General features: G+C 37.9%; 4 protein-coding genes across 9 annotated transcripts in view; 3 read left to right on the forward strand and 1 right to left on the reverse strand.

The window, feature by feature from the left end:
* The window catches only part of LOC145987044 (protein CFDP2-like), a 681-nt gene extending 499 nt beyond the window's left edge, over positions 1 to 182 (forward strand). Inside the window, exon 1 of the mRNA XM_083121504.1 lies at positions 1 to 182. This exon is cut by the window's left edge and continues 499 nt beyond it. Coding sequence (XP_082977630.1) covers positions 1 to 182 — 182 coding nt within the window.
* A 4,211-nt stretch (positions 183 to 4,393) lies between these two features.
* On the reverse strand, positions 4,394 to 86,294 carry LOC145986703 (aminopeptidase N-like). 5 transcript variants are annotated; one of them, XM_083121016.1, is made up of 15 exons: positions 86,185 to 86,294; positions 73,381 to 73,973; positions 71,699 to 71,854; positions 33,842 to 34,159; positions 31,009 to 31,195; positions 30,098 to 30,209; positions 25,839 to 25,920; positions 25,001 to 25,184; positions 24,312 to 24,507; positions 23,023 to 23,303; positions 21,525 to 21,724; positions 20,177 to 20,344; positions 18,992 to 19,135; positions 17,919 to 18,000; positions 4,394 to 4,862 (listed from the first exon to the last, which is right to left on the reverse strand). In XM_083121016.1, exons 2-15 carry the CDS (start codon positions 73,905 to 73,907, stop codon positions 4,692 to 4,694), a joined length of 2,808 nt encoding a protein of 935 aa, XP_082977142.1. In that variant the 5' UTR covers positions 73,908 to 73,973; positions 86,185 to 86,294; the 3' UTR covers positions 4,394 to 4,691. The 5 variants fall into 5 exon arrangements, with proteins under 5 accessions (XP_082977142.1, XP_082977146.1, XP_082977144.1 ...); XM_083121020.1 differs by lacking the exons at positions 20,177 to 20,344; positions 21,525 to 21,724; positions 23,023 to 23,303; ... (4 more) ...; positions 31,009 to 31,195; positions 33,842 to 34,159 and adding exons at positions 55,564 to 55,731; positions 56,920 to 57,119; positions 58,983 to 59,263; ... (4 more) ...; positions 67,877 to 68,027; positions 68,627 to 68,932 and having other exon boundaries at positions 86,185 to 86,292; XM_083121018.1 differs by lacking the exons at positions 17,919 to 18,000; positions 18,992 to 19,135; positions 20,177 to 20,344; ... (6 more) ...; positions 31,009 to 31,195; positions 33,842 to 34,159 and adding exons at positions 50,106 to 50,187; positions 54,509 to 54,652; positions 55,564 to 55,731; ... (6 more) ...; positions 67,877 to 68,027; positions 68,627 to 68,932 and having other exon boundaries at positions 86,185 to 86,291.
* Positions 86,295 to 93,046: 6,752 nt separating this feature from the next.
* LOC145987045 (protein GVQW3-like) lies at positions 93,047 to 93,538 on the forward strand. The gene has a single exon (XM_083121505.1). It carries the CDS (start codon positions 93,047 to 93,049, stop codon positions 93,536 to 93,538), a length of 492 nt encoding a protein of 163 aa, XP_082977631.1.
* Positions 93,539 to 96,042: 2,504 nt separating this feature from the next.
* Positions 96,043 to 117,265, forward strand: LOC145987298 (uncharacterized). Of its 2 annotated transcripts, none has more exons than XM_083121813.1 (4): positions 96,043 to 96,141; positions 110,176 to 110,585; positions 113,673 to 113,820; positions 116,800 to 117,265. In XM_083121813.1, the coding sequence occupies exons 1-4, from the start codon at positions 96,113 to 96,115 to the stop codon at positions 116,909 to 116,911; spliced, it is 699 nt and encodes a 232-aa protein (XP_082977939.1). In that variant the 5' UTR covers positions 96,043 to 96,112; the 3' UTR covers positions 116,912 to 117,265. The 2 variants fall into 2 exon arrangements, with proteins under 2 accessions (XP_082977939.1, XP_082977940.1); XM_083121814.1 differs by lacking the exon at positions 96,043 to 96,141 and adding an exon at positions 107,927 to 108,033.
* The last annotated feature ends 26,914 nt before the right edge of the window (positions 117,266 to 144,179 follow it).

Genomic DNA, 144,179 nt, shown 5'->3' on the forward strand with positions numbered 1-144,179 from the left:
AAGGAAGAAATACTAAAAGCATAATAGACTACATAATATATACCAGTAGTATTAGAAGAAACATAATGGATGTTAAAGTTATAAGAGGTGCTGACCTGGGTACAGACCTTAGATTACTAATAGTGGACACCCGCTTCACGAGGCCACCAAAGCCCAGAATGAAAAAAATACCAAACAATTAAGATAAATGAGTTACAGAAAAAAGAGAAGAAGGAAGAATATAAAGAACAGGTAACAGCCAGACTGACAGAATGACCAGATGTAGAACAACTAGAGATAGAAGAAATATGGAAGAGAATTAAAAAGGCACTCATAAAAGCTGCAGAAGAGGTATGCGGAAAGAAAATAGTAGATACAAGAAAAAGAAAAACATCTTGGTGCAATGAAGAAGTGAAACAAAAAGTAAAAAACATAAAGGAATCATGGAAAAAATATATTATGTCTCAGACAGAAGAAGATAGAAGGAAATACATTGAAAAAAGAAATGAAGTCAAGGAAATAGTGAAGGAAGCTAAAATAGCATCCTGGAAAAAGTTTGGAAATATGGTTGAAGAGAAAGCTAGAGAAAAGAAAACAAGGCAATTTTGGAAAGTTGTAAAGAACTTGAGAGGAAAATATGGAAAAACAATAAGAACTATTAAAGATGGAGATAAATTGATCACAGAAAAAAAAGGATGTTGGATGTATGGCGGAAACACTATGGTGAAAAATTCCGGAAAGAAAATAATAACCCAGAGGAGGTAGGGGTGATATATGGACCATACATGGAGGTACAAGACTCAGATATAGAAAGGGAAATAAAGGAACAAGAATTACAAATAGCAATAGAACTGATTAAGACAGGAAAAGCAGCAGGATCAGATGGAAAAAATCCAGAATTAATAAAATATGAAGGTGTGGAAGTAGTTAAGAATTTAATTAAGATGTTTCAAAGAATATGTAAGGAAAACAATATCAAATGAATGGAGAAAAAATATCATTATCCCATTATATAAGAAAGGCAGTAGCTATGACTGTAATAACTACAGAGCAATATGCCTCTCATCAGTCGCTTATAAATTATACACAAGGGTACTAGAAAGACGTCTCAGGAAATTGGTGGAGGAAGATATGGAGGAGGAGCAAGCAACATTCGACCCTAAAAGGCAAACACGAGACCATATATATACTATAAGAACGATTATGGAAAAAAGAATTGCCAAGAACAAGGACACATATCTAGCTTTTATAGACCTAAAAGCTGCTTTTGATTCAGTCCCTAGGCAATATGTATGGGAAGAATTGGAGGCAAAGAAAAGATTTTTGAATGCAATAAAAATTGTATATAATAATCCTGTAGAAACAATTAGAGTAGATGGCGAACACTCAGGTGAATTTGACATTGAAAAAGGCATAAAACAAGGAGACAGTCTCAGTCCAATCCTATTTAACGTATTTTTAGACGAAATTGCTAAAATATGCAAACGACGAACACATAGAACGAAAATAGGTATGTGGAGATTAAGGCCAGTATATATCCAAGCACTATTATATGCTGATGATATCGTACTGATATCAGATACACCTGAGAGACTTCAGCAAGAAGTGGAAGAATGGTATGAAGAACGTAAAAGGAAAGGCATGAAGATTAATATAGAAAAGAGTAAGATCATGCGGGTGACTAAAGAGGACAAGGAAAATGAAGTCCTGAATATAATATGCAAAGAGAAACAACAAGAGAAAGTTGAAACATATGAATACTTAGGAACTCTCATAAGTACCAGTGGGAAAATTGATCAAGAGATAATGAATGGGACAAAGAAGGCAGCATCAGAATATTATCAAATGAGTAATACTTTAGTGAGAAAAAGAGAGATCAGTACAAAAACAAAAATGCAACTCTACAACTCAATTGCAGTTCCCATCATGGGCGATGGCACAGAAAGCTTAGCACTCCAAGATAAACATCTAAGTAAATTTCAAGCAATAGAGATGAAATATCTTAGAAGAAACGTGGGGAAAACTCGAAGAGACAGAATAAGAAATGAAAGAATAAGAGAAGAGGTAAAACAAAAGAAGACAATGACTGAAGTAGTAGAGGAACGCCAGCTGAAGTGGTATGGACATGTAAATAGAATGAATGAAGATAGGAAAGTCAAGCAAGTGATGGAGATGAGGGTTGAGGGTAGAGTAGGAAGAGGCAGGCCAAGAAATACATGGGAAGATAAAAGAGAAAAGATAGGATTAAAATATGGAAAAACTAAGAACGAAATGAGAAGAATGAGTCGAGACCGGACGGAGTGGATGAGATGGACAGAACGAGGTACCCGACGCTTAACGGCATAAGGGAAGGGAAGAAGAAGAAGGTTGAAATGTGGTCCTGGAGATACCTGTTCATTTCAGATGTTATCTCGGATAACGATTGCTTGTGCTTTCGGACCCCTATGCGCTTTAACACCCTTCTATCCCAAGCAGCAAGCTTTGTCTTTCGTCCACTGTTATGCTTTGAAGACGCCATCTTACCTTGTGTTGTGTACGCTGTCATAGGGGCTGATAATGTGTTCCTTGCACACCCCACAAGGTTTGCGGTTTTCGTTACCGTGGCTTCAGCTGAACGTGATCCATGCCTCTTTGGAACTCTCAAGTCTGACATTGCAGCGTCTCTTGAGAGCGTACGATAGACGAATGCACCACCAATGACTGCTGTTGACAGACTAATACCTTCCCCTTCACGGCCACTAGGTGGCAGACATAAGTGCCAGGTGGTGTTGCTGTACTGCCGGTGTAAAATGTGGCATACATCTTCACAGGTGTTCGTATTATTTTGTCCCCCATCTGTATATGTATATATATGGGTCATTCATTCCATGTCAAATCACGCAGGAGTTGACCATCATAGTCACCGATTTTGATGATATTTGGTATACAACTTTGCCTTGCTCCAAAACCGATACCTGTGAACGGATTTTGCTGAAATATGATTATTACGAATTATATGAGGGTTGTTCAAAATGTCATTTTAGAGCAACATGCTCTTTTCAATTATGTATATAAATATAAAAATAGTATCTTAAGTAATGAGTTCATCTAAAAATTAAATTAAAACTTCTAACAAACATTACCCAATAATTCAATATATATAATATTGTAATATTGATTCGAGAATATACAAGACTGCTAACTATAAAAGCGGCGATTGGGTGCCGAATCTTGGGGGATGGGGAAAAGGGCAGTGAATTTTCTTATTAGACAAGACAAGAAGAGGCCATAGTGCGAGGCCAGAAATTGGGAAAAAGTTGGTGGTATTTGCCCCAAGTCCCCCAAATCGCCACCATGGCTTCTAACTCACAGTTATTCTCATAAAATATTATAAGTAATAATTTTTTTCTCGAACAATCACAACATTCTTCGTTTTCCCCCTTCATTTCTTGGCTAACACAGAAGTTTTCACAACACGCCCACATCTCGTCCCCACGAACGTGGCTAAAAATATGGAAAACAGTAACGTATAAATTATCATTAACAGCACAAAATGAAGCCAATTATCAAGTGGAATATAATCTGTCCCTCAACAGTAAGTATTACATATCCTTTGCGCGACACAAATGAAAAGTCTCATCATAGGAACACTGCAGCTCAGTTCATTGCTGATGCAGGACAAATTTCAATCTCATTTTTCTCCCTTATATCAAAAAACACCTCGATAAAACTTTCTCAGTACGAAGAGGAAGAATGGTTGTTAAAAATATCCAAGATTGAGAAAAATCAATTTGGGGGAGGGTGTTTTGAGCTGTTCAAACTTGAAATTTGAACATTTGAACATAGTGTTCAAATTTTACTAAGTTTCAATATTTGATCCATCCCATAATATGCAACCATCTTTAATCCTTACACGAGCTCAAGAACACTTCTGTATTTTCATTCGTTCCCGAGATATACTTAATTGAAAAGAGCATGTTGCTCTAAAATGACATTTTGAACAACCCTCATATAATTCGCAATAATCACATTTCAGCAAAATCCGTTCACAGGTATGGGTTTTGGAGCAAAGCAAAGTTGTGTACCAAATATCATCAAAATCGTTGACTATGCGGGTCAACGCCTGCGTGATTTGACATGGAATAACCCATATACATATCACACACACACCCACACGCAGTATTTCAGGGTAAGGAGCAGTAACGATAAGATCCTCTCAAAAACCTATTCTTACCTCTCCCCCTTCCCTCTCGAGGTAGGGGTTCTTGAGTTGGGAACATTCTACTTCAAACATTCCATATGAAATTATCAGTTCTTGAATTGTGAACATCCCCCCCCCCCCCCCCCCATGGCGTGCAGATTCGTTAATGTTGGTCGGACAGTAACAGCACCTGTGGTAAATCTAAGGATCATTTGGTGATAGAAAAAATTGTACTGAAGTGCAAATTGTTTATTCAACATATAAAACTAAACTTTATTTATACAAAAGTACTACACAAATACTGCTTACGTGGCACATAACCTATAAATATATCTTGTACCAATTGAGAGCATGTACTCCTAGAATTATAACAGTAGTTAGTATTGTACTTTCTCATTGAAACATTACACAATAAACGATGAAAAACTTCATCGGTGGATAACAACTTTGAATACAAATGACGCACGTTGGTTGTAACGTCACAATTGTTACAACTAAAGAATACTAAGAAAAACCTGAAAGCAAAAACTTTTTACAAGTCCTCGTCTTCGAATTTCTGGTTAATTTCGACCAAAACTTCTTTAATTTCAGAGGCGATGACTTGTGTCCTAGGAACCTGTACCCTTAGTTTCTTAAGTTTGGTTTCAACTAAGTCTTCAGCCACACCAAAATTTCCTTTATGGTCCTCGTATAGTTTGTTCGCCTGCAAGCAAAGCAACGGTTGGTTAGTGATTGTGTGCATTATCCTCAGGGTAGACCCTGACATTTTGTAAGGAGGTCCTCAGTGACATAATTTTCACTCGTTTTACAGGTGGAGTAACATCACATAAAGGGCTTTGATTTTCTGGATATTTGTAGCATTGCAAGTAAGTTAACAAATATCCTTGATTTTATGTTCAATTGTCATAGGATATATTTAACTTGAAGAAGGAAATGTCACAGATTAATAAGATCGCTTACTTCCTATCTCTCCTTTGTAATCTGTGCGTATACCAAATCGGGCATGTGGAGCCACCCTACGGCTGTTTCGAAACGTAAAGCGTTGTCATAGCAACCTCTCCGCCAATCATATCTTACTCTTGGCAGTGATAGTTGAATGCGTCTCAGCGCAATGATGCGCTCACCCCACCCTTCCATTCCTGCTTTTATTTTCTGCTAATAATTCGGGACATATCTCGTAAGGTCGAATTAATTATTTTATTTAAGTGCATAAAAATGTTCTACAAGGATAAATACCATTGTTCAGTTAATGCATGTTACGTTTGAATGATTTCTACATCTAAGTTACGAGATATACAGAATTAGTAGCCCAGAAGCACAACATAGGAAAATAATTTCAAGTTCCTGAAATTCCAGCACATAAATCATTCCGTTGTGCATGAAAAATGGTCCGTGTATTATCTGTGGTAATAAGTATTTTTATTTCGTATTCTCCCTATTATGCGTTGCTTTTCTGACATTTTGGGCAAATCGCGTTTTTATCTTGTGTAAATTCTACGGCGATTACTTTGTTCGTAGATCAATGCGTTTTACCCCTCCCTCGTCGTTGTTTATTTAGCGTCGCATTTTTTTTAATTTTAGGCTAATCGCGACGATGCTATGAAAAATTGATGACACAAAGAAAGCTCTAACAGGGATTCGAACCCAGGACCCTTGCATTAACTGAACAATGGTATTTATCCTTGTAGAACATTTTTATGCACTTAAATAAAATGAATACTACGACCTTACGAGATATGTCCGAATTATAACAGAAAATAAAAGCAGGAATGGAAGGGTGGGGTGAGCGGATCATTGCGCTACCCAAAGTGTTCTAAAGGGCGCTCGAGCCATGCTGCAACATTTCCCAAATTGTATCTTTCTCTTCATAACATTGCTGCACAGTTTAACGTGGGTGGCAATCTGCAGGATACAGAACACTTAATATCAGTAACTGTTTCTGGTGCCGTCACTGTAATTTTCTCCCTTGTGTAGGACTACCATATTGAATCGCAAGATGTAGACACTTCTGATTTACCAACGTAGAAAATTCCATTCATCTGTCGATGGCCTCATAAAACGAAAGACAAATGCATCCACTTTCTCTACAATTGATATCAGTGGAGTACCCTGAGAGGGGGGAGATTTGATGCTGAAAATGCCAGGGAAACAAAAGACAGGATTCGAAGGTTTTGTCGCAGGAAATAAGAATAAATCATAAAACGTATATTAAAAACTACTGATGGAACATTAGCGCTATTCATCTAATGAAACCATTACAAATCGGCTGGCGGCTTGTAGGTATGAAATATACAAAAAAATATATATACATATAGTCAGTACTTGTGTTCCAAACTTAACCACCATCCTAAGAAAATTGGGGACCTACAAGTGAGTAGCGTAACCCAGTCTGGGAAATCTCTTATAACAGCTGAGGGTTTGATGTGCTGAACACACGTCACCCCATTACTGGTTGAAGATCTCCACACCTCTAGGTAGGGTTGTGGGAGGCAGACTGGCAGTCAGGAGATAGGCCAAGGCCCTTCCAGGGCTGTACAGCAGTGGATCTCAACCTTTTACAGTCGGGGACCCAACTTGAAGGATATTACACTTCGTGGTACCCATAAGATGGGAACCAGCGGAATTACTTTGTAGGGTGTGCACCTAGTCTATAATCATATATTTGCTCTTTTACAACAACACGGCCTGAATTTAAATTGTTAAAACAATATATCTAAGTAATTTAAGGTAATAGGTTTTTAAGACCCAGTTAACAAAGTTTCGAGCCCAACTTCCCGACCCACCAAATGTCCCCTCAGGACCCAGGAGTGGGTTGCACCCTATAGGTTGAGAAACTATTCTGTAGAACCATGGGTTATGTTATGCTGTAGATGAAAGTAAATATTTTACATTACAGTTAATTTCTATCACAACTTACATTCAGTGTTCTGTAGATGAAATAATGAAATAATATTTTGGAAAATACAACATAGAAACTAGTTCAGTGCCATCTGCCATGAGAGAATAGAATAAAATAATAGTTATGAGTGACACAGCTCATTGGGGAAGTTATCAAACAGAATAATTTCTGGAATAAAATTGTAATTGTTTTAATTCTATCAGTCTATTTCTCTGTAAAAACTACTATGATGATGATAATGAATAGTTATGGGAAAATAGAGTAAGAAAAGGTCACACCTTACACAAGTTAACCTAGAATGCCTCTATAGCAACCACCTCATCTCGAAGTTGTACCTATATGGAGACGCATAGCAGTTCGGATCCCACTTTAAACTGTAGGTCCAGTCCCGATTGGCCTTACTGTGAATAAAGTTGACTTAAAACACCAAATCAATCAATCAATCGAAGTTGTATGAAATTTCACTTTTCTGGTTTGCATGAGAGTAATTTCAACCCATTTCTAAAAACGTGTGGATGTTTGTAAGATATATTATTAACTAATCACTGCATGCTTATTCATTTTAGTATTTGTCAAACATCCCTAATTTTTAATCTAGAATGGGAGTAGGATGTGTCATACAAGCGAGTTTTGTTCGAAGTTACTTACTGGAACCACTCTATATATTGACTACAATTTCATCATATGGCATTACATATTTTATAGTTACACAAAAATCTGGACTCGAAATATGAATGTCTAAGAATACAAAACAAAGCAGTCATGGAGTATGTACGATCAAGCTAGATAACCACACTCCCAGCCCACACTCCTAAACACACACACAATGGAATTATAAATACACCACTGAAAGATCTTATCCTGCACAGATATGTATTTTTATATATTCATATACTTAATACAGTATTGAAGATGATACAATCCATGCATTCAGAATAAATATTCCACATGAATTTTAAAGTTAATTAAAAAACAAAACAAATGTGCAAATTTCCAGCTGATGACAAAGAAACCAACAGTATTTTTTGCAATTTAGAGAGATTTCACACCAAAGCGACATGTGACATATGTCACTTGGAAATAAACCAATGAACAGCAACGTTTCACCCATAGTGGATGCCATATTGACAAAATCCCTGCTACTCATTATCAGCTTCTAAATAATGTCACACATGTTTCTAGTCAGTCTAAAAGAAAGTGAACATAAAGAATTAATAAATAATCATTCTTTCAAGCTTCACACTATCAGGTCGATCATTGGTGCATGATGTTTCTCATACCATCCCTTCCATCAAGAAGTAAATTTAACTTGGCTTCGTATCGAACATAGGTGTCTCACTCATGATGATTTGCTGCAAGGGCTAGACCATCCAATGTGTCATGTCTAAATGTTAAGTGATTGGCTTATTCCTCAAAATTTTGATCTTACCAATTATTGACCAGATTGGGAGATAATGACAGCACTTTAATAAATGTCATTACCTTTTTGAGAAGAGCGGGGCTCTTATACTGTCTCTGAGGAAGTTCGTAGTTTTGTGTATGTCCTTTGCAAGTCTTTATAACATTTCACTTTCAACCTTTCTCAAGGGGCTCTTCACACCCATTTTTTAACTCAGGTATGGGTTCGATACCCGGTGGAGACCCATAGTGTTTCGGATCCCACTTTAAACGGTAGGTTCAACCCAATTAGCCTTTCTGTGCATAAAGTAGACCTAAAAGAACAGTTCAAACTCAAGTAAGGATATTAGATAAGAGGATTCTTCCTCACATACATTGAATGGCCCAATATAGTCATTATGCCTACAAGTCCCAAATTTATTTCAAGCATCTTACTTCCAATTACATATATAAATTATATTGTTAGCATTAAACATATGGAATATAGAGTAAAATACTATAAGGAATCCTTAAAATCCTACATCAATTAATTTCCACTGTATTGAATATTATCATAATATTGTTAATGAAATTCCATTAGACAAACCATTGATAGTCATACTGATAGGTTTCTTGGTCGGACACTCACTATGGTGACATGTTATACTTCACCAAGAATGAATTTACATGTTGAAATACTCCAGAAGAAGAGAACAGTTTCAGAGTCAGTACATTACTCCTAATGATTTAGTACTTATACTGTGGAAATGTAAAACATTATATTCTATTGCTAATAACAAATGTAAGGGAAAATAAACAAACACATTGTTATTCAGGTATATATATATTTATTGAATCACTAGTAATTAATATATTTTGCATAAGGTATGTTAATCTCTTCAAGGTCCTACAGACTTAAATTAGAAGAGCGTAATAGGCAAGTAAAAGTATAAAAGTAAATTTTAAATAATCTGAAAGTAACTTACAGCTGCAAATATTAATTTTCTTCAAAATTTGAAAAGTTTGTACATGTAAAAAAAGTATTGAAATATATTCCAAAAGTAAGACAATAACAAGCTAAAATAGCGAATAAAATACAGTAAATGAAAGTAGTACCCATATAACATCTGAGAATTTCATGTTTTAAATTTCTTATATATTATGTACTTAAAAAAACAAATCATAAATCATGAAATAAAATGTGATTGTTCATAAAAATGTACTATAATTTTCTAAAAGATGCTGAGTATGGATAATACATACACAGATGTTATGTAACATTATAAAAATACAGTACTAAGGAAATTGTTGCATATTGTGAAAAAGTGATACATATACACATTTCTGCTAGACGACATGCGACAATATTCATGTGAAGTTTCCAAGAAACCCCACAATGAAGGAATATTTGTGTGCAATTACATGTCCAAAATGGTCACATTCCCACTGATAATGTGCAATGCTAATGCAAGGCAAAGTGGAAAACTGAAACTGAGGCAACATAGAAAGCTTGGTAGTTACAGTATGAATGTATTTAAGTGCTAAATGGACCAACCAACCATTTCATCTACTAATGGATTGTGAAATGTCACATTTCTTGAAAGAGGCATGCAGCGGATCGATGTTGTGAATATGAAGTAGAGTGATGTCTCCAGGATCTGGAAAAAGTACCATAAGACATGCACTGTGGTGGCTCATCCTCGACAAAGGCTAAAATGCAAGACAACGGTTCAAAAGGATTGATACCTACGGTTGATGGTTTGACAGAACTTGACTGTTACTGTACCACAGCTGCACTAAGAGATCCAAAATGCATCTGAAGTAACTGTTGCTCAACAAATGGCTCACAATCGACTCCACAAAGGTTCTTTACAAGCCAAGAGATCTTTAGCAACACCAAGTATTCATAGGAATCATAGGGTTGCTCAGGTCACATGGACGCTGTAGCATCGGAATTGTACAAGGCAGCAATGTCCACTGTTTACAGATGAAACCTCTATTGCTTTCCACCATGCCTACAATAAAGTTTCATGTGTGGAGGCACCCCAGAGAATGCTTGCACCCACAGTTTGCTACATAACGTCATTAGCATCAGCAGCAAAGAGCTTAGGTGGAATAATGTATGGCCAGCGAACACTCCTTATGCCAATCCAGTGTCATATGGCAAGTTAAAGGAACAGAGACTGCATCCTCGAACTCATTTTGAGTCATATTACTGTGGCATATGGTGAACATTGCATGCTGGTGAATGATATCCCCCCCCCCCACCGCCACCACACCCATATCATTACCCAGTTACTGCAGAAGCACAACACAACCTCAACTGCATTGAAAATGCATGGCACTCTTAAATACACATATCACCATGGAACCATACTCCTTAGGTTACATTGGACATGGTGAAAAATATGCCACATCATGCAGAAATGCCGCATACCCAGATAGGATCCTAAAAAACAGAAACTACTGAATCAGAGAACACCTGAAAACCAGAAACTATTGAATCAGAGAATGCCTTTGTGATAGCTAACACTCATTGTGCACCTTTGTTGTTCTGGGTCATTTTGTAAGAATGCTACTGTATACTCTTCTTCATCTTGTTTTACGTAGAACACTTTACCTTTGCCTTCAAATAGACATGTTTGCTTTCTGCCTCGATTCCTGGTATATCCTATTTCCATCAAGACCTATATATCAACATCATTTCTGTAAACATCACAATATGCAACAATTGTATTGAGCACTGTACATAAGAATATAATTTTATAAAAACAAATCCTAAAGGTAAAACAATAACAACAAAGTTTAACAAATCTTAAAAACATGAAATAAATTGTGATTGCTCATAAAAAATGTACTAATATTTTCCAAAATGAAAATGGATAAAAAACATAAATATATATTTACACCATGTTTGTGAATCATGTTTCTCACTGCCTTCAGTAAGTGTGGAGGATCATATATGCAGTGAATGGTGTTCCCATTTATTTCAAACAAAGGTCTCTCAGCCGTTGCCCCAAGGATCCTCCGAGCTGCTTGATTGTTTGGTCCCAAATCACATACAAATGCTTTAACCACAACACCCACTTCCTGCAACTGAATAATGAGTTTTTCCACAATCCTTGCAATTGCTATTGGAGGTGTCGGTCCTGAACTGCAAAAATACCCTAGGGGCTGCTTCCATCTCCTTGAGATTCCTTTCAACATGAATGCTAGAGCCTGACTTGCCAACCTTCCTTCCGTCCGTGTAAATTCTCCAAGGTCCTCGAATCCAATTACTATATCATTTCTCATGTCATAATGTAGTCCTTGTTTAATACTCATTTCATCAACTACCAGAGAGCACACATGATCTTTCTCTGGCATGGCTTTCATATGCTGCCCAATAACTTTTAAAATTCTGTCATTTATTCCTGGTCCTATTGGAATAGACTTCATCCATCTTCTAAGTGTTGCTTCAGATGGTAGGCAGAAGTACTTTTGAATAAGTCTATAGGAACGAGGTCCTGAAAAATATAAATTTGTGGCAAATTCTTTCATCCATGATGGCCACCTACGTCCACCTTTCTTCCTCTGCGTTTGCTTCACCTGGATCTCAAAAAATTTCAAGATGTGATATGGAAGATGTGCAGCACATTTCTTCAACATACCTTCAACAGTCCTTTCATATTCAATTCGGACAAGATGTTCCGATACCTTCCTAACTTTCTTTCTTGCTCTAAACAACTGGGAACGCAGCTTTGACATGGTACTTCTCATGTTGTTTAGTCTTGCTTGTGTACGAGGAGTAGGCTTGCTCCTGCCAGAAGTAGTTGGCCTTTTAGGAGTCGAACATGGGTCAACTGAAGTTATTTCCATTGCACAGGGTGAAGCTGCTATATCCATTTCCTCACTTGCAACTGGACAATCACTTGCACTCTTTTCACTATCAACTGTTGCTTCAGTTTCCTTCAATTCTGACCCCATGAGCTGTGTGTTGGTTTCCCTGTTACTGCCACTTGGTTCACCAACCTCTGGTCTGAAGTGCAGAAGCAATGTTGATGGTAGTTTTTCCTTGCCTGTAATTGGGTAATTTATATAAAAATATACACATCTATTATGACAATGATTCATATTTTGTCAATGGAAAGTGTCAGCTGTTTACTTACTGATGAAAAATACAAAACTTATATATATTCTGTAACAATACCAACATGATTCCATGTGCATGCCACTTCCAAAACTGAACATGTGATATGCCTTCAATTGTTCCTTAGACAAGCTCTTTTGTACACATGAATCTTACATGAAAAAGTATTGAGGCATGAGAGAGTTAAGCTGTAGTTATATAAATACTTTTGGAATGTCCATACTAATTCAGAAGTGAGTAAACTCTGTCCAGAATATAACCTCACTTTCTTTCATGACGTCAGTGTTATTTGAAAATTACGCTACTGTGAAACATAATAAAATATCCCATTTGTGATTATTTCCTATAATAATGAAACAAATGTAACCCTCATTTAAGGAAAAGGAAGTAGAGTTAAGTAACATGAAGGGCATAAGAAATAAAGTTCCTGACAACAACAACATTTACTGTAAACTAAAAGGAATAAAGCCACTGTCACTTCAAAATAATATCAATTCTGTTCAATCAATTGTATCCCTTCAATTGTGATGTACCTCATTAGTTGATGGGAATACTTGGAATCAATGTGGACTGATTTGAATCTCAATTTAAATCAGGTGACTTTTTTAGAAACAAATCACTCATTTAAATCACTTTTGGTGAAAGTACATTAACTTTGTAACAATTTAATTGTGTTGATGGTGTGAAGCTCATACGATAGGAAATGTAATATGTAAACTGTAATCACACTTACATTTCTCTTGATTTAAAATACAGTAATTTTTATAGGCAAAAATAGCAATTTTTTTTATCATTAACACCCTCAACAAACATTTCCATAGTAGGTTCACATATGTACAGTCTCAAACAGAAAAATGTGTGCATTTTATTTCCTTTAACCAAACTGTTCAAATATTTTACAGGACTGTTCAGCTGAAAAACTTTTCTATAACAAAAAATCTCTATATATATGATGCAAAAACTATACAATCAATTCTAAGTGTGTTTTTTTTTTTACCAAAAATAAAATCTGATTTATCATTTTTTTTTATTCACCCTGCTTGGAATATTTAGTGAAACATTAAATAAATTTGTTTCTAACATCCTCAAGAAATGTATTGTGTTGTTAGGTGTTATGTACTTTAAGCAAAATTCATCTCTAAAGCATATATTTTTTTTTAATGCAGAAAATAGAAAATACCATTTCTTATGCATGAGCCATAACTGATGACAATGTTATTCCATACGAAATGCAATATACTTACTTGGTTCTACATCTGGGTATGCTTCATGCACTAACTTATTTCTATTACAATTCATAAACATCTTGTCCGAAAAATGTTCTCCACAAACTCTGTAATTTTGGTATACTTTGTGCCTCAAGTCCTTTCTCCATATTTTTTCCAACCATATCTCAGCTCTACGATAAAAATAAAAGATGAGAAATTATTTTAGAAACACATAACTATGCAAGACAAAGCACTCTGCATTTTATGTCACTCAAAAAAGATAAATTCCATGGTGCTAGAGTTGTTTGTGAGCTAAGGTCAAAGCTTGTCATCACAAAGAAAAGTTGCTGAAATGAATATGCATTAGATCACTATCTGTATCTGTTGAATAAAGTACAAGAGTGGTGTCAAATGTATAAGGGTCTATTCTGTGATAGCTCCTTCAACTATTGCGGAAAATCTTATGTGCTTGTCAACATTCAATTGATTTATTTTTAATCACTATTCACATTATTTCTCATCGTAACTAATTCTTATGGTACCATACAGTGTGTGGCAATGCAAATAAAAAAAATATTATAGATATTGAACTAAACTTGCTAACATATGAAGCAAAGTTTTACCACATTATTTTTTAGAAAGATTCACTGAAGCTTGCTGCCTAACCTACAACTGGCTAACAATGCAATTTTGTCATTGAATGGATCATGGAATCTACTCCCGGGAGTGCTTTCAAGAAAAATGTTATGACTCAACATATTTCTGAATAATATACCAGGCCAGAAAATATGTCAACAAATGAAAATCACCAATACCATCTAGTAGATCAAAGCCCATGACCAGCAACAGGAGCTATTACAGCACTAATATTAACTACAGGAATAATTAGATGATCCAATCAACAAAATATATTATTATTAATAATACGAGTAACATCCATAATTATTACACTAATTCAAGTGACTAAAGCACATAGATTAAAATGAGATTTCAAACACAAAATCTTCCTCCTGTGGCACCAGTGAGAAAGGATTGTTCTTTACAGTAACACATATGTAAATGTTGGTAAAATAGAGGGAAACTCTCATATACTGCACATGTAGGTTGGTTAGATTCATTTAGTTTCCAAAATTAGTGATTACTTTTGACTTGTAAATATGAATTGCATGTCTATTTCAAATTTGAATGTGTGTGTAAAGACACTTAATTGAAATTAATGCACAAAGGGAAACAATATCATCTGGTGTGCATTTACATTCATGGCTACTTCATACCTCAATCAGGGAACAAGGTACTGATTGTGAAATTCCAATATTTCATGCCACACATGAATTTTGTACATTAATTGTATTCTCATCTCTATAAGTACATATTGAAGTTTTCCGATTAGTTACTTTGTTTTCTTTGCAGTACTTTATTTACATCACACTTCATCCTTATGTGAGTAAGTTTGAGTGGTTTGATGTTTCTATGTGCTTAGGGATGTACCAATCTGTACGTTTTAAGTATGCCAAGTTTGGCCCACGTTTTTTTTGTTTTATTGTAATTTCATCATGATACGAATGCAAATTTAACATGGTTCGATTTCGAATTACTTCTGTTAACACATACTGCGGAGCTTTAGCGATTACTTATGATTTGGTTCAATGTATGCTTTCGTAGTTAGGTTAGGCAGGCCAGGTTTGGTTCTCTTAGTATTATAAATAAATTCCCTAAATTCTTTCTACAAAGGATCCGATTTACTTCTACATTAATTCCCACTAGTCTACGATACTTACAGTCGCTTGTCAAAGGAAAATACATACACGCAAGCCTGCGTAAGGTAATTTTTAAGTTGTTTTTTTGAACATAAATAAATTATTTTTTAAAAATCGAAAGAGTGCTAATTACTTTAAGGAAGGTTCAAATTTCGTGTGACAATGATTGCTACAATTATACGATAATTAGTATTCCTGCTAAGAGAATTTTTTTAAAAATCATAGAACGATAGGAACCGTTACCTTTGGTTTCATCGCTTTAATATTTACACACATTTTTTCATCTCCTGTACATGTTGACAGAGTTTTATATGCTAGAATAAATAAACTTCATGCAGTAGCGAATAGGAGCGCGATAACTTGCAACTTTTACAACATGCACAAATGAGCTTTACTGAACTTCAAGTCATTCCCACTATTCTCGTTGGCTTCCTATCCTCCTGTGTGACTTATAAATAGCATTAAGTTACAAAATCGAACCTTTACCCTTTTAGACGTTTTTCTTAACACATGGCCTTTTACTTAAATGAAGCAAAATACAGAATACGAAGACATGCTAAGGAATTATTCTCCGTGGAAACTAACTTTATGGAAATGATTTTTACAGAAAGAGCGAGGAGAATTCATAAATAACTAACCTTTCAGGATTTGATGGAACACGAAAAAAAGACAGCTCTGGATTCCTCTTGTGACAGTTGTTACAATAAAAAGCCGCACAATAAGCCATTGTTTTTGTTTTTCTACATCCGTCTTAATATAGTTAGCGACTTAGCGTACATCCATCACCACAGATCATATGGAACGATGTTACGTCACAGATTACGTCATGTAGAAGTAGTGACTTTAAAAATACGATTTTTCTTATACATGTTTAAGACGGGAAAGGCATTTAATAAAATACAAAATCACGTACAAGTGATCATCATTGATTAATAGATACATAAACTAAATTTTTAATGAGAAAATTAGGATTTAGCATCGATGGTGGTGCCGACTGGTAGCTGGTTAATTCATGCACGAACAAATGAATTCCGAAATTAACCTTATTCGGATTTTTGCACCAGTGCGGGAGGCCTGGAAATGTATTCAAAAATTAAAAAGTTCAGCTAATCGGGACACTGAGGATGAAATATTTCAATGCTATTTTTGAATTTGCAATTATTTTTATTATTATTCCATGCTCATTTACGGATATGCTGTTAAGTGTAGGCTTATGTGAAATTCTTTGTTTTTATTTTACTTCTGTATTCATTCTCTCTTGTTTATTGTATTTCTATGTATGTTATTAACTATGTAGGCAATGACAAGGCTAGATGCTATAAGATCCTACGGCTGACCTTTGTCAGCTAAACGAAGGGGAAGATACATGCAAGGACTCGAACCTGAGAGCTACGGCTCACCATGCAACACTGACATCTCTCTGCTCTCTGGAATGAAAATGTATTCTTCCATTCTCTCTTCTATTTATATCTTTATTAGGTCCACCTTTTCCTGTATCTTTCTACCTTTCTACCTTTATTTCCTTAGTTCCTACTTCCTCTACCTTTGCTCATTTCTTTTGACTTGATTTCCCTCCCGTTGCCTGTCCATTTTTATTTGCTCTCTCTCTCTCTTTCTCTCTCTCTCTCTCTATCTCTCTCTGTATCTTTCTCTAACTTGTACATTTACTTTCTTACTTTCTTCCTTCCTTTCTCTCTCTCTCTCTCTCTCTCTTCTCTATCTTTCTCGTCTCTGCTCCTTTCTGTATCTCTCTCTCTCTTTCTCTCTCTCTCTGGTCGTAGATTTCCCTTCTTTTGTCTTTCTCTATGTTCTTCATTCTCCTTTCTAACGCTCTTTATATGTCTTCTTTTCTTCACCTTAAAATACGTACTAGTATCTTCAATATTGCTACCACAAAATAACCTTCGGCCATAAGCCGTCGCGCCTCTTCCCCTCCATTCGTACAGCTCGGGCCATAAGGAAAGCTGTTCCACTCGACCTCTTTCCTCCACTTACTACTACGATGCACCTGCTGTTCTGCGCAGGTTCGATCGTCAACTTGGGTTCTCAATATAATAACAAGTGAACATGGCGCCATAATAACCAGATAAAGACCGCAACCTTTCAAATTTCTAGACGCAACACACGCCCTCTTGAAAAATTCTCTGCTGATCCCAATGAAATTATTCCGATATTTCTACTGGCGAAATAAAGCATCCTGAAATGATATGCAACCATGCCAATGCGTAAAACAAATGGGTTTGACTGCATGTAAGATAAAAGTAAACAGGAACAGCTTAAGGATGTCACTGTACTGTTAATGCTTCGAAAGGGTTGATGATAATCAAGAAATAAGGAGAATGAATATTTATTATAAGAAAGTTTATTAAAAGAATTAAACGTTTCATACCTTGTCCAGATATTCCTGTGTCCTGATCTCCTCAAGACATTTTGAAACCCTTGTTCTCCAAATAGCAGGGTCGTCGGCATACCTGGCCAAAGAATCGCATGATATATATATATATATATCACACACAGACAAACATCAGGTAACATATTAGAATGATTTTCTTCAATGAAATATTAGTACGAATAGTAACTAAGGAGGTTCATGTAGGGTTCATATTATAACTTTCAACTACATTCAATGCCGTAAAAAGAGTTGCCTTAAGCTTCTAGTAGGCTATGTAGTTCAAATATTAATGTCCCTTAACGACATATTTCAAATCCAGTACCTTTTACTTTAAAGCGAGTTAAATAAGTCACACTTTGTGCTTCCAGTTGGTTGGTTGAGTTAACAATGGGGCTTATTTACACCTGTCACAATTTACAAAGAATAGAATATTTGAAAATTACTACGACTAGAAACAAACAGGAGTTCCTGAAACATTATTCTCGTCACCGAAATGAACCCCCTAACCACAAGTTTATCAAATACAGATATGCGAGTACAAAAATCTCCACATTATTGATAAAACCAGAGGCTGTAGATTGGCACTCAACACATACATCATCGATTAATACAGAGGATTGTACTGGCTGTGGATTAATGCAAAGGGCGATATAAGAAAGACGTCTGGGTAATCAGTGATAGAGAGAGAGTCAGAGAGAGGAAGAGATGGACAGCAGAGACAAAGTCAGAGGAGAGAGAGAGAGAGAGAGAGAGAGAGAGAGAGAGAAGAGGAAGAGAGATGAACAGGCAAGAGATAAATAAACAGACGGAAGAGTCAAAGAGGGAGTGGGGAGAGGAGAGAAGGGATGGAGAGGAAATAGAGAAGAAATCAAATTCAGACAGAATTGTCAAAGGGGGAGAGAGAGAGAGAGAGAGAGAGAGAGAGAGAGAGAGAGAGAGAGAGAGAGAGAGAGAGAGATGGAGAGAGGGAGAGGGCGATGAGCCAGGAAGAATGGCAAATGTTTTAACATCCAAGACATACTTTTTACTCACAAGGAATGCATTTCAGTACACATTAAACCGTTACTCACAGGTCTTTCCATTGATCATAATGTTCCGCAAGATGGTCCAGAAGATTGTTCCAACCATAAGAGTTGCTGGTCAATTTATTAAACACCATATTAGCCTGCTGCTTGGTTATTCCCTCCTTCCCCTCCAATATATGGTCCAGGACCCTGCAAGAGTTAAAACACATAACGAATTAGTGATCTATCCTCTCCACGACAATTCTTAGGAATGACATCCAATATACCACAAGTGTGAATGAAGGAATCTGTCACCAAGTAACGACTTTCTTCACATTTCTTCCTTGAATATTTTATTCTTGAATGAATTAATCTTATTTTTATAGCAATTTTAATATTTTTTTACTTTAGGTAGAAATTATGTGAAAAATGGCTACCCTTGGAGACAAGATGAAGATAACATTTTACACCCTATGTAATGTAAGGAGCACTTTAAAAGCTTAAGCCTCAATGTTCATTGGTTTTGGAGTTATGGTAGAAAATTGCCAGACATTTTCGTAGGGGTTTTATAGATCGTGATATAAAGTAGAAAATTGCAAGAAAATAAAAATTCCTTTATTATTACTAATAATAAACCATTAATTATTTTTTTCAAAATTAACATTATTATAACCTTCTGGAGAGACTTCAGCTACAGGCAAGAAGTAGGTGATTATCCATTTTTTTAAAAATGCTCTTACATTCCATATAGCTATTATATTTTGTTGTTAAACATTTATACGTGTATCCCTCGTTCTAGAAAAATCTTTGAAATTTAAGTTTCTCACATAAACATCGTGTATTTGGAGTTCTCTAAATTGTAGACGGATTAAATGGTGGAATATGAAAACATGGTAGACATAATTTTCGATATAATTATTTTTAATTTCTGTTATGCTTTTGGAACACGAATTAAATAAACTTTATTTCCGTTGTAGAGTAACATGCGGAAATAATAATAACATGGCTTCTTTGCTTATTCGGAATGAATTTTCCAGGGAGGTTGATTTCTTTTTCAGCGACGTCTGTTCAATGTCACCCTATTTTTTGGTGGTTAATTACTATACATTGGACAACGCATACCACTAGGTTTCACCTCTTTAATTCAAATATTTACCTCAAAGCCTGCTTGCCCTGTACTCGATCTACAACGAGTTAAGCAGAGCGAAAGAAAATGCCTTCGACACTCGATCAGTGAATTCCGTTACTTACTTTTGAACCTTGTAAGTGTCCCTAGCACAGGCGGCAATCACTCCAATGAAGTAGTTTCTGTCCTTAGGGCCAAAAGAGGTCGGTAGGTTGAGATACCTCTCGAACAGGAAGTCCCATTCCTCTCTTGATCCAAATTCTGCAACATTGCACAGGTCACGTAGATGCATGCTAGAAAAAAGAAAGAACAACTGTAACACAACATGAAACAGTGTGTGTGTGTGTATGTGTGTGTGTGTGTGTGTTTAATTTGTTCAATTCAAAACCTGAATAGTGTGTTCCGGTTTCGCTCAATGGCTTATCAGCAGACGACAATGTGATTTATGACACAATCGATATTACAAGAATTTCTGTTTCTCTTAATTTAAGCTGAAATGGTTTCTGTTGTACATGATGATAAACGCAAACAACAACGAATTTGGAACGTATATCCTTATGAAGTGAAGTAAAAGATTTGCTGTTCATGGAACTATGGCAAAGTCGCGGTACATACTGAAGGTATCAATCTCTATGTGAAATTATATTTTTATTATTAATATTATTATTATATTGTGTTTGTAGTTAGACACTTTGGGTATTCATTTAATTTTGTTCATCTCTCACAGCTTCATATGTACCACTTTGCACGTAGCTTACTGCTCTATATGCAGGTTATTATATGTGTCACATTACATTCACAAGGGTTAGGTGGCAGAGCAGCCTACAGGCTGAACTTCGCCAACTTATTGTTATTATTATTATTAACATAAACGTATAAACAAAAGACGAAGTGGATAATGGTTATACAGAAGGTAATCTATTTACAAAACCATACAAAGCGGTAACATAATAACAAATAACTTCAGGTTAGGTTAGGTTTAGTCATATTAGTCAATTTTAGCCACTAGCCTTAGTCCTATACATAAATAAATATATGTGTGGGAATGTACCATTAGGTAAGTTACATGACTATTTTAAGAATAAGCCTAATTTCTTCTCGGCTGGCTGTTCCTATTTCAATTATTGTTGACTGCTGTTCATGCAGCCATCATTGATACATAGCAAATTTCCCAGATTTTAAATATTTTCAACCAAGATTTCCTGCTTTTCCAAAAATGCCGGAGAGGATTCAAATTAGATAATCTTGTGCTGGTAAGCCATAATGCGAAGAGGATGAACCACGTGAACACAACAGTTGTACAGTCACGGACACTTCTGGGTTGTAATGATCACATTGAAAGTCAATGGAGGTATAACAACCCAGAAGTGTCCGTGACTGTACATGCACTACAAACAAACAATAATCTAACAACAAAAACACATTACATTCAGCACTGCAGTTACTATTAGAAAACATTATAGAAATACTCACGGTACTTCATTGTCGGGGTTCTCCAAATCCATCCACTTCTTCACTTCCTGCCTGTACTTGGATACCTGCTCGCTAGCTCCGAAAGAACTCCTTAATCTTCGTACGTTTCTCCTCGCCTCCTTCCTTGATGGGGAATCCCCTTCCTGGTCGTCTTCTCCCAGCTTCTGATAGGCTGGGTTTGACAGGTAAATGAGATAATTCTGCAAAGCGTAGCCATATAAGAACATAGATACACAATGTATGTATAATTCTAAAAGATATCTCACATTTGCTTCAAGACAATTTTAATTTCGACCGCCTCCGTGACGGAGTGGTTAACACACCGTGCTACGACGACAGAAGTCCCGGGTTCGAATCCCGGCCTTGATATGGGTATTCCTTGTAAGTGTCCCTTCATCAACTTCATCATATAATCACTCATTATCATCTTCGCGATTAGCCAAAAGTGACCGAAAGTGAAATAAAATAAACCCAATCAATGAATCAATCAACAATTTTAATTTCACTCATTGAAGTCATTTTTCATTTTTCTGTTGTTAGCGCGACGGTGAGGATGAATGATGATAAAGTAAATGGTGTGACAGGACAGCCACTGCTATTTAGCACTGCCGTGTATATGCAGTGCTGTAGGTTCGTACGTTCTTGATTGAAATACACAAACCACATAAAAATATCATTATAGATACATAATATATACGTATATATTGATATATATTGTATATATTTTACATTATATATATTATTAATTACTAAATAAAATGTACCCAGTGAAAATATTTGCAAGTGAAATCTGCTAAATTTGAGAGGAACAATATTACCCTAATCCGTTCACATTCGACGCCACTGAACAGGATTTATATTCCACTAAAGCAAGAAAATTATTAAAAATATTACTTGTTTCATTATCATTCTATTAGACTAATAGCAGTAAAAATATAGCATTTTCCAAACCACTGTTATAAGTTTCACTAAAGAAATATCAATTTGCTGTGTATTAAATTTTGGAAAACAGCTAGAAGGTAACTATTGAATGACAAATCTTGGCCAATTGTCATCTATTAATATCATTTTTAAAATTTACACTTTTGGTAATGGCTCGTGTTTCTCAAGAGCAACAAATTAATAATTGCATTATTGCTACTTAATTGAAATACACATTTTCAATTATCTCCCTGCAAGTACGAAACTGAATATTAAAATAATACAACGACGCTACTTTATTTAAATATTTAAATGCAAATACATTTTAGAGAGAGAGAGAGAGAGAGAGAGAGAGCATAACTGGAGTCAGATAGGGATAGAAACAGCCATAGAGGGAAGCAAGAAAATGAAATTAAAATTTTAAGTAGGTAGAAAAATGTCTAAAGCTATATACGTAAGCACACATGAATGGACACAAGTCCATTGCAAATTGAGCAAGATCTTCAATCATTACGAACTTTAGGAAAGAGTTGTGCTTCAAACTTCACATTCGCCAATTATTTAACTATGACAATACCTTGTAATGCTCCCAAGCGTCTGTACCGTCAATGGACATGCCCAAGTGAAATGCCATTACGAACGCCATAAACCATGGCTCGTCGGTGTCCAAGTCCCTCCTAAGGAAAAGCTGCAGTCGAAGGTGGTAGGCAAAAGAGAGGTCACGTGACTTGCCCAGGTAGGCAGTGTTGTGGATCAGCTGGGCACGAGTCAGGGCGGGGATGTTCTTGAAGTTGTCGCTGTTCAAATACCGAGTGATCAGGTCCCAGTTGTCTGTGTCGTAGTTAACGTAGTAAAAGCCTGGAAGAATACAACAATGCCGTGAAAACTGAATACATAAGTTGAAAGATCCTTCATACAATTCTCTAGTATAAAAACACTCATGATTTATTTTTCTTGTTGTACATATTCGTTGCATGCTGGAATGATTTCTCTTGTAGTCTACGGTTGTTTCAAGCATCAAAACACAGTTTAGTGAACTAAAAATAAATATCTGATGAAAGGAGAGTGTGTTCTCCTGAAATGTCACAACAAAAAAATTGTTTTTATGATTGTATCAACCGTAAACTACAGGACAAATAAAAAAAATCATTACGTTAAAACTAAACAAAGTGTGTACAAAGACGTACATCAGACGGGTCGATAAGTTTTGATTGTTTTATATACAGTATGTTGCGTGTTAACAAAAGTTGCCCAGTGGAATTTTGGTAGAGATCCAATAGATGCATTCGGTGTGGAAAGGGGCTTTTCTGTATCAATGAACCTAATAACCGACGACTGATTTTGGGGAGAACATGTTTAAAAAATGGATGTTTAAATTGTGATGTCAGGTATAAATTTGCCATATTTATTAAATATAATATTGCATTAGGTGTGTGAACGAATAATGTATTTATGAACCATGAAGAACAAAGAATGATTGATTTGTTATTTTACTTTGCTTTTCTACCAGTTTTAACTAATTACGAAGATGGGGATGAACGGGATTAGATAAAATTGTTGAAGAGACAATCACAAACACACTAGGACAGCACAAGCTCCAAAGAGGAGAATACTGACCGTGAGTTCAGACGTTAGAGTCTCGATAATCTGTAAAATGCAGTCCAGGATAACAAAATGAAAGAGAAACTATTTTTGAAACTTGCCATGGTTTGCACACTCTCAGCGATATCTATGAAGAGTTTCGTAGGTGAAGCCTCCCAATAATATCCCAATTGGTACAATAGCTTCTGAATTCTATTTCCATAGCACAATGATAAGAAACAAATTCACAGAGTAGTTATATGACCACACAGCGATATAACTCACCTACATACTCAGGATTAGCAAGGATGAAGTTATTGCTGTCTGGAAGCCCTGTCTGGATCTCCTGTTCCTTCTCCCGAAGGAAGACTTTGGCTCTTCTGTCGTCAAATTGAAGCTGGTCTTGAGTTGCGAAGGGCACAGGAATAGTCCACAAGATGTTCTCATCTTCTACCTTGTACTCAAACTCAATGTAGACTTTCTGGAACGAGAAACGTACGTCGGTATCTGAGTTTATTTCATTCACTTTCTTTGAGTTGGGTCCTCATCTTTAAATATGCACATCTGAAAAATTTTCCTTATGTCTGCAATCGAATCTCAGGTATTCCGACAACCAAACGAACACTTGCAACCTGTCACCATATTTGTCACAGTCAAGAATTGTCAAGAACAACTGTTAAGAACTATAGTAAACTGAGAATTCGCAACAAATATGTTAACAGAAAATATTGTTTCTATTTGTGCAGAAGTTCTCAAAATATATTTCAAATATCTTGCAAAATTTGTAATACGAATTACCTTAAACACTACAATTTAATATTATATATACATAAACATTGTGTATATATGATGCACACACACACACATTTTGCATATGTCTGTAAGTGTGTCTATGCATTCTAATTCCTTAATCTATACGTTGTAAGCAAAGTAATGTCCATAGCTTATAATTAAAACATGGAAGCTTATTTTACCTGACTCAACGTTGCTGTGTTGTTGTCGTAGTTTCTGTTGATGGTGACAATAGGAAATCTAGCGTAGTCGCTCCATGTGGCTGCCATGTCAGCCAATGATATCTCCTGCGGTAATGTTCCTTCCTCGTGACAAATGTCATCGTAAATTTGCCAGAAATACTCCTTGGTGTAGGTCGAGAATTTCCTGGTGAAGAGAATTGCTATTATAACTTTTGTAGTGAAGTTCATATATGATCCTGAGTATGTGTACGACAGGCAAAGAAAATGTGAGAAATCGGTATTAAAAAAAAAGCACGTGGAGTACCATGAAAAGTGGTTCTACTCACCAAAACGAAACTAATCTGAAAATTATTGTTTTAAATTGCGAATGCTATAATGTGCATATTTCATCAACAAAATGCATTAGTATCTGTAGCCTATATGCTTTACAGACAAATTTAGCCAAACCTTGCATCATTTTTCGAGCGTCACACACGTAACACTTTTTCAGAAATGCTTCTCGTGCATTTCGACGTGCAAACCTGTCATGTCAAGCTTGCTGTAATTTTGACACGTGGTAACCAGTTGGCTTGATTCAAGCCAGATGCAAGGTTACATCTTGCCAAATGCTTTTAGCAATCTTCTTCACTTTACCTGAAAAGATTGAAGCAAGCCAACAGTGTTATCTAGGATAATGCTAACAAACGAAATACGTCATTCACGACATACAACCGGCTTTAAACTAGAGAAACAGAATATATACACACATTGGAAGAGACTGGAATAAGTAGATGATGAGGAATACAATGATATATATATAATGAAAATACATATGCAAGAAAACAATCTGAATACTTACTTCTCTTTGATCAGCCTCCTAAGCGTCTTCTGGTGGTTAACTGGAGAAAGGGTTTCGTTGTACATAGACAATGTCACTCGTTCTGAAAAGTAAGGAGCAACATTTCGGATAGATATTATTTTTTTAATGCTACACAGTCACACACAGGACTAAATATAAAAGCAGTGACACGGCGATCAAATTTTAATCACTCACAATTTTGTGATAACCGATTCTTAGATTCAGAATTCTGAGACACGGTATGATTTCAGATCATGTTGTCCCTGAACTGTCATAGTGGGATCATATCTGATCTTATGCAGCAGCAGTCCTGAAACATTCTGATCAAACCTTGTATACTTGTTTCTCCTGAGAATTGACTATACGTCAGTGAATTGTACGTATGCATTGTGTCAACATTCCCTAATAATGTTCAATTAACACAAAATAAATAATTTTAAAGAAATTACAATCATTAAAACTGTTGAAGACTAGCACGGGAGCGACCAGCAAACCCAGTGTCGCAACGAAACAATGTCGTGAAAACTTGTCAATTGTTGCTTCAAAACCGTCACCTTTCGCTAAGACCGTCAACAGACGAGGATATCATCAGCAAGGACACAGTCAGACAGATTGTAGTTCAAGATTTGAGAAAACAGAAGGTTTATTCGCGCTGTGATCCACACTTTTTTCTCCAGTGCTAAAATATTGATTGACTGATTGAGTTTGTGTTTTAAGTCCACTTTATGCACAGTAAGGCTAATCGGTACTGGACCTACAGCTTAAAGTGGGACCCGAACCACTATGTGCCTCAACCGGGTATCGAACACGGGACCCCTCAATTACAAGGCAACGACGCAACCACTGCGCCATCGAGGAGGCCTCAATGTTGAAAGACTAAGAAACTGCAGGTTGCCGAGATTTGATTGCCACAGTTTTTTTGGACAAAGTGCTTAATCACCCTCCGGATTCGCCAGACTTAGCACCCGCTGATTAGCTGATTACCTTTTGTTTCCAAAAGTGAAATCACACTTGAAGGGGTATCTTAATCGATTTCGGTCATCCAGAAAACCGCAGCGAACACATTAAACACCAATGCGAAGGGTGACTTCTACAGAGACATCCAGGATCTGTATGAACGTGCAAATCACTGTGTATAGTTAAAAGCGATGTATGTCGAAGGATAAACAATAATAGGGGTATTTCATTAATTCAAACAAATATTTTATATAACACCTGTTCTAATCTTAGTAAATGCGCAGTGTACGTACAAGAGCTGTATTGACATTCTTGCCAGGCTATCCTCTTTCCACTGTTAAAGCAAAGTCAGCGAAATCAAGTCCACGTGACTTGCGAAAAATCTTATTGGTTAATTTCTAATGCAGGTGTTTTACACGTATGAATGTAGTGAGAATGACGAAATCGTACCGCTTGTGGTATCTGTGGACAACCGGAATTATAGGAATTAACTCAGAAAATTTCACACTTCTCGTTCTGTCTATATAAACAGCTGCGGTACACATAAATAGGATGAAGCTAAACCGATTTCAGAAATGTACAGGGTTATTAAAAGAGCACCCCATGGTTTCTTTATTATATTGGGGTGAATTTATGGAACATATTTTAATTATATGGGGGTGCATCTCTGCCTAGTGTTCAAAGTTTTTCTTCTAATAGTATGGCACACAGCTAACCTCATACTTAGCCGCTAGGAGTGTGCAATGGAAGACATTCTGGGTCTTGCAATACCACGAAAAAAGTCTGTTGTGACCGTACGGCGACAATGGAGGGCGACATTTCAGAACTGAGAAAAGCATTCGTAAGTGGTACAATCATTTCGTAGCTACTGGTTGTTTGTGCAAAGGGAAATCCAGAGACCGACCATCAGTGTTTGCTTGGTTGGTTTGGTGTTTTAAGTCCACTTTATGCACAGTAAGGCAGTAAGGCTAACCGGGACTGGACCTACAGTTTGTAATATTCACAATTTCTACCTTTCACTTGCGAATATTCCACGTACGATATGGTACGGATATAGACCTTATTTGTTTAAATAAGCTCTCAAATAAACTCTATAGACGGCAGCACTACGGGTTTGGAGCTTCTCGCCGTCAAGCGGTGATAATGAAAACTACTTCTCCCCCCTCCCCCTTTTTTTTCTCCCCGATGATTCCGATCGCGGTAACCTTCAGTTCGCAACCAGACTTCCAAGCAGCAACTCAGGAAACCGTCGCCTAGAGTGCCTGTTCCTTTGAGTGCCCACCAGGACCATATCGAGACGGAAGACTTTTTCTTACCGGCTACGCTTCCGGACTCAAGTGGGAATTTTCGGCTGTAGTAATGGGTACCCGGAACGGACGAGAGAGAATGATCTTGAAATCCTGTAGTTTGCTTGCTTCAGAACTTTTATCTGCGAACTCGCATTTGACGTCCCATTCCCCCCCCCCTTTTTTGTGGTGATAAGCGAGCGTAGTGTGTTGATTGCATGAACAGTAACCAAGCCTAATTGCCCCCCAAAGGGAATTGACTTAAACGTAGGCTACATAAAGTGTCGGACATACGAACGTTACCCACGTGGAATAATGACTGTAATATGGGATACTCAAACGCGACGCCTTTTGACTATGCGAGCTATCATATGATGGAAGGTCCTCTTCATATTTAGAGTGCAGCTTATGAATCGTTGGGGAGCTTGTTAGAATCTTGCGCTTATTTATATTACCCTTTTTCATGATTCGAACGTCGCAACCCTCGCATTACCAACCTGAATTAAAACTTACCTAAATACCAATATAGTAGCATCAATACCCGAGAAATTATACCATTACGAAATAATAATTGTAAATTGTTAGAACTGTAAGTATTTTCACGCAAATAGCGTGGCGTGCTATATTGCACCTGTTCTGAATTTTGTCCTCTTTGAGTGACATGTCTGATAATGTTAAATCCAGAAGGATTTTTTTTATATTTGTTGTTGAGAAATAAATCAAACAGAAATTGTTAAAGATATAAAAAAATCGGCTTGTTCTTGTATGATTAAAATTTTCTCTGTTTGAATAAACATTTTTGAACGTACCTGATTAGACAGTTACATAAGCAAAGAGAATGGTGCCTCATATTAACAATTGTTCCCCTTCCCTTTTGGATTGTGTCTAATTAACCAACGGTAAATGTTGAAACGTCGCGATTAGTCCTTTTTTTTTGCGACGCCTTCGGGAGATTGACACGCAACAGTTGTTTGGTTTATGTTATATATATTTACTTATGCAAAGTGTACCTTTGTGTTTGCAAACTTTAACGGCCTTTTGATACATTAGGACAAGTGCCCTGTTATAATATAATTGACATCTATGCATATAGCCACTACCTTTTTCCCTATTTGTTTAAGAAAAGGCAAAAGAACGGAATCTTTTAGGATTACGCCCGTTCTCTTGGATTCCAGTGAATAATGGAACCTAACGCAACCTTTCTGTTGTCTGATTAGTGTTTGGGAACAATCACGTAGCAGGAACGTCGCGTTAGCTTGTGTTTTGTATCTCTTGTCTAGGTGCGGGTGCTGACAAGGGTAACTTTACCACGCGCTTCCATTACATTATTATTAAACTAATTCGGGTCAGTTAGCACCGCCCTACACAAGCTTAAAGTGGGATCCGAACCACTATGTGCCTCCATCGGGTATCAAACCCGGGGCCCCGTGATTACAAGGCGACGACGCTACAACAGCGCCATCGGCGAGGCCATCCCAACAGACTGTGGACCAGGGTTGTTAAAGGTACTGGAATCCATAAAGTCCAAGTTGCGTATTCTTTCATTTCAATGCGGAAATTGGACACTATTTAAAATGACCCTAAGAAAAGGTGCCTGGACCGTATTTAAATTAATTCGGAAGAAAGGTTCCTGGACCGAATTGATACTTTACAGATAATAAGGCTATTTACCATCCAGAACCCGTTTATGCTTGCTGAGTTTCTCTCCTGGACCGGAATTGAATTTATTTAATATTCCTGGACCCTGCTGTGGACCTTATCCCAACGAAGCCGAAAGAAATCAGCAAAAAGGTGCAAGTCGGAAACTTCACCTGCCACAAACAAATGTCTGGAGGATACTTCACAGAAAGCGGCTGAAGAAACTCAGTGTGATTTACTAAAAATCATCAAATTACATTACAAAAACTCTCAGATGTTTTCTACTCATGTACCTTAAGTTTGCAATGAACAGAAACCAAGGAGTTACTAATGAATAGCCCTGTGTGTATATATATATACATAAAAATGCTTTCATACCATGTCGTGCTATCCACTTTGGTTCCCGCGATATGTCTGACACATCCTCGTCTCCATAAGCAAAGAACAATGCGTACATGTCCGTCATTTCCTTGTGCATGCTGGGAACTGCCTACATGGAAGAATGTCAAGTTAGCACACTAGAATTTGATAATAGAAGATTCACAGAAAATGCAAAAGAATATGTTAATAATTATAAACGTAAATAGGAATTGTAGCTTTCCTGGCTACGTGATTCCAACAAGTGTTCTCGGGTTACCACCATGTTAAATTACAACGTTTCGAGCACATACATTGTTCGCATCATCAGGGAATGTAAGAAATGGAGACCAATGTAGGGATAAGTACACGACTATGATGGCACGGAGTTTGGACGTTGCCTTCCTATTGGCTCGCCTTGGATCCCGGTGTTCTTATTGGCACATGACACAACACAATTCAGAGCGAGTCAATAGGAAGGAAACGTCCAAACTCCGCCCCATCATAGTCGTGTGTTTAACCATAAAATTGTGTCCATTTATACATTCCCTGATGACGAGAGCAATGTATGTGCTCGAAACGTTGGAAGATAAAGCCGATTTAACCTGGCTGGCAACCCGAGAACACTTGTGTGAATTATAAACGTGTCATAACAATTAGTTGCACAGTCGTGGAAAGAATTACTTCAGCTTAAGACTACTCGTATTAAGGCTCTATGGGGGAAGATTTTTTTCGTGACTATACATATGGTCCTAGTCATATCTTAGTAGCTATGGTCATTGCAATAGAGCCCCAAATTAATCGTCCACACCAATGAACTTTGCTATATCCTTAAGTTGCACTATTGGACTTCATCCGAAGCAGACAATGGAAATTCATTCTTCACGACACTAACTTTATAGTATGAGAAAATAATTACTATATCCACTTACCGCGTATTGAGCTTCGACGGCATGCAATAAGGCTAATCCATCTTGGAGCTTCACGTCGTCCCACCAATCAGAAGTCACCAGTCCTCCTAGCCATTGGCCTGCTAGAACTTTTGCAAGGTACAACTTTTCAAAACTTTCTAGAAATTTTGCAATGTGCAAATCCTTAGAACTCTTATATTCAATGTTCCTGTCGACAGACAACGTATTCATTCACAATGCAAGATATCACAATACACAAGTTTAAATAGTTCGAAAACAGGATATTTTTTTTCCAAAGACTGATGAAGCCAATCTCGTTCTTGTCTCTAGGTTCGAGTCAATAGTTACAAAAACACACTTGTGATCAGGGTGGATATAAATCGTGATTTTTATTTAAAAATCATTATTGATTATTCATTTAATTAAATCAATTTTTTTAAATTTAAATCGATTTCTAAAAAAAATAACAAGTTTAAAATTGCTTGTATGGCTTTTGGCACCATATATATTCCTTTTCCGGAATGTCTGGAGTAAAGACTTGCAGAGGCGAAATATTGTGGGCGGGACAAGACTAGGTGGGGAAGGGTGCAGAATACACAATTTCCCTAGTAGGCTTGCGAGCTGTCATGTTTACTACAGAACTACTTGAGCAGTCGAGTCGCCCCTTCCGGCGATAGCCCTCCCCTCGGCGCGTTCATTGGGCAAGGCACACACCCGCAACGTGTGTTCAGAACGCGTTCGCGTTCTCTTACACCAGACATTCCGGAAAAGTAATATAGATATATGTTTCCATAGAAAGGCTGTTTCTACTAAATGGCCCTGCAAACAGAAATTGAACAGTTTGATTAGAGCAAATAAGAAATTATATGTAAATATGCATTTTTCTGTTTCTGGTACTATGTGTATAAATCAACTCTGAAAACTTTTGTTAGGTGTGTTAATGAAACTATCATACATAGTTTCGTTAACTTTTCCTCCAGTGAAAATAAAACATTTCGGATTTACTATATAATTGTAACTTAAAATATTTTTTATAGTCTTTGAAGTTAAATTTTGCACTTTTTTTTAATGGTAGTTTGCAAATTATCAGCTGCCATATTTTTCTTACAGTTTAATGATAATGACAGTATTTACGGTTTAACATGATAAGTGTTTTGTATATTTTTCTACATAAATTGTTTGCTAGTTTGGTCTACAAATATTATTGAATTTTAAATCAAGAGAAATTTAAGTGTTTGCAGTTTACATATTACATTTCCTCTCGTATGAGCTTCACCCTATCAGTACAAATATTTAGATTCCTTTCTTTTCCTTTCTTTGAGTTTGATAAACACCACTAAATGATTATGAGATTAATGTACTTTCTCCAGAAGTGATTCTGATATCTACAAAATCATTATGTACATTATTCTATAAATTATTTATTTAAAGTGATTTAAATCAGTGATTTCTATAAAAAAATCACCTGACTTAAATCTTGATTTACATTGCGATTTATATCAACCTGATTTAAGTCAATTAATTGTGATTAAAAATTTACTACTTAGGTATTTGGACATTAAAGAACAGTCATATAACACATTAAGTATAAGGAATCAGCCATCGCCTTTGAAATGTCTAAGAGCTACTCTACCAAGAAAGGAAAAACCCTTTGGAGCTGTTCTGGAATTCTCACAATCGTGCAGAACACGCCACTAAGGAATTGCTCTTGCAATTACTATAAGCAAAATTCAAGGTCCTATAAATAAGCAGGTAAATATCTAATAATTCTGTGAATGTTAGTGACAATTGTTCTTCATTAGCATGCAATGTTAATAGGATATTCTCCAACGTCTAGTGCTTTAAACTGAACTTATTCCAACAAGCTCTTATCTCGTCTTCAGGTAAAATTTATTTTTGCCAGTGGTTGGAATTGAACCTCTATTGATACCTAGTGTTAGAATAAGTATAGTTTAAAGCACTAGCCAATGGATACTGTCTAATTAACATTGCATGCTAAGGTAAATATCTATTCCGTGTGTCTGAAGAAATCGCATACTAAAGTATTTTGTTTTAGAAATATCGCACGTTATAGGCCACAATAGTCTCTTACACATAGCCACTTTCTCTTTCTCTTTCTCTTTTCTCCTCTGCTTCTCGTTTGGCTCTCATCGTTCTCTCTCTCCCCTCTCCTTACTCCTCAGATTTTCTCTTCCTTTACATTTTTCAGCTTCTTTTAATCTATCTCCTTGTCTCATTTTTCTGTTCTCTTTCTCTCCTCCCACATCTCACTGTGAGAGCATGTGTCTTCCCATCTTTCTTTCTTGACATACTTCTCTCTCTTTCTGGTCTTGTCTCGTTTTAACAGAGGCCCTTCTTCTTGTCCTCTGTCTCGTATTGTCTCATTTGTCTTGAAAAGATCCTACCTGCTTCGGTACGATTCTTGTGTAATCGGTTTTTCAAATTATAAATGTGGCACGGTGTTTTGGTACGACGTTCTTTGTTAGATTAACACCATGGGTGTTGTTTGTGAGTCTCCCTGCATCAATTCATCATATCATCACTCGTCTTCATCTTTCCAATAAGCCAAACATAGCTGAGAAAATAAAATAAGCCAAATTAATCAATATGTACAAAACAACGAGAATGTAGGATTGAAATTATTAGAAAATAGTTTTGTTTGTAATCGTTATGAAGTTAAATGTTTCAAACAGATCTCCTAGTATTCAGAGTCGTCGTTATAGTGCAAATAATAGTTACATTTAACATACTCTTGGCAATATAAAATCAGGTGCACTCAATTTGTAATTTCTTCATATCTCATCCTATACACATTACATGTCAACGATTTTACAGTTATGTAAAGCACACTCACTTCATGCTAGGCATTCCCCAACAGTCAAACGTCCAGTCAGACGTCCAATAACGCGATTCAGGAAGGAATAACACGTCCACTTTGCCCAGTGGATGCGGAGTATCGAAGTAGTTCTCGTAGTACTTGACGAGGTCCACCACGTACTCCGAAAGATACTCCTTGGTGTCGAGGGCTCCTTTGGGGGTCCACAGGGCGACGTTGGTCACTCCAGCCAACCTCTCTCTCTTCTCGAACTCCGTGAGGGCGATTCCAGCCATGTAGGTGGACATCGGAGGCGTCTTCTGGAAGGAGTCCAGCATCCAGCCTTCATGATCGGGGCTAGTTGGAGAAAACGAGGGAAAAAGTTACTCGATAAGATTTTATTACTTATACATTTCGTTGTAAAAGTGGCACATTAGGTAACCGCAGAAAAAAATTTCAAGTGTAATAATCAGCAAGTCTTGTCCTTGAAGTGTTCTATGTAGAAGTCCGTGTGATCTTATGTTTACAGATGCTCTTCTAAGATAGAAATGCTTAAATGGAGACCGAGAGAGGAAAAACAAAAATTAAAGACGTAAGACAGAAAATGCGTTGGAAACAGAAAGAAGATAAACAAAAAGCGATAAACAAATAGAAAAACGATAATTAAAAGAAGAGAGAGAGAAACTAAACAAAAGAAAAGTTAGAGAGGGAAACAGAAAGAGAAAGAAGCAAATGAAGAGACAAGAGAAACAAAAGAATGAATAGAAAATATAAGAAATGGAAGAGGTAAAGAGACAAAGAGAAATAAAAGCGGTAGACTAGCGAGTCACAAAAGGAGAACGAGATATAGGAGAACTAAAGATGTTAGAGAGAGAGGTAGGAGAAATATGACAAGAAAGTGGAGAGAAAAAATAATGGAAGAAATATTTACAAGAGAGAGAGAGAGAGAGAGAGAGAGAGTAAGTAAGAAGAGTGGATTCTACGACTGGGTTTCTAAAAAGAAAAAAATCACAAACGAGTAGATCGTCGTACACAAACTATTCGGATATCTTCAGATCCACTATGTGTTCCCCCCTTTCCCATTTTCCCCCGAGAAAGTCAGTGCAAATTTTCCGTTCTTTAGTAATGTGGATCAAATTGTAACAATATAAAACTTCTTTTGGTGCAATATTTTTGCAATGTAAGTATATGTTTTCAACAATAATTTAAAATATATCAAATTCTCATATACATACTAATCTGGGACAATAATTAAAACAGGAAGTTTATTGCTGTTGGTTTGATTTGATTTTTTAAGTCCACATTAATCGGGACTGGACCTACAGTTCAAAGTGGGATCCCAACAACTGTGTGAATCCACCGGATCCCGATTTTCTATTATTGATTTGCTTTATTTTACTTCGCTTTTTGTGCCACTTTTGGCTAATTTGCGAAGATGGGGATGAGTGATGATATGACGAAATTGATGAATGGACACTCGCAAATATCCATGCCCAGGCCGGGATACGAACCCGAAACCTCTGGCGTCTTAGCGCGATGTGCTAACCACTCGGCCACGGGGATGACCCACCGGGTATCGAAACCGCGAGAAAGTTTATTGCGGTAGCCACAGAAAAATGCAATGTCTCCCTTTCCTAGGAAAGATCAAAGCACATGTACAAACATCCTGTAGGCTCATCACACTTTTGTTCCTACATTTCTTATATCCTATAGAAAACACAAATTGCTTCACTTGGTTTTTTGTAGACGTGAATGATACAAAGAATTTATTTTTAAAAAATCAACTTACAGAGCTTGGGAAGAGGCGAGAGGTGTGTTGGAGAGGGCAGTGACGGTATCTTTCCTTCCGATGGAGATTTCAAACTCTGCTTTCAACTGGGGCTCATCAAAGCAGGGGAAAACAGTTCTGGCGAATGTCGGTCTGAAGTTGGATATCAGGAGAACCCTGTGAAGAGAATCAAGGGACCTTTGTAACACAGAACTTGCAATTAGAATTAATGTATCCATGACTATGCTATGAATGGCAATAAAAAAATGTGCATACATTTGCATATATAATTTTCTGTCAAATAGCACATCTTCCAAATAAGTTAAAAACTAAGAAAAGTTAATCAATTAAGAATTGGAACTCTGAAATTGAAAATTAATAGTGGGTATATTGTTTCCAATTGATTGACTGATACTATAAGGATGAAGTATGAAATGTGAATACTCACTTCATATCCCCGCTTTCATTATCCACATAATCCTTTCTATACCATCCTCGAGATATTGATATTTTCCCGCTGAATTTGATACTGATTTGGTAGTCCTTCCCTTCCTCCAATTCTCCGTCAAGATTGACGACTAAGAACTGTTCTCCAGTCTGGAACTCCACGCCGGAAACAGTGACTGGAGTCTCTCCGTCCTTCACCTGGACATTCTCCGCTGGAATCTCCAGATCCACGGCATGAAGAGTGATGTTGTTGGAGGCGGACAAACACTTGACCGTGATTACCACCTCTCCAAAGAAAGCGTCTTCTTCCGGTAAGGGTCTTATGTAGAGCTTGTAGTGCGAGGGAGACAGGTTTACTGGCAAACGAATGTCCTTCTTCGGGTTCTCAGTTCCACCGTTGATGGATCTCTTCAATCTGTGCAGAGGTTCCGCCTCCTCGACCAACGATCCCTGTGACTGTAGGGCAATTGCAAGTAGTAATAAGGGCAAGAAGACCTTGCTAGCCCACGACATGTGTCTGGTCTTCATCCTCTATCTTCGGCGAAAGACTTTAGTGCAAAGCGTTCTTGGAGACAATCTTCTCCAGCGATTGTTAACAATCTGCAAGGAATCATAAATAAGAACTAAAACATTCCAGCTACATGGTTGTATGACGCATGTTTGCATTGACTGAAACGCAACAATCATCTGACGCCTACATATTCTGGTCAGACGCAGGAAGAATGGACAACCGACAATGCACAGTTTACAAACTGCCCAAGGTCGCAGAAATTATTTATTCAAGGTGCATAAATAATCGCTTTATTAACGGTATTACTACTAGTTCCTTTCGGTTGATTATGTTTAAAACGACTTTAGATATTGCATGAATATTGATTGTGTCGATGGTACGCGACACCTCTTCCACGTCACGAAGTCGGCTGAAATTTGATAATTAATATATTTGTGTAGCTCAATCTACAACACTTCTCCCGGGAATTCAGACAAAGTGCAAAAATTCATACCAAATTTATATTCCTTTCTTGTCTTGCAAGTTGTAATTGACGGTTTCTGAATTGATGATTTAGATCAAGCTCGCATCTAAGTTTTAAGTGGCAGTTTCCAGATTGAAGATTTAGATAAAGTTCGCATCTAAGTTTTAATTGAAGGTTTCTCGATTGAATATTTTGATAAAGCTCGCATTTGAGTTTTAATTAATGATTTCTGGATTGAAAATTTAGTTAAACCCAAGTCTCGGTTTATAGTTACTTTCTGCATTACACTAGTATCTAAATTTAAGTTCTCACTTTTAGGATTTCGTTCAAGATCTTTGTATCTATGAATGTTGAATTCACCTGTATCTACCCAGAGTTTTTCCTCACTATGGTCAGCGTGTTGGTCATTCAAACTTCAGCAATGAGACTAGCAGCCAGCGACTCATTAGTGACTCGCCCCCCACCCCCATGACCCATCCGACACATCAGCGTCATATTCTGGAGCAGTCATATAGAGGTCAACAATTGTTATGGTGTTGAATACATTTTTTTTCATTACATGTGGATAACATTACCAAAGAGTTATCGTCTCACAAACAGGAAATGCACATTGGGGATTTTCTTCCGTCGCTGATGTTATCCAGTCACGATAACACTGTTCTACAAAGGTTTTTTCTCCTCATGTGAAAATAAGTTTTTCTGAAGGAATTTCGTATGGGAAATTCATATCCGTAATTAGAATTTCGCTATCAGGAATGCTTTATAGTTATATGGAAAAAAAAGAGACTCATTTTACTCAAATTCACCGTTCGTGATAAATGCATGGAAATGTCAGATGAGCAGCTGGCAACATCTGCTTCTGTTTCAGACGTTGGCAGTTCTTTTACTAAGCTACATGATGTACCTGCAAGTTATTGTCAAAATACTAAGCATTGTATTTGCAGCTCTTGTTTAAGTTGATATACTTTGTCTGTCGAAATCAACCAGGTAGCTTCTGCTACATCTGTGGAGACTTGGCCTTTGGAAGGCAGAAGTAGAGGATTCGATCTATCATGAAGAAGTACTACAAACATTACCTTGGAATCGACCAAAAAAATCTCCACCCCAGCACAAACGTTACTCAATTTAGGCAGACGTGCCTATTTTGAAACTGAGCACCTACTGATTGATCGCAACGACGTTAGTGGTTTAATGAACATTCATACGTTCTTCTGATGTCACAAAGAAACCTCTGAGATATTAGAAGCTACCTAACTAACTCTCTAGCTTCATAAAACCAAAGGCTTATGGCTGTAGCAACACAAGCCTTCCATCTGTCCCTATCCTAGGCAGGATCTATCCAATATTTTCCATCCTTACCGATTTCTTTAAGGTCCAGGGATATTAGAAGAAATCCTTGGAACTGAGCATAAGTGGAAGATAATTTGCGACTTCAAGATAGTTGCAATGATTTTGGAAATGCAACATGGCTACACAACGTACACCTGCTTCCTCTGCAAGTGGTATACCCGTGACAGAGGTAACACTACACAAAATGGAATTGGTCTCAATGAAATTGACAAGTAGGAGAAAAATTATACAGCGTGTGATGTTCCTCTTCCCCCTCTTCACACCAAGCTAGGCATTACGAAACAATCTGTAAAACTATGGACACAATTTGAAGAAGATTTAAGTGTATTTCAATCAATTTGCCTCGTCTTTCAACAGAAAAGAGAACAACAGGCGTTTTGTGGGACCTCAAATTAGAGAAGTTCATCAAATCCAGATTCTGATGAATGTATAACAGGCAAAGGAAAAAGAACATGGATATAATGTTATATGCAATACAAATTGCAAAAAATGTATTATATTTTTGAAAATAAGTATTATATAACAATTCTGTGTGCGAATATTGTCTCACATATCACATTTATAACATTTAAACATAATATACAAGGTTTCGAGAAAGGATGATCAAATTATTCCATGAGCTCAATCAGTATTCTTCTTAAAATTGCAAGCATTCTAGAAAAACATAAAAACACGATTACTCGTAAACTAGCCCTGACAGAGAAAATCTAAACACAGATTTGAAATCAGCTCAAAATTTGCAATAGGAATCAGAATTTTTTCCTCCAGAAAAATTAAAAAATGATTTATTTTTTATTTTTTTTGGAACAGTGTAATTAATTGAAGGTGGATGATGATAGTGACTGTGGCGTTGCCTATCGCACCAGAATCCAAATTACCATTGCCACAATGAAAGTAACAAGTAGGTCTGGTACAATGGGTCTACACGACTACAATTTACGTCCTTTCTTGTGTCTCATGGAAATATAGAAAATCTAAAGTCTGAAGCTGACGGAAGTGATGAAGAATCAGTTTGAAAGAAGGAAAGGGGCCAATTCAGTGCAAGGTGTAAAATGTGCCACAAAGTATATTTAAGCCGAATCTTAGATCGGAAGTTTATGTATATCTTTAATCCAGAAAGAAACACTTCAAACTTACACCCCATATTTATCTAAATCTTCAATACATAAACTGTCAATTTAAACTTAGATGTGAGCCTTTTCTAAATCTTCAATCCAGAAAGTGTAGAGTCAAACAAAAATCTGGAATATTTCAGGTATATTGAAGTCCTGAAACCATATCCATGGATCTGAATGTGAAGAAATTCATACATGCCAAAAATAATGGATTCAAGAACTCTTGGCGAAATTTAGAATTTGAGATCAGCCATCATTAACAGAACTCGCTAAACTTAGGATTCGATAGAAGTTGCGCTAAACACCATTTTTATGATTTGCTCTGGAAAGTTTATCTCAACCTACTTCAAGTTTACCGGACCTGGTGAATATTTTAATCCTTCAAAAGGGTTTAATCCTTCATTCATCCTCATCTTTGAGATTAGCCAAAAGTTGCAGAAAAAGCGGACATATCGGTCCAATTAATATAATATTTGGTATTTTATTCGAGATTGTTTGTTTCTGTTTAAAGCCAATTTTATGCATAGAAAGGCTAAATGGGACTGAACCTACAGTGTAAAGTTGGATTCGAACCACTGTGTGCCGTCACCTGGTATCCAATCCGGGACCTAAAGACTACAAGGCAAAAACGTTATTGGATTTCACCAAATTTCATATTTGTGATTCTTGCAGTGTATGAGATAGCAGGAGGCTCTAATATACAGACAGACGGTATTGTAACATGCAAGCAATTTATTTTGACATTTCAGTCCATAAAATATAACGAAGTTTCACTACAAGAAAGAAGTTATTTGGTGATATGTAGAATGTCCATACCAGTAAGTCCGTACATAATCACCATAATGTTCATAAAAAATAACCATGTTCTATATTATGAATGAAATTCCTTTAAATAGTGATAATGTAGTTGCAATTTGTGTCCAAGACAACATATGCAGCCTTTGAACAGACAAGAATCACCCGGTAGGACGTCGCCTTGTAATCAAGGGGTCCCAGGGTTAGATCCCTCGCAGTGCACGTAATGGTTCAGGTTTCACTTGAAACTGTACGTTTAGTTCAGATTATCCTACCTGTTCATAAAGTAGATTCAACTTTGAGGGACTAAGCAATTATTTTTTTTTTATAAAGAGAGTCAACAGTATAAACTGTAGGTCCAGTCCCGGTTAACCTATCTGTGAAATTGAATTTACTGATTCATACAAACAAACTTTCCTCGTTTCAACGTTCTTTCTTCCTTATGGCTGTAACTAAACCTGATTACATTCCACCATGACACTTCAGGCTGACTCATTGTTGCCAGCCTAATGTCCAATGGATCACGAATATTTGGTCTGCGATCTTTTACCCGCCGCGCACTCTTTTCCACTAAACTCTAGTAGGCAAATCAACCGCATGCAAACGAAATTCTGATCTAATATGTACAGTCTCTTTAGTGCATGTTTCTGTACATACTTTCACTATTAATTTATGCCAGATTCAAGACTTCCCAACTCAGGAACTATGGAAATTCCAATGAATAGTCCCATCTCAGGAACTGATCTTTACCAGTTAGTTATTTCAGTTTAATGTCTTCTCACCTCAGGAAGTTTCTTACTAATTGTCTCGGGTCAGGAGGAGTTGCCGTTTGAAATAGTTGACATTACACACACTTGTGTAACTGCTAACCTAACCTACAAGTAAACGATCTGCAATATACTCAAAATATATTCGAGGAATGAAGAAACTCCAAGTAAAGCAAAGAACCTTTCCTAATAATGCATGGATATATTTCTATATATATATATATATATATATGCGTCCTCCTCCGTAGTCGAGCGGTTAAGGCGTTCACTCGTCTTGAGATCGTTCGCTGCGGGACGGCGTAGGTTCGAATCCGGCTCTGGTCGGAATTTATTCGGCCTACGTATAGGGCCGGTGGCAACCCACCATCGTGAGGAAATTGGGAAGCTCCGAGTGAGTGAGCGTAACCCGGTCGAGAAGACCTACAACAACGGCTGGGGGTTCGTCGGGCTGATCACCCGTCACCCCAATACTGGTCTAAGACCTCCACGCTATAACAGGTGACGGAGGAACAATGTGGGAGGGAGACCAGCAGTCGGTAGGTAAGCCAAGGCCCGCCAAGGTGCTGTAGAGCTGTAGGGTTATGGTTATATATATATGCAGATGGAGAACAGAATAATACGAACACCTGTGAAATTAGGGAAAATCTTTAATAATATGTTGTTGGACCACCATGTGACTGAAGTACACTTTGTATGCGACGTGGGATGGACGCATAGAAGTCATGCGCAATGTTTAAGGGAACATGGAGCCATTCTTCCTCCAGGGCAGTCTCCAATTCCGAAAGTATGGCTGGAGGCGGACTTCGAGCACGCAGTTTGGACTCCAAATATTCCCACAAATGCTCTACAGGGTGGCTCAAAAAGTCACTTAACACCCTCGGTAGAAGGCCACTGCAGCGTGCAACATGGAAATGGTGATGACCAATCATTGCCAGGCCAAGGGGTAACCACATTGACGCTACCCGCACGGTCGGCGGCCATCTTGAATTCAACTTCAGAATTTTAAATGGGAAGGGGGTGATATGATATATCTAATCAGGCTAGAATTTCACGAGAAATGGAATGGTGAAGGTTTTTTTTTATGTATCTTTAACAAGTAAAAAGTTATGACTGAATTCTTGTACCAATTTGCTTCTTTTCGAGATTTTACAAAAATGCCTTAAAATTTGTTTAGCGCATAGGTAACGCATCGAGATCAAAGTGAAATCTAGGAGAGAAGTTCGCATGCCATGCCATTGCATTAATCGGATACATCCATGAAGAGCTGTGCATTATGAATGGTTGTCGCGAACAATTACAGTGTGACGCTTCCATTAAATGAAAAGTCCTTCCTTGAAAAAGCTGCCGCTCCCCAGGAAATAAAGTCTGGACAAAAGGAAGGAGATGATTCCCGGAATGATCCGATAGTGTTTGGCGTTGATCTTCCCATGCAGAAAAACAACTGGTCTCACACCGTGCCAAGTTATCGCACCCCATACCATAATGGACCCACCTCCATGCTTCACAGTCGGCAAGAGGCAGTCAGAAACGCATCTCGGTGAGTTCTCCACTCATAAACGCGCCGGTGGTCTGAAATAACGTGAATGTTGATTCATCAGACCAGATGACTTGTTACCACTGCTGTGGGAACTAACTTCTGTCAGCTCTGCACCATTGGCGTCGCTTGACAGCATTACGTGATGTCACCAACGGCATACGAATTGCCACTGTGCAATGAATGTTTGCAGCATGGAGTTCCCTTTTGACAGTTTTGGTTGAAATGGGGTCCTGGAGATGCCTGTTCATTTCAGATGTTATCTCGGATAACGATTGTTTGTGCTTTCGGGCCACTATGCCCTTCAACACCCTCCTATCCCGAGCACCAAGCTTTGTCTTTCGTCCACTGTTGTGCTTTGAAGACACCATCTTACCTTGTGTTGTGTACGCTGTCATAGCGGCTGATAATGTGTTCCTTGCACACCCCACAAAGTTTGCGATTTCCGTCACCGTGGCTTCAGCTGAACCTGCTTCAACAAAAGACTCAAAAGGCATGGTAAAGCCAACTGCCCTAGGGGAGTAAACCCTAATTAAATCCACCCTGCGTTGGGCCAATCCTCCACGCAAGGATATTAACGGATTCAGATAAAAAAACAGGAGCCTCGGAATGGACAGTCAACACAACAACAACCGGACTGGAAAAAGGAAAACGAGAATGGTAACATGGAATATTAAAACTATATTAGGAAAAGAAGTTGAATTAGTACAGGAAATGAAGATACGTAAGATAGACGTAATGGGAATTAGTGAAGTAAGAAAGAAAGGAAATGGCATACGAAGGTTTGAGGAGGGATATACCTTGAGATATTCAGGTGTTGGACAGGGAAAAAGAGCAAAAGAAGGGGTAGGAATTGTAACAAATCAGGAATATGAAACAAAGGTCAGTGGCTGGGAACCAGTTAACTCAAGAATAATTGTAGATATAGAATATAAAATATCATATATCCAAGTATATGCACCAACAAAAGATGCCTCTGTGCTTGATAAGGAAGAATTTTATGTACAACTCCAGAGGACAGTAGATAAAGAAGTAATGGAGGGACGGTGTGTAATGATAGTGGGAGACTTAAATGCAAGAACAGGTAAAGATAAGAAGGTAGCCCATGGTAGTATGGGAAGCTACGGGGGAGAAAAAACATTGAATGAGAATGGCAAGAGATTACTGGAGTTTTGTGTAAAAATTCAGTAGCTTCTTGGAAACTCCTTCTTCCCAAATAAGGAGGCACATAAAATAATCTTCCAGGCTGAAGGAAGAAATGCTAAAAGCATAATAGACTATATAATATATACCAGTAGTATTAGGAGAAACATAATGGATGTTAAAGTTATAAGAGGTGCTGACCTTGGTACAGACCATAGATTACTAATAGTGGACACATGCTTCACGAGACCACCAAAGCCCAGAATGAAAAAATACCAAACCATTAAGATAAATGAGTTACAGAAAAAAGGCAAGAAGGAAGAGTATAAAGAACAGGTAACAGCCAGACTGACAGAAGTACCAGATGTAGAACAACTAGAGATAGAAGAAATATGGAAGAGAATTAAAAAGGCACTCATAAAAGCTGCAGAAGAGGTATGCGGAAAGAAAATAGTAGATACAAGAAAAAGGAAAACATCTTGGTGCGATGAAGAAGTGAAACAAAAAGTAAAAAACATAAAGGAAGCATGGAAAAAATATATTATGTCTCAGACAGAAGAAGATAGAAGGAAATACATTGAAAAAAGAAATGAAGTCAAGGAAATAGTGAAGGAAGCTAAAATAGCATCCTGGAAAAAATTTGGAAATATGGTTGAAGAGAAAGCTAGAGAAAAGAATACAAGGCAATTTTGGAAAGTTGTAAAGAACTTGAGAGGAAAATATGGAAAAACAATAAGAACTATTAAAGATGGAGATAAATTGATCACAGAAAAAAAGGATGTGTTGAATGTATGGCGGAAACACTATGGTGAAAAATTCCGGAAAGAAAATAATAACCCAGAGGAGGTAGGGGTGATATATGGACCATACATGGAGGTACAACACTCAGATATAGAAGGGGAAATAAAGGAACAAAAATTACAAATAGCAATAGAACTGATTAAGAAAGGAAAAGCAGCAGGATCAGATGGAAATAATATCATTATCCCACTATATAAGAAGGGCAGTAGCTATGACTGTAATAACTACAGAGCAATATGCCTCTCATCAGTCGCTTATAAATTATACACAAGGGTACTAGAAAGACGTCTCAGGAAATTGGTGGAGGAAGATATGGAGGAGGAGCAGGCAACATTCCGCCCTAAAAGGCAAACACGAGACCATATATATACAATAAGAACGATTATGGAAAAAAGAATTGCCAAGAACAAGGACACATATCTAGCTTTTATAGATCTAAAAGCTGCTTTTGATTCAGTCCCTAGGCAATATGTATGTGAAGCATTCGAGGCAAAGAAAGTACCAGTAAGATTTTTGAATCCAATAAAAATTGTATATAATAATCCTGTAGGAACAATTAGAGTAGATGGCGAACACTCAGGTGAATTTGACATTGAGAAATGCATAAAACAAGGAGACAGTCTCAGTCCAATCCTATTTGTCTTTTTAGACGAAATTGCTTAAATATGCAAACGACGAACACATAGAACGAAAATAGGTATGTGGAGATTAAGGCCAGTATATATCCAAGCACTATTATATGCTGATGATATCGTACTGATATCAGATACACCTGAGAGACTTCAGCAAGAAGTGGAAGAATGGTATGAAGAACGTAAAAGGAAAGGCATGAAGATTAATATAGAAAAGAGTAAGATCATGCGGGTGACTAAAGAGGACAAGGAAAATGAAGTCCTGAATATAATATGCGAAGGGAAACAACAAGAGAAAGTTGAAACATATGAATACTTAGGAACTCTTATAAGTAGCAGTGGGAAAATTAATCAAGAGATAATGAATGGGACAAAGAAGGCAGAATCAGCATATTATCAAATGAGTAATACTTTAGTGGGAAAAAGAGAGATCAGTACAAAAACAAAAATGCAACTCTACAACTCAATTGCAGTTCCCATCATGGGCGATGGCACAGAAAGCTTAGCACTCCAAGATAAACATCTAAGTAAATTTCAAGCAATAGAGATGAAATATCTTAGAAGAACAGTGGGGAAAACTCGAAGAGACAGAATAAGAAATGAAAGAATAAGAGAAGAGGTAAAGCAAAAGAAGACAATGACTGAAGTAGTAGAGGAACGCCAGCTGAAGTGGTATGGACATGTAAATAGAATGAATGAAGATAGGAAAGCTAAGCAAGCGATGGAGATGAGGGTTGAGGGTAGAGTGGGAAGAGGCAGGCCAAGAAATACATGGGAAGATAGAAGAGAAAATATAGGATTAAAATATGGAAAAACTAAGAACGAAAAGAGAAGAATGAGTCGAGACCGGACGGAGTGGATGAGATGCACAGAACGAGGTACCAGACGCTTAACGGCATAAGGGAAGGGAAGAAGAAGAAGGTTGAAATGGGGTCCTGGAGATGCCTGTTCATTTCAGATGTTATCTCGGATAACCATTGCTTGTGCTTTCGGACCACTATGCGCTTCGACACCCTTCTATCCCAAGCAGCAAGCTTTGTCTTTCGTCCACTGTCGTGCTTTGAAGACGCCATCTTACCTTGTGTTGTGTACGCTGTCATAGCGGCTGATACTGTCCTCCTTGCACACCCCACAAGGTTTGCTGTTTCCGTTACTGTGGCTTCAGCTGAACGTGATCCATGCCTCTTTGAAACTCTCAAGTCTGACATTGCAGCGTCTCTTGAGAGCTACGATAGATGAATGCACCACCAATGACTGCTGTCGACAGACTAATACCTTCTCCTTCACGGCCACTAGGTGGCAGGCATAAGTGTGAGGTGGTGCTGCTGTACTGCGGGTGTAAAATGTGGCATACATCTTCACAGGTGTTCGTATTATTTTGTCCCCCATCTGAATATGTATATATATGGGTCATTCATTCCATGTCAAATCACGCAGGAGTTGACCATCATAGTCACCGATTTTGATGATATTTGGTATACAACTTTGCCTTGCTCCAAAACCGATACCTGTGAACGGATTTTGCTGAAATATGATTATTACGAATTATATGAGGGTTGTTCAAAATTTCATATTAGAGCAACATGCTCTTTTCAATTAAGTATATAAATATAAAAATAGTATCTTAAGTATTCAGTTCATCTAAAATTTAAATTAAAACTTCTAACAAACATAACCCAATATTACAATATATAAACTATTGATTCGAGAATATTTTTAAGACTGCTAACTATAGAAGCGGCGATTGGGTGCCAAAACTTAGGGGATGGGGGAAAGTGCATTTAATTTTCTTATTAGACAAGACTTAGCATTATGAGGCCATAGTGCGAGGCCAGAAATTGGGAAAAAGTTGGTGGTATTTGCCCCAAGTCCCCCCAATCGCCATCATTGCTTCTAACTCACAGATATTCTCATAAAATAATATCAGTAATAATTTTTTTCTCGAACAATCACAACATTCTTCGTTTTCCCCATTCATTTCTTGGCTAACACAGAAGTTTTCACAACACGCCCACATCTCGTTCCCACGAACGTGGCTAAAAATTTGGAAAACAGTAACGTATAAATTAGCAATAACAGCACAAAATTAAGCCAATTATCAAGTGGAATATCATTTGTCCCTGAACAGTAAATATATATATCCTTTAGCGCGACACAAATTAAAAGTCTCATCATAGGAACACTGCAGCTCCGTTCATTGCTGATGCAGGACAAATTTCAATCTCATTTTTCTCCCTTATATCAAAAAAACACCTCGATAAAACTTTCTCAGTATGAAGAGGAAGGATGGTTGTTAAAATATCCAAAATTGAGAAAAATCGATATGGGGGAGAGTGTTTTGAGCTGTTCAAACTTGAAATTTGAACATTTGAACATAGTGTTCAAATTTTACTAAGTTTCAATATTTTATCCATCTCATAATATGCAACCATCTTTCCTCCTTACACGAGGTCAAGAACGCTTCTGTATTTTCATTCGTTCCCGAGATATGCTTAATTGAAAAGAGCATGTTGCTCTAAAATGACATTTTGAACAACCCTCATATAATTCGCAATAATCATATTTCAGCAAAATCCGTTCACAGGTATCGGTTTTCGAGCAAAGCAAAGTTGTGTACCAAATAACATCAAAATCGGTGACTATGCGGGTCAACGCCTGCATGATTTGACATGGAATGACCCATATACATATACATACATATACATATACATACATATATATATATATATATATATATATATATATATATATATATATATATATATATATGATACATATTATACACACACACACCCCCACACGCAGTATTCCAAGGTAACGTGCAGCAACGATAAGATCCTCTCAAAAACCTTATCTTTCTTCTCCCCCTTCACTCTCGAGGTAGGGGTTGCTGGGTTCGGATCATTCTACTTCAAACATTCCATATGAAATTATCAGTTCTTGAATTGTGAACTTTCCCCCCATGGCGTGCAGATTCGTTAATCTCGGTCGGACAGTAACAGCACCTGTGGTAAATCTAAGGATCATTTGGTGATAGAAAAAATTGTACTGAAGTGCAAATTGTTTATTCAACATATAAAACTAAACTTTATTTATACAAAAGTACTACACAAATACTGCTTACGTGGCACATAGCCTATAATTATATCATGTACCAATTGAGAGCATGTACTCGTACAATTATAACAGCAGTTAGTATTGTACTTTCTCATTGAAACATTACACAAGAAACGATGAAAAAGTTCATCGGTGGATAACAACTTTGAATACAAATGACGCCCGTTGGTTGTAACGTCACAATTGTTACAATTAAAGAATACTATGGAAAACCTGAAATCAAAAACATTTATAAGTCCTCGTCTTCGAATTTCTGGTTAATTTCGACCAAAACTTCTTTAATTTCAGAGGCGATGTCTTGTGTCCTCGGAACCTGTACCTTTAGTTTCTTAAGTTTGGTTTCAACTAAGTCTTCAGCCACACCAAAATCTCCTTTATGGTCCTCGTATAGTTTGTTCGCCTGCAAGCAAAGCAACGGCTGGTTAGAGATTATCGTAAGGGTAGACACTGACATTTTGTAAGGAGGTCCTCAGTGACATAATTTTCACTCGTTTTACAGGTGGAGTAACATCACATAAAGGGCTTTGATTTTCTGGATATTAGTAGCATTGCAAGTAAGTTAACAAATGTCCTTGATTTTATGTTCAATAGTCATAGGATATATTTAACTTGAAGAAGGAAATGTATTCAAAAATTAAAAAGTTCAGCTAATCGGGACACTGAAGATGAAATATTTCAATGCTATTTTTGAATTTGCAATTATTTTTATTATTATTCCGTGTTCATTTACGGATATGCTGTTAAGTGTAGGCTTATATGAAATTCTTTGTTTTTATTTTAATTCTGTATTCATTCTCTTTTGTTTATTGTATATCTATGTATGTTATTAACTATGTAGGCAATGACAAAGCTAGATGATATAAGATCCTATGGCTGACCTTTGTCAGCTAAACGAAGGAGAAGGTACATGCAAGGACTCGAACCTGAGAGCTACGGCTCACCATGCAACACTGACATCTCTCTGCTCTCTGGAATGAAAATGTATTCTTCCATTCTCTCTTCTATTTATATCTTTATTAGGTCTACCTTCTCCTGTATATTTCTACCTTTCCTTCCTTAGTTCCTACTTATCTACTCTACTTTTTGCTAATTTATTTTGTCTATTTTCTTTCTCGTTGTCTCTCCATTTTCTTTGCTCTCTCTCTTCTACATTTACTTTCTTCCTTCCTTTCCCTCTATCTGTCTTGTTTTTTTATGTCTTTCTCTCTCTCATCCTGCTCGTAGATTTCCCTTCTTTTGTCTTTCTCTATCTTCTTCATTCACTTTTCTTTCCATCGCTTCTATTTGTTGATCTTTCTTCCCCTTCATTTATTCCTATTCCCTACTCCCATCATTAAGCTTTTTTATGTCTTCTTTTCTTCACCTTAAAATACTACTATCTTCAATAGAGCTACCACAAAATAATCTTCGCACATCTTCCCCTCCATTCGTACAGCTCGGGCCATAAGGAAACCTGTTCCACTCGACCCCTTCCCTCCACGTACTACTACGATGCACCTGCTATTCGGCGCAGGTTCTTCGGCTTGGGTTCTCACTATAATGACACGTGAACATAACGTCATTATAACCAGCTAAAGACCACAACCTTCCTATTTTCTACCACCAACACACACCCTCTTGAAAAATTCTCTGCTTGTGTCAATGAAAATAATTCCGATATTCTTGCTGGCGAAATAAAGCATCCTGAAATATGGAACCACGCCAATGCGTAAAACATACTGGTTTGCCTACCTGTAAGAGAAAAGTGAACAGGAACCGCTTATGGCGCCTACTGTACTGTTAGTGCTTCGAAAGCGTCGCATGATAATCAAGAAATAAGGAGAATGCATCTTTAGATTAAAAAAATAAAACGGTTCATACCTTGTCCAGATATTCCTGTGTCCTGATGCGCCCAAAACATGTTGAAACCCTCATTCTCCAAATATCAGGGTCGTCGGCATACCTGGCCAAATATCACATGATATATATATATATTAACATAGACAAATGATTTTCTACAATTAATATTAGTACGAATAGTAACTAAGGAGGTTCATTTAGGGTTCATTTTATAAGTTTCAACTACATTCAATACCATAAATAGAGTTTACAGAAGCTTCTAGTAGGCTATGTAGTCCAAATATTAATTGCCCTTAACGACATATTTCAAATCCATATTTCAATACTGCGACTAGAAACAAACAGGAGTTCCTGAAATATAATTCTCGTCACCGAAATGGGCCTCCCCGATGAACCAGTGGTAGCATCGTTGCCTTGTAATCAAGGGGTCCCGGGTTCGATTCCCTGTGGAGGCACATAGTGGTTCGGATCCCACTTTAAACTGTAGGAACAGTACCGATTAGCCTTACTGTGCATAAAGTGGTCTTAAAACAACAAATCAATCAATCCAATCGTCACCGAAATGAACTACCTAACCGCAAAGATAACAAATACAGATACGCGAATACGAAAATCTCCACATTATTGATAAAATCAGAGGCTGTAGATTGGTACTCAACACAGCCTATATCATTGATTAATACAGAGGATTGTACTGGCTGTGGATTAATGCAAAGTGTGATATATATATATATATATATATATATATATATATATATAAAAAAATACGTTTGGGTAATCAGTAATATAGAAAGAGACAGAGAGAGAGGGAGAGATGGAAGGACAGAAACAGAGTCAGAGAAAGAGAAAGAGAGAGGGAGAGGGAGAGAAGAGGAAGAGAGATGGACAGGCAAGAGAGAAATAAACAGACAGAATAGTTAAAAAGAGAGAGAAAGAGAGAGAGAGAGAGGGGGAGAGGAGACGAGAGAGGGAGAGGCCAGTGGCGCAGGTATTGTACCCCCTAAATCCGTAAATCCAGTTGTACCCCCTGTATCCCCCTTTGGTAATTTGACAGCAGACGGAAGGTGCTACTGTTAAAATTACCTATTATCAATTCGCCCAATAAAAAAATGTATTATTGTTTAAAAATTTTAAGCATTATAGTCCTTACCACAGAAATTCAAAACATTTAATTGTAAACTTATTATACAACATTGTGCTTGCTACTAGTTAGTTCATTGACCTTGTTCTTGGAAACCTCTTTAAGGAGATGAAAATTGTTTAAAATGTGTGTGGAACGATGGAATCAGATTGACTCTCAGACAATTACGCTGCAGACGATTGCTGCTTTGCGAAAGGGGGGGTACACATTTCTAAAGCAGTGATCACGTTGATTCGAAGATAAGATACAAATCTTCATCAGAAGAGTATATGACTGACCCCATTTTCCTTTGAATATTTATAATGGAATTTTCCGAAACGGAACACTTACACGAACGAGACGAGACACGACAGATCAACTTGAAGGGGGGTACAATGCACTCCTGTACCTCACCCATATTTTTCATAAATTTGTAAGATGGTGTTGGGAAAACTATACTTAAACCTATATATTAAGATATATTTTTTTAAAAAATAGAGTGCCGATTAGCCTATCTGAGAATGAGGTGAATTTGGAGTAAGTTTTCATAACTTCAGAGTGGAAACCGAAAGAAAAATAAGCACAAACAAGAACGAGAAGGACCTCACCACACAGGAGACAAGATGAGGCTGTGATAATTCTCGACTCATCGCATCGCGATAACATTCTTAGGTGAAATTAAATCTTTCCTATACATTTAAACAGGGTGCAATTTGCGATTTTATCAGAGTGGGGACTATTTTTCACCTATGTATTAGGTATACTTATAATTGGACATTAATTGCTTAAAATCTAATTGTGATATCGAATGCAACACAAACACAACGCCATTTTATGTTAAACTCTAAAGTCAAATTGTAAGAAAATTAAATTAGTCAGATGAATGCACGAGATAAATGAAACTCACTGCAGGTTCTATTGGTATGTCGTTTTCGCGTTCAGAAGACACAATGGGCTCTTATAGGCAATGCTTTTCTTATGGGAAATACGAGCGCGCTGTTGTGAAATTTCTGGATTTACAAATTTAGCTTAAGCAAAATCGGTACCTGCAGTTTTACAGGAAATTTGTAGAGAATACGATGGTGAACACAAAAAACTGGTAACTTGCTTACATAATTTTAGATAAATTAAAAACGCAAATTTTCTGTGAAAACACAATTTTTACATTGTTTTCATTCCTAACGTTGAAACATGCCGTAAAATTTAAGCATTCATTATTAAAAAAAATTGACACTGTTTTTTAATTGTCATAGGTGACGGTGGTACCCAGAATTTATCAATACTTTAAAGCATATTTGCATTAAAAAATATTCAAATAAAGTATGTGGAGATTTTTTATATTCGTGCAGTAGAAAATGTCGTCGCTGGCCATTTTTTGTTCTGTAATTCCAAGTAAAAACTTCCAGCGACAAAGTTGTGGAGAAAATAATGAAATAACCGCTCAAAGGTTCCCAGAAATATTACTTCCATGCATTTGGAGTTTCTTTTTAACCCGAACTGCGCGCGAAGTAAGGAGACGTTGTCTGGCCATCTTGAGCTGACTCACCGCAGGATTCCGGCTAATCAGCACCAAGTTTTCGAGTTGTTATTTTATTTCCATTCAGTAAAAATATGAATTTCATGCAGTTTGTTATAATAGAATTGAAATTACTCAAATTTAATAATTGACAATTATTTCCAATGCTGCTGTTGTGAGCAACATTAGTGCTGTCGGAAATACACGTTGTTTTTGTTTACATTACTGTCGACATTAATACTGAAATGAAGATCACCTTTCAGTTTCCAACGTACACATAAATTCATAGACACCATATTAACCTTTGAAAGGCTTTCCAATACGTGACAAAATATGGGGCTTCAAGATAGAAATATGACATGCCTTGCTTGAGTCATTCACGTCTTATCAGTTCACATGAGCCATACCTCATTTGTTTGTTTGGGTTGCAACTTGAATCTAACCCATGTGCCAGGTTCCCCTTACTTGAGCGAGAGATCTGCTTTGGTCTGTTTCGACTTTTTCCCTCTCTCGAAAAAGTGTTTTCAGTTGTGTGAGCTCTCAGTGATTTTTACTTTTATAAGTGATTTCTGAAGTGTCATATTCGTGCATTACACTCGCGTGTGTAGTGATCGCAATGGATCATAGTAAAAAGGGTAACTGTAACGTTCACAGTATACTATTAATATTAATAATTACATATAATTATCATTATATATACAAAATATGTAACACCTTCATTGTGAAGGAAGGTCATCATTTCCCTGCGACATGAGCTAGCGCTGTATTGGCAACACTGTGCGGTTTCTCCATAAGCGCCGTTGTGTCTTCTGAAAGTGAAAACGACTTTAGATTTTGGATTGGATTTACAAGGTCTCTGGGAGTAAGATGGGAATATTTGACTGATTGATTTGGTTTGCGTCAGACGTTACATTAACTTCGTGCAGTCTTCCTCAAAAAAGTAGTCGTTCATGGAGTTGTCTCCGTACATATGGGAAACAAAATAGTAATCCTTGTTCTTTCCAACTGTGAAATAAAATTTTGCATAACATCTATCGTTGTTTTGTTATTCACGAATGAAATCCGGGAGTTATTTCTGCTGCACCCTGTATACTCGATAGTTTTCTCCGCTGAACTTATTGGAAGGCAAGGAATTTGGCTCATACGGCTTTGAAGGATTCAAAAGATTTATACACACTACTAATGATAATATCCATAAAATATTAATCAGTTACTTTTCGTTAATTGGATCTAACTCCTTTTTGTGTTATTCAATAAATATTCAATTCTTTTTCTATCTGACATTAAATTCCTTGCCAGGGCAGTTGTTTTTATGCAAATCTTGGCGATCTTACCTACACGTACGCTAGATAATGAATACTTGCTGTTATATTTCTATTCTTTTACTATCTTTTACCTATTCATGCAATAATAGCAATACAATATTAATTAATGTACATATTTAATTAATTAATATATTAATTTAATTAAATATAATTATCCTAATTATTATCATTGCGACACTTGATTGGACATATATATATATATATATATATATATATATATATATATATATATATATATATATATGGGAGGCTGAATTTTGTACCCCCCAAATGAAAAACGTTCCTGCGCCACTGGGAGAGGCAAAAGAGAAGGAATCAAATTCGACAGAATAGTCAAAGGAAGAGAGAGAGATGGAGAGAGGGAGAGGGCGATGAGCCAGGAAGAGTGGCCAATGTTTTAACATCCAACACACACTTTTACTCACAAGGAATGCATTTCAGTACACATTAAACCTTTACTCACAGGTCTCTCCATTGATCATAATGTTCCGCAAGATGGTCCAGAAGATTGTTCCAACCATAAGAGTTGCTGGTCAATTTATTAAACACCATATTAGCCTGCTGTTTGGTTATTCCCTCCTTCCCCTCCAAAATATGGTCCAGGACCCTGCAAGAATTAAAACACATAGTGAATTAGTTATCTATCCTCTCCACGACAATTCTTAGTAACGAAATCCAATACTATGGCTGAATGAAGGAATATGTTACCAAGTAACGACTTTCTTAATATTTCTCTCTTGAATAATTTGTTCTTGAAAGATACTTATTTTTATAGCAATTTGTTTGTTTTTTTCATTTCATGTAGATATTATGTGAAAAATGGCTTCCTGTGGAGACAAGATGAAGATAACATTTTACACTCTATGTAATGTAAGGAGCACTTTAAAAGACCAAGTCTCAATGTTCATTGGTTTTGGAGTTACGGTAGAAAAAACAAATTGACACACCAAATCCAACATGGCTGACATGGACATCGCCAGACATTTTCGAAGGGGTTTGCAGGTCCTGATATAAAAAAGAAAATTACAATAAATAAAAAATGCTTTCTTATTAGTAATAATATACCATTACTTATTTGCAAGATTAATAATTATTCGACTAGATCCAAGAAATGAGGAATTACACAGTTTTTGTTTTTTTTAAAAAAAATTTGCATTCCATGTAGCAATTTCATTATGTTATTAACACTTATATCCATCGCTCTAGAAAAATGTTTGAAAATTAAGTTACTCACATAAAATTCTTACATTTGAAATTCTTAAAATTGTAGATGGGTTAAGAGGTGGAATATGAAATCATTGTAGACTCAATTATTCAAAAAATAAGATTTTGACTTCTGTTCTAATTCGGAATGAACTATTTCATTTCCCAACGGGGTCGACTGACCTTCTCACCGCAGTCTTTTCAATGTCACCCTATTCTCTGGTATATTGACCTCAAAACCTGCTTGCCTTGTACTCGATCTACAGCGAGATAGAAAATGTCTTCGCCACTCGATTAGTGAAGTCCATTACTTACTTTTGAACCTTGTAAGTGTCCCTAGCACAGCCGGCAAGCACTCCAATGAAGTAGTTTCTGTCCTTAGGGTCGAAAGAGGTCGGTAGGTTGAGATACCTCTCGAACAGGAAGTCCCATTCCTCTCTTGATCCTAATTTTGCAACATAGCACAGGTCACGTAGTTGCATTCTAGAAAAAAGAAAGAACAACTGTAACACAACATGGGTGCGTGTATATGTATGTTTCAATTCAAAACGTGAACAGTCTGTTCCGGTTTCGCTCAAGAGCTTATCAGCAGACGACAGTGATTTATGACACAACCGATATTTTACGAGAATTTCTGTTTCCCTTAATTTAAGCTGAAAGGGTTTCTGTTGTACACGATGATCAACGCAAGCAACAACGAATTTGGAACGTATATCCTTATGAGGTGAAGTAAAAGATTTACTGTTCATGGAACAATGGCAAAGTCGCGGTACATACTGAAGGTATCAATCTCTATGTGAAATTATATTTTTATTATTAATATTATTTTTATATTGTGTTTGTAGTTAGACACTTTGGGTATTCATTTTATTTTGTGCATCTCTTACAGCTACATATGTACCACTTTGCACGTAGCTTACTGCTCCATATGCAGGTTATCACATACGTCACATTACATTCACAAGGGTTAGATGATAGATCAGTCTACAGTCTGAACTTTGCCAACTTATTATTATTATTATTATTATTATTATTATTATTATTATTATTATTATTATTATTAACATAAACACAAAAACGAAAGACAAAGTTGATAATGGTTATACAGAAAGTAATCTATTTACAAAACCATACAAAGCGGTAGCATAATAAGAAATAACTTCAGGTTAGGTCAGGTTTAGTCATATTAGTCAATTTTAGCCACTAGCCTTAGTCCTATACATAAAAAAATATATGTGTGGGAATGTACTGTTCTATACATTACCTGAATGTTTTAGGAATAGGCTTAATTTATTCTCAGCTGGCTGTTCCTATTTCAATTATTGTTGGCTGCTGTTCATGCAGCCATCATTGATACATAGCAAAATTTCCCAGATTCTAAATATTTTCAACCAAGAATTCATGCATTTCCAAAAATGGCGGACAGGTTTCAAATTAGATAATCTTGTGCTGGTAAGCCATAATGCGAAGAGGATGAACCACGTGAACACAACAGTTGTACAGTCACGGACACTTCTGGGTTGTAATGATCACATTGAAAGTCAATGGAGCTGTAACAACCCAGAAGTGACCGCCACTGTACATGCACTACAAACAAACAATAATCTAACAACAAAGCACATTACATTCAGCACTGCAGTTACTATTAGGAAACATCATAGAAATACTCACGGTACTTCATTGTCGGGGTTCTCCAAATCCATCCACTTCTTCACTTCCTGCCTGTACTTGGCTACCTGCTCGCTAGCTCCGAAAGAACTCCTTAATCTTCGCACGGTTTTCCTCGCCTCCTTTCTTGATGGGGAATCCCCTTCCTGGTCCTCTTCTCCCAGCTCCTGATAGGCTGGATTTGACAGGTAAATGAGATAATCCTGCAATGAGTGATTATATATGAACAAGCTATATAAAATTCATGTATATGTTGCTAAAGCATATCTCACATTTCGCATCACTCGTTTCCGCATTTCTATTAATTGGTTGATTTGGTGTTTTAAGTACACTTTATTCACAGTAAAGCTAATCGGGACTGGACCTACAGTTTTAAGTGGAATCTGTAATAACCCCGAGTTTGCCATTACTTCGTGGTTTTATATTATTATTATTATATTTTATATTATTATTATTAGTATTATACAGTTGATTATTCATATATATATATTCATAATATATTAATGCCTTCAACCAATTTTCTAATATGGCCGCCTTTATAATCAATACACATATCTACAAGTATGTATAGCTGCAAATTTAAGCAATTTACATAGTTTCAACATTAATCGTTTCATTTGCTTTTAAATATTCTAAAGATTGTTGTAAGTTTCATTTTGATCAGTGAACTGAAGCCGAAGTTAATAATTTCTGAGTTAAATTCCTTATATATATACACTGTGTAACTGAGGAGGTGTTTTCTCCTTCCAGAAAAACGGTTAGTAGTCGCGCGGAGAGATTTGAAGTAGCAAGAGGTGCTTCGCGTTACGGAAAAGATAGGCTTACGCATCTCGTGCTGTACCGTTCAAAAGTATTTGAATTGTAATTTTTAGTCTTACATGATATACGTGCGTGTCTATAATAAACGTAAAGTTGAACATATTGCGGTTTTTCTTTATTTCGAAAGTGTATTTCGTACTTGTGGATACCTGCATCAGGAGAACAACCTCGTGGGTTGTCATTGGACTTCACCTGTGGATCCAAGGGGAAGGAAAGCAGTATCTCAACCCGATCCCTGGGATTATCCAGCATGCTCTGCTGAGCTTATAAGGTAAGTGTACTTGTGAAGTGCACTGCTACGCGGGACGTAGCAAATCCGAGCCACTATGTGCCTCCACCGGGTATTGAACCCGGGACCTCTTCATTACAAGGCAACGACGCTACCACTGCGTCATCGGGGAGCCCGCAACCACTTTTCAATGTTAGTTGTATTCACTTATATTCAATATTTAGAGAAAAAAAGTCTTATTTTAAAATGCATTTTAAAAATTAGCAAAATAATATTCATTTGTCCTAACTGTTCCAATCAATGGTATTGGATTATTGCTGCGGTAAATTTTTTAAATGGTTCTCTTCAACAAATTAAGTTACTAGACTATATTTTGTTACATGGCAATTTATCAGTATTTATAACAAGTTTTCAGTACTATTCTAACCTTGGAATATTTATCTGCAGGTGCTTGTGAATAACAACTTTGTAACACTTTTTATTTAGCTTACATACAAGAATAACATTATCTGCAACATTGCAATATTTTTGAAAAGATGGCAATGATTGAAATGCACATACGCTATTTTTTTATTTCCTAAAATATAATGTTTAAAAATCCCAAATTCTTTAACGTGGCGTATTTACATGGACTTATTTGCTCAAATAATGTAACAATGTTACATTATTTAAATACAGTGGACTCCTTTTATTACCAATGCCAAAGGGACACGAAAAAAGTTCGAAATTTCCAAAATTCGAATGATCAAAAACATGTATCAATAAAGATGATTTCAAGGGTAATAAACTTCAGTTCGAATTTCCGAGTAATTCGAATTAAATCTAGTCCTCTGTATAAAGAGATTTAAAGAGAGACTGGTAGGTGCAGTAAGGGGAAAACCGAAACATACACACAAGAGATAGAGAGAGAGAGTGAGAAAGAGAGAGAGCATGAAAACAGAAGTTGCTATTAATACTAAACTTCTAAGGAGTTGTGCTTCATACTTCATATTCGCCAATTATTTAACTATAACAATACCTTGTAATGCTTCCAAGCGTCTGTACCGTCAATGGATCTGCCCAAGTGGTCTGCCATTGTGAATGCCATATTCCATGGTTCTGTGGTATCTAGGTCCCTCCTAAGGAAAACCTGCAGCCGAAGGTGGTAGGCGTAGGAGAGGTCACGTGATTTGCCCAGGTAGGCAGTGTGGTGGATCAGCTGGGCACGAGTCAGGGCCGGAATGTTGTTGAAGTTGTCGCTGTTCAAGTACCGGGTGATCAGGTCCCAGTTGTCTGTGTCGTAGTTAACGTAGTAAAAGCCTGGAAGAATACAACAATGCTTTGAAAATTGCAGAATATCATGTTGTTCGAAGATCGTTAATATCGATACAATTCAATATAATAATAATATCGTTATGTCACAATTACACAAAAATTTGTAACGACCCATAAGAAGTACAAAGGTATGCAATGGCTGTTTGGTAATAGCCCAATCAACGCATTCGATGTGGAAAGAACCTTACCTGTATCTATGAATCCAATAAAAATTGATTATTGAGACCCCAACCAGGTAAAGAATGGATGTATTAAATACGATGTCAGATATAATGTTATTAGTTTTATTCAATATGGAATTGTATTAGATGTGAGAAAGAATAGGGTATTTATGAAGCAACGATAATAAACAGAAACATATTCTTCAAAGTGCCGTGTGTTGTACAATCTCAACAAAGTTTATGAAGGATTGTGTACGGGCATTTCTCCCAAGATTATCTGATATTCAACTTGACGTCATCACGCAGTGTACTCTTGTGAAAAATATTGCGTGTTGTTAAGGAAACTGCACGAGATGCCTTCTTCCAGCGAGAAAAAACTGCATTTCATAATTTTACACACTTTCCACGGTTTTCCTTGGTTGGGTCTTCGGAAACTGTAAAGGGCAAAGGTATGATCACAATAATCATACCATGAATCACTTCAACAAAGACCATATACGCACAATGCTTACCCGGGATGTTTTCAACGCAGGATCTGATCTGTTTTCCTGAAATATGGCGAAGTTCTTCGCTGAATATCATCCATTGGAAAGGTAAACGTCACAAGTCGCTACAATAGCTATCTACACCTGATTTCTATGACATAATTGTGCAAATACATGGAGTTGCTATAAAGCAGTACTGACCACGCAGCGATTAACTCACCTACATACTCAGGATTAGCAAGGATGAAATTATTGCTGTCTGGTAGTCCTGTCTGGATCTCTTGTTCCTTCTCCCGAAGGAAGACTTTGGCTCTTCTGTCGTTAAATTGAAGCTGGTCTTGAGTTGTGAAGGGCACGGGAATAGTCCACAGCAGATTCTCGTCTTTTGCCTTGTAGTTAAACTCAATGTAGACTTTCTGCAATGAGATACACACGTTGTTACTTGCAGTGGCGTACGTAAGGTGGGGGTTGCGGGGTTTAAACCTCCCTTGAGCTTGCGAAATATTAAGAAAAATGTTGTGGAAAAAATTTAAATGGCCAATTTATCACAGTCAAAGATCTGGACAATACTATTACTATTACTACTTCTACTACTACTACTACTACTAATAATAATAATAATTTGAATTATTATTTCCATGCAGCATGCAGAAAAGCACAGCATTCCAAACACACACTTCTTTCAGAGTGATGCCTTGAAAATAAACACGAGTTCTTGAAAATAAAATATGAGGGAAACTATGATTTAAATGTTTTGTATCTCAGTTGCAACAATGTTCAATACACTGGCGTACGCAGTATTTTTTTTTTCGGGAGGGGCTGGAATAGTAAATGTGGATAGCACATGGCTTCGTTTTGGAGGGCAGGATGCATAATAAAATATTTCGTATTTTTGGAGCTTTTCAGTCTATTAAAGTTGTATTCAAAGACAAAAATGGTGAACAATGAGAATTAACTAAATAAAGTTCTTGGTTAGTTGTAAGAGGCTAATGTATACACAAAGGCTAGGCGGACAAGAATACAGTCACCAGTTCGCCTTCCCATTGTTTACCGCAGCACGTTTGAATGTCTCTCTTCAAAATGTCTCACCTTGTTGACTAGACAATTATTCAAACGACAATAAGCTTAAATATTGCAAAATATTTTGTTGGTAAGAACAGCGAGACAATCCAGATGTGAATTATCGGGGATATTTAAGCAGGGAAGAATCCGGAAAATTCCAAACAATTTCGGGAATCGAATCCGGATCTCTCGCGTGATTGTCAGATGCTCTACCGACCAGACCACCGCAGCTCCTTGGATGAGTTCCATACTTTGATTATTTCATTTTTATTATTTTTTTTTCCCCTTCACCCTTAAAATGTCTCACCTCGTTGACCAGACAATTATTTCGTAACAAAGAAACAAAAAAATGCTCCCAGGGTTTGATAAAAATCGAATGACTAGGAAGTAATTTCGTTCTATTGTTTTCATAAATACTATATTTATGTAGATCTCTACTACTTGATAGTAGTAGTGGTATTAGTATTATTATTAGTAGTAAGTCAGCTATTTAATTAATTATAAGTATTATTAATTAATTGTGATTATTATTATTTAATTAAAGTATAATAAAACAATGGTAATGTGAATTTGGAGAAAGTTTTAGAAATAACCCTCCTTGATGAAATCCTGCGTACGCTACTGGTTACTTGCATATATTCCATACATTTTGTTTCAGTCTAAATATGCACATCACAAAAATGGTTCCTTTATTTCTAAAGTCGAATCCCTTCTATTATGACAGCCAAACACTAGCAACCTGTCAACATGTTTGTTTCAGCCAAGAACTAGCAAATATGTTAACAGAAAATGTTGTCTCTATTATTTTGTATAGAATGTTTATACCTTAAGCCCTATAATTTAAAGGTGTAGTATAGTTTTTTTGTATATCTCTCACTATTGTCGCACCAATGGAAAAAAACGTATGTGCAAAATCTTGCTTTGAGATAAAAATCTTTTGAATATTCAATGACCTGGGTAAAACCAGATTATACCTTTGTTTAAAAGTTGTCATCTGTGTAATGGGATATGGAAAATACTTATTACTCTCAATTTAGTTAAGTTATAGCTATAAGTTAGCAAAGGAATCTATCAACAAAAACTAGGGAAACTGACCTAAGTAAAAATCAATAATATCTGCATATTCGTAATTCTGGCGTTGATGCGACGATATATATATATAATGTATGTATGTATATTGTGTGTGTGTGTGTTGAAAGGATTCATATTGCCCATAGCGTATAATTAGAATATGGAAGTTTATTTTACCTGACTCAACGTTGCTGTGTTGTTATTGTAGTTTCTGTTGATGGTGACCAGAGGAAACCTGAGGTGATCGCTCCACGTGGTTTCCATGTCAGCAAATGATACGTCCTGCGGTAGTGTTCCGTCCTCGTGGCAAGTTTCATCGTAAATTTGCGAGAAATAGTCCTTGGTGTAGGTTGAGAATTTCCTTTGGAAGAGAAATGCGATTAGTACTTCCGGCGTTAGTATGTGTAACAGAGAAAGAGTAAGAGAGCGACATGCTAAAGGAATACGACATACAAGGAGACATAGAAAGAGAAGAAAACTGCAGGATTGGCAGAAATAGAAATTCAAGCCAGTGAGAGAGAAATAGGAGAAGGAAAGAGAGGAGAGAGAAAGCCAGGTAACTAGAGGACAGAGACAGAAAGAGAGAGATCGAAGTAGAGAAAACGAAAGGCGTAGAAACTCGCACATAGAGAGTAAGAGAAAAGAAGAGAGAGACATTATCAGCGTTACGAGATAGGAGATACAGATAGAAGTCAAGAAGACACACTAAACCCCCTCTCTCTCTCTCTATCTATCTATCTCTTTCTCTCCCACTCTCTCTCTCTCTCTCTCTCCCTCACACACACACACACACACACACACACATATAGAGGGTGTCACCATACAACACTGACGAACTTTCACAATGGGTATAGTACACCAAGACGAACAACTTTTGTTTGTAGAGTTTTGCTGAGTAAGGTCCGTTAAGACATTACAAAACTTCGTATAATGCGAATTTTCTATGCCGTATGCATGTAGCCAAGTTATAAAAATTTTAAGTTTGCTGCTGGTATATACAGAGCATTACCTGACATTCGCTACGAGACTCGGGGGCAAGCGGCCCGGCATCAGCGCTTGTCTTTCCCGGTGAACGGTTCAGAGACAGTCGCTAGAGTCGGCTAGTAAAATTACAGTTTTCATATTGTGTACTAACCTTGACTACAGAAGGTATTGAAAATGATGTCCCTCTGCTGCAACATATTCCTGGCATCTCCGAAGGGAATTGGCATTTACACGTGCAAGTTCGTCTACTGTAATTCTCCCGATTTTTCGTACAATACTCTCTTTTAACTCACGGATGGTGTGCGGATTGTCTTTGTATACTTTATTTCCCCATTTTTCTTTCCACTTTTATTCAGAACTGACCCTGTTACTCTAAACGTTTTTTACGAGGTTTAATATAAGCGACTGTCGCGTACCCGTTCACCGGGAAAGGCAAGCCCTGATGCCGGGCCGCTTGCAGCCGAGTCTCGTAGCGAATGTCAGGGAATGCTCTGTATTTTCCGTCGGCCAGTTTTCTAAAAGCGACAACATCCCACGGAAACAGAATCATGGCAAGAGACTCCTGTCGTTTGAAATTGCAGCATTTAACTCCTCCTCCTAAGATCATGCATGCATCATCAGTATATATGCATATTATGCTACTTTGATTCTGCGTTAAAATACGATATCGTGAATTTTGTCCAAAGGTAGTTAGACTCCAGTTCGGTCCTTGCCTTCATTGATTGATTGATACCAGTTTTCAGTGTATTCACAACTGTCGTTTTTGACAGAAAACAGTCACAACCGCAAATCTATGACGTATAACTGCATACATATGGAATATAAAATGCCAGTTTCGATGTCGTATAGCGTAGAACCAGCAGAACGTTACTAAGACAGGTTGTTCGTTTTGATGTCTATACTTGCTGATCGGTATACTATGGCGACGTTCAATGTATCAAAAGAGAGGAACAGAAGCATAGATAGACAAAGTGAACAATATGATGTACACAAGAAGAGGGAATAGTAATAAACAAAACCAGAGGAATAAATGAGGGGGGAGGAAAAGGAAAAACAGACACAGGAGGCGGAGAAAGAATATTAGAACAGGCACTCATGAATGTCGAGAAAGAGGTGCGAGAAATAGAGAGACAGATTTAGAATACAGACAACGGTAGAGCATTTTAAACTTGGAGAGAGAATGAATGGAGCCAGAGGCAAAATCTAACAGAGGAGGTGCAGATAGAAGAGAGAGACACACATATACGCCGAGAGAGATGAGGGAGAGACAATCGTACACACTGGGTCCAGTCTGAAAAAAAGGAAGAAAAGTTACACACACGGTGAAAGAATAATAGATCCAATGAAATTCATTTGAGAGAAAGGGACGAAATCAGACACATGAAATGTAGAAAGAAGACAAAGACACAAAGAAAGAAATGAGGAGGGAGGAGGAGGGGATCGGATACACAGACAAAGAGAAAAGGAAACGAGGTCACAGATGGAGAAAAAATGAGTCTATGCAGAGGAACTCAATTAGAGAGGGCGGTAGAGGTTCAATTAAAGACAGGAAACTGAGAAAGAAGACTGAGACACGCATAAATGCCAACACAGCGAGGGGAAGAGACAAACACAGGCAGAAAAAAGGTAAATATAGTTACACACAAGGAGAGAGAATAGATAGATGCAGGGGAATACAGTGAGGGGGAACCGAGGGTAGCGGGATAATCACACAGGAGATAGTGAAAGAAGACACAGCTAAAATCTAGTGAGGCGGGAGAGGGGCACACACACAGACAGGCACAGATAGACATAGACAGATAAGAAGAAGGGAAGAATTGCATATGGACAGAGGATGGGAATAAATCCATGCAGAGGGGGTTGCTGAGAGAGGGTGGAACAGAGGCACAATCAGACGCAGGAGATTGAAAAAGAAGACACAGGCACACAAACGCAGAGAGAGAGGGAGAAAAAGACACAGGTAAACACGAGATACAGATGGAACGAGAAGATATACATATGGAGAGATAATGCAAATAAGTACGGTAGATACAGAGGAATACAATAAGGGAACGCAAAACACAAAAGCAAGAAAGCAATCTGCTGAATACTTACTTCTCATTGATCAGCCTCCTAAGTGTCTTCTGGTGACTAACGGGAGATAGGGTTTCGTTGAACATAGACAAAATCACACGTTCTGAAAAACAAGATACCAACCTTTTGGTTAGATCAACTTCTGTTTCTTTCAGAACGCTAATCACACATTTACAACTAAATACGACAATGAGATTTTAATCAAATGTCATTTCTTCATCACCTATTCTCAGAGATTCATTCACACATTCCTAGATTGATAACTCTGAGACGAAGCATGTTTATAATCATGGAATATTCAATTTCATTTTTGTTTAATTCTAGGCAAAAGTTCTGAAAATCCAAAGCTAACAGAATTAACTCTAGTATGTCTTGTAATTTAATTTAATCCTTGCAACTTTACATTTACAAATTCCCTTGAAAAAGTAAGACAAAATAAATATATTATTGAATAAGCGCTGTTATATACATTCTTGTTGTATACATAAATGCCATAGAAGTAATTGAATAATAGAAATTCAATGGAAACAAATCCACATGAATTGTAAGAAATCTAATGGGTTAATTCCGATGGAAAATGTTCCGCGTGTATCTTGTACATAGTGCGTGTGATGAAATCATACCACTTAATGATTTAATTGATTTGGCTTATTTTAATTCCCATTTCCGCCAAGTTTAGCTAAGCGCAAAGATGAGGATGAGTGATGATATGATGAAACTGACGAAGGAACACTCACAAAGAACACTCATGCAAACCCGGTACCCCTGTCGTCGTAACGAGCTGTGATAAATGCTCCATGACGGAGGTCTGCATCATACCACTTAACTAAGGTTCTTAATTCTGGAATAACTACAGTTATCTTGTATCTGTGGACAAGTTGAGTTACATGAATTAACCCAGAAAATTGAAATCTTATCATTTTATCTATATAAAGGACTATGACATACATATACGGGAACAATAGAAACAGAATCCGAAAATTATTAAAACAATTTTTTCGTACCATGTTGTGCCATCCATCCTGCTTCCCGCAACAAGTATGACACGTCCTCGTCTCCGTAAGCAAAGAACAATGCATACACGTACGACATCTCCTTGCGCATGCTGGGAACTGCCTATATGAAATAATCTCAAATTAGTACCCTAGAACTATATAATAGGATACACAGAAAATACAAAAAATTTTAAAAATATATACAAGTAATTATATAGATGTCCCGATAGTTATGGACGTAGCAGGGAATTAAGTAAATGACTGAGGCAACATTTACCATCACACTTATTTCGTTGACAATAAAAAAGGATTTATTATCCTATATTTCGTATATTTATAATTATTTTATTAATCATAAGTGTTCTTATATTCATTTCAAGTAAAATTGTAAAAATCATCCTCACGTAAGGAACTTTACTATCTCTTCGTCGTAACTCTGTTAAGCCTTGTTTCCATGTTAATAAAACATGAAAATGCTGACCAAGGTAAAATTTAGTGTATAAAAAATATACACTAGAAACGTAATGTTTACACTCTCTAACAGGGTCTTGTTTTGATATATTCCCAGTACAGGGCCCATACACAAAACAACATGAAGGCTCCAGTTCCCATCTGAAGACATTTCCTGTCAGGAATTCCTGAGTGTCGAATCTCCTGACAGGTAATTGACAATACCTGACAGGTGATTGACAGGTACCTGGTGAGAGTCTGTGCCTTATCAATTCCTCTGCTTCTGGACATAGACAGATTCCTTATCTCCTGGACACCTTCCCTCCTTTTTAATATCCTTACTATCTTCCTTCATATTTCTTCCTTCCTTTCTCTCATCCTTTCCACTCTAACACTCCTTTCCATTCTTTGTTGATTTTCAAGTCCCTCCTTCCAGTTCATTGTTTCTTCTCCTTTTTCTCTATTTCCTTGGCCTCTTTCTTTCCTCACTAGTCCTCTCTTCTCCCTCCCTATACTCCTAGTCTTCTCCCATTCTATAGCGTGTTCCGTTTCTTTTGTGTGCTTGAATATAGCATTTTTCTCCCTCTTTAGTCATACATCATCATTATGTTTCTTCAACCTGTCTTTCAGTCTCTTTTATGTTATATATACATAAACCTCATAGATAATCCCTTCCTCTTTTCGGTTTTCTTCCTTCTTCTTGTTCGTTATCCTTAAAATGTTGCGGCCTCCCTTTCTGTATGTTCTAATGCGCTTTTCTAAGTACTTTGCTTATCGTCTCTGTGGCTTTCCCCATACTCCTTATGTCAAACCACCTGTCTGTTTCTTTCTCTTCCCCCTCTCCTGCTTGTTTACCTTCTTTCTTCCTTTACTGCCCTTCACCGAATCTTCGACCCCCTTGATTACAAAGCGATGACAATGCCACTACAACATCGTGAAGATCCAAGGGAGAAGGATGAAAACAGAGAAACGGGATGAAAGCGATAAGGAAGAGTGTAGCAGAGGAACAAAGAGAGGCAGGTAGATGGAAGCATAAAAAGAAACTGAGAAGAAAAGTATAAAGGTTGAAACAAAGTGACAACGACTTAACAAAAATGAGAACAAGAAAGTGTCCTAGTAGCCTTGGAAACTGAATCAGAGCCTAACTTAAATAATTACCCATCCTTTAACCCTTCTCAGTGGGGCGCCGTGCATTGTAGTGAACGTTGCACCATTGTACTTCATAAGAAGCAACCAATGGAAATTTCTTCTTGGCGTCACTATAGTGTGTAATAAATAAGCTTATAGATTGAGAAAATATTGACCACATTTACTTACCGCGTATTGAGCTTCGACTGCGTGCAATGAGACTAACCCATCTTCGAGCTTCACATCGTCCCACCAATCAGGAGTCACCAGTCCTCCTAGCCACTGGCCTGCTAGAACTCTTGCAAGATACAACTTCTCATAATTCTCATACTCAATGTTCCTGTCAAAAGATAAAACGTATTCATTCCGAGTGCAAGATATCACAATACACAAGTTTAAAAAGTTCGGAAAACAGAAGATGGTGTGTTTTTTACAGCCAATAAGAAGTAAAATGCAGAGTTGTTAAATGTCCAGGTAAACATAAATTCTATTGGGTTCTTCTGCAGGACCGGGACCTTTCTTCTTACACAATTTAAATTCGGTTCAAGCTGCGTATTGTTTCATTGAAAAAGGTTCCTGGACCGTATTTAAATTGAGCCGGAAAAAATTTCCTGGACCGTATTGAAATTCATCCGGAAAAACGGTTCGTGGACCGAATTGAAATACTTTACAGATAAAAAAGTTCCTTACGGTCCAGAACCCACTTACGCATGATGATTTTCTCTCCGGGACCGGAATTGAATTTATTTAAAAATCCTGGACCTTTAACGACCCTGGTTAAATGTCTCAAACAGATTTACCAGTATTCCGTGTAGCGTTTTTTATCATGATAATAGTACATACAATTAAAAGTTATATCAGCAAAATCTCTATCTGTGATTTCTTCATCTATCCTTCTTCATTACAAAACAATATTACAACAATTCCAAGTTCACTCACGTTATCCAAGTCAAGCCCCAACAGTCTGAAACATATTGGCGCTTCTCAGGAAGGAAAAACACGTCCACTTTGCCCAGTGGGTGCGGAGTATCGAAGTAGTTCTCGTAGTACTGGACGAGGTCCACCACGTACTCCGAAAGGTACTCCTTGGTGTCGAGGGCTCCTTTGGGGGTCCACAGGGCGACGTTGGTCACTCCAGCCGACCTCTCTCTCTTCTCGTACTCCGTGATGGCGATCCCGGCCATGTAGGTGGACATCGGAGGCGTCTTCTGGAAGGAGTCCAGCATCCAGCCTTCATGATCGGGACTAGTTGGGCAAAACGAGGGGAAAAGTTACTCGACAAGATGTCATTGCTCACAGATTTCACTACAAAAGTCTCATTTATGAGTAATGGCAGAAAAAAAATTTCTAAGAGACGTCAAAATGTAAATGCTTGTCCTTGAAATTGGGTTCACAGTATAACCGTCCCTCAAGACCAACAAACATGTATATTAAGAACCAATCGCTTCTTTTTCCTGGCCGGATTCTGGACCGACAAAGCTAAATACCTTGGACTCGAACTTAGAAGTTATGCTTTCTCAATCAGAACCAAATTTTCGTAAATATCAGCTTTTATTTGAAATTTCCAAAATACTGTTATACCAGAGGTCCGCGTGGGCTTCCATTTACAGGAGATCTTATAAAATAGGATGTTTAAATGGAAAGAGAGAAGAAATAAATAAAAATAAAAGATATGAGGAAAGGAAAGTTTTTTTTTAAAAGTTTTTATGTAAGCCCACTTTAAGCACAGAAAGACTAATCGGGAGTGGACCAACAGTTTAAAGTGGGACACGAACCACGTCCTTCTACCGGTTATCGAACGCGGGACTTCTTGATTACAAGGCGACAACTTCACTATCGGGCAGACCCATGAGCTAAAGAGAGAGAGAGGGGGTGTGTACGACAAGATGTGAGAGGCAAGAAATGAAAAGAATCTAGAGGGGGACATAAAAGAATAAAAGAGAAAAAGATTCAAACATTTGAATAGCGTATGATGTATTAATTTTAAAATGCGGACGTCGACGCACACAAACGTTTTCGGACATCTTCAGACCAGTAGCGTACGCAGGATTTCATCAAGGGGGGTGTTATTTCTCAAACTTTTTTCCAAATTCACATTACCATTGTTTTATTATACTTTAATTAAATAATAATAATCACAATTAATTAATAATACTTATAATTAATTATCTAAATGAATACTAATACCACTACTACTACTATCAAGTAGTAGAGCTCTATTACTTTCTAGTCATTCGATTTTTATAAAATCCTGGGAGCATTTTTTTGTTTCTTTGTTACGAAATAATTGTCTGGTCAACGAGGTGAGACATTTCAAGGGTGAAGAAGATTCATAAATACAAGAAAATATATTAAAATAAATTGAAATAATCAAAGTATGGAACTCATCCAAGAAGCTGCGGTGATCTGGTCAATAGAGCGTCTGACAAGTGACAATCACGCGGGAGATCCGGATTCGATTCCCCAAATTGGTTGGAATTTTTCCGGCTTCTTCCCCGCATAAATGTCCCCGATAATTCACATCTGGATTATCTCGCTGTTCTTACCAACAAAACATTTTACAATAGTTAAGCTTATTGTCGTTTTAATAATTGTCTAGTCAACAAGGTGAGACATTTTAAAGAGAGACATTCAAACGAGATGTGGTAAACAATATAATGGGAAGATGAATTGGTGACTGTATTCTTGTCCGCCTAGCCTTTGTCTATACATTAGCCGCTTACAACGTACCAATAACGTTATTTAGTTAATTCTCATTGTTCACACACAAAAAAATACATGTTCGTTGAACACTGGCGTACGTAGAGGGGTGGCCGATGGTGTTCCAGCCCCTACCGAAATTTTGAGAAAATCAGAATTTTCAAATAAAAATCCGTTACGAACTTTAAAAAATCAAAATGTGTAAATGCGAAACCTCTTTTAAAGTAAATCCCGATTACCATTTATGTCTTTGAATACAATTTTAATAGACTGAAAAGCTCCAAAAATACGAAATATTTTATTATGCATCCTGCCCTCCAAAACGAAGCCATGTGATATCCACATTTACTATTCCAGCCCCTCCCGAAAAAAAATCCTGCATACGGCAGTGTATTGAACATTGTTGCAACTGAGATACAAAACAACAATTTTTTTCTCTTTTAAATCATAGTCACCCTAACCTAACCTCATAAACTCGTGTTTATTTTCAAGGTATCACTCTGAAAGACGCGTGTGTTTGGAATGCTGTGCTTTTCTCCATGCTGCATGGAAATAATAATTCAAATTATTATTATTATTAGTAGTAGTAGTAGTAGTAATAGTAGTAGAAGTAGTAACAGTAATAGTAATATTATTGTCCCAGGTCTTTGACTGTGAAAAATTTGCTATTTATTTTTTTCCACAGCATTTTTCATAATATTTCACAAGCTAAAGGGGGGTTTAAACCCCGTAACCCCCCCTTGCGTACGCCACTGCTTCAGACCTACTATATATCTTCATTTTCTTCATGAAAAGTGAGCCAAATTATAAAAATGTGCAACTTTTGGTGTAATATTTTTAAAATGTATATCAAAATTTATAAATAGTAATTCATAATAACCGAACTTATGATATACATATTACTCTTGACCGTTCATAAACAAAGATTTATTGAGGCAGAAACAGAAACATTCAGTCTTTCTCTATCCTCGGCAAGATCAATGCATTCTTGGCCGTATATACCAATTTTCTTAGGACCATCACAACATATTCCTTCCTACAGGCCTTGTTGTCGGTAGAAAACACAAATTAAATCTCTTGTGGACTTACAGTTCCGCCGGGCTAGGAACCGGCGCGGTGGCCGCCTTTATGGCAGTGACCCTGTGTTACCGATTTTACCAACTCGCGGTCAAACAACCAATTAGGCCCACCGCCTTTGCAAGAGCCGACAGCAGGGAAACAGGATTTTGCTCTTGTGCGTGATTGCACACCGGTTAGTACTGCGACTCCACTGTACATGATAGGGAGAAAATTTTCAAAAAATCAACTTACAGGGCTTCGGAAGAGGCGAGAGGTGTGTTGGAGAGGGCGGTGACCGTGGAATTCCTTCCAATGGAAATTTCAAACTCGGCTTTCAGCTGGGGCTCATCGAAGCAGGGGAAGACTGTCCTTGCGAATGTTGGCTTGAAGTTGGAAAGAAGTAATATTCTGTGAAGAAAGTCAACAAACCATTATAACACAGAACTTGCAATTAGAATAAATGTATCCATAATTAAACTTTGAATCGTAATTAAAACACTGCTTACATTATTGCATAAAGTTTAGTAATTTTCTGTCAATTGGCACATCTTTCAAGTAAGTAAAGTATTTTAAAAAATAACAATGAATTGAGAAATTTAACTCAGAAACTGAATAATAATAATAATTATTATTATTATACTGAATATATATTGTGACCATATAAGAACCTAATTCTATGTATAATGAACAGTAGTACAGGTACTACGACAGTTAAATTGTGACTGTTGTTTACATTACAAATATCCTCATGTTATAGTAAACAGACGATTTCTATTCCTGTAAATTATTAGTTTTCATTTCCATTGGATTACAAAGATCTTCCTCAGCCCTCCCTCCTAAAAGAAATAAGAGCATTGTCATCGCTTAATACTGTTGCCGTTTATATTCCAGATGCATTCAGATGCATAGGTTCTCCATTTTAAAGGAAATAGACGATTTCCATCCCTGTAAATTATTTATTTATTTATTTGTTTGTTCTAAATTCCAGATACAGGATTTTTAATAGCCCTTTTACACTGAAACTGTACTAGATAAACAAAAATAAGTCAAGATAGTTTTAGGTAAAAAAAACAATAAAGTTAAACATAAACATGACAAGATATAAACAAACGATATAAACAAAAGATCTACAGATGAATTGGTAAGTGACGGTCGGAAAGTCCTTTCCGGGGAAAAAACGTCAATATTTGAGGGTAGTTTATTATAGACCTGGGGTAGCCTGTGGAAGAGAAAGCCTAGTGGTAGGGTTTGAAACAGTCGAGCGTTTCGGGCCGATAGAGAGGGCACTCTGAAATTGAATTCTGCAAGTAGAAATTCGGATCTTAATTTCCCATCGAATATTTTGTAGAAAATGTTCATGTCGGTCAGGTCTTGTCGGGTCTGCAGTAACTGAATCTTCAAAGTTGTCAGGATGTCATGTTTCTGAATATGCAGTAGAGAAGGAATTCTATGGCGAACAATGGCGGTAAAGAAGCTGAGGACGGAATCCATGAGAGAAAGATTAGTATTGGAAGCCATGGCCCAGACTGGAGAGCAGTATTCAAGATACGGATATATGCATGATTTGAACAATATGCTAAGGGAAGATGGAGTATCAATTTCAGTGAATCTGTAAAGGATTATTTTCATTGGATTACAAAACCTTCTCGACCCTCCCTCCTACAGAATACAGACCAGTGTTATTCCTCAATATTGTTGCCATTTTTTTAGTGTATTGCAAATACCTTCCCTAACTCTTTCTTCTAAAGAAATTGAATGTCAAGACTAAAACATTGTTCTACACCCAGTTGTGCAACACACAAATTCTGCCAGTCGTCTCATCTTTTTTTGAGATATTGTGGTACTGATAAACAGGGATGATGGAGAAAGGAGGAGATGATTATATTGATGGACTGATGAAAGATGAAACACAAGAAAAGTTGTGAAGTACTTACTTCATATCCCCACCCTCATTATCCACATAATCCTTTCTGTATAATCCTCGAGATGTTGATATTTTCCCGCTGAACTTGATGCTGATCTGGTAGTCCATCCCTTCCTCCAAATCTCCGTCAAGACTAACGACGAAGAATTGTTCTTCAGTCTGGAACTCCACGTTGGAAACTGCGACTGGAGTCTCCCCATTCATCACCTGGACATTCTCCGCTGGAATCTCCAGATCCACTGCATGAAGAGTGATGTTGTTGGAGGCAGACAAACACTTGACCGTGATTACCACCTCTCCAGAGAAAGCGTCTTCTTCCGGTGTGGGTCTAATGTAGAGGTTGTAGTGCGAGGGAGTCAGGTTTCCTGGCAAACGAATGTCCTTCTTCGGGTCCTCAGTTCCACCGTTGATTGATCTCTTCAATCTGTGCAGAGGTTCCGCCTCCTCGACCAACGATCCCTGGGACTGTAGAGCGACGGCAAGTAGTAATAAGGGCAAAAAAGCCTTCCTAGCCCACGACATGTGTTTGGTCTTCATCCTCTATCTCCGTTGGAAGACTTCAGTGCAAAGCGCTCTTGGAGACAATCACCAGCACTTGATAATCTGCAAGGAAATATGAAAAAGAATCATAACGCTTCAAGTTATTTTGCTTCGTGTCTCTATATCACAGATGTTCAAAGTTTATGTGCGATGTACACCTTTAAAAGTGACCAATGTCAAATTGTTGTTTAACACACGAACTACCAAAGGGGTCATTTTGACCCCTCAGCATCATTCATCATTGTTTAATTTGAACATTAATTAAAATATGCTCAACAGGTGGCCTCACTTTTTTTCTCTCTAATAATTGTGATTACACCCTAAATATCAGATTTAAATTATTTTTAGTTTCTTTAAAAATGATGATTTACCTAGAACTACCAGGGGGGTCATTTTGACACTTGCCTATTTTTTAACCCTGGATAAAAAACACTTGTAGATACCTTTTGATGAAAGTGTATCATAGATGCCCCTGAAACAATTGTGAACAGCCATTGTGGTTGTTTTGAAGCAATGTGTTTTAGTGTTGTAAATTATGGAGTCTGCAGGGAGTAAATGACTTACAGGGACAGAGATTCTAGCACAGTTGCAGGATATTGACGATAGTGTTTCTGGTGATGAAGGCAGTGACAGCTGGTCTGAAAACCAAGATGTTACAGACCTTGACAAAATAAGATGTCTCCAGTAGTTCTGATGTAGATGTCGAATATACTGATTGTGATTCAAGTGAGGAATCTGACCAATGGAATTCTACTCAAATTAGTGGTAGTGAAGTGGCTCCGGATCAGACTGTGTGGACTGTATTGGATGTAAACAACAAGACATGCGGAAGATTACAAAAACATAAACCAGGACCCACATCACACGCTACGCGTAATGTGGATGATACTTGTGCAAGTGCATTCAGACTGATTGTAACTGATACCATGCTGCGAAATATAAAAAAAGTGTACAGAAGCTGAGGCCTGTCGAGTTTTAGATGATCCTAACTGGTCGATTTCTCTAGATGAGCTTGATGCATTTATTGCCTTGTTGTATTTCCGTGGAGCAATGGTGATGAATGGCGTAAGTGTAAAGTGTCTCTGGTCTGAAAACTTGGGCTGCAGCTTCTTTCGGAATGTCATTCCCAGAAATAGGTTTGAAGAAATAATGAGATTTATAAGATTTGATCTCAAATCTACGAGAAGCGAAAGACGTAAAACTGACAGGTTTTGCTTATTTTTTCATATTTGGTATCAGTTCATTGAAAATTCCCAAAGGTCCTACAATCCCGATACTTATTGCACTATTGATGAGCAGCTCATTCCTATGAAATCTCGCTGTCCGTTTATTCAATTCATGGGTAGCAAGCCGGACAAATATGGCGTCAAATTTTGGATGTTTGTTGAAGTGAACAACAAATATATTGTAAATAGTTTTCCATATCTAGGAAAAGATGAAAAGAGTGAAGTACAAGAATGTCTTTATGATTTTTATTTTTATTGAAAAACTTTATTTTAGGAACAAAGATGGTTGTGTTGTTCTGATACGCATTGAAATATATACCTATATGGCTCAACATTATACTATTACTATTATCAGAACTTAAATTTACTCTTGACACTCTAACCTAACTTAACCTAACCTTGTACTCGTTTATTTGCTCATAACTTATATTGGTATAATAAATATTCCTGAGCTTATCTTTAAAAATATTTCAACTTTATATTTATACACATATTGTTTAACCGCCTTGGGTGTGGGAGACCAGAGTTTGATACCTGGTTGAAGCTAGTATCGTTTTTAATGCATATTCATTATTGTATCCAGTCACATCAAGTCTTGGTTACCAAAGGAACGCTCAATCACAACTTAAAATACCTTTAAAACACAAGGGGTCAAAATGACCCCTTTGGTAGTTCTTGTATAATCAATTTCCTGGTAGTGCTAGTGATAAAACCTGATCCAGTCTAAATGTTTATGTTTTTTTTCTTCTTCTTCTTGTGGAAACATTTTCAAGCGCAGAACTTTATTCATATACCCCATGTTACATCGTGATTACAGCACTTCATGTTTTCGTTCACTGAAATATCTGCGTGATTGAACGCCTACATTTTCCGGTCAGATAAATAGAAAGAATTGGCAACCGACAAACTGCACAAGGTCGCAGAAGGTATTATTATTAACATGTTTCCGATAAGTTAAGTTTGAAGCGACTTTGCATATTTTGTTACAATTACGATTACGATTTTAGATCGCTTTTCTGCCACTTTTGATTGATCGTGATAAGGAGAAATGATTATGTAACACTAACAAAGAATACCCATGCCCAGCTAAGGATTCGAACCCGGGAGCTTAGATGGCGAAATCGAAGGTTGCGATGGTATTAGCTTACTATGACCTGTAATCAGTCCCGTACCCAGGATTATTTGAGGGAGGGGCCAGATCCGAAATTTATATATATATATATATATATATATATATATATATATATATATATATATATATATACAGGGTGTTACTAAAGTTCGTTTCCAACGCTTAGGAGGTGATTCTACAACTGAAAATAAACACAAAAGTTCATGTGACGAAATGCCGAAATGCTATCTGGACTTCTTTCTGTGGGAAGAGATGAAACGCCTCGTATACGAAACACCTGTCGTGTCAGCCGAGGATCTCGTTGCACGCATTAATGTCGCCGCACCGACGATAGCAGACACCGCGGGGTTGTTTGCTCGCACTAGACAAGCGTTGATTCGGCGTTGTCATCTCTGCGTGGAAGTTAATGGCAGACAGTTTGAACATCGTCTGTGATGTGGTTCCCTCGGCACCTCCACTCTGCACACAGTGAATATGTCGACACATATGCAACCTAGCGCAGCACCACCGCCATCTTTGTTTTTCTACGTAATGGTGATGTCCGCTACGGATATTCGCTTTCTTCTTAGTTGTTAGTCTCCACATATCACTTTCCGTGCATAACACATCTCGCTAAACCCTTCCCTATCCCCATGACTTCAACAGACCCATTCGCTTCCTTTGGGGAATCCCTTGCGCATAAACTTTACACATCTGCCATGTGCTTTTTTGAATAGAGCATGCCGCATTTCTTTGTGGGACGCCCTTCGCCGCGGTCATATGGTTGGCCGTTGTGCCACATTTCCTTGTAAACATAATTTCATAATTTTCACACCTTTCCCACTTCAATAACTCCGAATGGGTGCCGTTTTCGTCATTTCGTCACATGGACTTTTGTGTTTATTTTCAGTTGTAGAATCACCTCCTAAGCGTTGGAAACGAACTTTAGTAACACCCTGTGTATATATACACCAGTATATGTTTTCAATTATCCTCCAATTTTCTTATGCGAGCGCCATTGAAAAGTCATTATAATTCTATGTTTAGATAATAATATATTTATTAATTAAATGGTGCGTATTAGCAATTATCATTGCAATAAAGAACATGTCTACATGTGAGTTAACAAAAAAATAATAAAGACATTTTCGCATCACGACTGCAGTTCAAAAATGTAAGGACAGGGATTAAAAGTAACACACTGTCCTGACTAAATCGGTGAATCGGACGTCTGGTAGCCTTGCATCAATGGTTACAAAACTAAAACACACCAATACTGCAGACGGGAGACTTCTACACAAGAAACACATTCATTTATGCAAAGACAAAATTGATATTTTTACAAACTTGAAAAATCAACGATGTTCTTCTCGTAGTTTTTTTATAGGTTAACATTTGCATATTTCAGGGTTCGAGAAGGGGATGGCCTCCCATGGGTACGGACCTGCCTGGAATCGTTGTTTGGTTTGGTTTGAGTTGGTGTTTTAAGTCCACTTTATGCACAGTAAGGCTAATCGGGACTGGACCTACAGTTTAAAGTGGGATCCGAACCACTTGTGCCTCCACCGGGCATCGAACCCGGGACCCCTTGATTACAAGGCAATGACGCTACCACTGCGCCATGGGGGAGGCCCTTGGAATCATTGTGGACAGCAAATGAATTTGGAAGTATAAAATAGCTGAAATTAAATTTGAAAATATAGAACATGTTCGTAGTATTATTCGCGTCTTTCGAGGACTAATTCGTCAGGATGTTACCGACTCTGGCAAGACCAGCTGCTTAGCAACTCTTCTTGAAGCGAAAAATGTCTGGCCAACTCCTAGTAGATTGACCAATTGTACAAAAACATATTTCTGAATCTATGGATATTCTGACGGACCTTGAATGTAACAAACGTTTCGTGATCTCTTGTATACCTGATTTCAGATCCAAGTTTTATTAAATGTTCTTACATTGCTTATAAAGTGAAGAAAAGTGTTCCCCTGTGCTTAGCACCACGCCATGAAGGCGTATATGGGGTGTGGGGGTAACGCCCCACACTTTCTTGATCCGGTCATGAGTGAGGGTGATGTGATCAGCATCACGCCCCTGACCGCCTTTACCCCCCAGGGTTTCCCCCAGGTACCCATGTTATTCGACGCTGGGTGGGCGCCGGGGCCGCTTCCATCGTTAGAAAAGTTCCCGGATTTGAACCGGCCGGGGATCGAACCCGGGACCTTGAGCATGGTAGTCAGACGCGTTACCGACTTTTTTTTTTTATATATATATAAAAGGAAAGCCCCTAAGCGGAAGCTTTCCCCATCACACTTCATACACTCATATCATTTCATTCACATTTCTATTTCAGGACTTTTCAGGACAGACAATCACAAACACCCATGCCTTACCCGGGACTCGAACCCGGAACCCCTGGCGTTGTAGCGCGTTCTGCTAACCACTTCGCCGCGGAGGTTGACACTGAGCCACCGCGGCCATTGCTTATTGATCTTCAAATTGTGGATTAGCCAAAAGTTTTAGAGACAGCATCCGAATATATCAATGTCATCGTATTCCGATTCATTCTTGAGGTTTCAAGACTTCAGTTCGGATGAACCATATCGATCTTTGTGTTACGGGCTGCTAATTTAATAAATTAACTAATTAACTCAACTAACTCAACTGAGCTGAGCTTAGCAACGCAACAACGAAGAATCTCTCGCCTCACCTGCTGGGCGAATTAAACATTACATGAAATATAATACGGTCAGGATAAGTGCCTAACGGTCGGAGTTACCGAGAACAAACCTAGGAGGATTTGATTTTAAATACCTGAAATGACGTTACATAATACTACGGTGTTTCTGAATATACATATATATTAAAGCACAGATAAATACACATTACATCTTGCCCTCTTTCACTCGATCTCACATTCATACTCTCATTCCATGGCATATGGCGACAATATGACAATTACAAAGGTTAGATTAATTACTACTTTGACCATACTCTTGCTATGTCTTGGCTACATTGCCTTTTACAATTTATCGTTTAGGATTTTAAGCATAAAGTGAATAATTGTTCCTTGTGCGAACCCCTTCTATCTTTTCTGAAGGTATAAATATATTTAATGAACTATCGTTTGCTGTTAACATAAACTCTCATCTTTAACATTTGATTACTCCGCCGGAAAACAGGTGTCTAGGGTTGCCATAGCACTGATTTAAGTTAAGTTATGATTTGATTCACGCAGATTCGCGGTAGATAGTCGTCATCTTTCTCACACACGCACATGGTTGGATCTTACCTTAGCTGCATTCCCTCTGACCTGGGTTGGGTGAAAGTGGTCCTACAGTTTTGGAAGACATCTGCACTCCAGGGTTGCACTTCGCGGTTATCCTGGTTGGCGAAAGTGGATCGGTCGGCAGCTCCATCTGGCATCCTCGGATCCTGGCTTCTCTCTTGCACTGTCGACTCCATACGACAACTTGCGCAATAATAGGTCAGTTCTTCGCGGTCACTCGTAAGTACAGATACGTGACTTGGGCGATGAGACGAACATACGCGATGAGCCATTCGCGGTTTCACATGGATATCAAATGTTATTAACTTTCACTACTTTGGACGTTGTTTCGGACGATTGACACAGGTGGACGTGTCTGGCGTTATTCTCACATAACCACACGTATGTGCACGGATGCGTTGACGGCAAGGGGAGGATGACCCCCTGGTTCTATATTCTGCTCTACTCCATGGCTCTGAAACACTCACTCGAGGAAAACAAATCCAGACCTCGAGTCTGCTTGCAACTCGCAGCTCGGTCGCGCTTAGCTCACACTCCGGTGGCGATTCTAGGCAAAACTGTGGCAAACTGTTCCAAATCATCCCTTTTATTCCAGATTTGAACGTAGTGACGCTGTACCCTCTATGATCAGGTGCTTGTTTATTGTTTCTGGTGCTTTGACCGTTGTCCTCCTATCCTGGCCAATGCTCACTCAGGTCCTTAACCCCTGGCAGCAGCCCCTCGCGCAGAGATTAGGCTAACTCTTTCTCTTTTGTATTCGACACGTTCAGAGAGGCCAACTCAGTAGGGTTCTGTCTTCCATTCAATCCAGCAATGAATCTTTAATAATTCATAACTCCCGTATTTCTGTTCTGATTAGGCTCAAATCTTGGAATCAGTGCTTTCATGATGTGGTCTTCCGCTGGTGAAAATCTCATCCAATTCGGTCCATTGGTTTAGAAGTTGCATTTTTCTTGATATTCCCATAAGAATGCATGTAAATCCGAATTCGGGCGAAAAGCAAGCTAGTGCTGGCTAAGACAGTTCGCTAGACACCTGTATTCGCGACGGATATTAATATTACCAATTGTAATTAATTCATACTAACGGGCAATTAGATTAATTACTTGTCACTCAATATTTGACCGTTATAACATTCCCCTCCTTTTAATTATGAATTTTTTTCAGAACGAACTTGCGAGTGACAGGAAAAAATTCATACCACATATTAATGATATTTGTTAGTGATCGCACACATAGGCGTCTGAATAGGGACTCGAACCCTGGACTGTATAACTTTTAACTCAACATTAGAATGAAGTTATACTTTCTGCAATTGTGATATAATCATGAGAATATAAACAAATATAATAAAGCATACAAGAATACAATATAAAGTACATTTTAACACCAAAATCTCAACGTATATTACCACATATATACTAACTTTGGATACACCCTGTAGTTTTATACATAATAATGTGAATACTGAATAATAAGCTAAATAAGATATAAGTAAATATTTGGGTTGCAATTTGTTCCCTCTCACACATATGTTTGCATACTTCTTGCATTAATTATGAGAAACGTCTACATTTTTTGCCTTTTAATATAAAAAAAATAATCTCTAATTTTCCTAATGTTTACTTTACAATCGGTGTGGCTCTAGTGCGATATTTTCTTCAGTGTCTCCTTTGACATGAGCCGGACTGACAAAGGAGTCTTCTAGTCTTCCGTCGGGCCTTGAATACCGGTTATCTGCTCCAGAGATCGCTGTTCTTGCCTCAGTCCACTTCGTCTAGGTTGGTAATCTGGGGAGCGCGGGTCCAAGTCACGGCTAGTAGACGGTCTATTCCAGTCGAGTAAATTAGCACCAGTCTGTGGGGACACGACTGTTCTAACCGCATTCACAGCACGATTCCTCTCAACTTGACTCGGGTTGTTTTGACCCCGGCAGTGTTGCCATCTCGCGTTTTCTCCATCCCTATCATCTCGGAAGTGTTGTTGTTGTGGGCGGTGATTGCTGTACTGGCCTCGCTGGGGATAAGCTTCTCTATGGTTCCTCCCAGAGTTCTGTCTCCGACTATCGTTTGTTGCCAATTTTACTTTCGGGCATCCCTCTTGCCTTTCTTCATCAAAATTTCCATACTTTCTCCTGTGATTCTTGTTTTCCCAGGATGCTCGTTTCTCTTGCTCCAGCGCGTCCAAATCGCAAAGAATCATCGACATCGTGTCCAGGTTGGTAAGTGCGTCTCCGGTTAGCTGACGTTGCACATAATGCGGAAACATTGCGCGTATTGCGGCTAACATTTCAACTGGCTCAATTCCGGGCTTCAGGGCGTGGAAATCACTCACTCGCTGCCAAAAGAATTGTTTATAGGTGATTTTCTGGCTCTCATCAAACCTGCGATTTCTAAGCAAAGTGATTTGGCGTTCTACTAATTGGCGACCTTGAAATTGTTGTAGAAATGCTCGTTCAAATTCTTCAAAGCTATTGAACTGTGGATTCCGCTGCTCTAGCCAGATCCTTGCACTCCCTTTGAGTAATTTTCGCATTAGCCTCAGGCAGTCTGGGCTATCGACACCGTACAACAAACAATCTCTCTTGAAGTCCCCTATGAAGATTGACGGTAAAATCTCGTCGTGATCGGGGTTGTACGTTTGAAAATGATCTATGCCGACTTTTGAGAAGATTCCGCGAGTATTTGACTCCGGGTAGGAAACACTGCGTGTCTCCTGCTGGGCGAAAGCGTTCAAGCTCGGCGAGCTCCCGCTCCGGCCGATGACGTCACGCGCTGCTTGGCGATCCAAGGAAGTTGGTGCTGATTGACAGGTCAGCTGGTTGGTCACGTCTGCTGCGACGAGCAAAGGAGTTGGGTTCGCATCCCTGGACGTTGTCTCCAATCGGCGAATCTCTTCGTCCTCGTTTCTTCTCCGTTGCGTGATTTGGAAACCCTTCAATTCACGTGTCTCCGCTTCCATTCGTTCCAATCGGCTGGTTAGGCCCGTCCGATTCTCGGTCATTCTTGCGTCCAGCGTTCCAATTGTTTCTTGAACCTGACGTAACTCTACACGCAGATCTTTCTCCATTGTGACTACATTAATGTTTGTCTCTTCATGTCTCCTTTCGCAATCCTTCTCCGACTGAAGTACTTTCTCCTTCATTCGGTCATTTTCGGATAGCAGTGCTTGGAAACGGCGGTCCCATCTATCTTCCCACTCTTTTCTTCTTCTTTCTTCCATTTCTTCCTTCCGTTCTTCCTGCTCTCTCCTCTTCTGATCTCTTTCTTCATCTCTGGCTTGGATATAGCTGATTAGCTGAGAGAACATGGCCTTCACGTCCATCTTCTCTGGAACTGGCAACCCCGTTACCGACTGATCTTTCCCTAGATCCTTATCAACGTTATCGGTTGACGAAGCGCCTGCGTCTGTGGAATGCTCAACCTCTGGGCGGTCCATCCTATTGTCGGCTAATCGCTGGCGGCGTCGAGTGCTCCTTTGCATGCCTCTCTCTTCTTCTTCTTCTTCTTCTTCTTCTTCTCGTGGCTGGCTATCGCCGAAGGAAAAAGATATCAAAATTCTTTTCCTGGTTTCTGGTTTCAGATCCCGGGGATCGCTTCCCCTCACCTGCTTCCGTGTGTCATAACGCGTGTCCTTTTGTCCTTTATCGTCCGAAGTTAATAACGCCCATTGTTAATAAAATAATAAAATCCTCTAATAATTCTGCTATGGAAAAATGCTATAGTCGCGACAAAGTATTTTCACTATTACACCATAAAAAACACAAAAAATGGTTCTAGCTACACATCGATTGCATATTCAGTTACTTAAAATCACCGTACAAATTACACATTAATACTTTAAATGAAAACGTCTTTATAGATTCTTATCAGGATTTTCAGTTACGGGTTGCAATTATTTAATTTTCAACAAAAAAATCTTAGTTCCCCCTTAGCGCTAAATTCTGGTACCCTGTCGTAGACATGCGTAGGCTGAAGACTCTCTTTAACAACAAGTATTACATCCCTTTGGGTAATAGACATAACTGATTGTTAACCATTACAATCAAACTTCATAAAAATTCACATTGAGTAGATAAGCAACTAATTAGAATACTCGTGACCTCCAGGTTCCTTACTAGCCTGCCTGTAACATCGTTCTACGAGCCTAATTCCTATTTGCTTCCTATTTGCCTACTCTTCTATTTGCCTATTCGTCGATTATTCGGGCCTACCTTTTACACCCCTACTTGTCTATTCACATACTCGTCGATTATTCGGCGTACTTTTTACTTGCCTACTTATTTTGCCTACTCGTCGCATGTTCGGGCGACTTTTTTATATGCCTACATATTTATTTGCCTACTCGTCGAATGTTCGGGCGCCATATTTTGTTACGGGCTGCTAATTTAATAAATTAACTAATTAACTCAACTAACTCAACTGAGCTGAGCTTAGCAACGCAACAACGAAGAATCTCTCGCCTCACCTGCTGGGCGAATTAAACATTACATGAAATATAATACGGTCAGGATAAGTGCCTAACGGTCGGAGTTACCGAGAACAAACCTAGGAGGATTTGATTTTAAATACCTGAAATGACGTTACATAATACTACGGTGTTTCTGAATATACATATATATTAAAGCACAGATAAATACACATTACATCTTGCCCTCTTTCACTCGATCTCACATTCATACTCTCATTCCATGGCATATGGCGACAATATGACAATTACAAAGGTTAGATTAATTACTACTTTGACCATACTCTTGCTATGTCTTGGCTACATTGCCTTTTACAATTTATCGTTTAGGATTTTAAGCATAAAGTGAATAATTGTTCCTTGTGCGAACCCCTTCTATCTTTTCTGAAGGTATAAATATATTTAATGAACTATCGTTTGCTGTTAACATAAACTCTCATCTTTAACATTTGATTACTCCGCCGGAAAACAGGTGTCTAGGGTTGCCATAGCACTGATTTAAGTTAAGTTATGATTTGATTCACGCAGATTCGCGGTAGATAGTCGTCATCTTTCTCACACACGCACATGGTTGGATCTTACCTTAGCTGCATTCCCTCTGACCTGGGTTGGGTGAAAGTGGTCCTACAGTTTTGGAAGACATCTGCACTCCAGGGTTGCACTTCGCGGTTATCCTGGTTGGCGAAAGTGGATCGGTCGGCAGCTCCATCTGGCATCCTCGGATCCTGGCTTCTCTCTTGCACTGTCGACTCCATACGACAACTTGCGCAATAATAGGTCAGTTCTTCGCGGTCACTCGTAAGTACAGATACGTGACTTGGGCGATGAGACGAACATACGCGATGAGCCATTCGCGGTTTCACATGGATATCAAATGTTATTAACTTTCACTACTTTGGACGTTGTTTCGGACGATTGACACAGGTGGACGTGTCTGGCGTTATTCTCACATAACCACACGTATGTGCACGGATGCGTTGACGGCAAGGGGAGGATGACCCCCTGGTTCTATATTCTGCTCTACTCCATGGCTCTGAAACACTCACTCGAGGAAAACAAATCCAGACCTCGAGTCTGCTTGCAACTCGCAGCTCGGTCGCGCTTAGCTCACACTCCGGTGGCGATTCTAGGCAAAACTGTGGCAAACTGTTCCAAATCATCCCTTTTATTCCAGATTTGAACGTAGTGACGCTGTACCCTCTATGATCAGGTGCTTGTTTATTGTTTCTGGTGCTTTGACCGTTGTCCTCCTATCCTGGCCAATGCTCACTCAGGTCCTTAACCCCTGGCAGCAGCCCCTCGCGCAGAGATTAGGCTAACTCTTTCTCTTTTGTATTCGACACGTTCAGAGAGGCCAACTCAGTAGGGTTCTGTCTTCCATTCAATCCAGCAATGAATCTTTAATAATTCATAACTCCCGTATTTCTGTTCTGATTAGGCTCAAATCTTGGAATCAGTGCTTTGATGATGTGGTCTTCCGCTGGTGAAAATCTCATCCAATTCGGTCCATTGGTTTAGAAGTTGCATTTTTCTTGATATTCCCATAAGAATGCATGTAAATCCGAATTCGGGCGAAAAGCAAGCTAGTGCTGGCTAAGACAGTTCGCTAGACACCTGTATTCGCGACGGATATTAATATTACCAATTGTAATTAATTCATACTAACGGGCAATTAGATTAATTACTTGTCACTCAATATTTGACCGTTATATTTGTTTACGTTCATTATTTCTGTATTGGAGATGTAGTAAAAGCTCGGACAAAAGTTTCAGTTAAAATTTCCTAAATTGGAGATGTAGTAATGCTCAAACAATCCGTTGCCTAATGATTTGAATGATTTATGATATGATGAAATTGATGAAGGGATACTTACAAAAAACACACTCATGTCGGGCTTCGAACCCGGAACCGGATAAAGTTCTCAAATTTCTGTGTTGGAGATTCATTAAACCTCGTTAATCCGGACTAATGGGAGCGATAAGTTGACCGGCTTAACGAAAGTCCGGATTAACTGAAATAACCTAAAAGAACAGTAGATATAGTTAAACCTCGTTAAGTTTAAGTTGTCATTTTCCGGATTGAAGATTTAGATAAAGCTCGGACCTAAATTTCTGTTTGCAATTTCTAGAACGAGGATTTAGAGAATGACCTTTACTTATGACAAGAATGATATTTATCGAACTCACCAGTATTTGTCCTGAGTTTTCCCTCACTGTGAGCAACGTGTTGGTCGTAGAGACTTGAGTAGCAAGACTGCACAGTTGCCTAGCAGCACGCAGCCTTTTAAAAACTCATCTGTGGATCCCCCCCCCCCCATCACGTTCTAGAGCAGCCAGACAACGGTCGCCAATTGTTATCGTGTTGAGTGCCGATTTTTTTCTGTGACGTTCTGACCACGTGATTCCCATGTTCGCATCTACCTCCCCCTCCTCACCATTAATAATGAGCCGTGCTTTTTTCCCCCCTCCCTGTGTGCTTCATTGCACGCGGATAAAATGGCCAAGGAGTGAACGTGTCGCAAACAGGAAGTCCACAATGACGGGTTTTCTTCCGTCGTTGATGTTATCCAGTCACGATAGATGATGGGTGATAAAGCCTGTCGCGCCAGAGGCTAAATCGCCATTGCCGTCATGAAAGTAACAAGTAAAGCTGTGGTAACATGGACGGATGAGACAGAAGTTTATCTTTGTTTCTTGTTTCGCCTAAGCTGGTGGCAGTGATGAGAAATCCGTGGAAAGATGGAAAAGGGTCAAAATTTGTGCAGACGGTAGAATGTGCCAGTAAGAGCTCAGTCCAGAAAGTAGTTATAAGCCGAAACTTAGATCGGAGGGTTATCTCAATTTTCAATCGAGAAACCGTCAATTAACACTTAGATGCGAGCTTCATCTAAATCTTCAATCCAGAAAGTGTACAGTCAAACAAAAATCTAGAATATTTCTAGTATATTAAACTCTTGAAGTCATTAATGGATCTGAATGTGATGAAATTGATATATTCGAATGCCTTGCCAAACAACAGATTCAAGAACTGGCAACAATTCAGAATTCGAGATGAGTCACCCATCAAGAAAACGCGGGGTCCGCGAAACATTTTTATGGTTGCCTAATTGGTAGTTTCATTATAGAGTTAAGCCGCTCCCGAAAGTGCTTCAGGGAAGGAAAAGTTCTATTTTACTACAATTTTCTTCAACTTGGAATCGTTGAACTTGTGTGTGCAGGTTAAACTCGTTTTTGTGTTGAAGCGATTGTAAAGTTTAAAAAATCTCAATTCGTGATCAAAAAGGTGTAAAGAAATGATCCATTCCCTGGCCAGCTCGTTTCGCAGATCTCACTCCTACAGTTTTCTTGTTATTGCACTGTTGGAGATATAACGTTTGGCATCGTATCGGACTGAGAAGAAACAAAACACTGCTGACCTGACCCGGAGGTTCAAACCTATGACTCATAAGAGCCGGAGGAGTGGTTAGCACAGTTCGCCACGGCGCCAGGTGTGCCGGGTTCGAATCCCGGCCTGGGCATGAGTGTTCTTTGTGAGTGCCCTTTCATCAATTTCCTCACGTCATCACTCACCCGGGCCTCCTCAATGGCCAAGTAGTAACTCCTTGTAATCAAGGAGTTCCAGGTTCGATACCCGGTGGAGGCAGACTGCATAGTGGTTCGGATCCCACTTTAAAATGTAGTCCCAGTCCCGATTAGCCTACCTGCGCATGAAGTGGACTTAAATCAACAATTAACCAATCATCACTCATCCTCATCGTCGCGATTAGCCAAAAGTGGAAGAATAACAATAATAATAAATAAAATCGTACGCTATCAACTAAACCATAGAAAGTTGTTCAATCTACTTCATTCAAGGAATGGAGCTACATACGCATATAAGAGTAATAAAAAAATGTATATTTGTTCGTACATCACAGGTGGTCGCACTGTTGACTACCGGACCCATCTTGATGTCCAGAAGACGAAGCAGCTCGTTAGGCCTCCTCTGCAGGGGCCCTCACGAGCTAGATGATCACAATCAATCACTTGAGTTCATGGTTGGTAATGGATTGCGACCGAACCTGACGCGAATAGCAATTGGAAACGATGACGTGCTCTTGTTACACTTGCAACAATCCATCATCCGGTGACCTTGGCCATCTCAAGATCCCATTATGTGAATGGGACAGTTACGAGATAGCTTTGCCCTTTGGTTGGTCCTCTAGCACAACCACGGAAGGGTATGGCGAAAACTGCGTACAGATAAGCTCAGCGTCTCCGTTTAAGGATATTGACCTCAACAATGCACATCAATCAACGCAACAATACCATTCGGCCAGCGGCGGCAAAAGGTATAAAACATTGCACTCTCGCGAGGTGAAAAAGAGCGTGAGCAGCTGATTTCGTTTTGTCTCACTGGCGTACGCAAAGGGGGAGCTGATGAGGCTGCAGCCCCTCCCGAAAATTTGAGACAAGTTAAATTAAAATTTTCATATGAAAGCAGTAAAGATCTCGAGGAAAACAGAGTGGTAAATGCACAGATCACATAAAAAAAAACACGATTGCAATATTTGTCTTTGAATAACTTTCAAAATGAAGGTTAACCCTTAAACAGAAACATAGATCTTTACTTCATAATTAGAAACAACCGGTCTGAGAGACCTTATTTTTTAATATTTGTTATTACATTTTTTAAACGTTTTTTAGACAATAAAGGAACAAAAATCATGATTAATAACTCAAACTTATTGAAAACTAAAATTACATGGGAACAAAACTAAGAAAATGTATTATGTAAATAACTTCCAACCTTGGCATTGAACACGTAATGCGAAACACCCGGTCTGTTAGACCTGCACGTTTTCAAAGAACAATAATTCTCTCGTAACAAACAGACACAAACTGAGCAGTAACATGTTGAGAGTGTAGGCAAGTGGTTGATAATAAGGTACTGAGGGGGGGGGGGGGGAGAGACAGCTCAATCAGTGTTGCCACACTATAGAACTACAAAACACTAAAGGTCTCACAGACCGATGTTTCTGTTTAAGGGTTAAGATGTTAATTACGAAATATTTTATAGTGTGTCCCGCCCCTTAGAACGCAGCTATGTAACGCAGCCCCTGCGAAAAAAAAAAACATCCGTGTTTCTGGTCTTCGAGTCTTTAGATTGATTGATTGATTGATTTGGTGTTTCAAGTTCACTTTATGCATAGTAAGGCTAATCGGGACTGGACCTACAGTTTTTAAAGTGGGATCCGAACCACTATGTACCATTATCGAACCCGGGACTCCTTGATTACAAGGCGACGACGCTACCACTGCGCCATCGGGGAGGCACTCGAGTTTCTAGAAAACACTGGCATGACTGTTATGGAGCATATGACCGACGCTTTTGGGACAAAACTCATAGCCAGAAAATACGTGTAGTTATCAAACTAAGAAAACAAATGTATTTTGAATACTGAAGTGCACAAGTAATAATCATACAATCATATTGTTTGGCACGTCTGAGTAAGTGTCATAGTTGCTCAATTTTGATTGGCAGAAATTTTCATAAGCCTATCCACATACTTATATTATTAGAGTAATTAAATCAAGAAGCCTTAGGTGGGCATGCCATGTGGCATGAATGGGAGAGGAAAGATGAGTTTACAAGATTCTTGTTGGGAAACGTGATGGTAGGAGACCTGTAGGAAGGCCAAGACGAAGATGGAAGGATAACGTTGAGATGGATCTAAGGGAAATCGGTAAGGATGGAAAAGATTGTATTGATCTTGCCCAGGGTAGGGACAGATGAAAGGCTTGTGTTGCTGCAGCCATAAACCTTCGGGTTTATGAAGACTAGAGAGTTGGTTAGTTAGCTTCCTTGCTAGTTTGAGACGAGAATCTCGGATAGCAAGTCTTTAGTATCGTCTCGAATTTCATCCCTACAAAATATTCACCTATTGGAAATGTAAGTAACTTACTTGGATTACTTTCACCAGCGAAAACAACCATACAAAAAACGTCCGCACAGCTGAAAATCAGGTAATATCCTTGCACTTGGAAGCAGCAGTTCCCAATTCTTGACAAACAGTGAATGCCTGCGTGATGCTAAAAGCCGAATGATTGTTTTAGGAAACTGTTACGTCACGTCCTGCGTCATTGTCTCGTCGTTTCGGGAGGGCGCTCATCTGATTATAAAGCATTTGAAGGTAAAAAAAGTGAATGGTGCGAATGTGCTTTTTGTCTTGAAAATTGCAATAGAGTAGGAGGCAGCTTTAAGAGAGACACGTGTCGCTTGGAAGCTAACCTTCAGTAACACGTGCAACCTTTCGAACCGAAGCGCCACGACAAGCTGCACATGTCGCTCGGACTTGCCCATTTTTCTGAATAGCTGCATCGCGTGGGAACTTAAAACGTAAGTTACATAAAACAAGAAATACTTCAAGGAATTGAAACATTAGTTTCATAAAAAAAAGTAAGTTTTTGGTGTAAAAGCTACACTCACAAGTTCTTCAAAATGAAAAAATAGATGAAAAGTAAAAATACATTAGTGCGCGCAGTGGTACAACAATACCCGGAATGGAAACTGCTGTGACAAAAATGAATGATTATTATGCAATGCAGTAAAAGTTCTCCTAACGGACACCTCTAAAGTACGGATATTTTTTAATTCCCCGGCAGAAATACGAGTACATGGGGTTTAATGGCAATATTACTTCTTAATAATGGACATTCTTAATAACGGACGGGGACACTGAAAACTACCTCCCCAACGCAAATAAAACTTCTTAATAACGGACAGCCTGAAAGAAAACGGTGGCAATTCCTGGAATTCGACACAACAATGGCCAGTATTTCGAACTAGCGCGCATTGCTTCATGTTACACCGAACGTATTTCTTTCTAAAAGTGCAGACATTAGACAGTAATTTAACAAAGGATTACACTACGTGTACTGTATTTTCTTTTTTGAAATTTGTAATGTATGTAGGGATACTTTAGTAAATTTAAATTCACCGTATGTAGTACAGTATTTTGTTCCTTGAATGTAGGGGGAAAAACCATTATGTTCGCAAACTATGTACTGTAATATGTTTATCCTATTGTGTAATATCCTACACTTTCTTCTGAATAGCGGACACTTCTTAAAACGGACATTTATTTCTTCAACAGGCCTGTTCGTTATTGAGAAGTTTTACTGTAATTAATTATTTTACGTTGATTTCTAACGTTTGGATTAATCGCGACAAGGAGGCTGAATGAAATGGCGATTAGGACAAAGATTGACTACACTAACCACTCCGCCATGATGGCCGACCTTTAATGTTTTCCTGTAGTTAGTAGTAGTAGTAGTAGTAGTAGAAGAAGAAGTGACAATAGTAGTGACCTTATCTGCTCCTAAATCTCCCTCCCCCAGAAGCGAAAAAAAATCGCACAATATGGGTAACTATGTATACATACATGCATCTGTGTTTTTCCTAGCTCCAAGGTGGATCTATACAAGGGTCACTGTTCTTCCGTCCTCAACAATATAATTCTTGACAGGAACAATAATTCAAGTTAATTTATCCACTAGTCAAAACTTTCCCAATTCTCATTCACCCAGATCTATTTTATGAATAGTTGCTGCTGTTGTACAACAAGGGTTATTTTGTATATCGTATGCACTGATACACATCGAGGATTTCCGCTCATTATCAACAAAAACGGACAAAAAGTTATGCAGAGTTCAAAAAATTGAAAAAAAAAATATTGTCAGCCATGATTAATATTTTGGTACTTCAACACAAGAGAACCGAATACCAACAAAAGGTGGAAGTGGAGGAAATAATTTATAAATGCCACCCATATTGAACCAACCTTTGTGCAGCACATGAGACCTAACGGATCGTTTTCTATAAGGTATCTGTAGACATTGTTTGTTGATAGGAAGTATCGCTTAAGTATAACTGATTGTTGAGAAGGAAATAGTAAGTACACTGGACTTTCCGGTCGAGCTGCCTGCCCACTTCAGGGGAACAGGAAGGCCCCTTCTCATTCTCAACCAATGGTTTTACAGGTGGTCCGGCTCTCCTATCGTTCGCCGCTTCATGGGAAACGGGTTCTTGCACGAAGGTTAAAGTAGTGAAGGAAATAGTACAAATGCATTATTTGTACAGCCAACGGCAAACTGTCCATTGCTATTTTCATTCATTTAATTTATGTCCTGTTTTGTTTTCAGGAATAGAATTCGGTCGATGTGAAGATGATGATGTCCTCTGCTTTTTGACGTTTCCATTTCGTGATCGTCACATTGTAGAAAACAGACTGAAAGAAAATGGTGATGGACAACTCGCCTACTGTTTCTTTTGCCGTTGACTGTACTATTTCCTTGACTTCAGAGGTCAGTCAGAAGCGTAGCCATTTTTCGGCTCACAGTGGAATCGCGAAAACCTACACTAATAGCTTTCACGTGATATTTTCACAACAATTTCTAGTAGAGGATCATACACACGCAAAATTATAGAATAATAAAGAGCCAGAAAAAGTGGGAGAAAGAGAAAAACAAAAAAGAAAGAATAAAAGTTAGAGACACATGAAGAAAGAAAGGAGAGAGAGAGAGAGAGGGGGAGAGAGAAAGAGAGAAAGACAGTAAAAGATAGATAGAAAGCGAGAAAAACAGAAAATGGAAAGGAAACAGAAGAAGAGAAAACACAGTAAGAAAGAGAAGATAGGAAAGGAACACAGGAAGAATAGAGCAACAGATGAAGAATGGAAGAGAAACAGGAAGAAAGAAAGAAACAATGGAAAGATATATATATATATATATATATATATATATATATATATATATATATATATATATATATATATATATACAGAGAGAGAGAGAAGGGTGGGAGATCTTAGTACCCGCAACCACCATTGCAGGGGCCACCTACAACATACGAGGGGGTGCTGATAAGTTCCTGGCTTTGCTCTCTTCCCATAGTTTCCCATTCGCGATTCATATCTCATTTGAAAGTGTGTAATATGAGTATGTTATGGTGCAAAAATAATATTCCTCCCGTAATAGCTTCTCTCTATTTTTCAGGTTAGAAGTAGTCATGGCGGAGGCACAAGTCAGTTTCCCTACGCCGGAAGTTCGGGGTGTGATCAAGTTTCTGATCCTCCAAGGAAAGTCTGCGAAAGACATTCACGGTGAGATGTCACCACAAACACTGGGAGATAAGTGTTCTTCATACAGCACCATAAAAACCTGGAGAGCTAGATTCACGACTGGACATTTCAGCGTCGAAGACGAGGTCCGCAGTGGATGCTGTTCTTCAATGACGGATCCGGCAACATGTGATGCTTTGCATGACATGATTCTTATGGATCGGCTAATATCAGCCAAGAAGATTGCAGAGATAGTGAACATCGCCCGGGAACGTGTAGGATTCATCATACGTGATGTAGTGGACATGAGAAAACTTTCTGCCAAATGGGTTCCGAAATGCTTGAACAGTGATCAGAAACGGCAGAGAGTGAAGTCATCGGAGGCCATTTTGGTTCGGTTTCGTGCTGGTGAAGACAAGGGGTCACCCCGTCCGTCGTGAAACTGACTTGTGCCTCCGCCACGATTACTTCAAACCTGAAAAATAGAAAGAAGCTATTACGGGAGGAATATTATTTGTGCACCATAACATACTCATATTACACACTTTCAAATGAGATATGAATCGCGAATGGGAAACGATGGGAAGAGAGCAAAGCCAGGAACTTATCAGCACCCCCTCGTATATCTTCCATACTTGTGCCCCACCGATCGAAATTCCCTGATGTCATCTGTCAAGATTTCGACGGGAATTTCAAATTGTTTACAGAATTCTTGCTGAAAGGAAACACGAGCAACAAATAAATGTCAATCAAAGAAGTGGGTTGGTGTAATGTTTGTGACAGACAACCTTTAGGAACTGCAATGCTTATTTTAAACATTGTACGTTCTACGTATAGGCGAAACATTACCGCACTATATCACTTGACATATTTTTAGTGCTGTATGCATCGATTACTGAGCAATATGACGGATTCTCACTGTAATATTCATCATTTCATCAAAAACATTATTGACAACAAACTTCAGGAGCTAGTATTTTTATAATTTAATAATTAACTATAAAATTGAAAACTCTTTTTGTATTTCACAATTGGTATTAGATCTTTATTAATTGAGATACAATTTGGCGACTAAATTTTCAACTTTAGCGACTAAGTTTGATGTATTACGAGCTAAATGGAGCCTACGTTTCAAAATCAATTTCGAACACTGCTCCGTAGTAATTGCAGGACCAAATTATGCATTAGGGCTTATAAATCTATTGCTGAAAGGAAGTTCAACAGTTTTAGAGCCAATCATCGGAAGCAATCTGTCGTGTATTCACACGCAGAGGTTAATTGATTCGCACACGTAGGTACTTCACAGTATAAAGATAGAAACGAGGATACAAAATAACGATTTAATACTAAACTTACAATAACCATTTCTAAGATGGCTGAACTCCTCATTTTATCAATAACAACTTTACAAACAATTGAATATCGATTCAGATATTATGCACACTTAACACAATCAATGCATTTTTCTAGCCAGCAGTAATTAACTTGTTACGTACTGCAAATATTACTAATGATATCCTTCCATGAACTTGCACACATTTCCAATTAGTGGTTATCTACGCATATGACTAGTAGTGGCTCCATCTGGTTTAGATTTTCTATTTCCCGAGGCTCTGATAGCTGGAATTCAGCAACCATGACAGCTATATACAGAGAACGGTTAATCTTTTTCTTCTATACGTGTGAGAGCAGGAAGTAGGCAAAACTTTCACATTCATTGACACCATACATGGCCCAACCATATTCACGCAATATCATAATTAAGGTCACAAGCCAACCTCGGTATGAACATCATGCGCAACTACGCATACTTTATATAGGTATATATATATATATATATATATATATATATATATATATATATATATATATATATATATATATATGTATGTATGTATGTACGTATGTATATATATGTATATTCAAGTCATGTTTTTGTACTTTTTGATGGAAGGGAATGAAAAATTAATACCGGTAACACTGCTTCAATAGCTGTAACGATGTTATGTGGAGAGAAAAAAATATTTGACTTCGCAAGATTTTAGGCCATCGTGCACTAACAAGTGGAATTTCCATTGCTTAAAGGACTTTATTTGAGTTTTTAAAAGTCTACTTTATGCACAGGAAGGCTTATCGGGACTGGACCTACAGTTTAAAGTGGGATCCAAACCACTTGTGCCTCCACCGACATTTATTTGATTTGACTTTTGTTACTTAGCGTCGTTTATCTGCCACTTTTGGATCGCGACAATGAGGATGAGTGATGACATGATGAAACTGATGAACGGACACTGACAAAGAACACCCATGCCCAGGCCGGGATTCGAACCCACGACCCCTGGCATCGTAGCGCTTTATGCTAACCACGGAGGTAGGCGTCTGTTGGCAGGAAACGAACAATCTGACCAATAAGAAATTGCTTTACCAAAACTTGTTTACATTCGCAAAATGTTGCATTCAATTAATACTTTTTAGCTCCTCTTTGTTATTAGCGCATGCGACCGAATTAGAATGTTTACTACCACTTATACAACAATGTGCAAATTGATTCATAGTATCCATTTACCTGCGTTTGTTATGCAAGGCTTCTCTTTGGCGGAAGGTATTAACAAAGAAACATCTAACAATTTGCCATTGTACGGCCATTACGTACATGTTTTCTGCAGGGAAAGGAAGACGTTTCTTGAAAAGTGGAAACAAATGTAACGTTTTTGTTTAGAAAATCCAACCAGAAGTTCTGTGAGAGTGCAAGGGACAATCTTCAAGGTCGGCCAAGTGCAGAGAGTGATGGATGAAAGAACTGCTTGGAGCAGGTAAGTGACGTTCAAAGAGGGTCTAAGTGGTGCAAATGACGCGTTAAAAGAAATATTTTTGCAGATGCCATGCCGTGAACTCAAGCTCGGTAGCTTATAAAGCTGGTTTTCAGAATTTCAACCCCTGATTGTGCGTGCGTCCCTTGTCTAGTGCAACGGTGTTACGTTCTACGGTACCAGCTTTGGAAGTGAACTCTCTGGATGCAGATCATATTACATTCCCTGACAAGGTGTGTATTTCACGAAGGCTCATAACCACGAATTGAAAGTAACATGGACTAGAAATACTTGTAGATACATGCATACTGAAATAATAATAGGTGAGATAAAGGTACCCCCCTGCATATTGCAAACTTTGGAGGCACTTTCCAATATTTGGGTGTACCCATGGGTGTCGGGAGGAGGGTCGATCGGGTTGGGGGAAACCCCCCCCTCCCTGGAAATTGACATCGTTCGTTTAAAGATACAAGAAAGCCAAAAGTGTGTTAGTCTTATTGCTAAAAACAGAAAAAAAGTTCCTTTAGTATTCGAAGAGAATAATCAAAGTAAAAATGCAATGGCTCGAAAACATTGAGTGAAAAATGCAGGAACAAGGTTGTATTCTACCATTTCATCCAAAGAACAAATGGTTCCACAGTTTTCAAAATTCTAATAATTACAGTTGTATTGTAAGTGAGAGGTCACACAACAAACTTTATGAAAAAAAATCCCCCTAACATTTAAAGCCTTTTCTTGAACGAGACATGCAAAAGTTAATATCAAAATGCATTTCAGATACTAACTGCATAAAATGCAAGAGAAATAATGGAAAATAGTTGTGCTGGTATTCACTCGTTTTGTGGATCGAGTCTTCACATTTATATAATAATAATTATTATTATTATTTTTATTTCGAATAAAATTTGTTTTTATTAATTTATAATATTAATATAATGACATTAATAACCGTGCTAATAATACTCCTTGTTATTTTATCTGCTATTCAACTTTTATCATTTGCCCGACCCCCCTTGCAAAAATTTCTGGCGACGGTCATGGGTGTACCATATCCAGTGTGCGAATTAACGGGGAGGGGGTGTGCCGAGAATTCCCCCCAACACAGAAAAATATCCCCGGCAAATAAATTATAATTTTTATCCCCGCCGCAACCGAACTGCGCACACTTTAGATCCAGAATTGTGCACACATCTCACTGACCTGTTTTGCGCACAGATTTTGATCAAACGTTGCCACTTTGATAGCTTTAAAGTCTCTGCGCAAAACTGTTTTTTTCTATAGACAAGAAGAGAGAGAGAAATTAGAAATAAAATAGTAAATCTCTTAAGGATTAAATAAAAAATATAATTTGACCAGTAAACGTAGCAAGTCAAGATACAATTTTCATACCAATTTAGTCAAACCCATAAGTTTGGTTAGGTTTGGTTAGGTTAGGTTAATGCCTAATGGTTATCCTCTATGCCTATCTAGTGCTAACCTTCCAGCAAAAACACGTGTAAGTCCACACACACACACACACACACACACACACACACACACACACACACACACACACACACACAAACAAACAAACACAACAGAAGTGAAAACGGCTTGAGAACATTTTACATCTGACAACATTGCCTCATTTTTTTGTGCGCAATCCTGTACATTGTGACAGCTTGTCAACGGCTTATCAGATACCACTGATAAAACCGGAAAAGTGTGCGCAATCCGGCTGTAGCCTTTTATCCCTGCCAGTGATGTTTTTATCCCATTCAAAGAAAATGAAATTGAAAGCATATAGTATATCATTTCTTAGCAATGTAACAAACATAACTGAAAAATCATTCGTTGTCCATTAACGGTCCAGTCATAAAAGATTTCCCTGTCGAAAAGTATGGAGGATTAAAGAAGGGCATCAATCTACAACTGACCAACCTCAGCGAGCCAACAGCAGGCTGTTTTCTACTTATTAGGTTTTTATAGCACAGTGCTGATATTTTACATGTATTATAAAATATTCACAAGAAAGTTTTAGGTAGGATATCTGCACGTTAAGTTTGAACTTGGCAATATAAATTTCGTCAAGTGTTCAATAGCTCTTTTTTGTCTATGAGTTTGGAATTCTTAGAATGCAAATACAGGGCTACGACAAAAGAAATAGACACTTTCAATGTTGTATAAAACAAAAACTATTCGTAATATCGCTGTTAGGTTGAGGAACTGTGGAAGTTTCGATAAGACACATTGTTGTTCCGGCGCAACAATTGCTAAGATGGTTGCAAACGCTGTTGAAAAATCATATTGTGTTCTTGAACTAGCCAAGACAGACTCCGTTACTGCCGTACAACGACATTTTCGAACACGTTTCGGAAAACCAGCACCTACTAGACGGTCGATCTACGATTGGTACAGAAAATTTGAAACAACTGGGTGTTTATGTAAAGGCAAAAGTCTGGGAAGACCCACTGCGTCAGAAGAAAAAGTGGATCGTGTCCGTGCGAAGTGCACAGCAAGGGCGAGTTTGGAACTACAAATGCCACAACAAACTGTGTGGAAAATTTTACGGAAGAGACTGAAAATGACGCCTTACAGATTGCAGTTATTGCAGCTTCTAAAGGAAGATGACAAGGTTAAACGTCGAGATTTCTGCATTGAAATGCAGGAACGTAATGGACAAGGAGCACATATTGAAGATCTGCGAGTTCCCCAAACAAAACTTAAAGAATTACTTTATAAACAGTGAAAAGTGTTTTCTGATAACATAAATAGTTTTGGATTTATAAAGCATTGAATGTGTGTATTTCTTTTGTAGTAGCCCTGTATAGTGTTTCTAAATTAAGTAAATTCTAAGGCAGTGATCCCCAAACCTTTTCATTTCACGGCGTCTGTAGTGTTTCAAGATTTTCCCGGGGCGCCCAAGTCACAATGTAGGCCTATCTAACTCCCGCAACGCTCAATTAGTGTGATTACGTTGCTTACCTTAAGTTAAAAAATAAACATATTTCAAATTCAGAAACATTTTACATGTAAAAAGTACTAAATAAGAATATATTTGGAAAAAGTGGCATTTCAGTGAAAATATTGGAACATTTCACGGCGCACTTGTAAGCCAGTCGCGGCGCACACTTTGGGAACCACTGTTCTGAGGTACTTAGAATAGTACCCATAGGAAGGCAATAGTTTAGTTTACTGATTGGTAACATATATACAAATTTGCATAACCCCCAAAAAGTACCTACCGAAATGAAACCACAAATACGCCACTCAATGGGAACCCCCCCCCAAGAGCAAAAAGCTTAATCGTACAGTAACCATATCTTCAGAAAAGTGTATTTTGATACATTCATATTTTTATGTCATCCTATCAAGGGTTAATTAACCAATAGGAAGTGTTTTAAATTCTGGAGTAAAATATTAATTATACAACTTCAAATTTTGCATTGGATTTTTTTAAAATTAATGTTCGATTATATTTCACATGATATGCAGCAATAATAAATTGTAAATTAATTAACAGTATAATGTGTAAATGAGAAATATGGGAAAATACTATAATACTACAGACCTCCTGCGATTGGTAGAGCCCTCTTTGATATCAGAGACCTTGGGTTCGAATCTTCAAAGGTCCCCCATATCCATCATCATTATTATGTAGCGTCGCTTTTCTGCCACTTTTGGCCAATCTCGACGATAAGGATGAGTGATAATATGATCAAATTAATGAAAGGGACACTCATAAAGGAACACCCGTGTCCAGACACCCACACCACCAACATTTTTATGCCTTTTAATTAGGGTTGGATAAGTAACTGGAAGAAGTAACGTTTTGTAGCACCGTTACTTTAGTTCTAGAAGTAACGAATTACCCTTATTTGTCCTAGGCTAAGGACAATTAACTGTTTACACAAGTTCCTTATCTGCTCGTTACATTGCGTGTTTTTCCAGGATAACTTTACATGTACAAGTTTAAAACAAGACAACAATGCGTGTTTCGTCCTGGCAAATAAAGCCTCTACTTCTGATTTTATCAAGATAACGCAAAGTACCGTTACAATTACTCCCGGTAACACGTTACTAATTATGGAGGGTGTCTGCAAATCAGCAAAATCAAAATTGCCTGACTTTTCCAGGACTAGAACCAACATTTTTCCAGGTAAAGTCATAAGGGAAATATGTAGGACGTCACTATGTTTTAGCTAACATCACGATTAAAATTTCACTTAACCAAGTTATTAGAACATTCACTTCACATGTAAAAGTGATATTGGTAGGATTGTCTTCTGGTTATAACAAATGTTCCTTTTTATCATGACAATTATAACGTAAATAACACATAATAGTAAAATTTAGTAATAAAATCTCTATTAATTCTAATATCTACCAAACACAATGCAAAATTTACAACAAGTAGGAAATTCCTATAGCCACTTACTTTAGCATCAAATACTTCAAAACCTTTTCCTAGATAACATTTCTACTGTAACTATCAAATTTTAGTAAAATCTTCACTTTCTCCAGAAATACAGAAAATTTATCTGATATTTCCAGAAAATAGTAAACTCCAGGATTTCCAGACTGGTGGACACCCTGAGAAACTCGTTACTTCTTAACTCTTTCTTCTACGATATCCAAACGCCGCCATAGCTTGCTAATGAACTTGCCTATTTTAAGCCACCAATTTCCACCTGCATTGTGGACTTGGAACTGTTAACAAGGTACCCTTGACTTCTGCTAAAAATAATCTTGAGAACTCTGAAGAAGCATGCAAATTTATTCATCGGAATCTCGGCGTTCATTTTGCAAATTTGCTAAGGTTTATGCGAGATTTTTCGCACTGTCTCGCGATGTGAATTTCTTTTGTCTCAGAGCAAACGCTTCCTGTTTCGCAAATACAATATCGCTTCTTTCAATTAGCAAGATGTTTCGAATCAATATTGAGGAGTTTCATTGTAATTTACTGATTTAAAATCTGAAATTACATGCAAGTGGACTACATATGGCATTGAAACCGCAGTGTTGATAGCAGTAGGACGTCTGACAGCCACGCCGGCGACTCGGGTTCGATTCCCGAGGTGGGTGATCTTGCCCAGGCTCTGGAGTTCACCCATCCTCTAATAAATTGATACCTGAGGGGAAAACCTGGAAGGATAAATAAAGCCGGTCGGAGAGTGGTGCTGATCACATCACCTACACGGATGGTCGATATGATTTGGCCTCTACCTTCACATCTGCTACAATGAGCAGAGTGTATCTTTATCTCCATATACGAGGGGGGTTCAAATCAAATCGAGACTTTTGATATTTCAGAATGACGGGGCACATTTGGATGATATGTCGAAATTGATGAAGGTACACTCGCAAAGAACACCAATGCCCAAGCTGGGATTCGAACCATTGACCAATGGCGTCGTAGCGTGCTATGCTAATCACTCTGCCACGGAGGCCGGCCTTGATATCTAACAACAACAAACAGTCAATGAGCATAGTGGGTGACAGCTGGCAACAGACAATATTATGCACATATAGAATTATTGAAGTCCAAGAGCCTTTCCAAGAACACAAAATTAAGACTATATAGGACACTCATCAGACCGGTGATAGCTTATGGTGCAGAATCCTGGAAACTTGCATCCAAGGCAGAAAGCAAGGTAATGTGCTTTGAAAGAAAAATCTTCCATTAAGAATGAAGATGGATCCTATAGAATTAGGAATAACATGGAATTAGAAGAGTTGATCCAACATGAACATGTGGGGAGATACATCAAATCGCAACGTTTAAGATGGGCAGGACATCTGATGAGAATGGAGGAGGACAGGTTACCACGCTTGGTATTAAATCAGAAACTATGGGGAACAAGGCCGAAAGGAAGATAGAGGGGGAGATGGATCGATGCGGTTGAGAATGATTTGAAAAGGATGAATGTACTTAATTGGAAGAATGTAGCTGAAGACAGAACGAGGTGGAGGAAGATTGTTTGGGATGCCAGAGTCCACCAAGGGCTGTAGTGCAAGAGAAGCAGAAAGAGAAGAAGAAGGTAGTGGGTGACAGCAATTCACCTTTGCCACGTGTGGTGCAAGGGATGTATCGGTCTTACAGCAACTAAGTCAACACGAAAAAGAAATACTCCCTCTGTCCCATAATTATAGTCCGGTATGCCAAAATGGTAACTTTTTTTCTTTTTTCTTTTGGATACTTGATCGGCCAATTTGTACTGATCATTGAGTAATAACGTTGTATGACTCATTGCCGTGTTTCATTTTCTTCTTCTGAATACACCAATGTCACAGTTTGCATATCGGACAATTATTGTGGGACAACAAACAAAAGTGTACCGGACAATAATTATGGGACAGAGGGAGTAGCAAATATGCTTTGAACACATGTTCGTATAGCATTTAATTACTGTAGTAGATTACGAAGTTTCGTAATATCTAATAATGCAAGCAAGGTATAGGATAGGGTCCCAAGAATTTTAGTTAAAATCATGAAAAAGAAATATTAGGTTCTACTCAACATTTTGGTGATAAACTGTCACTGGATGGCGACAGTGCGAAGTTTATGTAAAGGTTGGTAAATTATGCATCTCCTTGTTTCTGATATACTCATTGGCAAATAACTTGTTGACAGTTAGCTTCTATAGCTTATAACACTGCCTAACAGCAATATTTAATTTAGTGGGTGGAAATATGTACATTACGTACCACAGAGCACATATTAACTCAGTAGATCCATTAACTAATTCAAGCGAAGCTCAAATGATTTATTTACATCTTATAACAAATAAGGAGTTACAGCCGGGATCAACGTGTTTAATTCGATTTGTTTACTCAGCTAAGAAGAAAGATAAGCAAACATAGAAGGCTATTAAGATGATCCGTTTAAGCTTTAAATAAACATTTTTTTTTTATGTGCTGTGGCGTTCAGAGATATCTGAAGTAAAATATCATTGAAACGTTCAAGACTTTTTCATCGAACCAGGTCTGTACTTTTCACTGTCTTGTCCCACAATTGTCACGTGTTTTACATTTAAATACGATACGTTCGAGTGATTCTATTTATTTACGTAAGTAATAGTGGTTTATAAATATTTCTGAAGCTTTAATAGTTAGAAAGAGACTCCCCGGTGGCGCTGTCGATTTGTAATCAAGGTGTTGCGGGTTCGATTCCCTGTGGAGGCACATTGCACGGTAGTTTGGATCAAACTGTAAACTGTATGTCCAGTCTCCATTAGACTACCCCAGCATAAACTGAACTTAGAAAAAACTATAATAGTAATAAAGTTAAAACGCGAAGAATAATTGATCAAATTCATTGCTAACCCCTTCTACCTTAATTTAGATTAAGGAATAACTTCCAGACATAAATATTTAGTAATTTCAAACATTGCGAGCAGTTTTTTTTAAAAAATGCAGAATACATTCTTATTGGTTGAAGAATATCTCCTGTATCGCTAGAGAAAATGGTGTAATCGCGATGAGGATGGGTGATGATATGATGAAATTGATGAAGGGACATTCACAAAGAACGCCCATGTTCAGGTCGGGATTCGAACCCGAAACCCCTGGCGTCATAGCGCTCTGTGCTAATAACTATGCCACGAAAGTCGGGAAAAAATCATGAAAAGAGCAGTGCAAGAGGCTAAAAGTTACAGCATAAAATGACTTTGGTGTTATATTTGATTTAAAACTTTTTCTTACCAAATCTCCGCAGTCACTAAAGTTGCCGTCTGCATGCTATGATTTCAAAGGAATCAACAATATCTCTCTGTTCTCAGAACATTTTACGAATACTTTTTGGTCACCTAAAATTGAATACCGCTCTCTGGTCTGGTTTATACTATGTCCTTCATCTCTCTAGCTAGACCGAACCACGTTGCGAACTTTCTTCTTAGTAATTGTTCGTCAACTTTGTTTCACCAAGACATTTGCCAAGGACCTTTGTTATGTCCGGGCTAACACCTGACAAGAGATTGAAACTTGCAGATCACATATTCCTACTTAAAATAGAGTTATTATAAGAAGCGAACGCATGCTACAGGAAATTCATTTCCTAGTGCGTCACGCAATGCCCGAAGCACTCAACGTTTCACACACTCAAAGCCAAAGTTATGACTTATGAATGGTTGTTAAAGGTTCAGGAACAGTTTTTCTCGCACAATTTAAATTCGGTACAAGTTGTGTATTGTTTCATTGAAAAAAGGTTCCTGGACCGTATTTAAATTGATCTGGTAAAAAGGTTCCTGGACCGAATTTAAATACTTTCAGATAAAAGGTTCTTTATAGTCCAGAACCCATTTACGCTTGCTGATTTCCTCTCCTGGACCGGAATTAAATTTATTTAAAATTCCTGGACCTGTAACAACCCTAGCCTTATGTGTTCCAAAGAGTACCTAGTCAATACAATGATCTATCAAACCGAATATACAGGGTGGAAGAGAACTCTACCAACAAACTTTCACAGGTTGTTCAGAGGTGTTAACCGAGTGTTTTGATATGAGGAACCCATGGTCTACAGTAGCTTATTACAGAGTAATTGCATTTCTTTCTTTTGTTCAAATTCTACCACCTTTGTGTATTTTTACACGGAATTTGTTTCGTTTCTCGAGCTAAACTACCTTTGCTTATGTCTTGTGAAGATCTTAGTACGAGATTCCAGTCGACACTCACATGAACCTGGTTGCTTGTGAGTGATCGGTGATTTCAGAAATGTGACGCATTTAGGTTGAACTGCTGGTTGATGACCAACCTATGTGTAAAACTCTTGGGGGTGATAGAAGGAAATGGAATAATCTAATTCAAGGTACCTTTATAAGGTAGGCCATTCCCGAGGTTCCGAGATTTTCTCCCATGATTCTGTGCGCGCTATGACGTCATTAAGCGGACAGAATGGAACTTACTTCGTTATCGTATACGGAAGCTTGAGATAAATGGGTCGATTATTTACTTATACACACTTTTTCTTGAATGCCGGTAGAATGAGAACAAATCAATTTGTTTGTGCTCTTGCCACGTGCAATAATAATAGAAGAAAATCGCCTGGAATAAAGTGATCATCGCTTCCCAAAAACTTGCTGTAGCAGGATTGATTCAATTTGTTCCTCCAAATTTCGGACTTACGCAGTGGTGCAACCACAGGGGAGGGCAGAGGCATTGTCCCCCAACCTTCGACGGAAGTCAATTCTAGGGGGGGGCAAACATTGATGGCCAAAGGCACCTGCAGGGGGCAGAGAGGAGAAATTGCCCCCTTCTATTTCAAATTTTATACAAATAAAAATACATTTCGTAAAATTTTCTTGCTCGCTTTGCTTGCAGTGCCAGCTTTTCTCAGTCTCGTCAAGTTCAGAGACGTAGCTAGGGGGCGTCGGGAGTCGGCCATGGGCGCCAAATAATCTAATTTTTTTAAAAAATGTGAAAGACAGAATGCCTTGGCGCCATGTGATATTATTTGTTCCTTATTAAACCAATATTGTTTTAAATTGCAAAAATTGGATCAAAAAGTTTTCTTTCTCGCTTCGCTCGCAATATAATTGTTTTTTGTAATGTGATGTATTTAAATAATATGTTTTGTATATATGTAATGAAAAAACTTTGAATACGTACATAATTTAGTGTTAGCATCTTGCATATGTAGTTTCTTATTTTATGTCGCTCCATGTTGCATATGTGTAAAACATATGAAAGTTATACATGTTATATGTACAAGAAAAATATCTTCGGCATGCATTTATCATTCATTTTCTGCCATTCAAAAATACAGTTTTTGTACTTGTTTTCAATTATTAGCTAATGTAAAATTTCTGGTGTTGAAAAAATATTTCAAATCGTTTGTAATATAATTAAGCCTTGTTTCCATATTAAAACCAATAAGAACTCTTCGTCTGAGGAAGACCCTGATACAGGGTCGAAACGTTACGTGTTAAGTGTTTTTATCATAATAAACTGCCTTGGTCAGCAACTTATTTGTTTCAAATCGTTTATTCAAAATAAATGCTTTAGCACAGACATCTACCTCCCTTTTGCGTAATTTATGAGGATAATAACGTCTTTGATACTACTACTACTGCCACTAGTAATAATAATGCCATTATTAATGTTATTATTATTACTATTATTATTATTATTGGTACGTTTATCCTGGTACTTTCTCCCTCCAGATAAAAATTTGTGGTTGCGCCTCCGGCCTTATCTTCCACACTCGCCTTCCATATCATCACGTATGCAACTTTCAAAAACCTTTACACAATCGGAACTCAGTTTCTAAGTATTGCTTCATTGAATATCGAGTGCAAGATAAGATTTATTAGCTTTGAAGTTGAAACATCGTCCGCGAAAATAATACTTTGAACATCTCGTAGGTAGCGAACACGAATTAACAATTGCACTGTTACTTTACTTTATGTGCGTTTGTTGAGAAATTGTGCTGAAAATATAATGTACGACTTACAGGACAGGCGTTTCTCCCCTGCACATCCTTTCAATCTTCTCGTCAATCAATGAGAAGAAATGTCATGTAAATAATGACCAAAGAAGCTATTCAATCAGGCCCGTAGCCAGGAATTCTTTGTGGGGGGGGGGGGGGGCGAAGTCAATCCTGGAGGGGGCAAATTTTTAATATATTGTGTCGCATTGGCACATATTATGGTAGGGTACACAGAGGCACTTGCCCCCCTCCCCCAAAAGCTATAAGTAACAGAAAAGGGATAGTATCTTGAAACTGCAACGAAAAAAAAAACTTCGAGCAACATCAAATAGCAATATTTCGATAATGAATGACCTTTCCAGGTTGTCAAAGAATATAAAGTTTAACATAACTTTAACATGCCTTCGTAAGTATTTCTCTTCTTATATATTATCAGCACACTATTCAAGAAAACAAAAACCTAATTTTGCCGGATCCTGTGGCTGAGTGGTTAGCACAAGGGTCCCGGGTTCGAATCCCGCTTAGCCATGGTTGTATGTGAATGTCCATTTATCGTTTTCATCATTTCATCACTCATTCCCATCTTCGTAAATTAGCTAAGAGGAACAAAACGCGAAGTAAAATAAAATAAATCAAATAAAAAACAAACAAAAAAACTAATTTTATGTAGTGTAAACTGAAAAAATTAAGGGGGGTCTCCAGCCCCCTGATCCCACCTTGGGTGCGCGCTATTAACAATAACAGGGTTATAGAACATTCTGTGTCTTGGCTCGAAAATTATTTATCTCAAATTATCATCACATTATTTAAGAAGCCATGAACCTAATTTTATGTAGCGTAATTTCCTGAATGGGGTGCTGGAGTCCCCTGATTCCCACCTTGCATACGTGCTTGACTCGATAATTATTTCTCTCCTTATATTATCGTCACGTTATTTTATTTCACACCACAAGAAACCAAAAACCACATTTTAACTATTGTAAACCGCAAACTTTCGGAGGGTTCAAGTCCCCTAAGCCCCCCCTTGGATACGTGCCTGCTGCCATTGTCCCTTCATCAATTTAAACTAATCATCACTCATCCTGTTCGTCGCAATTAGCCAAAAGTGGAAGAAGACACTAAATAACAAAAACAAATTTATCCTCATCTTGGCGATCAACTGGAGAATCTGAAAAGTAGCGTAAAAATATTAAAGGAAAATTCCAGGATATTCAGTAAAAAGTCATATCAGAATATGCCCGGACAAGAACTTTCCTTAGAATTAGACATTTAAAATAAATGCAATAGGTTAGCTGGAAAGAAAAGCTGGCAGTGGACTACAGCCTACAGGGACAAGATATCACGCTTATAATGTATGAAACATAAACTATGCATTGTTTCGGAATAAGTGTATTCTTCTATCGCGTATTTGATCTCTTGTTGTCAAATTAAATTAACAGCTTAGGTGTATAATATCAAAAGATGCATGAAAACAGAGCGTTTCATGGGCCATCTGCTACATTCTACGCATAGCTTTCTTCCGCTCGTGTCCGCTTGGTGACGTCACAAGCTCTAGCCAATAACGTGCAAGTCGCGGAGTGGCCCCCTCTGAATCTAGTTGATCTAGTATGTTAGCGGATATAGACATTGCGATGAATGTGACAATTATGTAAGTTGGTTAATCAGTTTTATTATGTTTTAAGAATGTTCGTTGTTGTGAGCATTGAAGATGTTATGAAATGTAAGTTTATTGATAATTATGTATTTTATATTTCAAATATTAGAGTTGAAGATATTGTTTCTTTCTTGTGTACAAATGAGTTGATTTTCCTGAAGGTGGAAGATTAAAATATCATCCATATATGAAGTTTATACAGTACAGTTATTTAACAATCAAGTACGAGTTCTATCCTAGATTTGTTTCTTTTCTATGAATTTACAATACCTGAAGTATATCCAATTGCTTTCAAATTCGGCATACTCACTAATTTTGGCCTCGTAATCACGAATCTGCAGTTAAAATTTGGCGGTCACGTCTAGAAATTGCAAAATAACCTTGTCAGTTACCGCTATGATTCTCCATACACTAACATGAAGACCTCTTCGGTAAATTTCTCGTATCGGACAAACGGCTGAAATTTGCTAGTTCATTTAATTTGAATATTCGTACTTACGTATTCTGCATTGAGAAATATTGCTGAAAGTGGCATTTCACTTATTTCACGGAAATAAGCTCTATTTGCGACATATAGAGTAAGTTTTCTTCGTTTCTTTTGGCCTTCGGTAACACGCAAAATGGCGGTCAGTTTCACTATCATACTCGGCATGCAGTGTTTCCACCCCACTGCACCCAAAAATACCTACGTAGCCCCACAAACCATTGATGCATAGCCCCACGAACCATTCATACATAGCCTCACGAACCATTTCCGGTAAGGTTAGGTTAGGTAGGGTCACTATAGGTTACAATAGTTAAAAATTGGTTTCGAAAAAAATATGCATAGTCCCACACACCATTCTCGCATAGCCCCACGAACCATTGACGCATAGCCCCACGAACCATTGACACATAGCCCCATGAACCATTGACACATAGCCCCACAAACCATTTGCGGAAACGTACCTTCCTCAGTTACAAAAACACGCGTTTGGAAACACTGACCGGGATTACGTCATCAGACACAGGCTACATCCACCTGGAAGTAAATGGATGCAAGAGCTTTCGTGCATCAGTCACACATTTATATCGAAAAATAGATGATTTACCGGCAAAATTCAATGAACGATGCAAGAAAACACTTCCCCGAACTTCCACAAGTCTAAAGAAACTGCATTCGGTAAGTAATTTCTCCTGTAAATTTGAAGAAATCCGTTTGTCCGATACGAGAAATTTACCTTCTTCCTTTCCGCATAACGGTCTTGCTACGAACGTTGCTCAAGTGTCGTGCAATAAGTGAGAGCGTTGATTTGCATGCGAGCTTGCGTAAAGGTCGATGTTTGCTCCACGAAACATTCACGGTAAGGTTAGGTTAGGTTAGGTTAGGGAAGCATAGTTAAAATTAAGGGTCATCATAAACATAGTTTTGAAACGCTAATCATTGCAAAAAATAGTTGTTTACTTCATAAATCAAGGGTGTTTACTCCGTTCACGGACCCACTTTTTTCGACTTATTTTGCAATTTCTAGACGTGACCGCCAAATTTTAACTGCCGATTCGTGATTACGAGGCTAAAATTAGTGAGTATGCCGAATTTGAAAGCAATTGAAGATACTTCGAGTATTGTAAATTCGCTCCGATTAATTTTGTTTTGTAATCTCTCAGAGCCCATCCATGACAGCCCAAAGGACATAATACAAGTAAAACATATCAACATCACATTACTCTGTAATAAGGTGTCGAGGACCATGGGTTCGTCATATCAAAACACTCAGCTAACTTCCCTGAACAACCTGTGAAAGTTTGTCGGCAGAGTTCTGTTACACCCTGTATATTTTAAAAATTAAGCACGATTTAGAAGGTGGTTGTATAAGAATTTGTAAGTCACTTTTCTAGATATATGGAACTTTGTTGTTGTTTCCTCATGTTAGTCCATTCCAATGTAATATTAATGAATGTTGTATTTGGAAATGCTGGTTAAATAAGTTGAATCGATGAATGGTGAATACAATCCTCACCGAACAACTAATTGGCCGTTTTACCAACTACCTACATTTCTTCAGGCTAGTTTTCTTCTGGTATCACGTGGTTAACTCAAACATGACAGCCAATAATGTTTACTGATCAATTCACTTCCATCTGCCGAAAAATTCCGTTTAACAGGACGTGGCAAATTGCTTCCGAAATCTGATAACCAGACGAATCAACCAAGTTTCTTTGTTGCAGACAAAGCATGGGCGACTCAAACGCCACGTCCGTCCGAAGGACAACGGACACTCCCCAGCTCAAGCCGGACAAGAAGAGCAGAAGGCCGACAGACCTGAAGTTGAAAATACCATCTAACGACAGCTTCACGCTGAGGACGTCAGAAGCCGATTTCGACAATAACAACGCACCTCAGAGGAAGTCCACGGCTCGAAGACCCACGAACCTTCCTTTGAATTTGTCCAGAGATGACGCGGGTTTTCATCCAGGAAGGAAGTTTCCCTCGATGTACATTGAGGACCGTAGGGCGTCAGACCTTCCCCTGTTGCCACCATCGGAAATGGACACCGAGGCGCCACCAGATTACTTAAATGCTTCCTACGGGTACGTCACCACCGTCGTGCCGAAGATGATACCTGACAGGAGCCCAAGTAAGTACTTTACTAAATATAAAGATTTAATTTTCGTAACCTTGTGGGGTGTAAGGTGTACCCCTCCACGTAGTATACCCTGGACTGCATTTTGCAGACCAACGAGGCTCTGACGTCTGGACGTATGGCCAGCATAATCCTCTGGCGGACTGTGTGTGTGTTGTCCTGTGTTTTGTCCTTATGTGTGCTGAGAGCCGCTTTACAGCCTCAGCTTTTAACACAAGTATGAATATTTCAATCCTCCGACATTCTACGTGGGTTGTAAATAAAGTAGTGGCAACACTGTCAGGAAAAGGTGATAACACCGTGCATGTGTTATCAGGCAGTGAGCAATGTCAGTTTGGGCCCATGTCGATGTGTGGAGTGCCAAAAGTGGTCGGTACAGCGAGTGCTGTGGTGTATGTACGACGTTGACATGAACACCATTTTCTGTACTGCTGCTCTAAAACATGTTTACAAAGGTAGAAAATTGATTGTGTATCAAAATCCAGGTTGCCTGTGATATCAGCAAGACTTGCATGAAGCCTGGAGCAACAATACCTAGTCGTATCTGATGTTTACGTAATGGGTAAGTGCATTTCTTTAGGAGGTTGGGATGTGTCCGTGAGAACAACCTCAACATGAGGAAAATTGCATCATGCTGGGTTCCCGATATTGTCACCATTGTGCAACCATCAGGTAAGGCTAGTTATTGTTGCTTCAGGCTTCATGCAAGTCTTGATCACCTTCTCGTGCATTTTTGCCATGATCAAACCTGGATTTTGATCCACAATCACTCTTCTACCTTTGTAAACATGTTTTAGAGCAGTACAGAAAATGGTGTTCATTTCAACCTCCTACATACACAACAGCACTCGCTGTACCGATCGCTTCTGACACTCCACACATCAGCATGGCTCCAAACTGACATTGCTCGCTGCCTGATAGCACATGCACGATGTCATTACCTTTCCCTGACAGTGTTGCCACTCCTTTATTTACAACCCAGTTATGTTATATTAGTTATATTTTAGTTATTGCAAGGGGCTGGATCCCATATCATGTAACGGGTGCAAAATAGCCTAAGTGCTGACGCACCCAAAATTCCAAATTCAATAAATCAACCGATCGTACTCTTCTGGAGATCGAAGAGGTAGTCTCAGGGTAAAGACTTTAGCCTTGTCCGAATCACCACAGTCCCGTTACAGTCCGAAGTCGTGCCTAAATCTAAGGAACGCGGAGGAAGGTGATGATCACAGCATGGCTGCAATTTGTTGAGTGAGAACCAGAGGGACGTACCTCCAATTTATAAAGTTTGCAGGGGAGGGGAAACACTGTATTCTTAGGAATAAGTCTGACTGTTAAAGAGAGTAAGTACATTGGAGATACGTGCCTCAGCCTTACTGCTAGAGATATTGATTTGACTCCAATAGAGCTCTTCTGAGGAGTTTATTTAAACAAAATTGAAAACCGCATGTTTGGAGTTACGTTCCTCTGGTTCTCATACGACGAATTGCTTGCTGTAGCTGGGGTGTAAGGGACGATCTTTTGATTGATAGATCGATTGGTTTGGTGTTTTAAGTCCACTTTATACACAGTAGGGGCTCATCAGGACTGGATCTGCAGTTTAAAGAGGATCCGAACCACTATGTGCCTCCACCGGAATCGAACCCGGGACCCCTTGATTACAAGGCGACGACGACCTTTTGAGAAGGCACCCAAATGTCAAATCTCACTTCCACATAGTACACTCCAGTAACTCCAGTCTTGCAGGCCAATGGCGTCTGAACCTACGACCAGTAGTCAGTAAGATTGTGTGTTGTCCTGTCTTTTGTAGATAGATGTGCTGAGTGCTCCTTTACAGTTTAAACCTCCCACTTGTGCCCCCATCGGGTATCGAACCGGGACCTCTTGATTACAAGCCGACGACGTCACGACTTCGCCATCGGGGAGGTCCCAGACACGTGTTGAATTTAGTCAAGGGGCTTTGCCCTGACGGATGCAAATTGCCGGAGTGCTCAAGCACCCACAATTTTAAATTAAATCAATCATTCAATGGGTGAAAAACATATTGATCGGATTTAATTTATAAGAAGTATAGCAGATGAAAAAGCATTCTGTTTTTTTTTTCAATTTCGGCAGTAAATAGGCATAACATTGCGGTGCTTGATAGATATCTGTGTTTTACTTGTGAAAGTGGGGATAAAAAAGCTACAGCAGTGCTATTGTTGTTGTATTCCAAGTCGGTCGCCTGGGTCCGAATATTAGGGAACGTAACGGCACAGTTGAAGATTGGGTCGCAGTACCATCAGTTGCGAAAAAGATTCCACTGACAAGGGAGGTTATCTAAGTGTCCCCCTCCGATTTCCATGAAACTTGGCAGGTGTATAGAGGGGCTCAAAGGAAGAAATACGTGTTTTTTTTTGTTTCGACTAAAAAACTGTTTTAGGGGCAACCCCCATCAAATGTCAAGATGAAGACAAATTGAAGTGGGGATCTGACCCCGAAACCACGTAAATATGGCATAGGAAGAAACAGGGGGCATAAGGTCCCTCTATACACCTGCCAAATTTCATGAAAATCGGAGGGGGGCACAGGGGTCAGATCCCCACGTCAATTTGTCCTCATCTTGACATTTGAATCGGGTTTTGCCCCCTAAAACAGTTTTTTAGCCGAAGCAAAAAAAACACGTATGTCTTCCTTTGGGCCCCTCTATACACCTGCCACGTTTCATGAAAATCGGAGGGGGACACTTAGATAATCTCCCTTGTCAGTGGACAGATTTAAGGACCCCGCACACTGAGACGTGGGGAAACACGGAAAAATCCGGCAACAGAAATTCTGTCGTCTGGTTCCATTGATATCGAGTGGTGTAATGCCCTCTGCAGGGAAACGTGCGAAACCGAAGCACGGAATGTCCGGCCAGAAGAAGTCTGCAGGTTGTCTTGAGGGTTATGGCCCTCTGAGACGCCGGAAGCGAAACTGTTCCGTTCTGTTCAGACCTTCCGGCGTCTCGGTGAGCGTCAACCTTTACTCTCCTGTCTACTAGACTAATGTAAACGAGGCTTAATGCTGACCATATTGTTGATACTCTGTTTGTGTCAACAGGATCGTCACCTGTCGTAACTTCGATAGAGCTGGGATCGAGGCCGATCCACGTGACCTGCCCCTCTTGCTGCGAGATTATCAAGACGAGAGTCAAAACAGAAACAGGGAGCCTCACCCACTTCGCTGCGCTGCTTCTCTGCTGTCTGGGGTGAGTATTGTGTTTTGTACACTCAAACTTCCCGAAATGTTCTCAACACCCCTAATCTCCCCTCCCAACAAATGCCCAATGTGTGCAATGACGAGTCCAGGGGATGTGAACCCTTCCTAAATTCTTGACTTCTTCCTCGAGGAATTAATATTTTAATTTTACTCAGCAAACTTAAAGCGATGGGAGTTCCGTACCGTGGCGGTGCGGTCTAAGGCGTCGTGCGTGCACGGGGGACGCTGGTTCGAGTCTCCTGGGAGAAACGTAACAAATTTTCTCCTGAGATTACGGCCAGGTGTACGGAACCGGTGGCCACTCACCATCGCGAGGAAATTGGTGACGGAGTGGTTATCCCATCGCGCTAAGACGCCAGGGGTCATGGTTCGAATCCCGGCCTGGGCATGGATGTTTGTGATTGTCCATTCATCAATTTCATCATATCATCACTCATCGCCATCTTCGCAAATTAGCCAAAAGTGGCACAAAAAACGAAGTAAAATAAAGCAAATCAAATCAAATTGGTAAGTTACGAACGAGTAACGTAACCCCGTCACGGAAGCCTACAACAACGACTGCTGACCACGCCTCTCCCCCTAACTGTTTGGATGATCGCCCACCTCTGCTGAGGCATGCGGAAGTGAAGTAGGCCCCGTCCCTCATGGGCTGTTGCGCCACGGGTTACATTCAGATACCACGCAGGAAACGAGATTATTATCTGTATTTTTTAGAATTGAAAAGTGAATATAATTATTAATACGAGGGACATTCCGAAAGTAAGTTTCGTAATTTTTTTCACAGGGAAGCTGTATTACAAAGTGAGAAAACACATTGCCATAACAAAAGCCAATGTTTCCTGAATTCACGACTGGAGGAGCGAGAGCAGAGGAGCGATGGCGCATGCGCAGAGTGCCGAAGAATAGAGATAAGCAGCAGACCGACGTGCCCGAGCTCATTCGAGTGCAAACCAGTATGGCAGAAAGACGTGTGCTGGAAACGTGGTTACAAATGAAAGTGCGATACACTATTGCCACACACTAAGCAATCTGCAGTCCGCCATTCGATGCAAGAGACCAGGGCTCTTGAGTCGAGTGGTTTTGTTCTTGGATGACAATGCAAGACCACCATACATCAAGGGTCACCGCAGAACACATTCGTTGTCTGGGATGGGAGAGATTGAATCACCCGGCCTACAGCCCCGATCTTGCCCCATCATTCCACCATTTTTCTGCGTTGACGTCAGCACTATCGGGACGTCACTTCGGAAGCAATGAAGAGGTGCAACAGGCTGTGAAGAACTTCCTTAAATAACAAATAATAACGGAAACCTACAACGACGACTGGCTGTTCGTCATGAATGTAACAGTCATGCTGACCACTTAAATGCGTAACAAAAAAACTCGGAAACCTGAAGAAGTACAATGAAAAAATGACGAAACTTACTTTCAGAACGAGATTATTATCTGTATTTTTTTAAAATTGAAAAGTGTATATAATTATTAATATAACAGTTAGTTTTTAACATTCACTTGTTATACAGTTACAATTAATTATTCCTGTACTTCTTCAGGTTTCCGAGTTTTTTTGTTACGCATTTTCTAAAAACAAGTAACCAAAATTTAACAAAGATCCTATATTCCTATTTTCAAAATTATTTTGTAGTGCTAAGTCCACTTTATGCACATATTGGGTAATCGGAACTGGGCGTATACAGCCAAAAGTGGGAACCCCACAGAGTATCGAACCAGGGACTCCTTGGACACAAGGCGACCACGTTATCACTACGCCATCGAGGAAGTCATGCAATGCATGATTTACAAGAAAGGGTCACGATATGTTGTCGACGAGATTTAAACGAGCGCATTGTATTTGTGATGACGTCACAAAGACGGCTCGCAAAAGAAAAAAATAGCTCCTATGAACAATAATACCGGGCTTTAAATATTTAATAGAAGTTCAATTAAGAAAAAACCACATGGGTGTTCACGCTACGAAGTGAAAGGAAAATTCTATGAGAAACGATTTTCCATCCGTCAACTTTCAAATCTGTTGTACCCCCATTAGAGTTTGAAATCAGCCAGGGAGATCTTTGGAAAAGCCACGCTTGGATAAAGCAGATCAGAACAATTTGGGAATTTAGCATTCAAAATTTGGAAAAAGAAAAAAAAACGATGGATTGAAGACAAAGGAAAGAGAATATCATTACAGCGTGCATTGTTAGAAGTTGCCCGTAAGCTGTTGAATATTCTACCGTTAAATTTAACAGTCTCCTTGTCAATGTAAGAGAAAGTCGACGCAAGTTTTTATTTTTTAAATTTAAATTTGTCTGCTTGGGTTTGTTTTTAAGTCCACTTTATGCACAGAAAGGCTAATCGGGACTGGACCTACAGTTTTAAGTGGGATCCGAACCACTATGTGCCTCCACCGGGTAGATTTAATTTTGATAATTTTACCGTGCATAATATAGTTGATAAATATAGGCCTAAATTAAGTTGTGTGCAACAACTAACTCTCTAATCTTCATAAACCCGAAGGTTCATGGCTACAGCAACACAAGCGCCCCCCCCTTTCCTGGTCAAGATCAATCCATCTCAAAGTGATACTCCATCTTTGTGTTGGCCCTCCTACAGGTCTCTTACCATCAGGTTTCCCAACAAGAATCCTATAAACTCTCCTTGCCTCTCCTATTCGTGACACATGACACATTGATTTAATTATTACAATAATATCTGGACATAAATACATATTATGCAGTCCACTCACCTGTCACCTCAATCCCACTCACGGTCTTAGACATTTTGCAGCGTATCAGGCTATACGACAAATCTCACAAAATTTATATTGATCGCAGATGCATATAAATCAGTGTATGCATCTGCAAATCACTATGAATTAATGCATGACATAATCGCAACACGTTACGTAATAATAAGTTTAAACTTGGAATAAATGCACTGTAAGAAATATCTATTACTACCGTTGCAGGTGCATCTGCTGCTTCTGGTACCCCTACATTGAGGACAGCTGCAAGAACAAGAACCATTATTGCCCCAAGTGCGAAGCTTATATTGGCAGACCGTCAAAGAGAGATATGTGAAAATGAAGCATGGGAATGAATTATGATCTCAGATACGTTACATGTTGAACATTGTCGCCTTCAGTGCCATAGCGGCTGAATGACAGGACTGTGGGATGTCGCACTCAGGAACGCTCGTCAAACTTGTTCGCAGTTTATCTTGGGTATTGACAGAAGTGTGGACTTTTTTGCCAATATAAATTAAGTTTGAGGACGGTGCACTAACATTCATATTCAGTGACTGGGTATTTCTGTTACGTGCTGTGGTAAGTATATGAATATTCATTGGGATATCTTAGATTGTGAAAGAATTACGTACAAACAACATAATGTAATATGAATCTTTTTTGCAATAAATGTGTTTCTTTTCTCATTTTTCAGGTGTTTTACTTCATTGGCCTATTTCTATTTAGTTTTCTTGTATGTTGCTTGCATTGTAGAATAATTTTGCTGTAGTTTACGGTTATTACAAGCATAAGAAAAGAGTTTCTCGTTGTGACGTTTCAGGAGAACACACGCTCCCTTCATCAGACATTTATTTTCATTTTGACTAAAGATTCAGTTATAACAATGGTTAGCAATTTTTTAAACAAAAAGAATCCGTTATAATAATTTTAAATAAAAAATTATGTGATAAAATATATCTGAAATAAAAATAAAACAGACTGCTTCTTTTCACAGTTAGGTTGCTATATTACAACAATGTAAAATTGACAACATCCATTGTACTATAACGGATTCTTTTTGTTTAAAAAATTGCTAACCATTGTTATAACTGAATCTTTAGTCAAAATGAAAATAAATGTCTGATGAAGGGAGCGTGTGTTCTCCTGAAATATCACAACGAGAAACTCTTTTCTTATGCTTGTAATAACCGTAAACTACAGGAAAATAAAATATTTCTATTTGTTTATAAATGCCCTGAGTGACTGTTCTTACAATCATAACACAAAATGTGTCAATTGACAAAATTAAGTTGACTCTAAAGTGAGCAACTGCTAACGATTCACTTTTTTGATGCATCAAAATGCACAGAAAATGTATCTAATGGTAAGTTTTCCTGTTGCTGTTTCGTGTGATGCAAATGCATAAATTAACATGGCCAGACATGATCACTCCAAAGGCACCAAAGTTACACGTTTAGGTGAGTCGAGCCCACAGTGAAATGGACTTAGCCTGCCCTTCAGCCAATGCAAATATTCAGTCATTGGTCAGTAGCAGAGTAAGAACCTCCCTCCTTCAGCACAGAGAGAGGAGAAGCGGGGAGGAACAAGAATTGCGAGAAATAGATCGAAAGAAAGATAAAAGAATGAAGTGATAAAGATGATGGAAGCACAGGAAGAAAGCGAGAGATGGCAGACAGAAATTGATATAGAAAAACGGAGGGAAGATAAATATAGAAAGAGAGAAACAGGGGAAAACAAAGAGGCAAAAATGGGGAGAGAGAGAAACATGGGAAAACAAATATGCAAAAATGGGAGATAGATAGAGAGAGAGAGAGAAACAGGAAAGTGAAGAGAGAACAAGAGAGAGAGAGAGATGGAGATAAACAAGAAATGAAAGATGTACAGTAAAAGAGAAACCAAAATGAAGAGCAAATGTGAAGGAAAGCAAAGAAAAACAATGGGTAAATAAGAATTGGGTGCAAAAGAAAACAGGTAAGGAGAGAAGGAAAATAAAGAGGGGGAGCAAATGAAAGAAAGAAACATGGAATGAGAGACACACAGAAAAAGAAAGACGAGAACAAGCGAGAAGGAAAGAGGAACAGAGGGTGTGTGAGAGAGAAAAAGAAACAGATGTAGAGAGATAAGAAGCTAAAGAAAGAAACAGGAATAAGGACAGAGGAGAGAGAAAGAAAAGAGAAAATGAGAAAATGCTAGCAGTTATGACCAGAGAAGCAGTACACATAAACATATCCTTTTTTCATTCCATTCAGCTCTACTTTGTAGTCTTGCCACGTAAACGTCTAATAAAGTGATAATACACAAGTAATTGAATTTGTCCAGTGCAGAACGCGTGCTTTAACAGACTGTTACATAAAGCAATTTTCCGAAGCTCGCTAAAAGAATGGAAGTCCGTCAACAGTTTCATTCGAGCTGAACAGGTTCAGTAGAAGCAGACGGTAAGTGTTTAACAGGATCATCTATAAATTAAGGAACACGAGAAAATATACGTTTTTCACGCGAAGTTAGATGTCCAATGTTTAAATTCGTTTTCCTATATCTGAATAGGTCTCAATCTGCACTGATAGAGGGTGTACCAAGGAAAAGACTGCATCGCCACTGTTATCTGGCTTTTAATGATCAGGAATAAACTCTCTATCTCTCCCTCACACACACACACAAACACACTTTCCTATACACACAGAACCTAAATATTGACACAATATGTTGACTCCAGTAACATTAAAATGCATTAAAGTTCAAATGCATTTTTGATGCATCAAAATACACAGAAATGCATAAAAGGATACTTTTATCAGCTACATCAACTGAAAAAACCAGGCACGTTCATTTCAAAGAACCAAAATCACACTTTTAATTTTACAAATTGAAGCAATAGTGCACCAAACTTGATTGACTGATTGCTTGAATTGTTTTAAGTCCACTTATGCACAGATCGGCTAATCGGGACTGGACCTATAGTTTAAAGTGGGTTCCGAACCACTGTGCCATGTGTCTCAAGCGGGTATCGAACCCGGGACCTCTTCATTATAAGGCGACGACGTTATAACGACGCCATCAGAGAGGACATGCACCAAACTTGAGTATTTCGAGATGTGTGCAGTATAAGTTCGACTGAAAGTTAAGCGCCCTACAAAAAATACAATCCTGAAACACATACACACACGATAAAGTTATCCCCTGTGCATTGCACTGTATCGTGAAGCCAATGGGGGGTGTGAAGCTATGACTCCACTCACTCGTTACCTCAGTCATGCTGGAGATGATACCCAGATAGCACATAAGCTTGTGGCAAGCTTTCGATAGCTTCCTTATAGCTTGTCAAAGCAAGCTTGACATGCAAGCTGGACATAAGGTTGATGCATGTGATACCTAGCGTGATTGGATGCATTTTTTAAAAAATAAAAGAATAGACACACCCATCTAATATAACAATAGAGATACCTATTAAACATAAACAATAGTCACAAAATGAAATAAAACCGAGATACAGTGGAATGAATTCCAATGTGAATAAAACACCAAAGCATATATTTCCTTAAGCCTACACTAGATGGCAGTGCGACTCAAATGTAAAATAAACATAAGTTTTAGTAACACAAATAAGGATAACTTTGATTGTAATTAGTAGCAAAAAATGTGTTTTTTTATCCTTCAAAAGATGTGTAAATTTTAAAGTTGCAAGGAAGATCAGCAAATGAAATGTGATGAATAAAAGTGAAACTCCAATGATAAACATTTTTATCCCAGACTATATAAATAGGAGCTAAGTACTGCAAAAAGAAATTGGTACTTCATACTTGACTCTGTGATTTGTTAGTTCGTATGAACTTTCCAGCCTGATCATTACCAGTGCGTAGTTAGAGATCGGTTAGTTCATTGAGCTCTCCAGCCTAACTATTGCCTATGTTTGTGGGAGCAGAAAAAGGTTTATTATCCATTTTGCCTTGACTCATCTCACCTGCTAGGTGCCGTGGCTTGCCGCGAGTTGATAGCTTCCTGGAGATAAGGCCTTGTTCGAAAAGGTGTATTATCCATGCAAAGAGAAATTGATAACCAGCGTATGGTTAGAGATTGGTTAATTCATCCAACTCTCCAGCCTAACTGTTGCCTATTTGGTGGGAACAGGAAAACTTTTATCAGTTGCAAAGAGAAACTGTGACGTTAATTATCTCCAATTGTTTTTAGTTATGCATATATAGGATGTACGTTACAGGCATGTTTATTGTTTATATATATACATATAAATTTAGATGAAGATGCACATTATGGCTTACTTCGAGCATTGCATTCTGTAAGCTTACAGCTAGTTATGAAAAGCCTGATGCAAGCATGCCTTGGCAAGCTTGCTACAACTTCCAAATGTGGTAACTAGATTGCTTAAGGCAAGCTGGCATCCAGCTAATAGCTTGCCATGGTAAGCTTGCTGCTAGCTACTTAGCCTGCCACGGTAAGCTTGCTTCATGCTTGCAGCAAGCTGTCTATGATCATCATCATACCCCAGAGCCGCTTATGCAAACAGACCTAGCTGATGTAACCAATCCAGAGAATCAGACTCCCCGATGGCGCAGTGGTAGCGTCGTAGCCTTGTACTCAAGGGGCCCCAGGTTCGATACCCGGCGGAGGCACATAGTGATTCGGATCAGACTTTAAACTGTAGGTCCAGTCCCGATTAGCCTTACTGTGCATAAAGTGTACTTAAAACACCAAATCAGTCAAAACCATCCAGGGAATCGAACTGTGGTTTCCGGCGCAGCAATCAAGCGCTTTGCCGCAGGAAGCACATTGCAAGCGCCTATTGCTCATCGTCATGATTGACCCCAATTGGTAAAGAAGCGACGCAAGGAAAACACACGAAATATATAGAAATTTTAAATCAATTATCAAAATACGGAACTTTTAAAACGCTTAACATACTTTTTATAATGGAAGAGTATGGTTTCAACGTTTAAAACAACACGATATTAATGTTCTTGTTGCAAACATGACAGCTTTGTACGTGCGGATGTAGAAGCAATAAGCATAGAATATATTTTATATGAAGTAACAGTGGCATAGACGGGCGACGTTAACCCACCCCATTTGAAGCACATTTCCTTTGAAAGAAAAGACTTCAAATGCTGATATTGATGTCAGAACTCCCCCGCCCCAACAAAATGTTAAATACGCCACTGAACACAGAAGACATTTGGTGATGATTATCTTTGAGCATATAAGGCATGGTAGTTAGCAATTTGCAACGCATGGAATAGTCATCTTTTTCTCGTTAAATTTGTTGGCTCAAAAAAAAAAAAAGCCATACGATATTACATTACAATGTATGTAAACCGGACGCTTACCTTTTTGTTTGTGCATGCTAACTTAATCGCTAAATAGTACCTGCACAAAAGTGATTGTCATTACCATACATTCTGCACATAAGCATTGCTTGACGATGTTGGAAGACAAGCTATAACCATCATATGGATGACGTAGAGGTTATAATCGCCTGTTACGTCATGTGAGATTTCGCTCGTCAAAGGTTGATGACTTTCTGGACATGACCCGTCCGAAAGGTATCTTACTTCCGTATGGGTACACAGCAGTTAAATTTTACAAGTAACCGAGTTACTTTTCTCAAAAAGTATTTCGTCTACAGCTAACATTACTTTAAACATTGAAGTGTAGCCTAAGTAACTTCTATTACGGTTGCTTTATTCTAGATACGATACAGACCGGTAGAACGTGGAGAAATTTATTGAGTTGGTGTTCTAAGGCCACTTTATGCACAGTAAAGCTAATCGGGACTGGACCTACAGTTTAAAGTGAGATCCGAACCACCATGTGCCTCCGCCGGGTAACGAATCCGGGACATCTTGATTACGAGACAACGACGCTACCACTGCGCCATCTGGGAGATGTGTGGAGAAATTGAAGCTAAAGTGTTGTCAGCTGCCTTCGGTGCTTGAGGTGCGGACTACTACGAAACGAATTACTACGAGTTCCCGGTGCTGTGAAGCACGGTGAAGGGTACAGGGTACAGGTTTTGTAGCTATTCCAAACCTAAATTTATGTATGATAGAAGGTATTGCATACATGGACTACAAGTGAAGTGGCCCCTTTTCTGATAACCGTCTAAAATTACCACTAATTTTAATTAAATCAGAAACATTATCGGGGTGTACATGCTCATAAATTTCATTACATGTATTATTTCAGCACAGAAAACATACGTCAAAATCAAAATCACTTTCTGCTCACATAGGAAGGCATGTATCTAGAAATATATTTCGGGGCGGGGAGGTCCGAACCATGTGTCTCAATAATAATAATAAAGTTTAAATTAAAATAATTATAATTATATTCAATGAATAATATTAATATGTAAATTAATTAGTATCGTATTATTATTAAATGAATAGGTATAAAGAGTGTTTAAGAATAGAGATATATCTGTACATATTCATTACGTAGCTCACATAGTTAAGATCGCCAAAATTTGTATAAAAACAACTGCCTGCCAAGGAATTTTATGTCAAATACATAAAGAATTGGATATTTATTAAATTGACGAAAAGTAAAGTTCCTCATTAATATTTTATGCATATTATTATAAGTAGTAGTGTGCATAAATTTTCTTTCGTACTGTCATTCAAAGCCCAAACTAATCCTTGCCTTCCTATAAGTCCAGATGAAAAAACTAACCCTCGATTATACAAAAAATGCTAAACAAGCATATTTTCTAGGGGGGTCCGGACCATCTGGATCCCCCTAAATACGACCTTGAACATAGGTTAACCGGGACGGGACCCACAGTTTTAAAGTGAGATCCTAATTACTCAAGTGCCTCCAGCTGAGATCGGAACTCGGGACAGCTTGATCACAAGGGGAAGCCCTACTGACTTGCAATTTCAAATTCCAATTCTTTATTTGCGTGGGCGAGATTCAGCCTGAGGCTGTTCTGCCACATAGCTGTCTCATGGATTACATTTAAAATTACATTTCTGATATGAAGTTACAATATTAATACAATATAATATAAAATGTACGATTTAGTTACAAAACACTACAATTGATTAAATAACCGTTATTTATTTATTTATTTATTTATTTATACATACTCCCCATAACAGAGCTATTGCTCCACTTACAACGGGGGCTTACAAGTAAATAAACTATGGTACATAATATCCATATACATAAACATATATTAACATATACATAAACATAAATATTAACATATACAAACACATAAACCAATTGCATATACACAAATAATTAAATGATATTAATGCCTATTTTCAGTTTGTGTTATATTATATTGTATTATAAAATTATATTTAGCATTGATAAAATAACTTGAAATATAGAATTACAATTTTCTAAACAAAATACTAATTAAGAATAAAATTGTTTAATGACAGATAAATATTTCTTGTAAGACATAGCAAAATCAATATTAACATTATTTTGTATTAGTACATTATGAGCTTTACATATTTGAACCATTACTGAATTCTGATGTACAATATTTTTAGAATTAACGAAAGAAAATGGCAAATAAGAACGAAGCGTTCTAGGTTTAATTGTGAATCCTATCAACTGAAGACAATCTTGAGCATCAATTAAGTTATTTATAAATTTATAAAGTAAAATATGTTTGGCTAGTTCTCTTCTTGATTGTAATGAAGAGAACCCAAATTCAGATAAAATAGTATTATAGGATATTCTTTCTAAATATGAAGATCTTTTAAATTTTTTGTAATATAAATATCTTACGAACTTATTCTGAACATTTTCAATTAAATCACGGTAGCATTGAAAATAAGGATCCCAGATGACACTAACATACTCTAACTTACTTCTTAATATCGAATTGTATATTGAAGCAATAGCTTGAATATTATTAATTTCTCTGGTAGTTCTAAATATAAAGCCTAAAATTCTAAATGCATCCGATACTAATGTTTGTACGTGCTCTCTGTAAGTAAGCCTTGAGTCGAGTAAAAGTCCCAAATCCTTTATAAGTTTAACTCTATTTAAAACTATTCCATTCATAGTATAGTTATGAGTATAAGATAAGTTATGTCTGCTAAACGTAATAGTTCTGCATTTACTTATATTAAAATCTAACTTATTGGTGACACTCCACTGAAAGCAGTTGTTTATATCTTTCTGTAATTGCGCTAAATCACTTATATTTGTAATGGATTTAAATATTTTTAGGTCATCAGCATAAAGCAGATAATTAGAATTTTTTATAACAGAGGATAAATCATTAATAAATATTATAAAAAGTAAGGGACCCAAGTTTGAGCCTTGCGGAACACCAGATGTAACACAATATAAAGGGGATGATTCAAAATTGTAGGTGACATAAAATTTCCTATTTTTTAAATACGATGCTATTAATTTTAACAGTGGAAACGAAAAACCGAAATTTGCTAACTTATATATTAATATATCATGATCTAACTTATCAAAAGCTTTAGCAAAATCTGTATAAATAGTATCAACAGAGTAACCATTGTTAAATGAGTCTGCCAAAAATTGGGTAAATGAGATAAGATTAGTTAAGGTTGATCTTTTGGATATAAAACCATGCTGATGGTGAGTTATATACGGTTTAACATGATAACAAATTCTATTATATAAAATGTGTTCAAAAATTTTTGCTGGTGTTGAAATTAAAGATATAGGCCTATAATTGATGATTTCATTGGCGTTACCAGATTTTGGTATAGGAGTTACTTTACTTATTTTCCACCTATCGGGGAAAATTTGGGTGGTTATAATCAAATTAAATATGGTGCATAGAGGAAACAATAAGCAATCAGTACATCCTTTAAATATGTAAACTGGTATACTATCTGGACCACTAGCTTTCTTCGATTTCAGTTTTCTAATAGAAGTTTCACATTCAGATTCAGTAATACTATCTAATACCAATGGTTGATTTACTATCATAGGTACTTCACTAGGAATTGAGTAAGTTGGAATAGAATCATTAAAAACGCTCTTAAAGAATTGCGCAAAACCATTAGCTATATCTTTGTTATTGTCAAGTAATACTCCATTATAGGTTAAACTACACTGATTATTAGTTGATTTCTTTTTACCCTTAATATAACTCCAAAAAGACCTAGGATTATTTTTTTATGGATTCTTCAGAATTCTTTATGTAAATCTTGTAAGCTTTAGTTATCATAGATTTTGATTTTCTGCGTAATTCAACAAATTTCTTCTGGTTATATTCTGACAATTTACGTCTATGTCTATAATATTCTTTATATACAGGGTGGCCCAAAAAATGGTAACCGAACAAATAATAGAACGGTTCTACATTTCGGTTACCTTTCTTGGGCCAACCTGTATATCATATAGATACAATCATATAAACAGAATTGGTGAAGAGACAAATACATAAAAATACAAATCAACAATAATAATAATAATAATAAATAAGAATAATGCATCTGAATATATGTATGTTTGTATTTTGTGTGTGCCCTTAGGGCAAGGGACATTCGCCCCCTGGACCCCACCTCCTACTGACCCCTTTGAAGTATTTATAAGTTAAAAGAAAAAGCAACTGCCTTACTGTAGACTGGCAAATAATCGAACTAACGTGTAACACATAACAGGTGTGAACAATGTTGGAAATTTATCTTAGCTCTTATTTGAACGTGGAAAAGGCTCGGGACGGACCAAGACCATCTTGAGGTTCAGGCCATAGCGCTTAGTCAAGACGTCATCATCTGGAGGCGATCGTCTTAACGCTGTAAACTCCTTGACGTAATTTTACCGTAGATAATTAAGGTATATTTATTTCTCTTATGAAGTTAAATTTTGACATTTACCCTCCCGACGAATATAGTTAGAAGAAAAATGAATAATATTGAATATTTACACCAAAATTTTCATTGACGAAGTCACTATGGCCACCACAAAAATTCCTACCATAGCACAAAGAAAGAGTTGAAAATCATTAGAAACTTCCTGTCGGAAATATTTAAACATTGTATATCTTTGAAAAATATTATCGGGAATATTGGTCAGCTACAGTAAAACTCGTAACCACTTTTGTATGAACTTTTGTATGTAAAATCAATTGATTAAATAAAAAACATGTTAGGTTGACCGTAAACTTTCCAAGTTACCTAATCAATTAAATTATCTTTAAGTTTACCCAAAATTAATCAACCAGATAATGCAGATATTCTGTGTAGCTATACAATCTCAATACAAAACCTTAATTTCTATATTCTTGCAGCAAAAGCGAAATAAATTGGTACAAGGGCAATGTTACATTTCTGTGTATAAAGACTAAACGTAAATAATTTGTCACATTGTAATTTCGATCCTATTGACTTTATTGAACGAAAGATAATAAACAAATTGAATCTTTTCATTGTCGTTAGTAAGATTTGTGACAATAACTTAAGAGTTTCATTGAGAAAAAAAGCAGATTAATATTTCCATTTTAACGTTCACTTGGGAAATAAAAATTTGGAATATTTCCTTACACTGTTTTTACATTCCGTTAGAAAAATCGTGAAGAATGTTAATAAATTATGAAACAATAAACATTATCACTGATTTAATAATCAAAGTTACGAACATTGAAGCTTCACAAAGACAAAAAATAAAAAGCAGTTCATATGAAACAGTTTTAAAAATTTAATACATGTGTAGTTCATATTAACATAGCTAGGTAACAAAATGCTTTCTGTGTGAAAACATTTGTATTTGAAACATAAGTAACATATATTCTTGGATAGTTTTACACACGAATATTTCATCGACGTTGTTGTTACACATCGCACCTTTGTATTTAAATGTACAACATATCTTCAATTAGCCTCCGATTAGCATAAAGAAGCATAAAGCGGGATAAAATAAGAATAAATGTACACATGTATCAACTTTGCCCCGTTGTATAGCTTTCTTTCATTAAGCACATTTTGAAACTGAAAATTTGTGTAAATAATATGAATAATTTATCGAATGCTTGCATAAAATTTACACTAACAAATTGCTTTGGTAGACGTAATATTAACCAACGTTTGTAATTCAGGGTAAATTATTTGATAATTCTAAAAAAAATGTTGACATGTTGTCCACATTTACGAGTATATTTGATGCCTATTTCGGACACATGAAATGTTTACATCATGAACTATTACTATTATTTATTTTTTAGTATAATACATTTGTTACTTGTATATTTTCGTAGTGACTGAATCACATGGAATTGCCCTAAAAATTTCTCATTTTTAACAACATCTTGAAGAAATGTGAATGTTACTTTTACCTTTTTCATTGTAATTGCCTCTGCAATTGAGTACACAAGACTTATACACCATACCTCTTCCACATTTAAGCATATTTACACGTCATGTAAACTCGATTACAGTTCTTAAATTTGCATTACAATTCCATATTCACTAAAAAGGTCCAACATTGATTCCGAAGAAGCAAATCAAACATGGCAGCTATCTCGCCTCCAGTTGATGACGTTTAGTCACGTGACCGGAGCAAGCCATCAGGCTTTCAGATTGAGAAGGTAATGGACGGACCCCCGTGACAAACTGGTTGAGCAACTGAGCAGTGGTTTTATACACACAGAGGGCTGCACAGAGGCCAGAATCGTTTACTAGGCCCGCCTGGCTGGTCGGGCGGGCGAGTAAAACTATATACCTGAGTTTTGACCCATCAAGCATCGAAAGCCCACGGGTAACTGGAAGGCCTTGCAAGACGAAGCTCGCTTATCTTCAGCGAACGCTCATTCCGGTTTTGCACAGTCTCCAGATGCATGAGTCACGCAGTCACCGTTGCCAACTTTTAATTTCTAAAATGGTCAAGGAACACTTAAAATGTTCATCACTTTTATCAATTTGAAATTGCAGATATTTATTCCTTGGCAGAAAACATTTGTATTCCAAAACTAAGGGGCCAACGTGCAAAAGTAGGGGGGCAAGGACAGTATAATTTCCCTTGGTACATGAGGTTAGCGTGGTGCAAAAGTGGCAAAAAGTGGGGGGGGGGGGGGCAAATGCACTCTCTCGGTCCCGCCCCTAATTGCTGCCACTGCTGTCACCTGTAAAGGAGTACGAACCAAGTCTCGCAAAAAGTGCCATCGTAATATTTTGGAACTTTGTGTGACTGGTGGTGGTTCTACATTATACTTTGGGGGGGGGGGGGGGTTCCTTCCCTATGGTTCAATGGTAGTATCGTCGCCTTGTAATCAAGGGGTACCGGGTTCGATACTCGGTGGAAGCACATGGTCCACTCCCCATGTTCTTTAGGCAGTAAGACAACTGAAATATCCTTAAATGTGCTAAATTTTTTTTAAAAAAAATCAGAAACACAAAGTAAGAATCTTGAAATATAACCTATATATTATTTAATGAGTCCTTCTTTGTTTCCTCATTTCAAAGTTTGTAGGATGTAAATATCACAAACCATGGCTTAAGTAGAAAATATCGAAGGACGCACATAAAATGTCGGTGCTTGATAGAGCGGGGGAAAAGGGGTGCGCTAAACCACAATGCTGTCTAGGGGCCCAAAGTATCTACCTACAAGCTCTTCGACACATTCGGTTTCAACATCAACAAATCTTAAATCATTTGCACCGTAAGTGTGAAATGTTTGGTGTATTCAATTGATACAGCTAATTTGACTTTGTTGCATATTAATTGTAGCAGTTAACTTTGAATTTTAGGACTTAGATGATAATAATAATTGTGAATCTCATTTTGTTGTTACATCATAATGTTCTTGTAATATTAAATATTTGACGCAGTGGCGTAACAAAATCGTAAAGTACGCGTCCGCAAGAAATAAATTTGGGTCCCTCACAGTCATATTCTTCCAGGAAATTTATGTAATTACTTAGAATGGCTGGTTGTGGCTACACTTACATTAATAACTATACAAATCGATGCTCTAACTCTGAATTTTCACATATTACAACATATCTTTCTTTGACATTTATGTATTCAAAAGAAGAAAATACAAATACTTACTTATCCCTTCCCCCAAAACAGAAGGCGGTACAGGATACAGAGAACACTGGAAGCTAGTGTAGAGCTATCAAGGAGAATAAACTTTCCCAAAGCACTTGATTTCAGATTTAAGCACATTCCTGAAACGTAGAACTTGGATCAGGAAATTCGGAAGATAAATAATCTTCGTGCCCGTTACAGAGGGCAATAGCTGCTTTACCTTTAACATATTAAAATCGGGTAGGCTATGCAAGGTCACGAGACAGAAGAAAAGCCAAGATAAAGTGCTTTTTATTCAAGAAAATAATATATGGATAAAAATATCCAAGCAATTTTTGCGTTGATGTTTCACACGAGAAATGATAATTATTTTGACTTTCTCGGGGCCCCTTATGGTTAGAGCTCCCGCCCGCCTCTGATTTGACGTATTCATTCAAATTATAACGTTAAACTAGAATATAAAGCCAGATAAAAAGGTCTTAATTAGCCTTTTCTATCTTTCTCACTTTCATTTATTACGTTTTTCGTATCAGCCTCATGGGACGGGAGGCCCCTACATGCGCAAGGTGGTCGCCCACTTCACCCACCGCCTGCTACGCCAATGGTTATACAACCTCAAGGCACCTGCGCTGCGCCTAGCAGAAATTCAAATATTTAGATGCGTAGTGAAATATAATGGCCGTTGGCAACACTGACAGGAGTGCTCGCTTCTACTTGCAATAACTACATCGAGTCTCATGGGTCTTCTTAAGACCCGGGTAATAGAAAAACCTGGCAGGCATCGAGGCCTGTTCACTGCTGTGACGTGAAGCTCGCTTGCGCGATGTCGAACACCTGGGCTTGACGTGCGTGTTGCATATTCTTGTAGGCGCGCCTCCTCGCAGACGGGTTTTTTCCGGGTCTTGTGCAGGTCTCTGTATACACACACCTCCAACACCCTTCAAACTTGCTCAACACCTCCTAAATTTTTTCACAAAGGCCCTGTTATTGGAAATTTTGTCTCTAAATTTACCCTTACACCCCCTAAATATGAACTTACACCCCACCCCCAAATTGAAAATTCTGAAAAAACCTTTGCAGCTGAGTTATTCTACTGGACTGTAGACAATTTACATCATAAGTTCACGACAAACAGTGTGTAAAGGTATAAGATGAGTTTTACCCCCTGCGAGCAAGTAAGTAAATTCGGCATTTCGGATAGGACTCACGTGTCAAGTTGTCCAGTATGCCTCTGACTGTTAAAGCAGATATCGTCGTATAATATTTTACTGCGAACCCAACAACCACCTATCTAACATTATTACATAATAAAAATAAACAATGAATTGTGAAGTTATTTGTGGGGGGGCTCCCATTGGGGGGGGGGCTCCAGTTCGAATTGTATCAGATACTTGATTTTATGTTTGTTATTTGGCGTCGAAATGATGACATTGATAAAAGGACACACACAAAGAATTGTCCAGGCCGGATTTGCTACTTTAAAAAGATTTTTTTACACACAATACGCTTCGTCACTTCTACTATAGCTTTCCTCGATTTGTATGTAGAGAAAAGGTAATATACGAAATGAATATGTATTAATAATATTAATGGTATTAATTAAGAGTGAACAGAAATTGACCGATAAGTGCGGGGTAGAGAATTTTATCTTGCATTTACAACCTCGCCATCAGCTGCATGCAGTTCAGCAAAATTCCTAGAGATGGCAGCATAAGACATGTGCTGCGCCCTCCATCTGCTGGATAGAGTTCCAACTAACTCAACCATTCTTCTCCATTACACCAACTTTTTCAGTAGCAAAATAAAATTGCTACCTATTTAAAAGGAACTATAAATATTGGACAGTTTAAAAGGACAGTTTGATGAATATCTGAAATACCAGAAAAAGGAGAATGTATTGCAAGGACATTAACAGGGTAACGTCCATGAATTTGCTAATAAGTCAAATAGCTATATATTTTATCCTTACATTTTCTTTCTACACACAATTTGCTGTGTGAGATTTCTAGACCTTAGAACGTGCACTAACCTGTAAGCAAATGCAAATCACCAGCCTCCGTAGTTGGCACCCTGCACCATCGCACCGGGGAAAGCTGTGAATATTTGTGCGTTTGAGTAGAAATAAATTGCGTAATCTGAATTAAAGCTGAAGGTGCTTTTAAATAACCAATTCATACGCGCACCCAGTAATTTTTCAAACACGGGGAAGTCAACCTTTAAGGAAGGATTTTAAACATGAAAACAATTCTAAGGATGAAAATCAAGTACAGTAGACTCTTTTTAATTCGAACTCCATATTCGAATCCTTGCCTGGGCAATGGTGTAGCGAAATAGCAATGTGTAGTAGCAATGTCTTATATTGTGTACAGTCACGGACCCTTATGGGTTGTAACAACTCCATTTACTTTCGAATCATTACAACCCACAAATGTCCGTAACTATACTAATTGTTGAAGGACATTTATTGTCAATTGTTGAATGAAGTCCTGGATGTAATTGTTACGACTGCAATAGTAGTTCGTGTTATATTTGTAGTTGATACCGTAAAATCATAGGCGTACGGAAGGGGGCAAGGGGGGGGGGCACAAATGAAAGTCAACAAACCATTATATATTTCGTACGTATAATTTCATTTTACCCACAATTATATGTGTTAATCATTGCATCAAGATGAAAATTTCAAGCAGTTATTTTTTTTAGGAGACATCACTATTGTCAGGGAAAATTTGCCTTGTTTGCCCCCCTGGAAAAAATACCTTCTTTGCCCCTCCCTGGAAAAAATCCTGCGGACGTCCATGAGTAAGATGCACAGGTGCATGCATATCGGTGTAACTTATGATACTAAGCATCGTTTACGAAATAACCTCCCGGTGTAGTGATGACGCTGTCGCCTCGTAATCAAGAGACCCGGGTTTGATTCTCGATTGATTCACATTGCAAAGTGGTTTGGATCCCACTTTAAACTGTAGGCCCAGTCTCGATTATTTTACCTGAGCGTAAAGTGAACTTAAAGCAAAACTCCTTGTTTTCCTTTCGTTCACCAAATTTTATCGTTACTTGCTTCTGAGTTATCGATAGATCACTTGGTATTGATTAATGATTACAAATGACAAACCATCGAGGTAATTTTGTTGCTTTATGCTTACAACAATTTCTTGAATTTAGATTTTCATTTTCACTGTGTCTCCAGGTCAACTGAAGATAAGAATGAGGAACAGATGAAGAAGCTGCGAAAACAAGCAGTGGCGAAGCGTGACATTTTTACGTAGACATTGCAAGACTTGCCAAACGTCAGGGTCAATCTTTCAACCGTGGAGGGGGAGGGGGGAATTTCTACATTAATAATGATGATAACAGTGTTCGTACAGACGTGTGAAGTAGAGATGGCCAAATTCATTTTCTTCTACGTTGTATATGATCGTAACCTAAAATAAGGAAGACTAAACTTTCTTAAATTCTACCCGGAAAATGGAAAAATTGTTAAACGTCTCTCTCCGAAATCCGGGTAGTAAAATTTCCGAATCGAGATTTTACATTTTCCGGAATCCTGATGTTGTTGACCATCCCTGGTGTGAAAGTAAGATATGTTAGGGAAAAGGTTCTGTCTAAATATGTCTGTCCCCTCGAGAACAAAAATCTTGATCAGTCTTGTCATTCGTAAGCATAGTAAACACAAAACAACATTGAAGTATTTCGTGTTTTGTAAAGTAAGAACATTATTTTCAGAAAACAATATTTGAACCGCAGGATCATAAGAAAGAAAAAAATTGAAAAAGAGAAATACTGTAAAGGAAATACAATGGATCGAGAACTGCTTCCCCCCACCCCCAGCTCTTTCTAGCACTAACCGTGGGGAAATGTATGCTTTTGCTTACTTATGACGTCACTGAAAGCCTGCCGTGTTTGTAAACAAGGGGGCTGAAAAAAGGCCTCTTATGACCAGACCTTGAAGAGCGGGGAAAAAGCGGTCGAAGGACCTTGGATTCGCAGACCTGCTGCAATGAGTTGGCTCGCCTGACACCATTGCACTCAACAAGAAACGTAGCGGGACGGCTGGGCACGGTGGAGGGGGGGGGGGTAGAACTGGGCTCTCCTTTCGATTCGCTAAACTTAGCAAATCTCTTGCGTATTTCTAGCTGTTTCATGGCATCGAGTGACTAATTTCGCTCAAATATGCGAGTATTATGACTTATTTTTTTACTTCTTCTCTAAAATATTTTAAAAGCAATTTTTTATTATTATTTTGCTTTGTCATCGCCGCATCTCTCGCTTCGCCTCTGAAAACAAGCACAAATAACGTTTGGCACCAGTACTCGAATACAAGACTCTTGGGGGATGGGGGTGTAGACAGACTGTTTCTTCAAGAAAATTACGTCCCGGACTACTATATCACCGTTTGTATTCTTAAAAACCGGTTTTATGCACACTCGAAAGAGTGTGCAAATGCTGACGCCACTCAACCTAACGAAAACGTAAACTTAGTATCAGCATTTAACCAAACACTTTTAAAGTCAGAAAATTACTATCAAGGTCAAACCTCTCACTTCTAACGTAACGAAACAATTCCCGGTACAATTACTATAACCATCACACTGAACCCTCCTAACAGAGTTAAATTATTAACACAATTACATCGAACACCCCCAACCAAATTAAACCGATCATACCTAAAAGAAAACTAAAGTCAAGCAATACACATACATACCTTGAAAATACCCATTTTCGTCTATGTGGTTGCAAGGTGAATGTGTCAGGGAGAATTCACACCGAAGCGACATGCGACACGCGAAGAGAGACGTGTCGCTTGCAAGCGAACACTCAGAAATCAATTGAACCTTTCGAATCGAAGAAACACGGCGAGCTGCACCTGTCGCATGTCGCTCCCGTGCCTCTCGGACTGTGCCATTTTCTCAATACCGTGCATCGTGTCGCCTCAGTTTGTTGTTCGCGCATGCGCAGTGAATACGTCACCCCAACGAGCTATTTTCAGAGCCCAATTGGAGGCCTTACAACATGTTTGAACCTCTAATTTGTTGATATAATAAAGCATCGATATGTACAATGTTTTAAGATTGGTAAGAGTTTACTATCCTTGGGACACCTATAACTTCTTAGTGTCGTACTTACCTATCTGCTTCGCGGAACATTCCGTGAATGGTTTTTGGGGCTATCCATCCCGGAATCGGTGGGAAATTTAAAGTAAAGAATTATATTGGTTTCAAATTTTTGAGTCCAAATTTCCCACCGATTCCGGGCTCCGCCCCTGGGGTAATTGACCTGCCGCCCCCTACCGCTAACCCGGCCCCGCCTCCGCTCCGGCTCCCCGGCTTTCTCTATAGAGTCCCTATTAAAGGCATGTTAGAACTTTGCCGGAGTCACCTGCCCCCAAATGAGCCCCAAACTTTTAAATTTGAACAAATCCATTTCCAGGATACGGTAAACTTACTTGAATTTCACACAAAACACCTTCCCGATGTTAGACAATACTACAGGAACTTATTACGGTAAGTAGTTTCTTCTGTGGAAATGAAGAAATCTGTCCGAACAATAGTAAATTAGTACCTTAAGATTTAAACACAAACGTTATTTTTACTTCATCAAGTTCTTGATGCAGTTATCGGTTGTAATTTGCCTTCAACATCGTGTAGAGAGGACGTGTTTTGGCTATTTAGGGCGTGACTGCTTTTATTTTAAAAGCCAGCACATGGAGGCACTTTAGTCCAAAATTGACCAGTCAACGTGGTAAAGTACTCTAGTGCATTGTTTTTCAACCGCCGGACCCTCGTATCAACTATACTGAGCTGCGAAAGGTTCTGATGAAATTGGTTGACACATAACACAATCCAAATATCATATTTGAATTGTGAGTTTTCGTTTTCTTTGTCCATGTTATGCAGAAATAGACTAATCGTGACTGGACCTACAGATTAAAGTGGAACCCGCGCCACTATATACGTACCTCCACTGGGTATCGAACCCGGGATCATTTCATTATAAGGAGACGACGTTACAGCTTCGTCATTCATATTTTTATATTTGTCAACAATCCTACACGTAATCCAACTACGTATTATTACTCGTTTTGATTATGTTAACAATTTATTTATCAATATTTAATTTCATGGGTACATGTTAATTCATGCATAAAATCTGAAATACTGGAAAGGTATTTACGAGGAAAATTCTTGGGCTAAAGGCATTGACTTAAAAAAAATACCGGGACATGGTTTCACGAAGGTTGAGAACCATTTCTATAGTGTTTAGGTCTTCACCTTATCCAGGCTGGAAAGTATAGCGTACATAGTTTGAGGTCAGTCCGTATTATTTCTCCGTTTATCATGTACAACATGCATCTCTCGAGTTTCAATAACTTGCGCAAATTTTAAAACTCGATTTACATGTAACAATGTCTCTAAAAAACTGATTAATGAAATTATATCCGTATCATCATGCGAACTGAGAAGAAACAAGTGTCGCTTTCCTAAATTACGAAGACGTCAAATTACTCAACGCTGCAATCTCGTTCACTTACGAAATTCACCAACGTTAATAGTAACACACCACAACAAGGTCACTGTTGCCAGATCAGTACTGCCATATGTTAGCATCAGATACTGACGATAATCATTTTGTAAACCAACAAACCGTACCCAGTGGAACTTTATTTACAATACATTTCCAATTCTTCTGTAAGCTATGACGCACAAATCCAATAACCAAGGGCGCCCGCAGAATTTTTCGCCAAGGGGGCGGGGGTGGAGAGTAAGATTTTATATCGGGGCCATCGACCCACTGTACCTGCCGAGAATTACGTCGATTTTTCTTAATCGACAGATTTCAACGTAATATGAAAGTGCGTAATATAAACGTGGTTCCAGCGTTAGGAAACCACAAATAACGGAGATATTTGGTCGCAAAGTATGATCCGCGTAAGCACAAGAACCTCCTATTCCGGACTACTTTCACTCATTTCTCCCGTAAAAAATCCCCAAACAGCAGCAAAACTAATACTCCTGGCGTAACAAAAACGTGAAATCACTATCGGTACCAAACCTGGCCCTCCTAACCTAACAACTATTTCCAATGCGAACAAAAATATATATAATTTTAAAAAGTACTAACCTTAAAACAATGCACTTTGCTACGGGGTTGCAGTGGCGAAATGTGTCAATTGGCAGACGAATCAGACATTTTCATTGATAGCACTTACCACGCTAAAAACGCACGCCCACCTTCGAAAGAAAATCTTGCGCAGCACGTCACATGACGGTCTCACTTATTGCACAACACTTTATCACCCTTGTGTTCTGACGTCACGGGGCTTACGTTCTAATGCTACCTAACCTAACAGGCCTTACCTAACCTCGTAGGCATTCCTCGTATACCGAAACATCGTCTGCAGTAAATCTCGCGCTCCCTGACGTAACACCTGGATTGCCAACCTTCGATCTCCGATATTTCCAACACGGCTCCAAGTTACAAAACACAAACAACGTAACATGTTCCTTCATATCACATGCAGATGGCAACGATGAAAATGACGTCATAAATAGTCCCATCAAAAAACTCTCATTACTCCACTATAATACATCTCCTACAGCTAAAAACAACACAAATCGTTCGTATAGAACATAATCTTCATAAATGACACAAAAATCATTACCTTATAGCGGGGGTAAGGAGGGTCGACGGTACCGTATTTTTGTACTTTTTCACAATGCACAGATATCAAATAGAGACCACTTAATCTACTGTCCTTCAAGATACATTTGATCCATGTTTATACGTGCCGAAAGGTACGGTAAAAAAAGAAGTAATAATTCAAAATGACTGGGTGTGAATTATCAAGTTCAGATTCCGACTTCGAGAAATGATTTCCCTGCTTTCCGTAATCCTACAGGAGGGAAATTCCAAAGGATCTTATTTAAAATATATTAATTCTTGATATTTTCTGTACTATTAGTGTCTGAAATTTATGAAATTACAGCTTTTATTCCAGAAGTGCAAAAACAATCACTTGAAGGGGAATAGTGTGTACAATTCATATCTTCAATTTCGAAAATTTCCTGTCCTGCTCGGAAAATGATTTTTTTTTCAGTTCCGAAGGTCAGGATAATTAATATTGCCTTCCCAATCCCGTCCCGACCAAAACCTTTCCGTCCTGCACTCCCCTAGTTACGGGAAGTAAAATGATTCTAACGTCAATTGTGAAAACGTTCTCTCGATATTTTGTTGGACATGGCAACTAATTGCCTATAAATCGCAGAAAACTATAATATTTGTAATAAAATATTGCTACAATTTCACCATTCGAGTTATATGAACTTTCGAGATATCTCAGGGAGTCAAGTACCTCCTCCCCTGGGCGCCCTTGCTAATACCATTTTACACAACATTCCAAATAAAAATGCACAATGCATAATTACCCACATATACAGAGCATTCCCTGACATTCGCTACGAGACTCGGCGGAAAGCGGCCCGGCGTCAGCGCTTGTCTTTCCCGGTGAATGGGGTCCGCGACAGTCGCACGCTACAGTCTGTTTTTTTCGCTCTCCCTGCCTTCGCTCTCTTTCCCTTTCTGTTGACGTTGCAGACTGACGCCAGTATAATCCTCCCTCGGAAGTAGTGTTCTGTCGTGTCCGTGTGTTCAAGTTTGTGGCTTAATATGGCACCACAAAAGTTTACAATACAACAAAGGATTTATCTTGTCGAGTGTTACTTCGGAAAGAGAAATTGTGGAGATGTGTGACGACGTTTTACAACGAAATTTCCTGGTGTTCCCGTTCCACATAGGACCACTATATTAAACCTCGTAAAAAGTTTATAGTAACAGGGTCAGTTCTGAATAAAAGTGGAAAGAAAAATGGGGAAATCTAAAAAAGAAAGTATACAAAGACAATCCGCACACCATCCGTGAGTTAAAAGAGAGCATTGTACGAGAAATCTGGAGAATTACAGTAGACGAACTTGCACGTGTAAATGCCAATTTCCTTCGGAGATGCCAGGAATGTGTTGCAGCAAAGGGGCACCATTTTCAACACCTTCTGTAGTCAAGGTTAGTACACAATATGAAAACTGTAATTTTAATAGCCGACTCTACCGACTGTCGCGGACCCCGTTCACCGGGAAAGACAAGCGCTGATGCCGTGCCGCTTGCCGCCGAGTCTCATAGCGAATGTCAGGGAATGCTCTGTAATTCATATCACATGGGAGTTGGTAATGACGTAGTAAATACTACCATGTAAAACTACTAATTACTTCACCATAACACATCCCCGTGAGCTAAAAAAAGACTATCTTCATAAACCTTGAAAAGTTTTCCACTTCCTAGCGGAGGTACAGAGGGTCAAGGGTACAGACTTCTGGTTCATCAAATCGACACTTCACAGTACTAGACCAAGATTATTCCTCGACATTTTTCTTAACAAAAGAGTTAAATAAGGCCATTTCATTGTACTTACTTGCTACGAGCTGGCTTCGTAAAATATAAGTCAGGAATGATGTTACTGAAGTACTCGTAACTCTTGTTAACGGAGAGATTTCTATTCCTTTTCTTGACACAGGTAAAATACACTGAATACAGCAAACACGAACTGAACTTCGTTAAGTCACATCCCTGAATATTATCATTTGAACACGCCTCACTTTTGCATGAACTTACAGAGGCGGTGATTAGAAGTTCAACGTTTGCATACAACAGCTTGCTGCAAAGGTTGGTTGTACCTTGACAGAAAGATACGTGTCTGTTTCATTTCCAAATTGTAGTAGAGATGAGGCGATGTCGTTCTCCATGAATAATTTTGTGTTGCTGCTTATAGAGTTTTTAGTTAGTTATGGCGACTATTCTAACCCATGGAGAACTGTAAGTACTAAAATGCAGCACTCCTATAGAAATTCAATCAACTTAGCTTGTTCCAGACTTACAACAAAATGTAAACGAAAAGTATTGCCAGCCACAAGGTGTTATTTCGAGCAAGTTGCTACCCGTTCGATATATCGCATTGAGCTCCTGCGTGGAATATGATCAAGTCGTATCTAGGCAGGAAAGTGCAATGTTGTGAATGTTAAGTTACGCCATTTAAATTGTGCACAGTTAACAGAAACAGACGTAGAAATCCACAAGTCAAACATTGTTTTGTAAATCTTGTTCCAAAGCGAGACGAAGTAGTCATCAAGTAGAATCCACCCTGCCAGCAGAGGTGCCAACTCTTATTGACTTTTACAAAATAATACAGAATCTAAAAGAAAAAGTTACAAACTTAAAGAAACTAAATATTGAAACTGAACGCGAACTTGGTAAATCTCTGAACTTAGCTAATTTGACTTTTTTTTAAATACTTTTTTTGACTTTATTGCTCTTGTTATATCAGTTTGAATTTCAGAGATCTTAGATAATAACTGAATCTCATTTTGTTGTATACGTCTGAAATATTCTTGTAGTACTTGGTCATATTTCGAAAGCAATTTCACGAAATGTATGCAATTTCCTGAATTTTCTGTTGTTTATCCTGTGGATAATGTTTATGTCCTCGAACCGCCAAGTTATGAGAAGCCAAAATTATGTTACGCCTTATCTAAAGGATCGCCCCAGTGTTTTCCTTTTCTTCCTGAATATTACAAAATCACACGACTACCGCCCGGTTTATTTAAAATACTAACTCATTCAAATTGTAACTTTTAACTAGAATTTAAATCCGGATAGAAACAGAATGTTTTAGTTTTATTGCTCACAAAAAATAGCTCTCTCCATCTATTTTTCTCACTTCTATTTATAGGTTAGGTTAGGTTAGGTTAGGTATGGCCCCTTCAGGTGCGACGTCCCGGGGGGTCACTCACACTTTGCTACGCATCTGGTTCAAAATATATTGCATAAACAAATCTGGTCTTGTGTGTGGGGTGTGTGTGTTTGTGTCCAGATAGCGGCGTACAAGAAGCTACTGGCCTCATACCAGGTTCAGGTTCTGTGACGTTACAGGACTTGTCCCGTATCATACCAAAAACAAAACAGTATAAATGGCATTATGTGATTTGAGTCCGTCTACGTTCACACGCAGCGTAGTACACGTAACGAAAATCGGCTGCTAAGAGCCTTAAATCTGGCCTCCTAACAACCAGTGGCGTAGCAAGGGTGGCGACCGCCCGCGCCCTCATGTCCCATGGAGGTTATGACAAATGTAATAAACAAGCGGGAAAAATATATGGAAAAGGCTAAATTTTGTGGGAAATAACATTAAAACATTGAATTTATCCGACTCTATAAATTCTAGTTTGTTTTAATTTAATGAATACGTATATTCAGAGGCGTAACATACAGGCTGTGGGCCCTGTATGTAAAAATAATAAAAAAAATTCTCAAATGAAACATTTACGCAAAAATTCACGATCTTGATTGGACATTTTTATCCATCTATTGTTTTCTTGAATAAAAAGCACTTTGTCTTGTATTTTCTAATTTCCCTTGACCTTGCACTCTCGATTTTAATATGTTAATCAAGAACCTAAAACTCCCACGGAGCAAGGTGTGAGGCATTTAAATGCTTGCGTTGTTTTCAACTCAAGGAGGGCATGGATATATCAGTTCTTCCTTCTTCCTATAGCTTCAGATGCAGCGATTACCCTCTGTAACGAGTACGAAGATGATTTATCCTCAGCATTTCCTAATCAAGTTCTAATTTTCAGGAGTGTGCTTAAATCTGAAATCACCTCAAACATCATCCATAAGTGCTTTGGCAAAGTTTCTTCTTGATAACTCTACACTAGCTTCCAGTCTTCTCCGTACCCTGTACTTCCTTCTGTTTGTTCCTTACTCTTCCAGTAACAGGCACGACAGAAGAACTTTCAGTAGGGAGAACTCTATGTTCTGGGCCACCCCCAAAATTTTGGTTTACTTTTATTGTGTACACCTATACAGTAATATACTCAAAATCGAACTTTGACTGTTACAAAAATGACACAATACAAGTGCAAAAAAAAAGTCAAAGCTCAAATTCCAATTTTCATAGTGCAAAATTGCTAATTTTCTAAAATCCCTCTATAATTTTTGCTAAACTTTTATTTTTCAATAATTAAAGCGAAGTGCTAAGTTAAAAGTAAGTGCTAAGTTACTTCCGGTCTACTTCCGGTCCACTTCCTGTTTACTTCCTGTCCACTTCCGGTTTACTTCCGGTACACTTCCGGTTTACTTATAAATTATTACAAATTTTAGCAAAATACCCCAGCATCCTGTATTTGTATATCTCTATATCACCATATGTGTACTAATTTTTATTTCTTATACTGTTAGTGCTTCACTGGCAATATAATAGCAATATGAACCCTACTGCCGCTCTTCGAAATGTGATTCTCAGTCCTCCCTTCCACATAATCTTTTTTTAGATTTTTCCTAAGTCGTACCGTTTCCAAGATAACCCCACTTCCGGTCGCCATTTTGGATTTCCGAGCATAGGTTCTATTCATATTTTACTCACGTATAGGTGTACATAATGAATCCGCACACAGATTTTTCCTAAGTTTTACCGTTTCCAAGATAACCCCACTTCCGGTCGCCATTTTGGATTTCCGATCATAGGTTCTATTCATACTTTTTCTCACATATAGGCATACGTGATGAATCCGCAAACAGTGGTGCTTTGTTTGTGTGTAAAAAAGAAATGCAATGCTTTTTGCACTTGGTTATCATCACCTAACATGTTATTAATTGTTTTTTAAAATTAATTACAAATGAAAACTAATAATTAATATTATCTAAAGTTACTAACTAATATTATACAATTAATTGATATAATTTTTTTGTTCTTGTTGCTAGTGTTGGGTAATTATAGTTGTTGCAAAATATACCTCTCGCGTATGACAGTTTCTGAGTTTCGTTGGGTATATATAGACGAATCGAAATTTTACTTGTTATGTTAAATTGTATGTTAGGGTACATGGTAAGAAAAATCATTGTATATTAAAGCGCTCTTTTAATGATTTGCCTATAATTGCATACAGGCAGCCGTAAATTTAGCATAAAATATCCTGATCCTGTTTCTTCTAACGTTTCGGTAAACGTTCTTAAACGTTTCAACGTTTATATAAGAACGACAAAACATACTGTTCAATATTCCTATATAAACGTTTCAACGTACGTTGATTCGCGATTAGTCAAACATGTCAAATATAACTGCTATTAGTAAACGTACGAGGAAAAATAAGTTTTGTAGAAATTCTCTTCTCTTCTCTTCTCTTCTCTTCTCTTCTCAATAAAAATAAAAATAAAAATTAAATATTAATTAATTAATTAATTCTCTAGCCCTCTTAATTCTAAAAAATCGTGGTTACAGTCCAATTTGTCCTTATCCTGAGCAAAATTTATATATTCCATTCCATCTTTACCGATTTCTTTTTAGGTCCACCTCCATCTTCGTTTTGGTCTCTTACCATCAGGTTTTCCTACAAGATTCCTGTAAAATCTCCTTTATTCTTTTCTCATTCGTGCCCACCTAAGTATTCGTGATTTAATCATCAATCTAATAATACTTGGAAATTAACATAAATTATATACTTCTAAATTATGTAACCTTCTCCATTCACTTATTTCTTCATCCCCTTTAAGACTAAAATATTTTCCTAAAAATCTTATTTTCAAATACTCTCAATATCAATGCAAGGGATCAAGTTTTCGCATCTATAGGCAAAATTATTGTTATTGTATATTTTAATTTTTAATTTCTTAGATATTAAACGAGAAGACAGAGAAAAATAACATGCATTAAGCTTTTTTTTTCATTTCTTCTTTAATATCATTTTCATTTGTAAGTATTACTTAAATTTAAAAACTAGACTAAACAAGTTAGTTTCGACCTGTACTTTTCTCTTTACTAACTTTCTTATTTGCTTTAAAAAATATTTTAGCATTATTCTTAATTATATTTACATCATCTGCATATGCTAAACAGTTAAGTTACATTACTTCGTTAATTTTTTACCTTCCTAACAGCATATTCTAAGGCAAAATTAAAAAGCAATAAATATGATGCGTCTTTCTTTTATAATATATCATGAATTGTATATTTTGTCAGACATATTAACAAGATTTATAAGTATTTTAAATGTCTTTTGATCGAATCATATGCATTTTTTAAAAAAAATAAGTGAATAGCTTGATTATATTCCCACTTTTCTCAAGTGTCTGTCTGATGTGAAAAAAAATAATCTGTTACGTTTAAATCCACATCGATAATCACATATATTATTTTATTCGTATATGGGGGTTAATCTTATTAAAAAAAATATTATATTTTATATGTTGTTGAGAAAAGAGAAATTCCACGATAATTATTGCAGTTCATTTTATCACAGGAACAATTATGAATTATTTCCACTGTTGAGGGATTTCTTCTTTATTCCACTAACTAACTAACTATCTCTCTAACCTTCTTAAACCCGAAGGTTCATGGCTGCAGCAACACATGCCTTCCATCTGTGTCTATCCTGAGCAAGATCTAATACTTTTTTCCATCTATACCAATTTCCTTTAGGTCCATCTCAACATTGTCCCTCCATCTTCATCTTGGCCTTCCTACAGGTCTCTTACCATCAGGCCTCCCAACAAAAATCCTGTAAACTCCTTTTTCCT

This window comes from Lepisma saccharinum, chromosome 4, assembly GCF_977018435.1.
Source record: "Lepisma saccharinum chromosome 4, izLepSacc3.1, whole genome shotgun sequence".
In the NCBI taxonomy this organism is placed as follows: domain Eukaryota; kingdom Metazoa; phylum Arthropoda; class Insecta; order Zygentoma; family Lepismatidae; genus Lepisma; species Lepisma saccharinum.

What these genes read in the sequence shown, in the direction of transcription:
- LOC145987298 (XM_083121813.1), top strand. Translation starts at nt 96,113, where the DNA reads ATGCAGATCATATTACATTCCCTGACAAG. An exon ending in ATATTACATTCCCTGACAAG is followed by an intron (nt 96,142 to 110,175) that starts GTGTGTATTTCA and finishes TCTTTGTTGCAG; the next exon opens with ACAAAGCATGGGCGACTCAA. An exon ending in CTGCTTCTCTGCTGTCTGGG is followed by an intron (nt 113,821 to 116,799) that starts GTGAGTATTGTG and finishes CTACCGTTGCAG; the next exon opens with GTGCATCTGCTGCTTCTGGT.
- LOC145987045 (XM_083121505.1), top strand. Translation starts at nt 93,047, where the DNA reads ATGGCGGAGGCACAAGTCAGTTTCCCTACGCCGGAAGTTCGGGGTGTG.
- LOC145986703 (XM_083121016.1), bottom strand. Translation starts at nt 73,907, where the DNA reads ATGAAGACCAAACACATGTCGTGGGCTAGGAAGGCTTTTTTGCCCTTA. An exon ending in TGCTAATCCTGAGTATGTAG is followed by an intron (nt 23,304 to 24,311) that starts GTGAGTTATATC and finishes GTATTCTTCCAG; the next exon opens with GCTTTTACTACGTTAACTAC. An exon ending in ACGCTTGGGAGCATTACAAG is followed by an intron (nt 21,725 to 23,022) that starts GTATTGTCATAG and finishes TACGCTTTGCAG; the next exon opens with AATTATCTCATTTACCTGTC.